This window comes from Trichosurus vulpecula, chromosome 1 (genome assembly GCF_011100635.1).
Source record: "Trichosurus vulpecula isolate mTriVul1 chromosome 1, mTriVul1.pri, whole genome shotgun sequence".
Classification (NCBI taxonomy): Eukaryota; Metazoa; Chordata; class Mammalia; order Diprotodontia; family Phalangeridae; genus Trichosurus; species Trichosurus vulpecula.
Genome location: NC_050573.1, coordinates 159,381,813 through 159,525,991, shown reverse-complemented (window position 1 = coordinate 159,525,991; position 144,179 = coordinate 159,381,813). Strand labels below are relative to the sequence as shown.

Below are 144,179 nucleotides of genomic sequence, written 5' to 3'. Positions count from 1 at the left end.
GGCTAGTAATTTAACCTCCCTGGACCTCAGTTTCTCTCAAATGTAAAATGTGAAAGTTACACTAAATGACCTCTGAGGCCTCTTCCAGTTCCAGATCTATGAACTTATAATGCATCAAAACAAGAACAATTAATAGGCTTATCTTATGATAGTATTTTGAAAAAAAAAAGAACTTGAACCCAAAAATCTTATCTTTTAGCTACTTATGGTTGTCTGATTTATCGAAGTAATTCCAGTGTCAGTGATATTTGAAAAATGATGAAAAACAAGAGAGGTACTACAGTATTGGGGAAGGGCATAGGTTGTCCCAGTTTTCAAAAATAGGAAGAGAACACATACTTTAATCTACAGGCCAGTGAGCTTGATCTATATTTCCTGAAAAAAAAATAGAACAGATCATTAAAGAGATGGATGGTAAACAACTGGAAAGGAAACTAGTGATTACAAAGAGCCAGCATAGCTTCATCAAGAATAGGACAATGGCAGACTAACCCCATTTCCTTTTTTGACAGTATGTATTACTGAACCAGCTAATGAAGAGAATGCTCTTGATATCGTTAATCTGTGTAGTAATGGCTCTAGCCTCACTCACATCTTTCACTCTGCTTCTAAGGATACTCTTGAGGGGTTAGCCAGGGGGAGGATCACTTTTTTTTTAGTTTTAGTTTACAACACACGGTTCTACATAATTTTGAGTTCCAGATTTTCTCCCCTCCCTCCCCCCTCCCATTCCAACATTGGTTAATTCCCCAGTTACATGTGGATACCAATTGATGTTTATAAAGGGATATTTACTTTGAAAATAAAATAAGAAGAGGACCAAAATTTCACCCCATTGGTTGAAAGGCCCACTCCCCTCATACCATCTCAGTCACCAGGGAGAATGGGCTCAGATTCAAAACAAAGTAGAAACATAACATTGTTGGCCCCACCAATTTCACACCCAAATGCAGCATAGCTGCCAGATGATCCAGCATGTTAGCTGCTGGTGGGCAGATCTTCTGGATCTTCCCTCAGGGCCTTAATGCTGAACTGGCTGGCTGCAAAATCCAGCATGGACTCTACCTCTGGACCTTGCTCTCCTGACCTTTTTAAGCCCACAATGTCATAACCAACCCCAATCTCTTTCCCCTAAAAATGGGAAAGGATAGACATAACATAGATAGAAGCAACAATAGACCTATGCCTTCTTGAGACTTGGGGCCCTTCCCCCACTCAGAAGCCCTTCGAAACTCATTCGACTTCTCTAATACAAGCAAATCAGGAAAGAACCCTTGTCAAGAGCCAAGTGCTTTTTTGAATGTTCCTGAGTTCCATTTCTATATCCAATCACAAAGGCTCCTCTTCATCACATAGCTACAAAACCAGAACCAGTAATAGAATGCCTGTACGTGCTCAAACTCTCTCCCAGGTACTTTCTGAATCTTAGCATACCTTTCCAGAAGCAGGCTTCCCAGCCTCTTGCACATGAGGGATTGTTTCAGCACCCCCATACACCTAAATTTTCACAAAGCTTTTGATAAAGTATCTCATACTAATCTTATGGAGAAGATGAAGAGATATGGATTAGACAATAATACAATCACATAGATTCAGAATTAGTTGGGAGACCAGTCTCAAAGAGGAGCTGTTAATGGTTCAGTGTCAGTGAGGCAGAAAGACTTTAGTGTAAAACCCCAGGGATCTATGCTTGGCCCTGTGCTGTTTAACATTTTTGCCAATGACCTGGATAAAAGTAGACATGGTGTGCTCATCGTATTTATAAATTACACAAATCTGGGAGGCATAACTAACAGAGTAGATAAAAGAGTCAGAATCCAAAGGATCCTGACAGGTTGGGTTGAATCTAATAAGGTAAAGTTCCATAAGTATAAATGTAGCTTTGCACTTAGTACAAAAAAAATCAACTTCATAAGTGTAAGGTGGGGAAAGCATCGATAGAGAGCAACTTACTTTAAAAAAAAAGACCCGTGCATTTCAGTGGACTGCAAACTTAATATGTTTCAGCAGAGTAGTGTGGAAACCAAAAAAAAGTTAATGAGAACTTGGGCTGCATTAAGAGGGGCTTAGTTTACAGGAATAAGGAAGTGATAATCCCGTTGTACTCTGCGCTTATCAGACTTCATCTGGAGTACTGTGTTCATTTCTGAGCACTACAGTTTAAGAATGGCATTGATAAACTCTAGAATGTATAGAGGAGGGCAATGAGGATGGTAAAGAGCCTTGAGTACATATCATATAAGGACTAGGTGAAGGAAATGGGCATCTTTAATTTGAAGAGTAGATTGGGGTATGGGAAAAGATATGTTATAACATTTTCAAATATGTGAAAAGGACACTTGGAGGAAATACTTGACTTGGCCCCTAAAGGTAGAACCAGTTAGGGAGGAGTTGCAAACAAACAAATTTAGACTTGACGTGAAGAAAAAATTCCTAATAACTTGTTATTGAGTCATTTCCAATTATGTTCTACTCTTTGTGAACCCATTTGGGGTTTTCTAGGCAAATGTACTAGAGCTGTTTGCCATTTCTCTGTCCAGGTCATTTTACAGATGAGGAAACTGAGGCAAACAGGGTTAAGTGACTTGATCACCCAGTTAGTAAGTGTCTGAGGCTAGATTTGAACTCAGGAAGATGAGTCTTGCTGACTCCAGGCCCAGCACTCTATCCACTGTACCACCTAACTGCCCCAGTCCTAACAATTAGAGCCATCCAAAAATGGAATGGGTTGCCTAGAGAAGTGGTGCGTTCCCCCTCCTTGCATATCTTCAAGCAGGCACTGGACAACCACTTGTTGGTTATGGTACAGTGAGGGTTCTTATGATGTAGAGGTTGAACTAGATGACCGCGAAGTTCCCTTCCTTCCCTCAAAATTTGTATTACTATTCATAACATCCTATTTGTGTGAAATGGGTTTTTCTCTTATAACTGTCACAAAGACAACAAACATATCAATCTTGATTAGTGATTGAAAAAGAATGACAGATCCCAATATCATCAATGATGACAGCTTTGAAAAACACTACAGCAAAAATAAGCCCACTCATCACATGAATAAGCTTGTTATTAAAGCTATAAATAGCTATAAATATGAAAATTATAATGTATTGATTCAATATACATCTGTATATGTTTCATTATTTTTTGTATTATTTAAGATTTTGTATGCTGTTCTAACATTGCACTAAATTCATAACTTTTTTAATAAAATATGAACTAAGAAATTATTTGCACAGATTGTCTTATGAAAAAGCAAGAGAGAGAAAACAACAAAATTTTTAGACTTGTCTAAAAAGCACTCCCATACACAAATAATATAACACCAAGTTTGGCCACAGCATTTAGCCATTGCTTCTTAGAAAAGAAAAAAATAGAAATGTGTAACAGCAAGCAGGGAAAGACAGATGAAGGATTAAATAATTGAATTAATTAATGAAGCATTAATTAAGCATTTCCTGATACAAAGCACTGTTTTAACAATGAAAATACAAACAGAAAATTAAGAAAGATCCTGCTGTCCAAGAACTCACATTCTAATGAGGAAGTAACACATATGAAATATTTCAGCTGCAAGTCAGATGGAAAGGTCCCATGGTTCTTAGGGTATAGCAGCAAAGTAGAGGGTAATGTCTTTTCCATGTCATTTCTACTTCCAAGGAGACCTGTAGTCTTCAAGGGGAAGTTCCAGGTCTCCTCTGCTACGTATAGTTATTTCTAGACATATTAAATAGGATCGACAAAGACAGCTTTACCATCAGGTACATGACTCCTTAAGGAACAGTTAGCTCATTATCCCTTCCACCCAAGTGCCAAGGCCAGGCAAATAGGAATTTGGTAGTGCTGCCAAAGGAGACGCTCTTCTCTCTCTGAGGTATATAGAAAATATACAATCTCACTCTTGGAAAAGAGTGAGGAATTAGATTGAAGAACTAATAAAAATGATAGCAATAACATTTCACAAATACCTAATAATGAAAACAGGACTTTCAATTTTAAAATTCCAGATGAAGTCTAATGTAATTCATGGAAACATGCCCATGCATCCCAGGAGTGTAGAGTGGGCAACTTTTCGAGAATCTCTCCAGCACTCCTTGAATTCAGCATGCTAGCTACCCTATCAATTTTTGATGCTCCTTTTTAATGTCCAAGGTGCTTTTCTGAGTGAGGTAATGAACAAAGACCATGACCTTCTTGATGAAAGTGCTGAATTTTTTAAAAACCTATATTATTCTTTTCCCAAAGATACAAACTCCCTCAGGCTCCCAGTTCACTGATCATCATGAGATCAGAAATACCATTGACTAATATGAACGGTGAATTGGGTTCCATTTTGGCAAGTTCACTGCCTAGGCAAATTTACTCCCTTAGGGTTATGTTAACTACCAAGCTGAAAATTGTAGCCACACTATCAATGTGGGGAAAGTAAGAGGATAAATTAGAAATGGACGAGGAGAATTAACGGATATTGAGCATGAAAAGGGAATTTGGGTTCCTAAACATTTATGTTGCAATCTCCTCTAAACTTTAATTAAGCTCTCCTTGGCTTCATAATCTTTTATACATTTATTTTAAATAAGCTCACTTGCCAGGAAGATTTACTCAAGCTGTCAGTTTCTGACTCTCAAACATTTCATTTCTGGGAGTGACTGATTCCAATCATCCTTCCTCTGACAGGACATTAGCTTAAGATGGGTAAAACTGGCTGTTAGAAAACTGTGCTTTAAATAGAAGTCTAATCCTGCAGGCTTTCCATGAGCAGCGCTCTCCGTTGTTTAAAGGCGAATTTCATAGTGTTGTGATGGATCTGGGAACCTTGCCTCATGTCATCTCTCAGTTGTGGATGCACAGAGCTGCTCTCCTTTGCAATTGAAGATAAAGCACTGGCAATTATCACTCAGTGGAAGTGGGCGTAGCTGGCAGACAGAGATGCAACAACCTCACGTGGGCAGGGATTGGCCTTGGATCCAAGGATGCCATGGTTATCAAAGGGCTTCTCAGTGTTTGTCATTGTCTCTGATTTGTGGTCAGCATCATTTTTTTTTTTTGCTCAAAAAGACCTACCTCATTCCTTGGTTGATGAGTACTAAACTGTCTTGTCCACCTCTATTGTTCCTATACACTTGCAAAAATGCCACATCAGTAGAATCGCCTCTGGAATAATTTTTAGATATTAATGCCTTGAACTTAAACTATAACAGTAGTTATAGAGAAGGAGCGTGTTATGTTGGACAGAGAATGAGCCTTGGAATCAGAAAGACCTGGGTTCAATCCCTGCCTCTGATACACAATGACTGTGTGACCCTGGACAAGTAACTTCATTTCTCAGTTTCCCAGGTCATTTTCTAAGATTTTAAGTTACAGAGAGTTTCTGAGCTGTATAGGTGAAGGACATTTGTACACTAGGCATTCACTTTATGAAATCATAGGTCCCAACAAAAAGAAAATAACAGTTATGTGCATAGCTTGCCAATTACATCCAACTCGACTAAGATGGGCCCCAAACTGTGCTTATTCTAAGACTTCACTGTTCTTGTTAATAATAGATAGCATTTATATAGCTCTTTAAGGTTTGTGAAGCACTTTACAAATATTTACAAAATTTTATCCTCACAATAATCCTTGGCAGTAAATGCTATTATTATTCTGATATTACATGAGGAAACTGAGGCAGACAGATGGTAATTAACTTTCCCAGGGTTACACAGCTTTTAAGTGTCTAAGGTAAAAATTTCAACTTTCTGAGGTCAAAAGAAGCAAATCCAATACACTACACACCATATCTGACCAAGGAAGACATGGTCATTCCTGGATACACAAATTGATCTGTGATTTTATGGACTTATATTCCCTCCAATGATACAGATCACTGCTCATTCTGTGAAAAATCTTGTCTATGTCCTGCCATAAATGCAGTGGGTCCATTCAATGGGCTAGAGGCCTTCTTCATTTTGTCCTGATATTACAAGGATATAGATCAGTGAAGATCTTGACCTGTCCACCTGCCATCTGTCACCCTTGCCACATGACCAGCCCATCACCACTTTTTTTTAAAAAAAAGTAACGCAAATGAGCAGCCTCCTTTATGAAGTCAGTGTCTGAATAAGTGGCAGGCTAAGAAATGTTCTAGTGAGCAAGAAATACCCTACATTATGCCACAGAACAGTAACGTAAACTCTCAAACATCTATCTTAATAGAAGAAAAGCAATGGGTGGCATAATCCAAAGTAATAGCTAAAGATGGAAGCAGTGTGGCATAGTAGAAAGGGCATTGGGCTGGAAATTACAGACCTTGAATCTTTTGCCTACTCTTGAGTAAATCACTTAATCTCTCTTTGCCTCAATTTACTTATCTGTAAAACGAATGGGTCAGATTAGATGTTCTCTATGGTTCCTTACAACTCTAAAATTCTAAGCATATTAAATTGCTTTATGATTGTCAGGTTTTATCCCCTAGAAAATTTGCCTTCCAGGTGGCTGCAAATTATATTTAGATAGACTAATTAGAATGCATTCCTTAAGTACACAAAACAGAAGGTAATCTAGAGGTTGGAGATGGGAAAGAAAATTCCAGCCATCCCGAGGTGACCTGGCACCAGATAATGCCCCCTGTGAAAACTCTAACCACTACACACACACACACACACACACACACACAATTATATCTGCACTGTTGCAGTTATACTCTACAGAAACAAAGCGTTTGTATTGTGCGCAATCACATATCTATAACATGAATTGGTAGAGGAAGAAAGGAAAGAACGAACGAAGGAAAGAAGGAACAAAGGAAGAAACAAAGGAACGGAGAAAAGAAATAAGTATTTATTAAATGCCTACTATGCATCAGGCACTGTGCTAAGTACTTTTCAAATATTATCTCATTTGACCATCACGACAACCCAGGGAGGTAGGCACTATCATGGTCCTCATTATAGATTAAGGAAACTGAGGCAGAGGTTAAATGACTTCCCCAGAATCACATAGCTAGTATCTAAGGCTGGATTTGAACTCAAGTCTTCTTGACTCGAAGCCCCAGCACTTTCTACTATACCCCTAAGTGGGTAATAAGTCAGTGGACTACATCACTGTAGCATATTTTGTCTCTAGTTTATAGACTGTGAGTGACCTACAGGACAACAAAGGGGTTGGGTGTGGGGCAGGAGAATAGGTAGGAAGAACACCAAGCTGAAAGAAACATGGCTTTTCCACATGCTGCCAGCATCAGAGAGAGGGAAATCCTGCTTTAACCTCTGCATACATTCAGCTTTCCCCAACAATCCACCTTTCTTCTAAACATTCTGGAATAATAACAAGATCAGCACATGCTACTAATGCTTGTTGCTCTGTCTTTTGCTTACTCAATAATCACAGGTGATGGGAGAATTCTCCTACCTACTCTTAAACATAACTACAGCAACTATATGGCCGGAGTTCCCAAAAGGTGTTAGATCAGGTTACAGAAATAGAATTCAATTGGACTGTACATTTCAGGTTTGCTGAAGGCTCCAAAATGTCCGTTTACGTCTTCATGATATTGATTCAAAGCAATAACATCAGCAACTAGGCAATGATGGATTCATTTGTGCTAAATGGAAAATTAGACTATTGACCAAGCCAAGCATTCTTAAAAGTAGATAAAACAAACGTATGTGTGTGTGATGTTATTTACAGGTGCATACTACTGTGTCTGTAGATATATTGGTTTACCTGAGGTTATTAGAAAATCTGCTTGTCTCTCTTTTTTTTTTTAATACAACGTGTGGTTTACTGGAAGTCTAAAAGATGGATTGAAAATAGAGTCATGGCCTCTAAACCATGGGAGCAGCAGCTTGTCAAAAAAGAATTTTTGTAAATGTTCAGCATACTAAATAAGGATTATTATTCTAGTGCAGTGTTGTTACTTGTATAGAGAAGAAATAGACAACTATGTTTAGATCAAAAGACAATAGCATAAAGATGGGAAAACAAATAATAAGCATTCATGCAAAATCATTACCAACGACCTAATACGGACATTCTGTCTCTATGAGAAAATAGGGTCATTTCTTCATTGAACAATTTGCCAAGGGTGGCACAGTCGAGCTAAACCTGGAGTCAAGAGGAATTAGATCAAATCCTGCCTCATACATTTAATAATCTGTGTAATCTTGAACAAGTCACTTAACCATTGCTGGCTTCAGTTTCCTCATCCAAAAATGAGGATAATAACAGCACCTACCTCCCAGGGATGCTGTAAGGATAAAATAATATTTGTAAAGTACTCTGCAACCCTGTAAGTGCTATATAAATACTAGTTATTATTATTATCATTACTACTTTAACTGATGGTAGTTGAGATCAAGGACAGGGGTTGGGGAAAAAGGAATAATTGTATGTTATCAATTATTGCATTTGAAAAGCATTTTCTATGAATTCATTTTTTTAACATTCTCCCAAGGATATGGAAAGGAATCCGGAAGTATTACAAAAGATGGGCAGAAAACTTGTTGGAAACTGAGAACGTGTCAGTCATTTCAGTTCTGCCAATGAGCAGAGAGCCAAAGGCAACCTAGAAAAGAAGACGTATTGGGAGATATGATATATGGAATATCGTTCAGACAGAAAGAGAAGGTGAATCAGATGGAGACATTTGAAGTGAATAGCTATGGGACCCCAAACTCAAAATATCCATGCCATCAAGGCCTACCATGGAATCCAGAGAGAAAGCACAGCCTGGTGCTAGTCTAATTGGTCGATCAGTGAACCAGCATTTATTAAATGCCTACTTTATACTTACTATGTATACTATACTAGGTGATGGAGCATATGGGGTATTCAGGGAGAACAAGCACCTCTGGTATAAGGGCTGCTTATCCACCTTTGGTGTCCACCTGTCATCCAACTCTTACCCGTGGTTCCGAGAAACTGTAGCATGAGCAGCAGCCACATCCTGGTAAACTGTCTCGGCAGATGGGCTAGACCAGGTTAAAGGTAACTATAAGCCTCAAATATATCAGTGAGTTAGGGGGATGTCTACCCCAAGCACATGAAGACTTCCCCAGAGGAACGGGCAGATAATTAGTTCCAACAGCCGCAAAGGCAGCTGAAGCTGTGGAGCACTTAAAGTTTGCTCAGACATCGAAGACACCAAAGTCATCCACTGCATCCCAGGCCATTACCAATTGTCCTGACTTACGTCTTGCCATTGGACTTTGATGACCCTGGAAGAGAGACTGAGACTGACAACTTTGTGCAACTCTGTCTCATTTCAATCCAACTCACTTGCAAGTCAAGATGTCATTGGTTCTCTTCAAAGATGAAGGACAAACAAAAAGTGCCTACTGTGTTCCAGACACTGTGCTACATTATGGTGATACAAAGAAAGGTAAAAAAAAAAGAGTTTTTTTAAACCAGTCCCTACTCTTAAGAATCTTACAGTCTAATAAGGGAGACATGCAATCAAATGTACAAATAAACTACATACAGGGTAAATTCGAGGTAGTCTCAAAGGGAAGGCACTAGGATTAGTAAGACTGGGAAATGTTCCTCCCAGAAGGCAGGACTTCAGCTGAGATTTGAAGAAAGCCAAGGATGAGGAACAATAGCATTCCAACCATGGGAGACAGCCAGTGAAAACGCTTGGAGTTGGGAGATGGGAGTGTAGTATGTGAAGAACAGAAAAGAGATCAGTGTAGGTGATTCAGAGAGTACATGGAAGAGAATAAGATGCAAAAAAGACTGGAAAGGTAAAAAGGGGCCAAGTTATGAACATTTTAAAAGCTAAACAAAGGCAGCAATCTGTCAGAGGAGATGGGAAGAGATGGGATCATAGTGGTTCCCTCTCACTTCCCTAGAAGCCATATCAAAGTTTATTGAATAGGGAGATGATACGGTCAGATCTGTGCTTTAGGAAGATCAATTTGACAGTTGAGCTGAGGATGAATTGGGGTGGGAAGAGACTTGTAGCCAGTAGAGGCTAAACAACAGGCTATTACAATAGTAGAGGCATGGAGGAAATTAGATCAAAAGGAAAAACAACTAATAGCAAGTGACAAGTGACCCCTGTTCAGGCAAACCAACTAAAACCAAGAGGAATGGATCATAGAACTTTTAGAGTAAGTAGAAGCATAAGAGGTCAAATATTGCAAAAATTACCTGAAGCGTGAATCTCTCTTCCAAAATATCATAATGGTCATAAGACAAAACTAAATAAAATGTCAGCATGGCATAATAGAAGGGTGGCCTCAGAGTCAGAAAGACCCAGTTTCAAGTCCTGCCTTCAACTCATATTGCCTGGGTAACCCTTGGCAAGGCACTTAACCTCTCAGTGTCCCAGGCAACTCCCTAAGACTAAAAACTGAAGGACAGTTATCAATCTGCAATGGTAGAGGGGAGTTTCTTCACTGGAAGTTTCCCACAAAATGAAATCACAGATATAGTAAAATATATATATATATTATTAATGATAAAAATAACAAAATAGAGATAAATATAAAGTCTATTAGCACTTGTCTTCAAAATAATTTTTCTAGACTAGTACAGACAGGAAGAGATGTCACTAAAAAGCACTTTGTACAAAACAAACAAAGAATACCTTTGTGTTTAGTAGATTGAAGGCTGAATGTGAATAAATAGTGTGACATAACAGCAATGATGTACCGGTAAATTAATGTTCAACTACCTGCTCTCAAAAAAAAGAAAAATCGTTAGCATGGCACCCAAGTTTAATCTGCATTATTAACATTTTCTCTATCACTTTCTTAAGTCTAGACAATAAATCGATCCCTAATTTGTAGCATTTGCCAATTTCCAAGGTACAAATGTCCATACTGGAAATTTAACAATCCATTCTCCTGAGCTGTTCAAGCTGGCTCTAGCACACCCTGGCTTGACAGCCACAAAAGGATAAATCAATACTAGGCTTCAGTTACAGAAGTAGAATATCTAGAATGAGAGAGGTGAAGAAGGCCCCACTGTATGCTCCCCCATCAGATATCTGGAATACTGTGTTAAGTTCTGAGGGTCATATTTTAGAAAGGATATTGACAAGTTGGGGCATATCGAAAGGAGAGATTCATTAATTTATTTATTCAACAAGTATTCATTAAATACTAGGCATGTATTAAAAAAAACAGCCCCACCCCTCTAGGAATTTATATTCTACTAGGTTTTGTGGAGTAACAATAATCTTTTTTTAAAAAATACAATTGGTGGGACAGCTAGGTGGCACAGCGAGTAGAGCACTGGCCCTGGAGTCAGGAGGACCTGAGTTCAAATCCAGCCTCAGATACTTGACACACTTACTAGCTGTGTGACCTTGGGCAAGTCACTTAACCCCAATTGCCTTCCCTTCTCCCCTCAAGAAAACAAAACAAAACAAAAAAAAATACAATTGGTGTTCATAAGAAGCTTAAAGCTTAACTGAGGAGTTAAGTCATACATGCAACAATAAGTAGAAACTGTAGCCAACCCCAAGAATGACACACTGGTGATGAGATGCTAAATTTGTAGTAGAATCATCTCCTTGCCAAAGCCAGACCCTCTATATCTGCACTTGATCCCATCCCTTCCTGTCTTCTCTGGCAGATTGCATCCTTAATCATTTCCTCTCTCCCTAAACTTCAACTTCTCCCCTTGACCCGCTACTGCCCTCAAGTATACTCAAGCCTCCCCACTCCTTGAAAAATGTTCACTAACTCCTATAATCGTCCCTTAAACTACCATTCTCAATGTCTTCTCTATTTTACTGCCAAACTCCTTGAAAACGTTGTCTCTATTCACCACCTCCGCTTCCTCTCCTTTCACTTACTCTTCATACCTGGCTTCCAACCACATCACTCAACTGAAACTACTTCCTCCAAAGCTACCAGTGATCTCAATTGCCTAACATGATTTTTTTTTGTTTAGTCCTAATTTTTTCTAGCCTATCAGTTGCACTTGCCACTGTTAATCACGCTTTCTTTTTGTGTAGTCTTTCCTCTCTGAATCTTTGCTAGACTATTCTCTCCTGGTTCTCTTCGCCTCTATGTAACACCTCCTTCTCAGTATCCTCTATCGGCTCATCATCTGTCATGCTCCCAACTGTGGGTTTTTCTAAGGTTCTGTCCTATACTTTCTTTTCTTCGACCTTTACATTCTCTCTCTTGGTTACCTCACCACCTTACATGGATTTAAATATTATCTCTACACAAATCACACACACATAATATACATATGGAAGAACCATATGTGACTCTCCGTATGTGACTCTCCAGTCTCAACACTAATTTTTAGTCCCACAACAGAAATTGCCCATTGTACATTTCAATAGATGCCCTAAGACATCTCAGACTCAATATTTAAAAATAGATATTCATCTTTCCCCAAAGACCTTGCCCTCTTCCAAATTTTTTCTGCATTTCTTTCCACAACACTACCCTTCTTCCAAAGGTGTGTAACCGTGAGTCCTCACTATCGTTTACCCCATATATCAATCAATTGGTAAATCTGATCATTTCTACCTCTATACCATCTCTCACAGGTGACTCTCCACTCACACAGATATCACCTTAGTTCAGACCCTCATCACCTCTCACTTAGATAATAATCCAAGTCTGGTTGATTTCCCTGACTCATCTCTTAGTACTCCAGTCCATAGAGATTTTCCTTAGGAGTAGATCTGACTATGTGGCTCCCCTGCATAATCAACTCCAGTGGCTTCTTATTATCTCTAGGATAAAATATAAACTGTTTAGATTTTAAAGCCCCATACAAAATGACCCCTACCTATCTTTCCATTCTCAATGGACATTACTTCTACTACCACACTCTGCAGTGGAACCAAAGTGATCTCTCTATTCTTCACTCATAACATTCCATTTCTTGTCTCTTTGCCTTAGTACTAACTATCTTGCATGCCTGGAATCCACTCTCTACTTATGTCTGTCTCATAGAGTCCCTCTATTTCTTTAATACACATTTTAAGCACCATTTTCTGCAAGAAACCTTTCTTCATCCCTAACTGCTAGTATTCTCCTTTCCCAAACTAAATTCTATTTAACTACTTTGCAATTGTTTCTATTTATTCCTTTTTCATTTAAGCAGCATCTTATTATGCCTGTTTTACAGGTGAGGAAACTGAGGCAACAGAGGAAACTGAGAATAAGTGACTTGCCCACAATCCAAAGCTATCAAAACTATTCACTTGACAAGGATCTGTAGATGTCAATCAGGGAAAAGTATCAAAATGGAGTACATCCATCCTTTCCTGGGGTCACAGATAACTTCTAGGGGTTTGCATGACCCAGATGTGCATGAGGCTGATACAGAGCTATAAACTAGCAAAAACATGCTTGCATGAGAATGTGTGGATGGGTTAGAATTAGCATAACAGGAGGAATCCTATCAATGAGATCACAAATATATTTGTCTCCTCTTTCAATAATATATATTAACTTGATGGAAATCAAGGTTGTATAAGTCAATGACTCAAATACGCTGCTTCAGAAATAGTGATTACACAATAAGGATTTTTTTAATCCATTTAGGAAGATAGCATCCCATTTTCTATTCTTCCCGTACCAAATGCCATTTTCTACTTTCATACCCTTGGGCAAATTGTTTTCCACACCTAGATTGCTTTCCCTTTTTAATTCTACCTTTTCAATTCTGTAGTTTCTCAAATAACAGCTCAGGTGCCATCTCCTCCTTATATTCAGTGTTTTCTAATCCTTCACCCCTCGACATTACTTTTTTATGCAATAACAATAATAATAACCTACCTTTTGTGTAATAGCACTAAAAATAATAGCAATTGTCATTTATAGAGCACATTAAGGTTTATAAAATACTTTACAAATATTATCCCACAACAACCCCGGGAAGTAAATGCTCTTATCCTCATTTTACAAATGAGGAAACTGAGGCACATAGAGATTAAGTGACTTGCCCACATTCACACTAGAAAGTATCTGGGGCAGGATTTGCATTCACATCTTCCTGACTTCCACATTTAGTCCTTTATCCACTGTGCCACCTAGCTATCTACTACATTTCTTATATATCTGTATATGTGTTGTTTCCTCCCCAAACAATGCAAATTCCTTGAAGCCTATTATACTTTCTGTCTTTGTATTCCTGAATTTAACAAAATATCTGGCACATAGTAGGCAATTAATAAATGCTTGCTGAATTTCATTTAAATTTTGATGAACTGGATATGTATTCACTTTATCCATACCTTACATGATTTCTTTTTAGTCTTTGACCTAATTCTTTCTCAATCTTCATCATTCTAGATATTTTCTAGTTTTCTCAACCGCAATGCCACAGAGCAATGGAGATCAACTGGTCCTGTCCTCTCATTTTACAGCCCAGAAAGATAAAATAGTTTTCTTACCCAAGCTCCTACATCTAACTAACAGTAATGGGAATATAAAAATAGGTTGCTAGCTCCCAGTCCAGGTTCATTTCCTTATACCATCTATTTATCTAACTAGATCTTTCAGAGAACTATCTTTTAGGGATAGATTCTGACACCTGGGACAAATTCAACTGAGTGGAATAATAGGAGTTTAGGGAGGGCAGTCATGCTGGGTGGCGTGAAACTAGCAGAGGATCATCAGAAGCAGATCCCCTACGTCAATGTCCTGGGACAAAGCCCTGGTCGTTCCATGCTAGTTACAGATCTGGAAAATACAGAGGAAACACTTCTCCCTTCTGCAGTCAGGGAGTTTATATTCTGAGAGGCAACATGGCATAGTGGAAATAGCATTAAAATCACAAGGGGTAGGGGGAGCTTAGATCCAGAATCTCTATCTTTTAGAGCATTGAGTTACTCTTCTCTAGATTTTTTTCAGTATATATTTCTGAGAGGTAAAGAACCACAAGTGACCACAATCTTCCCAATGCCAACACAGCTTGATTTTTAGGAAATGTAATGTGATATCTCCTATTTTCTTTCTAATACTCTCTCTGATAACTGCCAGCATTTTGTTGACAAGGCCTACAAATGTGTGCCATATAAAATTGTCTCATATAACCTCATGTTATACATCCTATAAAGTGAGGGGGATCGCGTATGTTTTCAATTAATTACTAAACTCTCCAGTTCTCATTAACTCTATAACACTTACTACAATATCCCCATTGTGGTCCTCACTGACCAAAAATAAAGGAGCATGGGAATAAATCCTTGACCAGTTCATATGTTAGGATACAATATTTCATATTGAATTAGTATATCTGTTCAACGTGTGTTCATTTGTCTGTATCTATGGGTTTATCGTCCTCAGTTTTGCCAGCCTGTGATGGCATGTTTTCAGAAGTGATGGACTATGTCTCTTAACTATTTATCTAGATCGACAGTGAGCTGATGGTATTTTAATGCATACTCATTTACAATGGCAACAATACTCATGATAATTTTGGTTTTGAATAATTATTTTAAAATTGCCAGGTTTTTAAAATATGTCTGATTCTCCCAGATACCCCAGGGAATAATAATAGCAACTGACACTCATGTTACACTTAAAGACTTGCACAGAACATTCCTAACAACAACCCTGTGAGATTCATAGTATAAGCATTATCAGCCCTTTGAGACTCAGAAAAGAATGCTTTCAGCAATGAAGTTCTTAGCATTGTCAAATGGTTCAACATCAGAAAAAGATATAGTTTTTATCAATGAAATGAGATTAAAGAAGAGACATGAATACCTGCATTGCTGCCATAGCCAAAAAGCTATGGGGCTTTGATTTGCCATATGACTTGCAGCTGAAACCTCTTATATTTGTTGTCTTCCACTTTTAGAATATAAACTCCTCAAGAGTAGGGACTGTCTTGTTTTTCTATTTGTTTTTATTTCCCACCAGCTGTAATCCTTAGAATTGGATTCCATCATGGCCCCAGGAAACCTCATCATCAGGAAACTTATCCTGTGAGATTGCATCAGCCTTGTTACTCATACCTCATCAGGAACCTCAGTATCCTTTGCCCTTATGATCAGAGGGCTGGTAGGCAGAGCAAAGAGCTCCTCCCGAAGTCTCCATTTATAGAGGCCTTGAAGGTCATCCATATTTTCATTTCTTACCAGCTACATTCCTCTGACTTGGACTCATACTTCCATGTTTCCCACCACCCTTTTTCAGCTTACTTTTGTTTGTTGTCTTCTCCCATTAGACTATAACTTCCTTGAGAATAGGAGAATGTCTTTTTTTAGTATTTGTATCCCCAGTATTTAGCACAGTGCTAAGGGACATGGTGGGCACTTAATAAATGTTTATTGACTGATTGAGTCCCCAATACTTAGCACACTACTCTGCATTAGCAAGGAATTAATTTTAAAACTTTTTCCTTCATTCTTTTACCCTCATTTTACAATTGAGGAAACTTGGGCTCAGAGAAATTAAATGACTTAGCCATATTCACACATCTATCAAGTGTTTCAGATGGAGTCACCTGAATCCTAGGCTCACTTCTTTCCATCATGCCATGCTGCCTCTTAGAACATATGCTGCTTGACTATAGAAGAGGAAAGGACTTGCTCCGTATTCCCTATGGCTGTAACTGTTAGTGCCCCCAGATCTTAGCATGGGAGGGGGTCTGCCTCTGATGGTACTCTACTGACATTACATCACTGAGAATGACTGACTCTCCCCCACCTCCCTCACTTGAATTACCCCAGGTACCCAAATCCTCAGTTGTAGCTCTTACATTTTCTCCTCAATTTTGTCTCAGAGTTGAGTATGCAATAAAGTGTTACCTTAGGAGGAGGAGAGAATTCACCCTATGTTATCTATAAAACCTAAAGATCAAATAGATATCCATTCCTCCCAATGGGAACAGCAAACAGTGAGGGATGGTGAACAAAATTCTTTCCCTCCTCATATAAACTTCCAAAGGACTGTCCTGTATTGGTATATGATGCTTGACCTCTGACCTGTGAATAGAGAATCCAAATGAATAGCTATTATCTTGCCATTGATCTCCATGCATTTTTAGACCAATTTATGGCGAAAGGTCATTTTTTGCAAAATACATGGATCATGAAATTGACCAAAAAGAAAAATCAATTCTTGAGTGCCCCTCAGCAAGCTAAGACTTTAGTAAAGCAAGGGACCCAGGAAAGGGGAAAAGAATTTCATGAAAGTGTGATGAGAATAACCAAAATATAAATTTGCAGAGTCCAAAGGGGGGGAGAATATTTCAACATTATAAGCCAAATTCACAGAAAATCCAATGGCTAACGAGGCACTATTAAACAAAGAACCTCGCCAAATCAGCCTACCTGACTTCAACAAGTTCTTGAACAATATTAAAAAGAAGTATGATTGGAATTGTATTAAACAAGGCTATTTTATTTAAACTGCTGCACATCTGAAACTATCACATTCAACCTTCACTTAGTGCCGTCTCTTAAATGAGAAATAAATGGGTTCTTTCCTATTTGTGTGTTACAACAGTGCCATCCAGTGGCTAGCTGACTAATGTGAATTTCTGTACTTTCCAAAGACTTTCCAGAGAAATAAATTTATTCTGATAAAAGCTAATTATACAAATAGTGTGTGACTTTATAATTTAAATAGCTTCACTTAACAGTATTAAAAAATAATAAAAATATAGATGGAAGACCTGGCCTCTTCAAATATTATAGTCACTTATTAATTATTAACGTTAAATATGTTTTTGGGTACAGACAGCCACTTCAAGTATATAAACTCCACCTGGAAGTTAAGCTCTATCTCTATGCAACAGCTGAATTCATGATTTGGAGCATGATTTTTTAAAACCATGTCAATAACATTTTTATATAATTGTTCTAGTTAGGTTGCTAAAAGGCAGCTAAAAATGCTGAGTCAATCATTTTTGGTGGGTTAGTTATTGATTTTCCATCTGGGGTTTCCAGTCCAGTAAAATGTGGCTAAACTTCAGGGTTCACACAACATATTCCCATCACACCTCTTCCTAAATATGTGCCCCTTCGAAATTAATTCCATCTCTCTGAGCATCAGTCTCCTCCTCTACAAAATGATACTATTTGTACTATCTAGATCACAAAGTTGTTGCATAGAAAATACTTTGTAAACTTTAAAGCATTGTATAAATGTCAGTTATTATTATCATTATCAATATTATCATTCATACTTAACAGAAACATTTATATGCTGAATTTAATTTATTAAATGATACTTCATTGGCCAAAGAGTTCATTCATTTTTTTCCCTTCATGATGAACTCCATAGAAAATCTAGATTTTGTAACTGAATCTTGTAATAGTTATAGTATAAAATCACATTTCCAGTTCACCAGGCTTAGAGATAAAACAGAGTTGATGTCCAGGCTCTTTGCACTAAACTAGTAAATTTAACTCAATTCAAAAAATTATTAAATGCTAACTGTGTAGAGAACACTGAGCTAAGGCTATAAGAGAAATAAAAAGCCTAAATAAGATGTTGACACCTGCTCTCCTGGTATTTGCAGTATAGTAGGATCAAATAAGATAATATGTGCAAAGCCCCTCGCAAACCTTATAAGTATTACATAAGTATTATCATTATTATAGCTAATACATACACAGATATAATTATGTGATACCATAATATATGGAGATATAAGAATTTACAGACAATAACTGAAATAAATCAAAAGAAGGAACCAATTTAGAGAAAAAGATGAAAAGATTGGTTTGGTATATGTTAAGCTCAAGGTATTGGTGGAGCATCTAGGTAGAGATTCCTATAGATTATTGAAGATGTGGGTTTGAATCTCAGAAGAGAAATCTGGGATAGAAATAATAGTAAAAACAGCTAGAATTGTGCTTTAAGGTCTGCAAAGCACATTTACATATGTTATCTCATTTAATCCCAATAGCAATTCTATATTGTATATGTTATTATTTTTTCTATTTTAAAAATTAGGAAACTAAAGGACAGAAAGTTAAACAACTTGCCTAGGAACACACAGCTGGTGTCTGAACAAGATTCAAACTCAGTTCTTCCTGAATCCATATCCAGCACTCTGTGCTTTGGCTGCCCAGAGAAATAGATTTGGATATCATCTGCATAGGAACACTTATTCCAAGAACAAGAGCCCAGCATAGAAGACAAAGAAAAAGCTATCAGAGAAATAGAAAGAAAACCAGGAATGCCTGGTGTCTCTGAAGCTTAAGTGGAAGACACTATCCAGTGGGAGGGTGTGATTTAACTGTATTTATGGAATTTGCTAAGGGCTACACCAGGAAAAACTTTCTAACAATAGAATCGTCCAAAAGCAGATGGGGTTGCCTCTGGGGGTAATGGTTTTCCCTCATTAGATGACTGAATACTGGTTGTAGATGCTATGGAGTAGATAGATTACCTTCTAGGTGTCAATTAGGCTAGGTGGCTTCTGAGGTCCCTTCCAACTCCCTTCTTTGTCCAGCTACAGTACAAAAAGCACATAACTGGACACTTCCATTACATGAACTGGAACTCCAGGAATCTGTTGTTTAAAGGTTATTTTTGAACAAATTGCAAAGAATCTGATTATTTCCATGGGCCATCTGAAAAATATAGATGTGACTTTGTTACACAGAAATATTCTTTCTAATAGTACACTAGCAGAAACATAAGATTATTATACATTATGTTGTCCATGAACAAAGATAGGTTCAAGAGAAAACATTGTCATTTGTAATTGCAAGAAAACTAGAAGCAAATTAAATATTCAACAAGAGGGGAATGGCTAAATGAATTATGTACATTGATTTTGGGGGATGCTATAATGCAATTAAGATCAATAAGTAGAAGAAATTTAAAACTATATGGGAAGATTCTTTAATATCATAGACAAGGTTGAAAGGAAACTTAAGAGGCTATCTATTCCAAATCCCTCATTTTAGGAAACTGAGGCCCAGAGAGGTTATACACTAAGGGGCAGAGCAAATATTCAAAAATAGGTCCTTTGATGCAAAATATTGTGCTGTTTCCATTAAGCCACATAAAGAACAAAAACATAGTATGCCGTAACCACATTCATATAAGAGGAAAAGTGAATGGGAATGAATAGGCAATCCTGATGGAGACTTAGGAGAGCCTGAAAAGTTGTTATGACATCTTAAGTATTGCAATTCATTTATTGAAATGTAAATAATTACAAAGCAAGTCTAATTAGCTGTGTTGACATTTAATATTAAGTTTATAACAAATTGTCAAAAATAAATACAATATTCTGGCCAAAAAATATATACTAATTGATTTAATGTGATTTACAGCCATTGTCACATTCTTGCCAATATAATCAGACCTCTCCCCAGTTACAGTATTATAAATGTTCAAGTTAAAGTGACTCACAAATGTACACACTCTTTATATTGTATGAGTAGTATATCAACTTGCAAATATTTACATGGCATCCCGGGCATCAGTCAACCCATGACAAGCTCGCCAAAGGCGCACAGGAGATTATTTTCACTGACTCTATGGTAGCTACTGGCCAAACTGCACAGGAGGCTATTTGCATTTTCAGTCTTCCACCTCCCTTTTTATATAGTCTTCTCTCTCTACTACCCTTACGCTATTCAAAGTCCCTCACTCTGGTACCCCAACCTAACAAGCTATGTCTGCCTTCTCCCCTAAGAACTCTTTTCTTCCTCTCATCCCATCAAAATTTCCATTCCCACATCATAATTAGACATTAGGTATTCTGATTGTTTTGTTAAAATAATTCAAAGTGAGATGTAAGCAATTGTTAGCTTTAACCATCCCAGGTATCAAAAAAGGGAACTTTTTAACCCAAATCAATCGCTAACTAGTGTAACGTATATGGGAGACAATTTCATTAATGATAACAGTAATATAAGTCCCCAATCTCCTCCATATGATCAAGCAGATATCATAGCAGAGGACAATGAAACAGGCAAGGGGCATTAGGGTTCCTCTCCTTCTTACAACTTAGATGGCACAGTAGATAGAGTGATAGACCTAGAATCAGGGAGACCTGAGTTAAGATCCGACAAATACTTAATAGCTGTGTGACCCTAGACAACTCACTTAATTTGTCTGCCTAAGTTTCTTCTGCTGTAAAATGAGTATCAAAATAGCACCTACTTCCCAGAGTTGTTGTGAGTACCACATGAGATTATATGACTGAAATGCTGAGCACAGTGCCTGGCACATAGTAGGTGCTCAGTAAATGCTTTGTTTCCTTCCTTTAGAAAGGTGACCTCTTGCTGCCCCGCACTCCCACCTCTTATTGTTCCTTAATTTATGCATAAATGTTTAAATATAGTTATTAGTTTGTAGGGTCATAGATTTAGAGCTGGAGGGGGCCTTAGATTTCATTTAGTGTTATCAACTTATTTCACAGAAGGATAACCTGCAGCCTGGAACGATTGTCACCTGTTCAAGGTCACACACACACAGACGATGAGTGGCAAAACTGAATTTAAACCCAGGTTCAAAACTTTTGTATATAAAATATATGTCTAATGAAAATATAGAGAAGGCAATTGGTCTGGCCCCAAATAAAATTTTGAATAAAAGAGATACCCTCCTCCCTCTTCTTCCATTGTCAAAGTCAGTTCTCCCAGGCCCCTGATAGAAACATGAAGAAGGAAGGTCTTATGAGGCATACACCACTTAGCTCACCAGCAACCAGTTTTCTTTTGATGCTATATATGGGCTATTCCAGGAGCACCAGTAATCGGATAATAAACCTGCAGAGCCACCAGACTGAACAAGAGAACACAAATGAAATACTGCTCATGGTTTCATCTTGCAGGAGAAGATTCCCAGGACAGCAGAGAGGCAGGATTGCTGCAGCTGCTGGGCTTCTCCATTGCAAAAGTCACATGTTGCTCCTTTTGGGGCTCCCCTTGCTTTACTCATTCTCCATCCACATTATCATAAGGGTTGGGCCAGACATCGACACAAGCAATGTTGATTGTTCCCCCGCTATTTAAACAGACTGGATATATGCAACCTTCAAATGAGCAAAACCACAGAGGCACTCTCCCAGAATGAAGGCCACCCCTGCTCACTTGCTTTTGTAGATCTTCTGCATTGTCCCTCTTGAAGTGCTAACAGCACCTCTCATAGCTCCTGTCACCCCCTCTCCCATCTCCTGGCTCTCCTTAATTTGTGAGTGAAGTCCCTAATATAGGTGCTAATCATTATAGTGTTTTATATTTAAATTCCACCTTTCAATGAACTAAGTAATCAAATTTCCTCAACAGAATATTAATATTTTGTCAAATTAAACCATCTCCTGAGACATGAAGAGATTATACTGTACATCAGCAGTTGTTGTTATTCAATTGTTCAGCTTTTCTTGGCAAAGATAGTAGAGTGGTTTGCCATTTCCTTCTCCAGTGGATTAAGGAAAACAGAGGTTAAATGACTTGCCCAGGGTCACATAGCTAGTAAGTATCTGAGGTCAAATTTGAATTCAAGTCCTCCTGATTCCAGGCCCAGCACTCTAACCACTGAGCTAAATATCCACTCTATCCACTATCTACTACATCAGTAGAAGGGGTATCAGTACTAATAAAATAATGGATTTTAAAGTATTAAAATAAACAATCAAATATAACTCCAAATCTTTATGGCTCCTTTTTTCATAGACTTAACAGCTTCATCTGTAGTTTCAGGTTACATAGTTTTATAATAGTTGGATTCCAGATTCAAAGAAGAGAATCTCAGTTCATGCTCACGAGGAATTTACCAAGTATAATCCATGTTCCATTAAATCCCCCCTTCACACAAACAATTAGACGAGGATATTTTGAAAATAAGTATACTTTGACTGGCTTGTGCCCTCATCCCAAGATGGAAGGGGAACCTCTAAAGCCATCTGAATTTAGTTTGCACCTTGTTAGCAGATCAGATAAGGAACTGGACATTTTAAAAGAGAAACATTTCATCAGAATTTAAGCAATTAGCAAAGAATAACAAGAAAAAAAAACCTTTAAACATGCATTCTGGGGATTCGAGTCTCATCTGCCTCCTGTTTTTGAATGACTAGTAGGTTAACCCGGAAAAGCACTTTACACGAGACTCATACTCTAGTGTGGAGGATAGATAAGCAAAATTTTTTTTTTGCATTTTCAGGTTGAAGAGCTGGTGAAGATCCACTAATGTACCAACTGACCCTTTTCACATCTGAATTGTAGAAGGAGGTCTTCTATCCCTCTGAACTTCTTTCAGATTACTCTTGGCAACCCAGGAAGCAGATTATATTACTGTTACCCCACCTTCTGTATTAAGAACTACTATGACTATTTTCACGCAAATCCTTACTTCTCCTCCAAACCAGAAACTGCCTTGAACCAATCAAATTCAATATGCCTTGGCACAATCACCCTGTGTCACAGGCACTCACAAAAAGCTGAGTCCAAGGAAACTTTTCCCAATGAGTGTTCACTCTCTGAACCCATGAATCATGAGAAATGTAGTCTTTCATTCCTCGTCTTGGCCATATCTCTTATAGTAGTTTTAATTTATTAATATAAAAAAGAATATTAATAGGACACACGTCAACCTCTGAAATATCTGTGTCCCTTTGTCCTCATTTGGAACCTAACATAATACATAGGAGGTCCAAGACAGACCTTGCTAGCCTTGCCAGGACTGAAAAATGACTGGCTTCTTTAATTTGGGGCTTACACAGGTTTATATTCAATATTGAGTAAAGGAAGTAAAATATTGAGTAAAGGAATTATACAACTATACCAATCTAGGGTAAATTTGGACACAAAAATCAGACACATTTGGATACATCAATCAAAATAAAGCCCAAGAAGACTGAGTATAATTCCTTTGGCACTTTTGGCTACACAATATGGATTCCTCAACCATGATGTTTAAGCGTGGATCTCTTCCACCATCTGGGGTAAGAGACCTGGTCTGAATGAACAATCTCTTTTATTTTGTTTTGTTTTCTTCTTGAATTTGGTTTCTGAATGTTTTCTTCCACAAACTTTGGCTTGTTTTCTTCCCTCTATCATGGTTTAACTGTATTAGCACAAATCATTATTTTATAAATTGCTAACCAACAATCAACATGGCTCCCTCAAAAAAGAGTCATGACAAACTAACCTTTTTTGATAGAATTACTAAACCTGTAAGTGAGGAGAATGCTATGGATAAAGTTTGCTTAGGTTTTCACAAAGCTTTTGGATAAAGTATCTCATACTAGTTGTACAGAGAAGTAGAAGAGAGGTTTATTTGATGGTATTCAGAAGGATTCAAAACTGGCTGAATGACTGAATTCAAAGAGTACTTGTTAATGATTCAATGTCACTATGTCAGGAGGTCTCTAAGTAGAAAACTATGGAGATCTATATTTGGTTCTGTGCTATTTAACACTATTAACAATTACTAGGATAAAGGCATAAGTGACATGCTCAAACTGGAGGCAGCTAGGTGGAGTAGTTGATAGAACGTTGACTGGGAGTTGAGGTCCTGAGTTCAAATCTAGCTTCAAACACTTGCTAGCTGTTTGACCCTGGTCAAGTCATTTAACCTTGTGTTTCCCTCCCAACTTAATGATTCTGTGAAAATCTATTTTTATTACTAATTAACATTTGAATTCCTTATAGATATAAGGCTCTATGATTCTTTTATCCTTGAAATGAAAAAGTCAAGCATTTTGAATTTAAAGAAATAATCCTGACTCTCCTACAATTGATTTTTTAGGATTAGGTTAATTTTCTCCAGATCTTAGGTCTCTAAGCCTATACTAACTTGCTGGATTTTCTTTGTACTATCCTCTCCAGTAATAGAGAATTAGGAATTGGGGTTTGTTAAGGACGGTGGGAAATAATGAGTTCAATTATGAGTATGTTGAGTTTAAGATGTCTACATGACATCTAACTTGAGATGTCTGAGAGGTAGTTGGAGGTGTAGATTGGAGGTCCACAGAATGGTTAGGGCAGGCTAGGTAGATTTGGGAATCATCAGCAAATATATGCTAATTAAATCCATATGAACTGATAATATCAGCAAGTTGAATAGTACAGAGGAAGAAAAGGAGAGAGCCCAAGACAGAGTCCTACAGGACACCTATAATTAGAGAATATGATCTCAATGAGGCTCCAGCAATACTTTGAGGAGTTTTCAGATAGGTAGGAGGAAAATCAAGAGAGAATGGTATTCTGAAAACCCAGAGAGAAGAGAATTTCAAGATGATGGTGTAGATTTCAAAAGCAGCAGAGAGGTCAAGAAGCATGAGGACTGAAAAAAAGTCATTAAATTTGGCAGTTAGGAGATCATTGATAACTTTGAAGAGAGAAGATTTAATGGAATGATGAAGTCAAAGCCATATTGATAGGAGTTAATAAGGGAGTAAGAGGAAAGAAAGTGGAGGCACCTATTTCATGGAATTCAGCCACAGAAGAGTAGAAGAGACAAAGGATGATAGTTAGCAGTGATGGAAGGATCAAGTTTTTTGAAAATGGAAGAGACAGAGGCCTGTTTGTAGGCAGGAAGGAAGGAACCAATAGACAGAGACTGAAGATAAGTGTTAGAGTAGGATTGAAAGAGGGGATAATTTGGTGGAAAATATTGGATGGAATGGGATCACTTGTACAGGTATTGGGGTTGTCCTTGGTAAGGAGTAAGGCCACCTCTTCATGTAAGACAAGGATGAAGAAGAAAATAGCAACAGAAGTTAACTGAGTGACATGAAATAAGGAAGGGGGAGAAGACAGAGCTCATGGCAAATGACCTCCATTTTTTTCTGTAAAATATGAAGCAAGGCTGAGAGAGTAGGGAGAGGAGGAGCCATGGGAGGTTACTATTTATTGACTGAAATCTCTCTTACTGCCTTAAACCAAAAACTAATATAAAATGTCAGTGGGGTACATACTCAGAGTTATTGAAGAGAATGGTGTGCGATTTTTTTCATCCTGTGAAGTATATAATTAAATTATCATTGTATAAATGATAATTTGTACAATAATTTACAAATGGGTACAATTTGCATTCATTCAACACATTTAAATGAGTACACTTTTATGCACATCATGCTACATGTCTTATTTCATTATTAGTTGTCATAATCTTCTTATATCATATTTACAAATTACAATCCCCATTAAAGAGACAAGAAATAGTGTTACACCTTAGTAACTCTGTATCTGTAATGATAGTTGATATTTATATAGTATTCCAAGATTTACAAACACTGTACATGCATTGTCTCATTTGATTCTCATAACAAGCCTGTGAGAAAGGTAATTTTATCCCCATTTTGCAGATGGAGAAACTGTGTTCAGAAAGGTTAAATGACTTTCTTAATATTCCCAAGTAGCACGTCCAAGGTGAGATTCGAAAACAAGTCTTCCTGACTTTAAGTTAAGTATTCTATCCATTGCACCTCAAATACCTCAAATGTAAGCCCTGGGTGAACATTCTTACCCAATTTTAACCAGATCTCAGCTTTCTCTTATTGTGCTACAATTTATAAATTAGGTGCTTTTTCAATGTAACTAAGCATCTAATTTGGAGTCAGCTGATGCTTTTGAGGGCCAGCTGGATAAGCACAACAGATGATTAATACGGAAGTTCTAAGCTTATTTCACAATAAATGTACAGTAAAATCTAATTAATTCAGACTTCTCCCCCCCCATTGCAAATCTGTTATAATTAAGTTAAGATTTGGCTGAGATTTACATTTTGCTTGCATTATTTTTAAAGGGTCGCTAAGCTAACTATTAACTATTATTGGGAGCCATGACATTAGAGCAAGTAGAAGGAAAGGCCTGTTCTCAGATAGTAGGAAAGGCCAGATAGCACAATATTGTAACAACAATGTGGCTACCAGCTGCTGCTAAGGTATAAGACCCAACAAGACCAGCAATCAGAGCTGTGAGCACAGGTTGTTTGATCTGCTTTTCTAAGGAACACAACTTTAAGGGGTTAACAATCTCACTTTAATCAAACATACATATATCATTCACTTAGTTCAGGAGGAAAAGCCAGCACCCTGAGCTTTAGAGCAAATACAAATAGAAATTACTAACAGAAAATATCAACAGATCAAATAACACAATTCAACAGGCAGGCTTTGTCTAATCAAGACATTATATACATAGTTACCAAAAAGAGAAGCACCAACATCTGGGTTTTCTTCAAAGCCGGGGGGCTCCAGCAGCTACCCAGAGTCTCCACATCAACACTCTTCCAGTGAGTGAGAGCCCCAAGCAAAATGCTAACCTCTGAGTTTATATACCCTGTTCAGAGCCTGTATCAATAAGGCAATAATAACAATGTAGATGATAATTGTCAAGTTCTGTATTGCAAAGTGTACGAGACTCTCCACATAGAAGGTAGAAGTAAACCATTTATTCAGACACCAGAGAACCATATCCCATAAGCCATTTATCCAATCTATCAGAGCAGTAAAACATTCAATATGCAATATTACAACATAGAGCCTTGCCATCCCAAAACCTCTCCAACCCTCTGCTGGGGTTTTCCCAAAAACAAACTCACAGTACAGCTAAGTTCAGCTCTAACTATCATGACAGCAGCCATTAGCAGGCATAACTGCTCGCTCTCTCTCTCGCTCTCTCTCTCTCTCTCCATTGCCTGTGACATAACTTCCTTTTCCTGTCAGGAAGCTCCTCCCACCACAGGTGACTTAGGCTTCCTGTGGCATAAGCAGGCCACATGGCCTATTAATGGGTGGGAAAGATCTTCAAATCTAAATTGCTATTACAGGGCCTGAAGGCTTCACACCTAATCAGCAAAGGGGTGTGGGCCTGGGGCTTAGCACCTAGTTAGAAAAAGAGTGTGGTGCCTGAGGCTTAGCACCTAGAAAGACTTAATCATAGGCACTTGATTATTTTAGCATTCTAAAAGAGAAAACAGTAAAAAAAAAAAAAAAGTCCCACCTTAATTACCAATACAAATATGCAGGCAATACATCACAACTAAGAATTTCTTAGCATATCAAAAGAAAGCCGGTATTCGAAGGGTCAGATTCCAGGGTGTTTACCAAAACCAAAGGGAAAGTTTTCTAAAGGAGTATATACAAGAGGAAGTACTCCAGGTAGTAGACATAACATATTCAAATCACCTACTTTTTAAAATTTGGGACAGGAAACATTAAACTTTAATTAAAAATACAAATAAAATAATTTCAGTTTTCTCCTAAAACCGAGAGAAGAATGAGGGAAAGAATGAAAAAGGAAAAGACACAAAGGATAGGAAAGAGACTGATAATATAGAAGGACAAGGAAGGAACAAGTAACAAAGGGGAAGAGAATGTTCCATCCACACAAATATACCTTCCCTGAAAAGATATAAGACTGTCCATTAATTTTTCTTTAAAACGGGAACTGACAAACTATGACACAAGGGCCAAATCCAGCTACCCATTTTTGTATGACCAGAAAGCTCCTGGGCCATACAAAAACAGGAGGCAGTCCATGGGTCATAGTGTGCTTACCTCTATTCTGAAAAAAGGACTGAGAGTTTTGTCAGATGTTCAAAGTTAGCTACTTGAAAGAAGGCAATCAAGTAGGCAGGCAGGGAAAGCTAACATCAGGTTGGTCTTAATACAGGAAGTTTTAAGGCACAACAACTCTTGATGAAGAAATTATTTTCTTGAACCATTCAGTAAAATCTTGCTGTGGTTCCATGTTTTCTTGGTAGTCAATCTGGTCCTTTGTTTCATCAGATATTGATTCATTTTCCTTTGTTTCATAATATTTACTCACAGATAGCTCAACTCATTTAGATGGTCCAAAAGCGGTATTTCCTTTTGTTATTAATAGCTTCCTGATTGGTGGATCTGCCTGTGTTCAAGGTCTTTGAGTTTTCTTCCTCATAAGATCTTTGATAATTTCAGTCTTTCCTCCCCCTCATTCTCCTATTGCTCACTTTCTGACTCTTTCCCCTTTAATGGTAGTTTCAGGCTAGGGAAGGGACAGACCTCAAAACTATTTTAGGCTCCTCCTCACAATGGACAACTCATGGTCCACCAGCTTTGGTCCCTGCACCTAGTGATTTCAAGTGGGGTAGAATTGGCCATAGTTGGATCCCAGTCTCCTTTGCTTCAGGCTTGACAGACCCAATTATACATTTGTGTCCTGCCCTAGTTTCTTTCTATTTCTCATTTCTCTGAGTACTACTGCACCAGCCAGAGCAATTTACTAGTTTTTAATTTTCTGAAGGAAGCAGAGGTAATGAAGGGGCAGAGCTGAGTTCTCTGCAAATCCTTCGATTGGTTTGTACAACCCTGCCAGAGTGTGGTGCCCAGTAGGAAGGGGGATCTGAACATGAACATTAGAGATTAGGGATTAGCCTTCTCTGCTGTTAATTAGTTAGGTTGCTGAAACTGCTTTATCTCTTATGAATAATTCCTCTTGTAGAGAGGTTTGAATGGTCATGAGGAAAGAGAAAGTATCTAGTCCTTCATCTTACTGGACATATGACCCAGAAGTCACTAAAGAAATTCTTCAGGCTAAAGATACTTATATCAGGCAAATCATATGAAACCTTCTGTTCTTAAAATATCAGGGTAAGCATCTGTAGCATTAGTTCTAAGAGAATCAGAAAGAAGGGTAGAGGGAAGAAAAGAGATAGGGAGGGAAGAAAAGAGATAGAAAAAAGGGTAGAGGGAAGAAAAGAGTGAAATGGGGCTTCTTAGATTTATCAAAAATCAAAAACTCTCAGTGTCTTATATCTGAGTAGAGGGTCACATCCTACTAGGGACTTTTCTGTGGTATCCATGCCTTGTATGGGTGGAATGGGGACCAAAATCCAGCATGTATCTGGCCTTGGGAGTAATAGAGGCCGCTAGGTGGTTCAGTGAATAAAGCACTAGACCTGGAGTCAGGAAGACCTGGGTTCAAATGTAGCCTCATACTCTTACTAGCTGTGTGACCCTGGGCAAGCCACTTAACCCCTGTTAACTTAATCCATTGGAAAAGGAAATGGCAAATCACTCCAGTATCTTTGCCAAGAAAACCCCATGAATGGTATTGGCACACTATTGTATGGGTCTGAGACCACTACTCACATTAGAAATAAACAGAGACTGTTCTTGAGAAAAGGCAAAAAGGAGTTTATTGCTTTCTCATGAGAAGGGACACACCCAGCATGGCCAAAGATGATGCCAGCAAGTGTGTGTGTGTGTGTGTGTGTGTGTGTGTGTGTGTGTGTGTGTGTCTTGCATACAGCTCAAAGTTCCCCTCACCCTCTCCACTGGCTCCTCTTCCCATTGACTTGGTTTGGAGCTCACATAACACAGAATCTTTTCCCAGCAACAGATAACAAAGAACAAAAAGACAGATGTGATACCAGAGACTAGTATTCAGCAAAAAGGAAGTAAAAGCTAGATAAACAGGGCCTTGCAGGTATCTGTCTACTGATGTAATTTCTTATCTCTACTTTCTCAGAAGAGCAGTTTCTAAAAATATAGAAGGGGTTCAGGGTCAGGGTGGATGGTAGGAGAGGTAAGGTCTTATCCCACATTGAAGGGGCTTAACTATTTGAGCATTCCACTCACTATGGTCCACATGGTCACGAAGAGTAGGACACAACTGAATGACTGAACAATAACAAAGTTCTGCAATCATTGTCCTCTAAAGCAAATGTAAGAAACACATCTAGAGACAAGTACAGACTTAGTTACGTAGAAGAAGAGGAAAAGACTTGAGCTAAATGAGGAGAAGGAAAAGAGTGAAAATTATTTGGAGGGGTCTGGATTGGTGAGGAAGGCCAAAGATTAAATTTGTAGAGGATCATATTTTTATGAATGACTTGAATTAAAATATAAATGGAACATGACATAAAGCTAGGAGAGGAAGGAAACACATTGGATGACAGAGTCAAGATGGAAAATATTTTGACAACTTAGAATATTGCGATGAATCTAAGATGCAATTTAGTATGGATAATTATAAAGTCACACTTGGGTTCAAAATATTCATTCTACAAATATAGGCTAGGTTCGGTTAGATAACAGCTTACGTAAAAGAGATCTGAGAGTTCTAGGAGACAGCAAGCCCAAGGAGTTAGTAATATTATGTGGCAGCCCAATAAAACTATTTCAATCCTGGACTCTGAAGACAACAGCATGGCTTTTTGGAATAAAAAGGTAATAGCCCCTCTGTACTTAACCCTTATCAAACTATATCTGGAAAATGTGTACACTTCTGGGCACCACAATTTAAAAATGACATTCATAATCTTGACAGTAGTCAGAGGAAGGCAACCAAGATGATGAAGGGACTCAAGGTCATGTTATATATAAAGATCACTAGAAGGAAATGGAGATAGCCTGAAGGTAGGGGGAGGGGACATAATGACTATATTTAAATATTCAAAGAACTGTCATGTGGATGAAGGATTAGACTTACTCTATTTGTCCCCAGTCAGTTAATAAACATGTATTAAGCACCTACTATATGCTGGGCACCATGCTGTGCTCTGAGGACATGAAGAAGGTGGGGGCCGGGGGGGAAATCATTCCCAGATCTCAAGGAGATGACAACCTAATTGAGGAGACAACATACAAATAACAATGAACAAACAACCTTTATACATGATATATTGCAAATAATCAACAGAGAGAAGGCACTTAAAATTAAGGTGGATTGGCAAAGACTTCTTGTAAAAGGTGGTATTTTAACTGGGACTTGAAGGAAGACAGGCATAGGAGATGGGGAGGGAAAGCATTCTATGTGGAGCATTCTATGGAGGACAGCCAATGAAAATGTCTGGAGTCAGGAGACAGTGTCTAGCTCAAGGAACGGCAAAGAGAACAATGTCACTGGATGAAAGAAGTCTATGTGAGGAGGGGAGATGTAAGACTGGAAATAGGGAGAGGGAGGAGGGGTGACCAAGGTAGAAGGTGCAAAGAGGTAAATTTAGGCTTGATATAAGTAAAGATTTCTGAGCACTCAGAAATATCCCAAAATGTAATGGACTGCTATGGGACATAGTGGATTCCCTCCATTATTAAAGTTTTACAAGCAGAGGCCGGGTGACCATTAGTCAATTATATTATAGTGAAGAATGATTTTTATGTATGAGTTGAACTAAATGACCCTTGAGACCCCTTCCAACTCTAAAATTCTGTGAGAAGGGTGAGGGAAATAAGGAAAAATCATTTTTGAAAGGGAAGAGATCATTTACTCATTCAACACATATTTACTGAATACTTCCTGTGCATTTACACTAACATCTTAAACCACAAAAACATTTCATCATGATGTGGAGCTAACCATGGGTTCTCAAAGACCATGCTCTGGCAGGTTGTAATAAGTCAGAAAGAATCTGAGTATGGGCCCAGTGACAGACTGTACATCCATGATCAGAGGATGAGCCCAGCTATGTGCAGACTCATCATTAGGTGGGCCACGCGGAGTTAGAGAGCATGATGGAATGCGAAATAGATAATTTTGATTATATTAAATTAAAAGGCTTTTGCACAAACAAAACCAATGGAAGCAAGGTTAGAAGGGAAGCAGAAAGCTAGGAAACAATCTCCATAGCAAGTTCTCTGATAAAGACCTAATTTCTCAAATATGTAGAGAACTTAAGTCAAATTTATAAGAATACAAGCCATTCTTCAATTGATAAATGGTCAAAGGATATGAACAGGCAGTTTTCAGATAAAGAAATCACAGTTTTCTATAGTCATATGAAAAAAATGCTCTAAATCACTATTGATTAGAGAAATGAAAATTAATACAACTCTGAGGTACCACCTCACACCTGTCAGATTGACTAATATGACAAAAAGGGAAAATGATAAATGTTGGAGAGGATATGGGAAAATTGGGACACTAATGCATTGTTGGTGGAGTTGTGAAGTGATCCGACTATTCTGGAGAGCAATTTGGAACTATCCGGAAAGGGCAACCATACTATGTGTACCCTTCGATCCAGCAATACCACTACTAGGTCTGTAAACCAAAGAGATTATAAAAAAGGGGAAAAGACCTACATGTGCAAAAATATCTATAGAAGCCCCTTTCATGATGACAAAACATTGGAAATTGAGATGATGCCAATCAATTGGGGAATGACTGAATAAGCTGTGGTATATGAATGTAATGGAGTACTACTGTGCAATAATAAACTATTGCAGATTTCAGAAAAAACCTGGAAAGACTTGTAAGAACTGATGCAAAGTGAAATGAGCAGGACTAGAGAAACATTATACACAGTATTAGCAACATTGTATAATGATCAACTATGAATGAGTCAGCTCTTCTCAGCAACACAGTGATCCAAGATAAGTACAAAAGACTAACAAAGGCAAATGCTATTCACATTCAGATAAAGAACTGATGGACTCTGAATATAGATTGAAGCATACTTTTTTCACTTACTTTATTCTTTTTTGTGTTTTTTTTTCCTTTTGATCTGTTTCTTCTTTCACAAATGTGACTAAAATGGAAATATGTTTTACATGACAGTACATGTATAACCTATATCAAATTGCCTACCATATTCTGAAGAGGGGAGGGGAAAAAGGAAGGGAGAAAAGTATGGAACTCAAAATCGTGTAAAAATGAATGACAAAAATTGTCTTGACATGTAACTGAGAAAAATTACTATTAAAAAAAAAGAAAATCTCAAAAGGGGTCACAAAGAATCAGACACAACTGAAAACAACTAAACAAAACAAAAAATGCTGATTTGATCACTGCTCTCAGACCAATAGAAGTAAGGGGTATCTTTGCATATAAGGGTATCTATGTAATATAGGGAAGGAGTATCCTGGGGGTGGTTGAAGTCTGCTACATTAACTTTAGCAGCAGTATGGTAAATAACAAGTAGATGGCCAGAGAGAAGAGCTAAGCCCAGGGCAGGCTAAAGAGGGCTTATACCAGTCAACATGACATGGTCCCAGGACTGGAGATTCAAAGAGAAATGACTTAGATTCTCCAGAATGTAGTCTCTAGTGGTCATATTTGATGATTTAACAGACCACAAGGCAAAGGGCAAGACGATGGCCAATAAGGCAGGATATATGCACAAATGTTGTGTTGTTGTTTGTCCTTTGTTTTTGAAGAGGACCAAACACATCATAGGTAATGTCTTGACTTCTGCAGGAACTGGATTTAAATAAGGTATTGTTGCACAAAATCATCATGCTTACTCTCCTCTTGAGTCAAAGTCCAGTGGCAAGACAAAAGTCAAGATGACTGAACATGAAGGCCCAGGATCCACTGGATGATCTTGGTGTCTCTTTGATACTTCACCAAGGTCTAAGTGCTCCACAGTGGCTGCTTCAGCCACCTTTGTGGCTGTTGGAACAAATTGTTCTCATCTGCCCATTCTGTCAGAGAAAGTCTTCACATGCCTGGGGTGGACATCCCCCAACTCACCAGCAGGTTTGAGGTTTGTCAGTTACTTTCAACCTTGTTTAGCCTATTTGCTGAGACAGGTTACCATGGTGTAGCTTCTGCTCATGTTCCAGCTTCTTGGAGCCACAGGTGAGAGTTGGGTGAATTGGGTGGACCCCAAATGTGGATGAGCAGCCCTGAAAAGAGCTCAGCAAGCCCTCACACCACAGGTCCTAGTCCTTCATGAACACTGCATACAGTTCACAAATATTGTAATGCAAAGGAAATTGAGTACCACCAAAAAAGAACCCATTGGCAGAGAAAAAACAAAGTAAAAAAATCTAAGGTTACTAACAGATGATTAAAACATAAGAATTAGATAGATATACAAATTCCAAAAAGGTGTGAGTAGGAGAATCTAATGGGAGTTAGAAATGTAGAAATCATGTTGGTATTGACTAGCCAATGGCCAAAGCTATAAAAGGAGCTCAATTCTGGGATCATGTTAGCCACCCTCGTGGTGCTTGCTAATAGATTCTGAAATCTGAGAAAAGAATTCCTAAGGACTTACATAGACACTACTCTAATTAAGAAATTTCCTCTACTAAGGAACTTATAAAAAAAATTTATTGAACAAAAAGATGTATTCACTGTTCTCCAGCTCTGTGTTTTCTCCATAATGACCACAAGGTGGCATACAAAAAGCCTTAAAAAATATTTCATAGACCAAATATCAAAGCAATTGGCAATGTAACAGCCTTTCTTTGATGTAAGTTTTCAGCAGATGTTTTACCATAGGGAGTGGGCAGAAGCTAGCAGCACCTAGACCCTACCAATACCAAGCACCCATATTACTCTGTTTGGAAAAATAGGAAGGACATGAAGAAATGGAATGTCCTTGTAAACGACTAAAGTGTAATTTAGTAATGGCTTGTATTAATCTACAGACAACAAGGATTATATATGTGACTATAATTGAAAGTCTCATTATTATTTCCCTGGGCCCTACAAAATAGGTCTTTGCTGACAACAGGATCTTTGTTCAGAGCGTCCAGGGTCAGTGAGATACAGGGGTAGCTAGCTTCCCATGTGGCAATGCAAGGTTTTCCTAATCATCCCCCCTCTTTCTCTTTTCCTGATTCATCTTTATGACCCTCTTAACATGAATAGTCACCAAGGGTCTGTCCTTAGCTTGCTTTTTGCCACATATACAGAGTGTCCCAAAAGACAGTGCAGGTTTAGGCTTTAAACTGAACTAAGACTTTTAGGACATAATATGTATGTGTGGGTGGGTATGCATTATGAATACATGTAAATATGTGTACATATACATATACATACATATGCCTTTATATACATGTATATGTGAGTGTGTATATGCATACACGTATTCCTTTTGTAATTCCTACCTGTAACTCTCTAGCCTCAACTTTCACCTCTATTAACCTATGGGGCATAATATGAGATGGAATAACCCTGTACTAAGCTAGTGGCATTGAGAATAGAGGGAGAGAGAGATAATAAATGGAAGATCTGAGCTGGAGTCTCAGCTTTAATAATCACTGGCTATGTGCTTACGGCAGGTCACCTAATCTCTGAACCTCAATATTCTGATCTGTAAAAAAAAAAAAGAGGGGGGAGGGGGCTAATATCTCTACTACCAACCCTAACAGGGTTGTTATGATCAAATGAGATAATGCATATAGAGCTCTTTCAAAACCCTAAAGTGCTGTATAGAATATGAGCTATTATTATACTACAGATGTAGAATCATCAGGCCTTGATCTATAGATGTCACCATGGTAACATGATAGATTGAGTGACTCCCCCAAAGAACCCCAAGCCTTTATCTCCAGACCTAACTTCCCTCTTGAACACTGAACTCATATTTCAAGTTGTCTAGGTACCCAAGGGTGTGCTGGAGCCAGCTTTAACTCACACTCCAGTGTGAGCACTTACACATCAGGAATGTTGTTGTTGTTGTTTGTAGGAGAGGACAGGACAGGAGAGGAGAGGACAGGAGAGGAGAGGAAGGAGCTGCATTGCCCAACTGGAACTGGCCACCAGAAATAGATAAATGTTACAAATAAGGGCTTGATTTATTGTTTTGTTGATTGTCTAGACACTTAGGAAAGTGATAAAGAAAATGTTAATGATGCAGATTAAACTTAAAATTGTCATATATATTTTTCCAAAAAAAAGAAAATAAATAATAAAATAAACAAATGTTAAAAATTTATCAGCACATTGTTCCCTTTCCCTGATTTGAAATTTGTCAGTTACTCTCAACCTGGTTTTAGTCCACCTGCTGAGACAATTTACCTCACTTACAGCATGTGGTATAGTACAAAGAGATTCTGGATTCAGAGGACCTGGATGCAAATTCTGCTCATGTATTACAGTAAGTCATTTTGATAAACCACTTGGCCTCCCTGGGTTTCAGTTTCCTCATTTGTAAAATAAGGAGGGTTAGGCTAGAGGCCTCTGAAGCATCTTCTAGCTCCAGATCGCCAAATCTTGGATCCTGTGATTATGAATGAATGAAAGTGTGAGGTAATATTAAGTGCTTACTCCATACAAAGTACTGTGCTAAGCAGTGGGATACAGAGAGAGAAGAGGTTGCTGCTCAAAGAAGCCTCTGTTCAAATGGAGAAGAGAATATATGTAGAAAGTTTCAGCTACAAGTCAGATGGAAAAGTCCTATAGTCCTTAGGGTGCAGTGGTAAGGCAGATATTAATGCCTCCTTTTAATGTCATTTTCATTGATCGAATAATATCAGTTTCCAATCTTGAATCATATGACAATGCCAAGGACTCCGGTGGAGAAAATTTTCTCTTCTGAGTCTTCAGTAGCTGTGGCTGCAGGACTGACACCTTCCCAGGAAAACAATATATACATACCACAATTGCACCAATGTAAGGAAACAAAACAGTAACCACAAAATAATCAAAACTAAATGCTGGGAAAGTATAAACAAACTTGGCTCCCAAAAAGAAACATGATAAGACCCCTCTCCAGTTATTTTGCAAGGGTCCATGGTTGCTGAATATTACATATATAACATTAGATTTTTTTTCAATGTGTTGATAGGTTTTGTGATTTTTTTTCCTTTCCTCTAAAAAAATTCTCTGTTATAAGATGACACTCAGGGCAGGGAATAAGAGGAGAATACTGAGGGAAATCTAGGCAATATAAAATATGTATACATATACATATATATCAGTAAATATGGGATTTTTCACATGGGAGATGAGGGACAGTAAAGTGTTGACAGGATGAAGACTAGAGATGAGAAAAGTGAAGTTAGAGCAGGGGTGATAGCCTGGGAAAATGCTAAAGGGTTGAGGTATTGGAGGTTTTGATGAGGGCAAAAAAAAATATGTTTAGCGTAGGGAATTAGACTTGCTCTGATTACCGCTCCCTCTCCCATTTCAGTCAGAAGTGAGAACCAAAAGTAGCAAAGGAAATTGCTGAGAGATTTTAGCTTACTATAAATAAAAATAACTAATCATTAGAGCTATACAAAGTAGAATGGACTGCCTTGCAAAGAAGGTGCTATTCCCCCCCCCCCATCCCCGCCAAAAAGTCTTCAAGTGAATTCTGTACAACCACTTGTCAGGTACATCTGAGAGGAGTTTCTTGGTCAGACACAGGTTGGGCTAGATGGTCTCCTTCTCCCCTTATGACTCTAAGATTCTGCACTGCTTTCAGTTGGAGAAGGGATCAAGAGAGACAGCAATGGGGCTAGATACTACATAGATGGCTATTAGAGATAGCACTGGTAAGGTAATAAAAAGAACATCACCTTCTCCTAAGAAAAACTAGTACTTATCAAGAATTGAGAATAAAACATGTTTATTAACAAAGCAAAGTGTTCAAGATCTAGACCAGGGATTTTTGATCAGGTTTCTGTGACCTTGTTTTAAAAAAAAAACTCTATTTCGAAGTAATTGGCTTCCTTTGTAATCCTATGTATTTCATTTTATATATTTAAAAACTTTTCTTTTCTGGGTTCCTTTAAGTCCCAGGTAAAGCCTTCTTTTGCCCCTCTTAATTCCAGTGCTTTCCCTCTCTTAATTATTTCCTATTTATCCTACTATATATATTTGATTGCATGTTGTCTCTCCCATTAGATTGTAAGCTTCTCAAAGGCACAGACTATCTTTTGCCTCTTTTTGTGTCTGAGCTAAGCACAGTGCCCAGCACATAGTAATTATTTAATAAATGTTTATAGATTGATTGGTTTGATTGATTTTTCTGAGGGGATCATAGGATTCACCAGATGGTCAAAGGGAAAATTAAAAATGTTGATATGATAAAGCAACAATCATCAAAACAACTTGGTACTGGCTGAGAAATAGTGGTGGATACCACAGTTAGGTACACAAGACACAGTAGTCAATGACTACAGTAATCTACTATTTGATAAACCCAAAGACTCCAGCTTCTGGGATAAGAACTCACTATTTGACAAAAACTAATGGGAAAACTGGAAAATAATATGGCAAAAACTGGGCGTAGACCAACATCTTACACTGTATACCAAAATAAAGTCCAAATGGGTACACGATTTAGATAAAAAGGTGACCCTATAAGCAAATTAGGAGAGCAAGGAATAGTTAACCTATCAGATTTATGGAAAACAGAGGAATTTATGACTAAACAAGAGACAGAGAACATGATAAAATGTAAAATGGATGATTTTTGATTACATTAAATTGAAAAGTTTTTGCCCAAAGCCCATGCAACCAAGATTAGGAGGGAAGCAGAAAATCAGGAAAGAATTTTTACCACCCATTTCTCTGATAGAGGCCTCATTTCTAAAATATGTAGAAAACTGAGTCAAATTTATAAGAATGCAAGTCATTTCCCAATTAATAAACGGTCAAAAGATATGAACAGGCAGTTTTCAGAGGAAGAAATCAAAGTTATCTATAGTCATATGAAAAAATGCTCTAAATCACTATTGTTTAGAGAAATGCAAATCAAAACAACTCTTAAGTACCACATCACACCTATCAGATTGGCTAACATGGCAAAACAGGAAAATGATAAATGCTGGAGAGGATATGGGAAAATTGGGACACTAATGCATTGTTGGTGGAGTTGTGAACTGATCCAACCATTCTGGAGAGCAATTCAGAACTATGCCCAAAGGGCTATAAAAATGTGCATACCCTTTTAACCCAGCAATACTACTTCTAGGGCTGTATCCCAAAGAGATCATAAAAATGGGGAAAGGACCCACATGTACAAAAATATTTATAGCAGCTCTTTTTGTGGTAGCCAAGAATTGAAAATTGAGGGGATGCCCATCAATTAGGGAATGGCTGAACCAACTGTGGCATGTGAATGAAATGGTATATTATTGTGCTATAAGAAATGATGAACAGACTTCAGAAAAACCTGGAAAGACTTCTATGAACTGATGCTGAGTGAAGTGAGCAGAACCAGGAGAATGTTGTACACAGTAACAGCCACATTATGTGATGACTGACTTTGATAGACTTAGCTCTTCTTAGCAATGCAAAGACCAAAAACAACTCCAAAACACTCATGGTGCAAAATGCCATACATATCCACAGAAAGAATTATGGAGTCTGAATGCAGATCAAACCTTACTATTTGCTCTCTTTTTTTGTTTAATTTAGTTTAGTTTTTTGTTTCTCATGGTTCCCTTCATTCTAATTCTTCTATACAACATGAGTAATATGAAAATGTTTAATAAGAATGTATATGTAAAGCCTATATCATATTGCACCCCATCTTGGGGAGGGGAAAAGGGAGAGAGGTGGAGAAAATTTAAAACTTATGGAAGTGAATGTTGAAAACTAAAAATAAATAAATTTATAAAAAATTTTAAAAAGAAAAATTTAGAAGAAAAAATGTTGAGAACCCCAATCTAGGCCTTCAAAATAGTAAGTCTTATTTGTTAGAACTTTGCAGGAATTGTCTCATCTGGCCTATGCACGAAAAGGATTGCAAATAAGCATAAACATTAATGGTGAATAATTTTAATTGGAAATAATTAACTTATGCTCTGTACTAAAGAATTAAATCTTCAAGGAAACTGGCAAGCTAAAACTAAAAATACTTAGAACTACTCTAAACTTTTCAATCACAAGCAATCCATGGGTCCTCAAAGAACTCTTTGCAGGTGCATGCTGGATCAGGCACAGTCATTCACAAAAGCATCCAGAGAATGTTGGTTCCTTCCAACTTCCTTAAGTACACATCAGGGAGGTGTAAGAGAGGGACTAGGAGGAAGTCTGTATCTTATTTTCCTAGGTTAATTATTAGGTAAATATTCTGAACAAGTTAGACATGTTTAACTTCCCCAACCAGTCATCCTTCCAAACACTAATGAAATACATTATTTATATATACCAGCTTGTAAAAAGTTAAGTTGTAAAATCAGGTGCCCTTTATCTGTTTTAGTAATACAGAAATTTTCACATTTTCTCTGGTCTAGGGGCTCTCTACTAAAACAATAATGATGCCTTCCATTTGTTTAATACCTTATAGTTTACAAGGTGCCTTCACATACACAAGAATAACTCCTGGAAAGGAAAGTCCTCCCACCCAATGTAGTTCAGAAATGATGCTGTAATTTAGCTTCTCAGAGTTTTCTTAAGACACTGAGAGATTAAGGGACTTGCCAAGGGTCTCACAGCCAGTATATTATATTAGTCAGGACTAGAACCCAACTCTTTCTGATTCCCAAGCTAGCTGTCTATTCATTATATCACACTGCCCACCATCATCATATTTTTCTCCACGGATTGGACTAGATGGCCACTAAGGTCACTTCCAGCTCTCCAATTCTAGGAATCTATTCTGTCATCCTTATCAGAATCATCATGTCACCTGAAATTACCCCCAAAAAAGTTATTCTTATGGCACCCAGACTTTGCACTGATGCAGATTTTGCACAGAAACAGAGATACGTTATTTCAGTTTGCAAAATTTCACACCTACTGAATCCCTACAAAGACACAGTCAAGTGGCCAGAGTCATTCACCATTACATCATTATCGTTGGTAAGCTAACAAAAAGGCAAATCTTCGTGCTACAAATAGACTACAAATTATGCTTGAGAATTCAACAAACTGTGCTGAAATCTGAAGCATTATAACGGGCAAAACTGTTGCCCACTATCATCTGACCACAACATAGATGCATAAAAATATTTGAACAATAGACGTCACCATATCAAATACTCAGGATCTCCAAACTGGTGGAATGAAAAGCCTTCAAAAATGTAGAGATCTAATGGAAGTGATCAAAACCATATGGGAACGGGGATTAGGTACATATTATCCCCACTAACTTACTTACTAGACTTATCACAAACATGCTTTCAGTGAGTCTATAAAAGATGAGCTTGCATCTCAATACTTTTTATTACAAGAAGCAGACATTTTAAGTACCTGTGCAATTGTCCACCGTACATTAAATATAAAAGAATAAAAACAGGACAGTGATGCTTCCCAGGACTGCTTCTATCTGAACTCTATCTGAAAAGCTGAAAATAGTAATAAAATAATAATAATAATAATAATAATAATAATGTTAATAATAATAAACATTCTTATATAGAATTTTTAATTTTATAAAGTGCTTTACTTGCAACTCTGTAAGGCTAAATAGCATACTCATTGGGTTTGTCCAAAGTGTTCTTCTCTGATCACCTTCACCTCTATTTGTTATCTCCCTCATTAAAATTTCAGCTCTTTCATAACTGAGACTGTCTTTGCTTTTCTTTTTGCAACCGATATAGAGTAACATGAGTAAAACCAGGAAAAAAACAATTTACATAATGACTATAATATTGTGAAGAAAAGCAATTCTGGAAGACTTAAGAACTTTGATCAATGACCACCCATGATTCTAGAAGACTTGATGGTGAAACGTTTCCTGCCTCTTAGTATAAAGGTCGTGCACCATACACTTTCAGACACAAGCAATTTATGAATTTGTCTTGTTTGACTATGCTTACTTGTTACAAAAGAGAGCTTCAGAAGGAGGGAGAGAGGTCATCTAATGATAATGATACCAAAAAGAAGAAAAGGAAGTCAATGGAACTTTTTTTTAATTGCACAGAAGGGTATAAAAGAAAATTCGGAGGGTGACAAGCATGACAGCTTTGGAACTAATGTGCTGAATGAATTATATACACTTTAAGAAAGATCAGCTGTGGATAACAGAAATTTGCAATTTTATATACAGTGCTCTTTTCTGTTCTTTGTGTATGGAAATGCTAATGTTCCTCAAATTCTGAGTAACAACAAATTCAATTTAAATTGTAGGGGAAAAAATCAACTGTACAAAAAGGCAGAGGTAAGATTTGATGGCCTCTGATGTCACTTCCATCTTTAAATCTATGTAAACCTATGATCCTATGACTAGATGGTCTCTAATAAATATCCCTTTCAGTTTTAAGTCCTATGATGTATTATGACTAATTAACTATCCTACCAATTCTTCAGCCTCCCAAATCCCAAGACTTCCTCGTTTACTCCGCAGAAGTCACACAGAGGGAAGATCATATCCTGGGTCTTAATCATTACCTGGAAGTTTTCCATTTTCCTTATTTGAACTCTGACATTCCTCTATCTGACAATAATATTCTATCTTTGCTAAACCTATTTTTTGCCCTAAGACCTCCAAAACCATAACCCCTTAGTATTTTCTCAGGCTATCACCCCTGCTCTAACTTTACTTCTCTCATCTCTAGTCTTCATCTGCTCAACACTTCACTGTCTTCACTTCTCACATCCATTTACCCCTTGTCCTGTTGCTACTCATATTATAACAAACTTCAGCCCTGGATTATGCCTGCTCTGCTCCCACTCACATGCTACTGAATGGGACTAGAGGAAATCACATAACTATGTTTACAGGACGCATCATTTAAATCAGTCATTCAGTCAACTATCATTTGTTAAGCACCTACTGTGTGCCACGTACCTAAGTGTTGGGGATGCAAAAGACAGCCAAGAAAAAAAAAAAACAGTCCCTGCTGTCAAGGAGATCACAGTATAACAATGGGAGAGACAAATAAGATATATGCAGAATAAATTGGAAGTAGTCTCAGAGGGAAGGCAATAAAATTAAAGAGGACTGGGAAAGGCTTCTTGCAAAAAGTAAGACTTTAGCTGAACCTAGAAGGAAGCCAGAGTTAAGAGATCATTAGTTTAATGTAATCAAAATTATCCATTTTATATCTAGCTTTGCTCTCCACCTTTTGTTTATTCATAAATTGTTCATGCTTCCATTAAGTCTGATAAGTAATATGTTCCATGCTCTTCTAATTTTCTTATAACATCTCTATATCTAGGTCATGTATCCATTTTGACCTTATCCTGGTAAAGAGTGTAAGATATTGGAAAAGGAAGAAAAAGAAGGGGGGAAAAAAGAAATTTACATGACAACTTTATTATATATTAAAAAGGAACAGCAAATTGTACATAATAGATTTGAAGTCTTATGTGTAATCATCTTTTTATTATACTATGTTGTAGAAATGCTTGTTTTATTCTATACATTTAAAAAATAATTTTAAAAAATAAATTATTGTTAACATTGGAAAGAACAGTTTTGGTTGAAACAGGAGATTAGAAGACCAATTGCAAAGAGCTAAGAAGAGAATGAGAAGAAAGGAGGTGGAGGCACCTATTATAGACAGCATCCTCAAGAAATTTAGCCACAAAAGTGAGGAAAGATATGGGATGATAACTATCAGGGATCCATGGATCAAGTGAGGATTTTTGAGGATGGGAAAGATATAGTCACGTTTGTAGGCAGTAGGGAAGCAGCCATGACCAAACATGCCCAAATTTCCACCATCCTTAAAATACTTTACTAGACCCTACTATTACCACAAAATAGCACCCAATATTTCTCCCCTAATTCTCAGCCAAAAAAAAGCTGTCTACACATGCCACCTCCACTTCTTTCCTCTCACTCACTTCTAAACCCTTTGCATTCTAATTTCTGACCTCATCACCCAACTGAAATAGCTCTCTTAAAATTTACCAATCATTTCTTCATTGTCAAACTTTTTTGTATTTTCTCAATCCTCACTGCTCTGGATCTAGCAGCAGCATTTGACACTTTTAAAAAAAATCCATTTATTTCATAAGTGTTTAAAATCTTTCTCTCCCACTGTTCCACTGTCTCAAAATATTGTCACCTGTTGCCTAGGCAATTGCAATGACCTCCTAATTGGTCTCCCAGCCTGAAGTCTCTCACCACTTCAATCCGTCCTCCACGTTGGCATCAGAGAGCCATCAAAACGGAACAAGGTTACACTCTCTTATTCAATAAATTCCAGTGGTGCCATTTAATCAAATATAAACTCTTCTGTGTAGTTTTTAAAGCCTTTCACAACCTGGCCCCAACCCCTCTTCCTTGCCCAAATGTACATTATTCCTTTACCTGCTCTCTGAAGCCAAGCTGGCCTTCTCTCCGTTCCTAGCATATGATACTCCATATCCTATCCCCATGACTTTGCCCTGGCTTTCTCTGATGTTGCGAATGCATTCCTCTCTTTCAGAGAATCTCTCTCTTCTTTAAAGGCTCCCATTGGGCACTACCTTCTACACAAAGTTTTTCATTATTTTCTCAACTGCTAATGTCCTACTCTCAAACTACTTGTTATTTAATTACGTTATATTCAATCGCATCTATTCTCTTTATACTTATTCTGTATATAAAGTTATTTATTCCATTTGTTTAAAGTTATATATACATGTATTATGTATAGTACATACATGTCACATATAACATGTATATGTATGTGTGTATATGTATATGTATATATGCCCTTGTCCTCCCACTAGAATGTAATATCCTTGCAAGAGGGAATCATTCCATTCTTTATACTTACATGCCCTGTGCCTAGCATAGTGCCTGGCACATAGCAGGCTCTTAATATATATTTGTTTATTGACTGATCACTTGGTAAAAAGGATCTATTTTAAAAATAAACTTGTATCTATTTGTATTGTTTTGTAATCTTATTCCATATAGTATTTCTATATTCATACCTAGCAAATAGTTTATGTTTTAATAGAAAGGACAGCAAACTAGAGGTCAAAAGTCCAAGGTTTATTATTTTAAAAGCAATTTTGGTTGAATTGACTTTAAGAATATGTCCACTAGATCCACAAAACCCATTAGTCTCATTAGGCCACAATGATCCCCAGGTAGAAGCCATAAGAATGTCAGAAAGAAAGTGCCTAAAATTTTAAAAAGTGTATCTATACTCTATAGTGGAGCATTCACATTTCTAAACAGTGGGCCACATAATCAGAAATACAATTTTATCTAGGCTAAACATATGTGTGTGCATAAATTTATATAATATTATATATTATACATGTATATACACACATATATGTATGTGTGTGTTTGTACGTGGATGTATTGTATAGTTATATGTAGTTATGTAATTAATTACTTCATCTTCAATTTTACTAAATCATCCAAGTTTGCTAGCTTGATGCTAGCAAGCAGTAAGTTACACAATGGTAGCTATAGGCAGGTTGGCCAGACCCACAAGCTAATTCAGGTTTTTTTAAATTGCTAATCTTTTTAATGAGGTTTTTTTTAATTGCTAAAAAAAAAAAAAAACAACAACAACAACAACTCAGGCAGGCTTCCTTCTTGGGGTCAAAAAGATCACATTTGGACCATAGGTCATGTGTTGTATATTTGTGTTCTGAAAAGTGTTTCTTAATGTAAGAGTAACCTGTAAGGTGCCATGAATACTCCATTATGCCCCACTGGTCTCAGGCACTGGACGTTAGATAGAAAAGTCAAATTTCTTTAACCCAGATCTTTTCCCAGAATTAGTGTGGTGTGGCAGAAAGAGCACTGGAATGAGTCAGAAGACCTAATTTCTAATCTAAACTCTTCCACTAATTTGTGGTCAATACTGAGCAAATCACTTAGCCTCTTTCAACCTCTGTTTTTCTCACTTCATGAAAGGACAGAGGAAATGATGATGACAATGACGAAGATGACAATGAGGACTATGATGACTCCTCTCCGGGACTGGGATAACTGACATCCTTCCCAAATAACCATAACCCTCCTGGCAGCTGTTGAGATGATATCTCTTCTGTCCTCTGCCACTACATCAATCAATCAATCAATCCTGAATATTTATTTCTTACCTGCCATTAAGGGGGGGGGAAAGATAGTGGTGGTTGGGAAGTTTGTGTGATGAAAAGAGGCCAATAACCTATCAACCAAGCAACAAGCATCTTATAAGTGCCTACTATATGCCTGTTAGAGGTAGTATGCATAGTAGGTAGGGAGTCAAAAAGACTTGAGTTCAGTTCTCACCTCTGACATATACTATGTGACTCTGGGTAAGTCATTTAACCTCTCAATGTTCTAGACAACTTCCTAAGACAAAGTTACAGAGAAGATGCCAGTTTGTATTGGTAGACAGAGTTCCCTACACTAGTGAAATCATTGATCCTAACTAGGTCCTGGAGATCCAAAAGCAAAAACTAAATAGTCCTTTCTCTGAGGGAATTTATTACTCTAAGCAGAATAGAGGGCAGCAAGGTGGCGAAGTAGATAGAGTACAGGGGCTGGAGTTAGGAAGACCTGAGTTTGAATATGACCTCAGATACTTACTGGCTGTGTGACCCTGAGCAAGATGCTTAACCTTGTTTGCCTCAGTTTCCTCATCTGTAAAATGAGCTAGAGAAATAAATGGCAAACTCCTCCAGTATCTTTGCCAAGAAAACCTCAAATGGGGTCAGAAGAACAACAATAATTACAATAACAGGCAGTATGCAACTAGGGCAGTCACTCAATCTTTGGTTCCTCTCAAATAAGTTGAAGAAGCATCTATGTTGGGCCAGGCAGTTCTTGGAGATATAAGACCTAAAAATGAAGTATTCTCCACCACCAGGGAGCTTACATTCTACTCCCCATCGTGGTCCTTGGTGCTACCACTGAATGGGTTGAACAGTGAAAAAAGGGCTCTGATGGTTCCACTCCATCGCCCCACTTCACCATGATCTCAATAGCAACAGCTCCATTCTTCTTATTATTTCCCTCTCCCTTTGTACTTCATGGTAAAGAAAGGCTGAGCAGAGAGCACTCTCCAGGTAGAAATGGCAGAGAGCATGTGTGTCCTTCAAGACTCAGCTCAAGAGCAACCTTCCACATGAAGCCTTTCCTAATTTCTCCAGCAGGTAATGCCTTCCCCCCCAACCCCATATATTACTGTGTATTTTGTATACACTTATAAATATATGCATAATTTCCCCCAAAAGAATGTGACTCCCTGAGAGCAAGCACCATTTTTCTTTGCCTTTCTTTGTATCCCCAGAGCTTAGCACACTGCATAGCACATAGTAAGTACTTAATAAATATTTACTAATGGATGGGTTGATGATTTATGCCACCACAATGCTTCTTGAATCCATACCTGCCTTTTAAGTCACATGGCCAATCCTTCATGACTTTTCAACTGGACTATTGCAGTAGCCTCCTTATCGGTCTCATTCTCCTTCTGCAATCGACCCTCTATAACAGACCTGCACAATGTTGCAGTAGGTAGGGGCCAATAGGTTAAACTTCTTCCAGTGGACAAGTTAAGCTAGAGACAGACTACAATGGTTGGTTGCTGCAGGTCACATGATGAAAAGGAGCACGCCCAGAGGCAACCCTACATTTTTTGGACTCCTGAAATCCTTTGGTGGGCCATAAGCTGGTCCCCTGGCGGTGCAGGCCCGTTCTACATGGATGCAGAAATAATCTTAAAGCACAGATCTGACCGTGTCACTCCATTGCTCAAAAACCTTTAGCAGCTTCTCATTTACCTCCAGAAAAAAATACTAACTACCCAACGTGCTTTTAGGCCCTCTATAATCCAACTGGCTCCAATCCGTTTTTCCATCCTAATTTCGAATTATTCTCCCTTCATAGGCACAATGATTCAGGCAAATTAGAATTTCACGTAAAGGCAATTCAGTCAATTTGAAAATATATAGACCATCTCTGCTAATAAAAATGCTAGCCATAGATCACTAAGACCATATTATAACAAACTACAAACCAGAGCCTTTATAGTGAAATACACACTCATACATTTCCTATAGTCTATAGTATAAAACATTTTCTCTGCCCTCCAAGTCATCTACCAAGGAACTAGCTACTCAATTGTTATTTCACAAAATATGATTTAACACAGTTGAATTATACAAAGTCAGGGGAGCAGGAACAAATAAGAGCAATTCAGAGAATGGGTGGCTCATACATTTAGAGCTAGAAGGGTACTTGGAGACCATCTAGTACAACTCCCTCATTTTACCAAAGAGGAAGCTAAAAGAGATGTTAAGTGACTTTCCCTAGGTCTTACTGCCATTACTCTGCAATGCTAAAATTTGAAAAGCAGTCCTCTTTACATTGTAATTACCTGTGTTTTCTTGAATAATATTACTCAAAAACTGAATAATAAAAGCTAACAATAGTAAGAGTAGATGGATAGATGATCTAAAATACCCTAGCCAGTGAGGGACGGATACAGGAGGCAAACAGAAAGGTTTACCAAAATTATTTGTGAATTACAAAATAGATAGCTAGAGAGAAATGTGCGTGTGTTTATATAGATCCACAGATAGAAATATATACATGTATGTGTGTTTACATAGAGATACAGGCAGAAATATATATGATATATTATATTTACATAAAGATATACAGATAGAAAGAAACATGCATATAGATAGATAAAAATATATGCATGTGTATATTTATAGAGATGGATTAGATCGAAATCTATAAACATGTCTGTTTATATAGATACAAATAGAAATAGACATAGACATATATTTATAGAGACAGATTAGATAGAAATATATACATGTGTGTTTATATAGACATATACATATATGTTTTACAGAGATAAATATATACATACGTGTATTTATAGAGACAGATTAGATAGAAATATGTACATGTGTGTTTATATAAAGAGATTCAGATAGATGGAAACATATACATATGTATGTTTATTTGTTGAGAAAGATACAGACACACATATTCTTACCCCAGCAAAGTATTCCTTAACTAAGATGTAACTTTGTCTGTATATCCATGATGTTAAGCTCTTCCTAGGATGCCAAGACTTACTCCTGAGAATCTTTAAATGAGTACAAGTCACAGCAGGCACTGAGAAAGTGGGAACAAGCATGGACTCTGCCATAGCTTAACTCCTAAAAGCCAGTTCGGTAACTCTCTGAACATTTTATGAATTCATTTGGAAAGCCTGAAATTTTAGAACACATGATACATTGTATGAACAAAAGTGTTGTATCCAACAGGTTCCTTTGCCTTTCACAAAGTACTCAGGAGAGCATTTGCTGAGAGCTCATAGGTGAGCAATGCTGTAACTAAAGGGAACAGGTAAACATCATCTGACCTAGCCTTTGCCAAACCCAGAACTGTCCCTCCCCGTGCCCCAAATGCTCAGAGAATCATGTTAAGAATGAGCCTTGAACAATACAAGTATTTAAACAAACTACAGATTGAAGCATGTGCATGTGAACAAGGACAACTTGACAAATGCATTTAAAATCAACAGAAGTGTTAATATAGAAATGTTTTACATGACTTCACATACATAATTGATATCCTATTGCTTCAGTGAGGGGGAGGAGTTAAAGAGAGGAAGGAAGGGCTTGAGGGAGGAAAGAATTTAGAACTGAAAAAAATTAATGAATATTAAAAAATAATAAATATTTTAGAAAAATATACATAAATTGGTTAAAATTAATAAAAATCAAAACAAGTCACGATGAATTGTTCAAGTTTTGGACCACTCAAATATTTAGCACTGTCATAAGTCCATTAAGAATTCTGTTCCCCAGATTTCTTTGGCACAAAGTTTCTTAGCTTCTGTTTCATGAATCCCTTTGGCAAGATGCTGAAGCCTACATATCCTTCCTCAGAATAATTTTTTATTTCTTTGTAGTTAAGGAGATGCTAAATTTTAGTGGAAAAGCTAGTGAAAATAGACATAGACTCTATCCAAGTTTGCAGGATTCTCTAAAATCTATCTACCCAGGTTAAAAATCCCACTTTAAGAGAATTAGAGCCCCTGAAGTTGAAATCTTTCTACTTCAATAGGGGTACATTTTGGAGGAATATACCCAATAAATCATACCTAACACAAATTTCTCCTTGAAAAAAGTTTATATTTATTAAAGATAATACATTACATTGATTATTTGGGGTGTGTTTTTAGCTCAAACTAAATTACTCAGTGTTCCAGATAATTTCTTCAGCTCTAGCAGAAAAAGCATTGGTTCTGGATTTAGAGAACCAGGGTTCAAATTCTACCCCTAACTCTACTTGAATGGTGGGAAAGTCATTTAATCTCCCTGGACCTCCATGTCTCCATCTGTAACATGAAGGAGTTAAACCAAATGACCTTTGAGATTCTTTCCAGCTAAAGCTATGATCCTATAGAGAATATTCACACAATAAACATGCACCAAGAAAGAATATAGAATTTTACCTTCCCAAGAGCCCCATTGTCATTTGGCACCCATTTGCCCAGGGATCTGAAATCAATTAGGTTATAAAAGACTCTAGTTCCCATATTCCCCAATAGAACTATGTTGAAAAAGAAAGCTTCTCCCCAGATCTCCAGTTATACCCCTCCTTTATTGCTTCTATCAGAAATGTTATTTCTCCCACCAAAAGTCAGCCTAGCCTGATTTGTTTCTATTAGGTACTAAATATTTCTCCTTACCTTGTTGTTTTCTTTGTTACTGACCAGTTCTGCCCAAGAACTTCGAGTTAAGAAGACATAATCTTGTAGCTTCCCTAGGGCATGATTCCTTAAGCCAGCTCTATGGCTAATAAATTGTAAGAGTATGGATTGTTAACAGGATTTTACTGAACCTGTCTCTAACCTAAAAATGAGGAAACAACAGGCCAGAGACAAAGTGCCAGTAATCAGGTAGCCATTTAATTAATTAGTTTCATTATGAGGAACAGATTTGCAAATTGAGAATTCTCCTGGTCAGAATTCCACCTTGTGGAAGTGAAGACAGAGATTATAATACATAAATCCCAAACTGAAGGGGTGGGGGGAAGAAGGTGAATTACAAACAATGATTTCCCAGGCCAGAGTGGCTTCCCAGGACCAGCCCACAAATCCCACAATACTAAAGTACAAGTGTCTTCTATGGGAACAGCATTGTTCAAGTCTTTGGGGGTTATTACTTGGTGGCTTACAGGACCAGAGTTGTACGACTGGAAAAAGTTCTACAATCTTTGATTCACTTCACTTCAGGTGCACAGGCACAAGGATGCCAGTGATTGCCAGCCTTCTCAAAGTTTGATCGTTTTAAGCAGCATTGTGAGCTCTGACTCATAAGCTGCAAGAGGCAATTCTGAAAAATCTAATCTATTAGTATATGCATTACACATATCATATCTATTATTATAAAAAATCATAATTTCACAGGATCACTGAGGCATGGATCCTCTAACCTTAATGAAGGAGACCGAATCTCAACAAAAAATCCTGTCCTCTCTTCAAAGGACACCATCTTTTCATTCTAATCAACTCTTTTTCCCAAGTATTCATCCTGGGGGAGTGGAGGGTTGGGACTTTCTCTGGCTTCAGTCTGACTCCCATGAAAATGACAGCAGACATATGGAATGCAAGAAGACATTGACTATATTTGATGGTCATGCTAGGCTATGTCAGTGTTTGTAAGGAGGATTTTGTACTCCTTTAGAATTCAGTTTCTCAGGATCCATGGCCATAGGAATGTCTAGTTTCCAGGTGTTAGATAATAACTCCCAGAATAGCCCCAAGGATCCTAGATAGTAATTCCCAGAATCATAGTGATAGGCAGTCCTACTGAGGAGGCAGTCCTACCATGAAATATAGGGGTGACATAATTGATATTTACTACACTTTCGCAGAATGACGATATTGCTAAACTTAACCTGTGAGTTTAATGTTGGAAAGATGCCTTCTTTGTCGGTTGCCCTATAAAGCAAGTGGGCACTGGTTAGTGAGTGGGGAATCCATGGGGAAAGCATGAGGAATCTGCATATGCCTTGACTGGCCCCCATCAAGGCTGGAGGGGATTTAGGGGAGTACACAAGCTATGTGTCCAGATGTAGGGGTAATTGTCCCTCCTAGGGTTGTTAGGGAATGCTGTAGGAGCTGGTTTGTGCTCATTATCAGCAACCTTCTGAGAAGACTAGGCTAGAATAAAATAAGATTATTAACCCCTCCAAAGTTGTATGGCTTTCTGACCAGATCAAGAGTGACTCTGTCAGAGGCTGAAGTCTGAAACCTCCAGTGCCTCCTGTTATCTGTGAAACAGTCAGTAACCAGACTGGCAATGAAATATGGAACTAGCCACCCTATCTCAACAACCAATCAGATAACCAACATTTATTAAGTTCCTATATCTCACTTGCAATCAAGTCCTTCCCAGAGGACCTTGGAAACACGTCCTCATTTTTTTTAACTGTCTAGAAGCCTAAGTTATGTCCAACCTGGCTGTTTCTGGAGTTAACTTTTTCCTGTCCTTTGCTCTTTGGTTTCTGGAGGTTTTCCCCAATTAACCACACCCTCCAAACTACTTGCATAATTCCTGACCCAACCCTTCCCTCTTTCGCTACATCATAATTTCTGGATTTATATAAAGTCTTTCTTTCGATTGCATGTTTGTGTTTACCTTATTAGGTTATAAACTTGAGGGCAGAGGATCGTCCTTATTTTTAGCCAAACCAATAAATACATATTCTGTATCCTCAGGGCATTCAAGAAATTTGTTGGCTAAACGAACAACTTGCAAAAGAGAATACCAGATAAACTGTATACCCCAACAGCGGGACAAAGTTGGAAGATGTGATATAAAATCACAGAATAATTTTATAAAATTAAAGACTTGGGGGAGGGGTACATTTGAAATAAAACTTTTTAAAGCTTTTTTATGCACATCATCAAATAAATAAACTTATGTTTCTCTGAGATATCCGATATCATCAGTGACTAAGAAGGGGGAAAAGCCTGTTTCTAAAAAACAAATCATTCACTGTTTCATGCCCGTCTGCTTTTTATTTGCTCAAAGATAACTTTTGAAGGAACTGACTGATTTTGACTAAGTCAATTTAAAAACATTATTAAGTACCTACTATGTACTAGGCATTATGCTAAGCAAACAGAGGTTCAAGATCCTCATTATTTCAATGTATGGTTTAGTCCATTACCTTGAAACAAAAGGGAAGAAGTGTAATGCAGTAGAAATGGTGCTAGAGTTGGGGTTAAAGAAGGTGGGTTCTAATCCTGGCTCTGCTAGAAGACCTGCACAAATCACTTCACTTTTCTGGGCCTTAGTATCATCATCTATAATTTAAGAGGGCTGACTTAAATGACCTCAAAGGTCCCTTTGGGTTCTAAATCAGTGATCCTCTCAATAAAATGTAAACTCTTTGAGGGCAGGGTCTGTTTTTCACTTTTATCCTCAACATATAGCGGTAGTAATATACACCTGGTAGTATAATGGGTGTTTATAAATGCTTCTTGGATTAGATTGGATTGGTCTGACTTCAAATGGATGTTTTCACGTCATTGAATAACACTTCTGTCAGAGATCTTAGAAATCACTTGATTCAATACTCTCTTTTTACCAGTGAGGAAATTGAAGACCATAGTGTCCTGTCCTGCTTCACCAGGACCAGCTGGCTGCATGAAGAGGTGAGTTGATGCTGACGAAAACAAGGTAAATGCAAGCCCTGGAACTGGGCTCTATCCAGAGAATGGTAAGGGGCAGCCCTGCTTCCAACTGTCCTGTTAAGGAAAGCAAAGACTAGAACTAAGGTGATTGATTAAAGTTCAGTTCTGAATAAGGCCTAATAGGATTCTTCTCCAGCAGGGTTGGGGGCAGGTGGGGACGGGGAGATGGGAATATCGAAGCAAATGCACTCAAGAACAAATCTGCAAATATACAGGTAAAAATCAGGTTCCAAAAACAGCTAATCAATTGGGACAGAATAAAAGAGATAAGATCTGAGGTGTCAGAGCTGCCAGGCCTACTCATATGATTAGCTCCTTATCTGATTAGCAACAGCAGCTTTGTACTGAGGGTGGATCTCTATCTCTCTCTCATACACACACCTTCCTTTACTGATTAACACACTGCAGCAGTGGATTGAGGTAGCTCTGACACCATCCATTCCCTTTGGGTGCTTCTCAGTTCCCTGAGATTTTGATTTGACAGTATGATTGCCTCTACAAACTCTAAAGCTTATATGTTATAGAGAGATCCCCAGGTTCTTTCTTTAGGTCTACAACCTTTCCAGTCTAAAAAATATTTCAAGGGACCGTGGTGCCTTCAAGAGCCCAATTCTACCATTCTGACTATTTTCCAGCAAGCATTGTTCATCACTGAGGAAATATGGAGATGTAATGGATATAGATTGGCCTAGGTATGCAGATCAAAGCAGGGATTTACGGTAAATGGGAAGGAACAGGAGAGAGGCTGGTATCTTTTAACAATTGGGCACAGGGCCAATTAACTTCTCTACCAGGAATGGGCCTGATCAACCAGTTTCCCAAAAGGAAAATCTGAATAGAGACTTCATGCAGCAAAGTTACTAAACTCATCTAAGCTGGTTTCCTCATCTGAAAAATGGGGCTAGGAGAGGTTGAACTAGATCAACTGAGCAACCAACAAGTATTTATTAAGCATGTACTATGTATCAGGGCAGCTATGTGGCTCAGTGGATAGAAAACTGGGCCTGGAGTCAGAAAGACCTGAGTTCAAATCTACCTACAGAGACTTACTAGTTGTGTGATCCTAAGCAATTCACTTAACCTCTGTTTGCCTTAATTCGTTGGAGAAAAAAATGGCAAACCACTCCAATATCTTTGCCAAGAAAACTCCATGGATAGCCTTGGCATGCTCTGGTCCACAGACCCATGAAGAGTTTTTAATGAGTAAAGAATTGTACAACAACAAATCCTTATATTTAGGACAGCTAGATGGTGCAGTGGATGAAGTGCAGGGTCTGGAAGTTCAGATCTGGCCTCAGTACTTACTAGTTGTGTGACCCTGGGCAAGTCACTTAACCCTGTTTGCCTTTGTTTCCTTATTTATAAAATTAGTTATCTCTGTCAAGAAAACCCCAAATGAGGTCAAGAAAAGTCAGATATGACTGAAACAACTGAATATGTGTCAGATATTATGCTAGACAATGGGGGTACAAAAATGAAAATTAAACTGTCCCTGCCCTCAAGGAACTTATATTCTATTGGAAGAAACTGATAACTGGAGTTTCTTCTTTCTTTACTTCCTATAGACCAGGCTAAGTTCTTAACATACAAGGCTTCTCTGGTCAGGTGATGTTGATATGTCCACCATTTTCAAATAGCTCTGACTAGCTGGGTGGTACAGTGGATAGGGCACTGGACTTGGAGTCAGAAAGACCTGAGTTTAAATCCTTATTAGTTATGTGACCCTGGGCAAGTTATTTAACCTCTCAGCCTCAATTTCCTTTTCTGTAAAATGAGGATAATAATAGTACCTGCCTCTCAGGGTTGTTGTGAGGATCAAATAAAATAACGCTTGTGAAATTGAAAACATTATGTAAATGTTATTATCTGAAAGTGTTTTGTAAGTCAGAGTAGGCAGTCTCCCCTAGAGGTTTATAGTGTGAGGAGAAGAAAGGATAAACCTCTAGTAAAACTCATTGTACACATGAAATGGTATTGCAAGTAGATGAGCGGGGTGACTTGTAATAAAATTCTGAGTAGTTCTGAGCAGGAAGTGTAGCCAGGTATCTTGGCGACGGATGATAAAACATCTGAAGTTCTTCTCCAGGGTACTTACAGTAAGTGTATTTAGATTGCCCAAAAGATCCAGGATAGTAAGTAGAGAAAAAAAAAATGAATATGAATTGTAAAAGATAGCAGAAACTGGTAGTGCAAGATGAACTGGATACCAACATCAAGGTGAATGTTAAGACCACAGAGCTAAAACTTGAACAGGCGTGTGGCTTCAGTGGCAGTGGGTGACTCTCTCCAAGGAATGGAGTTGACTATCAGTATGTTAATGACTACTTAATCAAATCCTGTGTCAGCTACTCACTAGATAAGTCATTTAATCTCTCTGAGCCTCAATTTCCTCATTGATAAAATTCGAATAATAATATCTTCCTCACAGGACTATTGTGAGAGTCAAATGAGACAATGTGTGTGAAAGTGCTCCGCAAACCTTAATGCACCACATAAATATGAAATATCATAAGCCAAACAAAACTTTAACCACTAGGAGATGAATTTGATAGCCCTACTTAACATAAAAACTACGAACCCCAAATAATTCTAATTTAGCTATTATTTTTTAGCCAAACTAGTATCAATTTAGTCACATTTTAAAAATAATTTTTCTGTTAAAAACAAAAGTAAACCAAGCCTTAAGTCAAAACTTAACAGTCTAAAATAAAAAAAAAAAACTATCAACCATTTGGAAAGGTGACAAAAAATTAGCATCATTTATAGAGCCATAGGGATTTCACCTTGTCACTCCTAGTAGGCTCTTAAAGATACACATTAACAATTTCAGTCCATGTGACTGAACTGTTTTATGTGTTGCCATATATATATGAAGTTCCTTTTTCAGTAATAGTGTGTTAGTTTGTACTGCATCATTATATCCCCTTATCTAGTTGCCAAATAGGATACTTAGATTTATAGTGGGAGGACTGATATTGTAACTTTCTAATTCATCTGACATATAATGTTATATATTATGGTTACATCTATGTTCATGTCTTCTTCAACCATTTGTCTGTAAACCCTGTTTCTTATCTAAAAGCAAGCACTGTTTCTTATCTAAACTTTGCACCTCCCCTAGGAAATGATTCTATGCGCAGTAATCACTTAATAAATGTTTGTTGAAATTTAGAGATCATCGAGTTTTTTATTTATTTACTCCTCTTTTTGTAGAGAAGGAAACATCAGAGCAGTCATGACCTCCAATATGGACCTCTAAGTGTCATGGTTGCCCAAGGTCACATAGGTCATAAATAGCAGAACAGGATTTAAACCCAGGTCTTCTGACTCAAATGTAGTGCTTCCTCCACTACACCCTTATGATCAATAGCATGCATTTGTGACAGCTGAAGAGGTGAGAGATGCATCAGGTAGTAATGAGATTACCTTTCTATACAAAGCCAACCGGCTCACTGTCAGGATCCAGATGCCATAAATTAGTGCCACTCACAGCAGAAATTGTTATGAGGATTCTGTGTAAGTATAAGAGGTTTTAAAAACAAGACGATCTATTTCTCTTACCCATTTCAATTTTTCAATTAGGCAGCAAGACCTCTCCAAATGAATGATTATATGATAACTCAGTATCTTCATTAGAGAAAGAAAAGGAGAAAGCCCACAAACAAGACTTAAGTGTACAAAAAAGATTTGTTAGAAGATACTTCTTTATAGGCCACAGGAGCTGGGGTGGGGGTGGAGGGTGGCAGGTGTCACAATCTTCTAAATCTACTTTCAGATTGATGTGATGTGGTTATGTGGCAGCTTCTCTAAAGAAGGCTTCCTAGATTTCCTTTTCATATAGGAAAATGTGACATGTTAGAAATCCTCACTCCTTTAGGTGGGGGCTCAATAATTGTCCCTGAAAGGGGAGCAAGGTATGTTTATCTGCTAACTCTTTGCCTTTGATTTATGCTTGGGTGTCTATGATGACAAAATGATTAAGGGGCAGAGATAAGAGCAAGGGACTGGAATGCTTTATAGTTTTCCTCAGCATTGGCTAACCAAGGGGATAGGGTGATTCTTACGAGGCGTTGTGGGGTTATTTGGGTCCAAATAAACACTTATCTATGAAGTTATAAATGGGGAAACAAGTAGAGGCATCTTTCAGGAGCAAAAGTAAAAGTAAACAATATGTAATAAAAACCACATAGGTGTACATAATTACAGTCAATTTATCTTGACATCGGTCTTTCCTGGAAGACCTGCCTCTAAGTTCCTAGCCAAAGGCAGAATAGCTTTGGATCATACTCTAGAGTGAGAATCAAAAGCCTTTATTATAGCTTTTCCCCCCCTTAGCATTCCACATAGGAATGCATGCTAAAATGCTACAAGAGAGACAGAATACACTTTGAACATACAAAAATCCCAGCAAGGGAAGAAAAGTCACAGTTAATGATATAGAAGAGTAGGTACCCCAAACCAGATAGTATGAGATGAATCATGGCAGTTATAGTTTACATGGACCTACAACATAGCCCAAACCTCTATTCCCACCCTGGAGGGTGACAAGGTCACAGTAGACGGAGACTATAATAGAGAGGAGAATAAGGCTATTATACTCCAGCAAGTAACCTCTCTTGGGAACTGAAGCCTCTACCTCAGGAACCAAGTTCTTCATGCCCAGCCCAAAACATAAACAACTCCAACTTAGCCCTTTAAATGGTCAAAGGTTGTGGCTATCCCCCAATCACAGTGAAAGGTTCTGGCTGTGTAATGATGATTATAAAATCCCTTAAGGGAATCAGTACTGCCTAAAATTATCCAAGACCCAGGATGGTATAACATAGTGTATTGAGCTTGAAATCAGAAAGGCCAAGGTTCAAATCTTATCTCAAACTCTTACTAAATTTGTGACCCTGGGCAAATCCCTGACCTTTCTAAACTTTACTTCCCACATAAACAAAATAGCAGTAATAATACCACCTACTACACAGGGTTGTTGTGAGAATTAATGAAATATTAGACATCAAGTGCTTTACAATCCTTAAAATATTATAGGAATGTGAGCTGTTATTAAAACCAGAAAAGTCTAAATGTGGCAAGAGCAGACTGGCTGGTCTTCAGCTCCCTTGTGTATCCACCAGCCTCCAGGAAGCTCTTCCTTTTTGATGCAGCTGGGTGGTGCAGTGGATTGAGTGCTGGACTTATAATCAGGATAGACCTGGGTTCAAATCTGGCCTCTGTCACTTACTAGCCATACGATCCTGAACACTTAACATTTGCCTTCTGCAGTTTCCTCAATTATAAAATGTGGATCATAATAGCACCGACCTCCCAGGGCTATTGTGAGGATTCAATGAGATAATATTCATAAGGTGCCTTGTACATATTAGGAGCTTAATAAATGCTTATTCCCTTCCCTTTTCCTCTCAAGCAGTCAAGAAGGTAACCACATTCTAAGCTCAGAACAAGTCTGTCTGTTCTGAATAGGATGCTCTAACAGTTTGATTAACTGATGACAATATATGCCACCTGACCACGACCTGTGTCAAACCCAATAAGCTGCCTCGAACCAAACAATCCTACACCTATTTTATGACTACCCAAGTCAATATGGGCATAAGAATACTAAACATAGGACTTTGGCCTAATTTTCGTGATGTTTTAAACAATTGATCAATAAATGACATCATAGTAGCCTGCAAAAGTTAATATTTCTCACTAAATGTTTAACAGTGCCAGGATGGGGCTTAAATTAAGCCTTTGGGGAAAAACGGTCCTCAAAGGCTGAAACACACACACACACACACACACACACACACACACACACACACTCTGAACTTGGCCTTTAATCTCAATGTAAAATTGTTAGAGTGGAATGAATTTTTAGTTCTAACCTCATTCTATGTCCTTGGGGAAATGTCCAGTGGAACAGCAAGACAATGGAATTTCCCAGGAAAATTCCACTATTAAATAAATCTTTTCCTCATCCAGTCTGTGCTGGAGGGGAATTCCCACTTGTTACTGTATTTCTCTCCTTTCTAAAGTGAAACAGGACAACTATGTGCTGCCAACGCATGAAGTCACAAATTCATGGATGGAGTTAAAAGTGAACAATCTCAGTTTTCTCTCTATTACTATATTTTAATATATTTTCTTAATGTTTATTCATCATTTGATTGTAATCTTGTATTTCAATGTTATTTCATCTTTTAAATTTTAAATTTTTATTCATTTCAAACTTAAATACAAAAAGACCAAAACAAGAACATTTCCATGTACATAACACAACATAGAAGATTCAATATAAAATTGTGAATTTGTATTTCAAGCTGTTTACTTTTTAAAATGTAATAAATATTACATTGTTTTCAAAGCTACCCTGCTTTTCTGTGCTTCCTTCTAAGTTTTCCTTTGTTCTCTGCTGTTTACTTTTTGTATTTTTCTCCCTCCCTCCCCATGTCACCCTACAAAAGGCTACAATTAAACACAAATATATATACATATATATATATATGTACATACACACATACACACACATATAAATATACGTAAAACCATACTACGCATACTTCTATTTATCAGTCCTTTCTCTGGAGGTAGACAGCCTCTTCCTTCATAGGTCCTTTGTAGTTGGTTTTAGTATTTATGAAACTCAAGATATATTAGTCATTCAAAGACATTCTTAGAACAAAATTTCTATTACTATGTACAACATTCACTTGGTACTGCTCATTTCACTTTTCATTATTTCATGTTCAATATTATTTTTAAAAGGGCCTACGAATAGAGCTTATCACTCTCATATTTATTGCAGGTGACAGGACAAAGATTTTCTTTAGGGATTCACATATTCTAATTCTTTATCAAATGATAAACTATCAAAAAATCTGAGAAGAAAAGAAGAAATGAATGCTGTTTAAAAGATAAGGCAACAGATCTCATCTGACAATCCCTCATTTATAAATAATAAAGTCACTAGGAACGTATACATCTCTATGTAAAGGATGATGTAATACGCAAGCCACTAAATCTTTAAACATTATTTTCTTTTAGAGTAGTGATTCATTTCAAGAAAAAGAATCTCTAAAGCCCTAAGGTGATGAGACAGAGTCTCATATGTAGTCAACTCTCTGCCTGTCATCTTATGTACTTAGTGAGGTAAGAATTTTTTTAAACCTATTCTCTTAGTAATGTCACTACAAATTGTAACACTTAGCAGCAGTAACATCTTTGAATGTGAGAAATTAAATGTAGTAGAAATAGTATAAAGAGGGTAGAGAGTAGGGTTTTAGGCTCAATCTGCTATTAACTAGCCATATGACATTGAGCAAATAACTTAATCTTTATGGGTCTGTTTCCTCATCTACAAAATAAGGTTTTGGGGGCAAATTATCTCTATGTTCACTTCCAGTAGTTTAAAAAAAACATATTGAACCAGGCACATGCTTTATTTCATTTAATTTTATTTAATTTTACTTTTGAGACTAGGTCTCTCTATTACACCCAGACTGGAAGTGCAAAGGCCATTCACAGGCCACCCCACTGCACAGATACTTTAACCTGCTCTGTTTCCTTTCTAAGCTTCTTTATCTTTCCTTAGGCAACCTAGTTACACTCCCCCCATCTCCCACCATATTAGTGCTAGACTTAATGTGGACACCAATTAGCTTGTGTTACTGATTAACCACTCTGAAAGTCATTCAGGAAACTGTGGGACATGGGAGTGACTTGGTAAACTGGAGTTTAATGAGAATTTAAATAAGTTCATTTGTAGAATAAACCCAGGTCTGGGGTGTTTGCAAATCCCCCTGGTGGTTGGCCAGGATAGGGCAGGGGTTGGAGAATGAGAGAGATGGTGGAAGTGATTGAGCTTTGTACAACCAAGGCAGGGATGGCCAGGTCCCTTCAAAGCCCCACTTGCCTTTTCCCTTCACCCCCAAAGACAATTCCTCAATTTTTTTGTAGCAAGAATGAATGAAGCTGGTTAAATGCTTACTAGGTGTACACAAATAGAAAAGTGTGACAACACATGTTCATAATGTGCTCACATTCTAATGAGGGTGGAACTCCAACACATGTGGAAGGTTTCAGGTATAAGTCAGAGGGAAAAATCCCATGGCCCTTAGGGTGTAGCAGCAAAGTAGATGGTAATGTCTAGTATGGCAGTTGGTGGGGATGGCTGGTCCCTTCTTCACAGGAGCTGCTTCCCCAGATGATGTCTGTGATATATGGGCTAGACTCAGGACTGATGGCTAAAGCTGTGCTGCCACTCAGCTCATCAGCAGTTGTTGCTGGTGCTGATGAGGGAGGGAAAGGAATAAGCACTTATTAAGCACCTACTATGTGTCAGGCACTAGGCTAAGCACTTGCCAAATATCTTATTTGAAGGTAAGTTCCTTCTCCGCAGTGATTTCTTCCCTCATTGATGGCAGTTTGGGCTAAGCCGGAAGCAAGTCTGGTGATTTGGAGAGCACTGTTCCCAAGACTCTTGGGTTCAGGGTCCTAGGCTATCTCCAACAGGGTCTTAGGGGAGATGATGCTCCAAATGGTCTCTGATTCAATTAGTCACAGATTCAACTAGAATTCTTGCTCCATAGGGTGTGGCTGAGTGGATATCAAAAATTGTCTTCAGAGGCATGCTCAGATTAGAGCTTCCAAAGTTTCAGTTAGTGATAAATTTGGAAAAATTCCTAATCTGCCAGAACATCTCAGAAAGCTATTTATTCCTCTCACTAGGCACCTAATTAAACTCCCAAGTTAGGCAATAACCTTATGGATCATAGCCACCCTGACCTGAGCCATTAGGTAGTTGTAATTATTTATAGCCATGGCTAGTTTCTCCTACAGGGCTATTGTCAGCCGTAGTTAAGAGAGCAGGCATTCTAGCTACCACTTCTGAAGCTGATCGACTTCTTCAAAACGAAAAAAGACCTAAGAGAGGAGTTGCTTTCCAGTACTCTAATGCATGCTTCTAGGAGGGCCCTAGGCTGTGGGCTTTAGCTCTGCTATAGGTTGGTGCTCCTGAGCTCAAGCAATCCACCAGTCTCAGGCTTCCCAGTAGTAGGGATACATGCCACCAGTCCAGCTAATAGGTACTAAAGCTTCCATTTGACTCTTTGAAAGGAAGGCATGAACAGGGAAGGTGTAATTTACAATTACATTTTATATCAAAAACTAAACTGATTTAAGCACATTTGTGTCAAGTATATAATCACCTCTTGCTGAGCTATAAAACTCCTTGTAATGTTAAAGGTATAATGAGATGTTAAGTAGTTTTACCACAGCCCTACAACAAGGTGTGAAAAAGCATAATTATGTATTAGGAATTAGAAGATTTGAAGAAGGTCCTCAATCAGCTGGAGAGGATCATAAGGCCTTGTTCATTGGATGAAGGCATCTGACACCACACAGAAAACATAGAGTGATTGGCCAAATCAATTACAATACACATACATATCCCAACACCACCACCACCACCACTTTGGGCCTATAAAAAAGAAATAAAGCTATCCAGCAGTTCAAGAGTGAAGATAATTCAGCCTAGAAGTTGCCTGTAGAAGACATACCTGCAGTGAGAGAAGGAGGGATTTCTTTCTCCTCTCCCCTAATCAGCTCAGCAACCAGCCTAGTGGAGGGAGACACTGAACCCAAGGGAGAAATCTGGGAAGATTCTGGAATCTTGGAGAGAAAAGACTTCCAGATAATATTACCAAAGTAATCAGTAGCCTGGACTTATATCTGTTGCATGGGCACCTCACTGCCATTATGTTTTAAGTCTGTGCCTATTTTTTCCCAAGGATGCCATGTATATTAGTGAAAGTATCCTAGATATATGGGGAAGGAAGCTACAGTTACAGCTGTTATCTCTCTGTTACCTCAGCTGGGTTCTCAGGGTCTGCTCCTCTCTTCAGTTCAACTCTCAAGTGCCAATGCTAGCTCTTTCTTGGATATGGAGATGGCTTTCCTTTCTGTTGCCAGAAGTCCCTCTCCTCCTTAAAGATACTTTCTTCTTAGAATAACTACCGCTCTATATCTGTATGTCTAGTGTGTATAGTGCCACTTCAAAGTGATATGAGTGATGGGGGTTATGGGAGGGATGAAGAGGAGAAAGAAAGGCAGAGGAGGGGGTAAAGAGAGGTTCCCTCCTCCAGGTCTCCTGGCCGAGAGAGAGAGAGAGAGAGAGAGAGAGAGAGAGAGAGAGAGAGAGAGAGAGTGAGAGGATGCCTTTACACAAGGAATATCTTTAGAAATGTTTATGCTATGTAAACCATTTCTATTTCCTTACAGGGTTTAATTAGGGTGAGGAACCAATGGCTCTATCTTGAGTGGCCTACCTCAAACTCTACAGGTAATTTTATTAACAATATGATTACATCTATGTTGCTATACAGTATTACATAATCCATAGCAGGCAAAACAACATGGTTATTTATGTCCTCTGATTCCAGTCAGGAGTATGCATCATCTGATGTTATTATCCAGCACCCTATCCTGATTCACCATAACAAATCCTCCAGACTTTCTAAAGGACACACCTTCCCTAGCCATATCAGACACACTTTTGACCTACAAAATATGAGCCATGATTTTACACTCCACTCCAAGTTGGAACTTGCATATATCTTGTTAATGGAACTTGTTACATGAAGCATAGGTTTCATACTGATTTGAGATCTACATCCCTAATTTTTATTGGCACAAAATCATGCATAATTTTAATGAGCAATTAATACAGGTTATAACCTGACGTCTTAAAGGAAAAATTACTTATTTTAATTGCAGGTACTCAATAAACATTTGCCGAATTGAAAGGACCAATGGGATACTAAGGTTGTAGTAGCTTGCTGCAGAGCTCTGTCCTATCTAATGTTATCAAAACTTGGATGAAGACAGGAAGCACTATCAATCTTCATTCTCCTTGACATCTCTGCAGCATTTGATACTGTTGACCTCCTTCTCCTGGCTAGCTCTCTTCTCCAGGTTTTCAGGACAATTTCTTGATTCTCTTCCTACCTGACTGCTCCTTCTCAGAAGCCTTTATTGGATATCAGCTACCACACAGCCCCCAACTTTAAGTATACCACAAAGCTCTATCCTATATTCTTTTGTCTTCTCTCATTACATCACTGTTTCCAAAGACAGTTTTGTTTGGTAGACAGAAAAGTTCTTCCCCAGCCCCACAGACTTCCACATTACCCAGGACATGACTCTAGCTATAGTATGATGCCTGCTCTTCCCCTGCCATGGTCTGACCTGAGCAAAGTATAGCACGACCACACACCTCCTTATTATTCCTGGAATCTATATTGCTCTTACTGCAGCCCAAGATCATACTAGTTTTTCTAGCTGTCACATTACATTATTACTTATATTTAGTTTATGGTCCACCAAAACCTCCACAACACCAATATTTTAACATAGAGCAAACAGTGTATCTGAAAAATTAAACTTTTGCTAAACTTTTATTAGTGGTTTGTTTTTGAGATGTACACGTGTATACATATAATACATAATTTAATAAGATAACAAAACTCTTATTATTCCCCCTTCTGCCTTTTTTTCCTTCTTCAAACTACTTCCTAAGCATGCTTTCACAATCTTATATTTGTAAATTCGATTTTTTAAATCTTAGTGTAATACTTTATATTTATTCCTAGTAAATTTCATTTCATGAAATTTGGCCCCAATTTCTAGCCTTTTAAGAGCTTTTTAGATCCTGACTCTGTAATTCATTGGGCTAATGATTCCTCCCACCTTTATGACATCTGTAAATTTAATAAGCATGTCATTTATGGTTAATCTAAATAATGACAAAAAATGTCAAACAGTATAAAACTAAGCTCAGATCCCTGTGATACTCCACAGGAGAATTCCTTCCAAATTAACAATAAACCCTTAATGATAGGCCATTTAACCAGTTATAAATCCATAGAATTGTACTGTTCTCTATCTCATATCTTTCCATCTTTTCTACAAGAATAGCATGAGTCAAGCTAAGTGGAAGCTAAGAATCCTAACACAGTCTTAGACTACATTAAAAGAGGTATGGCTTCTAGTCCAAGGAGGTAGTACTCTGCCCTGGTAAGACCACATTGGGAGTATTGTGATCAGTTTTGGACACTACATTTTAAGAAGGACATTGATAAACTGGAGAATGTCCAAAAGAGGGAAACCAGTATGGTAAAGGGTTTAAGTTTATGACATATGAGAATCAGTTGAAAGACCTGGGAATGTTTAGTTTAAAGAAGAAAAGACTCAGGAGGATCATGATAGGTGTCAAGAACTTGAAAGGTTATCAAGAAGGATTTTTTAAAAAATTAGTTTTCAATGGTAAGGGGTAGGAAGGAAAGAAAACAGATTTTTGTTCAGTGAAAAAATAAAATTTAATTTAAAAGACTGTCATGTAGAAAATGAATTCAATTTGTTTTATTCGATCTCAAAGCAGAACTAGCAGTAAGGGCTGGAATTTTCAAAGAGGCAAATCTAGGCATGACTTAAGAAGAAACTCCCTTACTATCAGATCTGTTCAGAAGATTGGTGGAGCAGTCAACAGAGCTCTGGGCCTGAAATCTGGATGACTTAAGTTCAAATTTGACCTCAGACACTTACTAGCTGTGTGACCCTGGGGAGGCCATTCACTTCTGTTTGCCTCAGTTTCCTCATCTGTCAAATGTGGATTAAATAATAGCCCCTTTCTCCCAGAGTTGTTATGAGAATTAAATAAGATAAAAATTGCAAAGCACTTACTAAGTTGCCTGGCACATATCCTATATAAATGCTAGCTCTCATTTTTTTAAATTATAAAAGTGGAACAGGTTGACTTGAAAGGTAATGAGTTTCCCCCTCACAGGTAGTTCTTAGACAAAAGCTGAGTAACCATTTGTTGGGTAAAATGTAGGAGGCACTCTTTTATAGGTATGGATTGATCTAGATGTTCACTGAAATTCCTTCCAACTCTGAGATTCTATATTAAATTTTATTAGATCTACAGTGAGAATTTTAGCAGCATATTAGATGATTAGTGGTCAAATTCTTCAGCAATCAGCAGAGCATAATATATAAATATTTTGTGTTTGTTTTTGTCTGAACCTATGAGTTCATCAATGTAGGGAACTCCCAGTTTGCAAAATCCCTATGTAAATACAAATCATGTATATTTTTTAATCTTTGAGATTTCCCAGGGTACCAAGAGTTAGTTAAGTTACTTGTGTATAACAAGTATGTGTCAGAGACAAGATTTAAATCCAAGTCTTCCTGACTTCAAGGTCTATCCTCCCTGAGGCCATTAAGGACTAGACCACCACATTCTGCCTTCAGCCTTAAGATTTCAAAACAGTACAGTAAACCACTGAGTGACATCATGACCAATTTGAATATAAGTTCCCTGAAGGCAGAAACTATATTTCTTTCTTTCATTCTTTGTATCCCCAGGGTTTAGCGCAGTGCCTCGAACATAATGAGATGGACAACTGCTTGATGCTCGACTTGTTGACATGGCCAAAGTACTGGAGTTAATTAATTAGATGTCTGAACCCCAAAGTACCCTGAAGAATGTTCCCATGAGCCCAAGAAAACTATCCTGGATTTCCTTATTCCTGTGGTCTATATGCTTTCTGTGCTCAGAGGCTCCCTGGCCATATGCTACCCTGTGTCCCACTCCAAGTCTGTATGCCTTGGTAGGGCATGGATATGTTAATTCTGTAAGATGAAGGCAGTGTCCTGGATCTTGTGTAAAGTAAGCATCTTAGGTTTTCCTTTAGGGGCCTTCTCTTAAATATTTCAAGTAAACAGGCTATTGTTTAGAGTTTTGCAGAAAAAAATTGAACTTGGGTAGACCTTAAAAGTTTTAAAAGTTCAATTATGCCTCATTTCCGTAAATCTTGCCTACTTGAGGGGAACAAAATCATCTAGGAATATTAAATTATAGGCTGGGGTCATAAGCATAATTTTTTTGATCACCGTCAGCAGTGGGATATCAAGTATGCAATGAAGTATCATCTATCTAACTATTTCTCTAAAGCAGAGCTCTCAAACTGGAAGCCCACATGCCACAAGTGGCCCAGCTGAATGCCCACTTAAGCCAAATCAAAATGCAATTGAGAAATGTTTTACCAAATAAATAAAATACAACACAGGTAATTTTAATTTGTCTTTTTCTAAGTCAATATGTGAGCCTTTTCTTTTTTGAGTTTGGCAGCACTGTTCTAAATGAAAACATTTTAAAGTAGAAGAAAGGTTTAAATTTTTCATATTAATTTTACACTCGATGAAACCAGTAACTGCTACTCACCCTTCAAGTCATGCAGTAATACAAGAAACACTTGCTTACCGGGTAGCCGAGGATGCCTGCGGCAGACAGGTATTCCATATCTACAAGCCTATTGCTCAGATGTTTACTTCTGTTGTTGCTGCTACATTCATTAAGCTCCATAGCACCTGATGATTTTGCGCGTGTCACTTAACTTCTCTAGACTTTGGTTTCCCGTCAATAAAATAAGAGAGTGTACCCACGATCTCTTCCAGTTTGAAATCTTCTCACACACCGCCTTTCTCTTCTCTCCGCCCCCTCCCAGTCCCTTCCATAAAAAGAGGGACAAATAACTGTCATTGCCAAGGCTTGGTTTGATTGAAAGTTATAAAATCCACATCAAGGGGATGTGGGCAAATGAGAATAAAACAAAGCAATGAGGAGACCTTTAGTCCATCTTTTCTGAAAAAAAAAAAAATTAAGTGGTTAGATTTCTTCCCCAAAAGGAAGTTGCCCGGTGTAATAGTTCGGGTATTTGATTTCTTTTCAAAGCCAAAAGATCAGAATTCAAATCTCTAATCTGACACTTATTGACACTGTGTGACCTTGGGTAAGTCACTTAACTCTCTGGGACTCAGCGTCCTCACCTCTAAGTGAAGTTGGATTAGATAGCCTCAGCGATCCTTTCAAGCTGTAAATCTAGGCATTCAAGGGAGTTGGAGCCCTGAGCAAATTCAGAGGAATGTCCTCATTTCAAATCTTTTCCATTTTCCCTACTTTATGTGCTGATAGGGGAATAAAGATGAAGGGAAGGAAGAAAAGATTCGATGGGAAGAATTAAAAGGGTAAACTGTCTTATAATTTATTCTATTATGATAGGTTTCTTTCCCTGCAGCTCCTATATTGATGGAGCAATGGGAAAGACGGTCTAGGTCGAACAAGCAATACCTGATTCCTGGGACCGAGACTTTATTATTCTCCAATATGTGGTTACCCCCTCCCCAAAGGCAGAATTTATTATAGAACCTTCCAAAAGCAACGTTTTCCAGTGTTTCCCAAGGTCTTCCATCCAGTTCAGCTGCCACCTTTTCCCCTACCCACCCCACCCAATCCCCCCACCTCCGACTTCGCTCTCCGGTTTGGCAATTTCCAAGCTGTACGTGCAGACTACAAGGAGAGAACTCTACCTCCAGTGCAAGATCCTGCTGCCCAAGCGGAAAATAACCGGCTGGACACACTTAGGGGCTTTCCCAAAAAGAAAGGGTGGCTTTTCCTGAAGCCAAGGGAGAGTAGAAGAAAAAACAAAAGAGGAGTTCCCCGTTCGATGACCTCGCTTCTTTAAGACTCGAGAGTGAAACTTTGTTTCCCACTGCCCATACAACATGCGCAGCATCCCGACAGTCCCTTCTTAGGAGGAGGTGTCTTCCCAGGGTGGAGACCTGGAGGCTGGCTTCCAACACAGCTAGCGCTGGCAGGGAGGCTGAGATCGCTGAGCCACACAGGGTGTGAGGGACTGAATCGGGTGATCAGTGCGCGGGAGGAGCAGGGAGGGGAAGGAAGAGGAGGCTGCGCTGAGCAGCCAGGGTCAGGCGCGTCTTCTCTCACGCGCGGATCCAGGGCTGGAGAGGTTTTTAGGCTGCTGACGTAACCTGGCAAGCTTGGGAAGGGAGGAGCGGCCGGAGCCAGACCCAGACAGACTTCGGGGAGAATTCTTCAGTTTTCGAAGCGGGTGCGGAGTAGGTCTTGGGTGAGGAGAAAAAGCATACATCGAGACCGAAGCAACTTCGGTGGGAGTTTGCTCCGGCTTCCTGCAGAGCGCTTTCGGGGCTGCGAGCGGGTCAAAGCACTACAGAGCCTGTTTTGATAACAGCGGAGGAGGGTTAGCGGAGTCGGGGAAGGAGGGACTTCACTTTGCCAGTGTGCTAAAGGAGGGGGAGCCAGTCTCAGACCGCTGCCCTCCAGGGGGAGCGGAAGAAGCACCAATGCCCACGCTCCCGCAGCCGGAGGTGAAAGAGGAGGTGGGAGCGTAGTAGCTGCTGCCAACCCGGAACCGTCCCTCCAGAAACACCGGCCTTTCTCTGGAAGAGCTGGAGCCGTCTCCTCCCCGTCCAGCGCAGAGACTGTGAGCGGAGCGGTCCGGCTAGGAGGATGAACGGGGACAGCCTAGCCATTTCCAGCTCATTGCCCACAATCCCTTACTACAAGCTCGCCGATCTGCGCTTCCTGAGCCGGGGGGCATCAGGCACCGTGTACTCGGCACGCCACTCCGACTGGCGCGTCCAGGTGGCAGTGAAGCACCTGCATTTCCAGACCCCACTACAGGAAAGGTAATGACCCCCACCCTCCTCGGTGGCCACAGGTACACGCGTCTCCGCCACCAAAAGGTGCACACCCCCACTCCGCGCCTTCCCTACGCCCTCCAATGGCTCGTGGATGTGGCCAGGCAACACGCGCGCACGCACATGCTCACCTACCGAGGTGAGCGCTTCCCTGCCACCCCTGGGCACCTCCTCCTGAATCGGGCTGCCTTGGAATTTACAGTAGAAGCAGGTGGGAGAGGGGTATGGGGAAAATTTAACCTTCGGTCTTTTGCCCCGTTGTTTAGGGTAGAATCAGATTTCTGCCTGTCTCCTAAATCTCAAGCCCCGTATCATTGCCACGCCAAACCTAAACGCACCTCCCTTTGCTTGGGTTTTGTGTCTGGCCTTTATGGATATACCATTTAAAATCTATATAATTGGAACGGCTCATTAGGGTTTTTGTTTGGTTTTTTTGGTGGTTGTGCCTCTTGTTGATTGTCTTTAAGAAAGTTTAAATACCATAGCACATTAGACTTGCATTATTCCTCCCACTTTGGAATTGAGGTCACTGGAAGCGGGAGAAACTGCCTCTCATTCTTATTGTGTGTGGTAACTGGTGGGAGATTGCCTCTGATGGCCTCTGGCCGATTTAGGGGAAATGGCTAAGTTTGAGGAAACTCTTGCTTTCGATTTCAGTTTCAGAGCTATTAGCAACCCAATTCTTCGATTCTGTTTGTGCCAACTATAGACAGATGCTGGTCCGTGTGTATACTGTTCTTTCCTTTGTGATTTAACTGTATCCTACAGTTTTGCAATGGTCTCACTTTCATGACCAAAACATTTTCTCCTCCCAAAGAATGAATCATAGAAGGTTAGAGTTTTAGGGGACTTAAGAGGGACAAGTCAAGTCAACCCCTTAATTTTACAGGAGTGAAAAGTGGGGCCCAGAAAAGTTAAGATTTGCCCAAGGTCTTATGGTGGCAGAAAACTCAGGGTTTTTTGTTTGTTTTAACTCCTAGACTGAAAGACTTTTCTGCAACTGATGTTATGTATATTTGTAATATTAAACTACAGCATAGTGAAAGACTCGATGTGTGTTTTCTCTTTAAATACGATTTTAAAATATTGCTCAGCCTCTTCCAGGTCCTATCTCCCAGAATCTCTTCCCCTTGCTGCACTCCCCAACCCCCATTCCCATGTCATCTTCAACTATTAACATCTAAAAATGGGAAGTAGCCAGCAGTTGAGGCTTGGGTAGCCCACTAGGCAGCTTACAGCATTAGGTGCTTGGGCATCTCCGGAGTTTGCTTCCCCTCACTTGCACACTAGAATCCAGTCTGATGATGTGTAGGATTTGATGTTTGTTTGCTCTGGCCCCCTTTGCCTTGGAGGAACTGAGGTTAGGTCTTTATCTATAGCTGACTGCAAGTAGTTGGTGATAAGGGTGGATATATTTTAGGCCTTCCTATGCAAATGTTATATGTAAATATTATTGATGGGCCCATTAGATATTTGATATCTGACTCTGTCTGAGTAGGAGTAATGGGAATTTGCATATCACTTTATAGTGATGACTTTATATAGAGATGACTTATATTTAGCAATTCAGAGGCATCTCATGAAATTGAGACCTGGGTTTGAATCCTACCTTGGACATAAACTACCTTACATGATCACAAGGGAGCCAGAGCCTTGATTTCCTCATCTATAAAGTGGGAATATTTGTACCCCTTACTTCACTAAATTGTAAAGTGAGTGTTTCACACTCCTCACCATGCTACATAAATGTGAATTATAGCTCAGAAGACAAGCCTGTGAAGTAGGGTATGCAAGTAGTGTTATCTTATGTAGTAAATTAAGTGAGTCACAGAGAGTCTCTACATGACTTGGTCAAGATCATACAGCTAATATGTGGTGGCACAGGGCACTCTGTGGAGTCCTCATAATTCTAAGCTTAGTACTTTCTCCTGAACAACACTTCACTACCCCTCACCATCTGAAAGAATTTTTAAACACCAGTCCCTTCAAGGCCACTGCAACTTTTCACAGTGTATCCTGTTCTCCCACTTGTTACCAAGGTCTTTGACTTTGTAATGCTTTCATTCTGGTCTTTAAGAGAGCAGCATTTACTAAGGCTAAGCACAGGGCTGGGCAGGCCATTGACTCACAGTGTCTCTCCTCACCTATAAAGTGAGGATAATAATATTCTTGCCTCTTGGCCAATGACTATTTTTCAGCACCAAAAATAAGAAAACATGGCCTGACAGAGGAATCAGTTTTCAGTCGAAAGAGCCCTGGTTGTGGAATCAGAGGACCTGGCTTCAATCCCACCTTCGAAAAGATCTGCATGACTTTGAGAAGGTCACTTAGCTTCTCTGGGCCTCACTTCCCTCATCTGTAAAATGAAGGAGCTTGACTAAATGGCCTCTTGACATCCCTTTCACCTCCAGAACTGAAATCCTTTTGCAAAACCTCACTTTTATTTTCCTGACTGCCCTGGTACTGGTTCTGGAAATCTGAGATATCTAGGAACAGTGGCTGTGAGAAGTCATCTACGATTTTGTCTTTTGTGATCATGGGGAGGGATGGAGAGAGCATGAGGTGGGGGGAGGGGAGAGGGGTGTAAAGGGAGAAGGTATTTATGCTGCCATAAAACTTTGTCATTCTTATTTCAGAAACAGGGGCACATTGTGCAACTTGTACCTTCTATCCGATTAGCATTGTGGTTAAAATGATAGATCCTCCTCCTCATCTAGAAAAGACAAAAGGATAAAGAAAAATTGAGAGGGCAGAAAATCAGACTAGATGTTTGGTGGCCTGTGGACAGAACAATTGATTTTTCATTTTCCAAGGGCATGTTTTAATGATATGTACATAAAATCTGATGGGCTTATCTCCTCCAATCTGAACTGCTGAAGTGTATTAAAACCATTAAAAAATCAGCTCTATCATTCTTCCTAAAACTTGACAAAGAACATTGCTACTACATGCTGTCTTCCCCCACCCATTTATCTGCCAAGCAAAAATCCCCATCTCACTTTCGGTAAAAGTAAAGGGTCAGAGTAGAAGAGGGATGCTTCCATCCAGTTTAGTAAATATTAGTTGAGATCCTATTTGCTGGTCACTATGCTAGATATTGTTTGAAGCCGAACTGAAACTTAAGCCCCACTGTCTGACATTTTGTCTCCTTGCCCAGGAGTCATCAGTTCTGCCTTCTTCTCTCCTGCTTTTGGGCCGTGAAATTATCTCATAAATGTTGCGTTGTCTGCCTCTACTTCTTGGAACGGTTCAGGGCAAGTCTGAGTGTCTGATCTGGAATATCTCTTGGTCCTCCTTAGTCCAGGAAATGCCAAAGGGTTGAAGTGGCTTGAGAGTCAACCCATCTTCACCCTGAAACCAGCTCCTCCTCCTCCTCCTGACTTTCCTGTTGTTGTTTTTCAGTTAATGACAGTGCCATTCTCCTAGTCACTTAGATTTGAAACCTTGGAGTCCTCTGACTCCTGACAGCTTGCTGTTCCCTGTCTCTGGTCAGTTGCCCTGTCCTATGTGATTCTTCAGTGTCAATTCATTCTGTCCTCTCTTTTCCTTTGCTAGTGCTGCAACCCTACATCAGTCCCTCACTGCATCTTCCCTAAACTATTCTCTCCAATCTCTCTCTAAGGTCCCCATTTTCTCTTGAATCCTTCTCTATGTTAGTCTTCCAAAAGCATACCTCTAATTATGTCATTCCCCTTCTTGGAAACCCTTGTCATTTCTTCTGTCAGGAAGACCCAGGTTTGAGACCTACCTCAGACAGCTACTTGAATGTCTGACCCTGAGCAAAGCTAAGCTTCTCAATCCTCTAGGCAAATCCTTCACACGCAGGAAGAGGCCTGCCTGAAATGTTTGAGGGAGTTTCCTTGTTCAAGAGGTCCATACACAGGCCTAGACCCTACTAACCTTTTGTTTGTGTCTTCTCTTCATTTGCCCTCTCCATCTGCACCATCCCCACCCGTCTGTATCCTACCACTTTTTCTAGGACAAACAAAAAGAACGCCAAACCTGAAGTCATTGGACCTGAGCTGGAATCCCAGCTCTGCCACTTACTTCTTATATGACCTTGGACAAATCACTGAATCTCTCTGGGACTCAATTCCCTCATCTATAAAATGAAAGGGATGAATCAGGTGGCCTCTAAGATCCCTTCTTGGACTAGGAATCAGGAGACTTGAGTTCAAATCCTGGTGTACCACTGTGCGACCTTAAGCAAGTCACTCCGCAGACCTCAGTTTCTTTATTTGTAAAATGAGGGATTTAGACTTGATGATCTCCAAGGTTTTTCCTAGCTCTGATAATCTATAAATCTATAGAACTTTCTACTTTGTGCTGTAGGTTTTTTTTCTTTATCCCCCTTACTAGATTATAAAATCCTTAATGGCACACTGTACCTTTTTTAAAAATTCACTCACATCTAGCATAGCGCCTTGCATGTAGTACCCATTCAATAAATTATTATGAGAAAATTCTGTTCATTCCAAAAGGGGAAATCGAGGTATGGAACCACCTGGGTGGATTTCTAGTGCCAATGTTCTTTTCCTAACTAAGTCCCTAACAAAATGTGGTTGGGGGGCCTTTGAGCCTCATACAGCTAGTCTCTTCATATTTTCTAAATCCACAAAATTCCAAAAGGATAATGAGGATTTTGTTTTGTGGGGGAGTTTTATATACAGAGAGCAAAGGTACTGGACCTGGGATGTTTTTGTTATATAGGGAACTCTAGGATGAGGAAATTCTCTCTACTAGTGCAGGCAGGTCGATAACTTCTTCGCAGTTTGTTGTCTTAGTGGTGACTTGCTCAGGGTCAGACATTCAAGCAGCTGTCAGAGGTAGGACTGGAAGTCAGGTCTTCCTGGCTTTTAGGCCAGCTGTCTAACCTGCTGTCTTCATGTTACAGACAAATGCAGTGTTTTCTTCAGTCATTTATTCAATTTACTAGTTATAGTTCACTCACTAAACTGATTATAATTTAGGTGTTTTCCAAATAAATCTTTTCTCTTGTGCCAATTAAAGTTTAATATTCATAATAATCCCATACATTGGTCTTGCCCTTCTTACCATATAGATGCTTCCCCTGATGTTATTTTATCCCCATGACAGTCCTGTGCAATGGGTAGAGTAGCTGTTGCCTTATATTCAAGATGAGGAAGTTAAAATGCACAGCAGCATGCCAGAGGTCACACAGCTAATTAGTGGTGAATTCAGGACCAGCTAATGGAATTGCCTTAAGTATTTGTTTTTCATTACTTCCAATAAATTATACATTTTCTTCTTCTAGTGAAATAAGCGATATCTTAAAAGAAGCCAAGATTTTACACAAAGCAAGATTTAGTTATATCCTTCCAATTTTGGGAATTTGCTATGAACCTGAGTTCTTGGGAATAGTCACTGAATATATGAACAATGGATCGCTCAATGAGCTCCTGCACAGGGTAAGGACAGCAGATTTTCTGCAGTCATTGCTTTCTCTTTGTTTCGTATGAAGTCGATGTGGTGCTTAGAGTGACTCAAGTTTGTTCAGTTAGTTGGAGAAGGAAAACCTCTGCTGAATGAAAACAAGAGTAATCAAAGCCCTCAGTGGTAAACCTTTCATCATTGTCACGAAGTATATGGTTAATGTTGTTCCTATAAGTGAAAATACAGTTGAGGCCACCTCTGCATTAGGTGAGAGAGGGACCAAAATATTTCTTTTAGGAGGGCTTTCCCTAGTGCTTTACCTTTAGAACACCTGCCCCTCCTATTCATTTGTATTCACTCTTGCTGAGATCTGATAGAGAAGGAGCAGAAATCAGGGGAAGTGCAAGCTTAAGAGCCAGCTAGGGGTTCACCACAGGATTCCTGAAACAATCATTACATCTCAACTGTGAGTATTTACACCTCAAAAATCAGCAAATGCTACCACGTGGGCTTGATTTATTGTCTTGTGGATTGTCCAGACTTAAGAAAGTGATAAAGAAAGAGTTAATAATGCAAATTAAACTTAAGAGTACTAAAATATATAATTTTAACATAATAGTTTAGCCATATATTAATTATATATTACTGTATATTGATATGTAAACATATTAAGATATAAAATACTTAAAAGTATTAAAATATACAATATAATGTAATATGCTAAGATATATTAATTATATTACTTTATGTTAACATATTCAAATATAAAATAATTCAAAGTATTAAATTTAAAAGTATTTTATGCATTTTGGAGAGTGATTGTTAATCATTTATCAGCACCCTACTGCTAGTAGCTTTCATTCACAAGCTTCGCAGCTCATTCCTCTCATTGACAAAACCGATTTTATGACAGGACAAATTAGGATTAAAAGTATAGTGACACCCATTCCTATAGCTCTGACTAAACCAATTTAGTGAGTGTATGTGAGATAAATTGAAAGGATATTGCCTTTTCAATACATCTAGAATTTTTTTAAATTTAATTACCCATTTACTGGCTTTTTATGTTTTTACTAAAGAAAGGGGTTGTTAGCCTGAAGTCTTTGAATTTGTTTGTTTGTTTTAATAGTCTGATAGCTAGATTTCAATACTGGTTTCATTTGCAATTACATGTATATTATTTTATGCGTTCAAAAACAATCTGAGGACTCCATGACACCAAAAAGGTTAGGAACCTCTGCTCTAAGATAAAATATAAATGTAAATATCAACATTTTCTCTATTATGTTCTTAAATCTAGGCAATCAACAAAACAATAAATGAAGCCCTGATTTGTAGCCCTTGCTGATTTCTAAGATATAAATGCTCATGGTGATAATTTAACAATTAGCTCTGGCTCCTCAGTAAGATTCAGCTCCAGCATCCTCCCACATTTAGGCCATTTTTCTCCCAAAGGTACAGGAGCCCAGGTACTAAGAAATTAAATGGCTAAACCACAGAAATTGTTGGGCTTTTTGTATGAACCCAGCACTGGAGAATTAAATCTTCCCTTTTTTTGGAGAGGGTAGGTGAGGCAGTTGGGACTAAGTAACTTGCCCAAGGTCACACAGCTAGGAAGTATCAAATGTCTGAGACAGGAGTTGAACTCAGAGCTGGTGCTCTATTCACTGCACCCCCTAGCTGCCCCGAATTAAGTCTTCTTATCCAACATTTTTAAAGGTTTCAAATGTGAAATATTATGCTATTTTGTCACCATATGGTTATTTTGTTATTTTAATAAAGAGAAATGACTATCCTGACATCGCATGGGCACTGAGATTCCGAATTTTGCATGAAATTGCCCTGGGAGTAAATTATCTTCACAATATGAACCCACCGCTGCTGCATCATGATTTGAAGACTCAAAACATCTTATTGGATAATGAATTTCATGTTAAGGTAAATAGGGATTTTTTTTTACTTCTATCTCAATTCTAGAACCTATACTAAGTGTTCTGTAGTTTGTAATTAAGCTAGTAACTTTGATGTAAACCCAAGGGTGATGCAATATATTTCCTGAACTCATAGAAAACACAAGTACTCCTAAATTTTGTTTTGGAAAATTATTAATGAAAAGCATTGAGTGTACATTTAATGTTTGAGACTTTTTTGCCATACTTAAAGATTGAGAGTTGGAAGGGACCCACAGGTCAACTGGTCTAACCTAGGCGTAGGGAACCTGCGGCTTTGAGGCCACATGTGACCTTCTAGGTACTTATGTGCAGCCTTTTGACTGAGTCCAAATTTTACAGAACAAATCCTTTTATTAAGGGATTTGTTCTATGAAATTTGGATTCAGTCAAATGGCTGCACTTGAGGACCTAGAGGGCCACAGGTTCCCCACCCCTGGTCTAACTGAACCTTGAATTCTGTCTGCAGTAGCTTTGTCAAGTGGTCATCTGGCCTCTGCGTTGGGACCTCTAGTGAACAGAAATGTCAGTCTCCTTCCCTCTCCTCCTTAAATTAGCCCATTCTAGTTTTGGACTGCCTTGGTTGTCAAGGTTTTCTTCATGTTAGCTGAAATTTACCTCCCTGTAATTTGAACAGATTCAAAACCAACAAACTTAACAGATATGTAGCAGACACTTCCTGTGTGCAGAGCACTATGCTGTGCACTGATAAAAATACATAGTTTACATAAGATGAGGTCTCTGCCCTCAGGGAGCTTATAGTAGGAGAATATTATTACTTCACTGAATCAGCGATCTCTATGTGTACTCCCTCCAGCAAGTGCAGATTATAGCCCATCCACACCCTTTAATTTTATACTGGTATTGTCTATATCCTCCCATAAATCCCCCACAGGAGATCTGCCCATCATGCCTGAGGCCTTCCTCTAATTGTCTTGATGCTGCATACATACTAATGGATTATATATTCTGTGCATGAATATCCACAACCAGCCTACCTTCTTTTCTGTCTGCCTTCTATCTGTCCTCCCACAGCCTCTCACAATTTGTCATTGGTAGTGTATTGAAGGTCACTCCTGCCTGCCCTGAACCTCTCCATGACCCTTTGAGTGATCTTCAACTTAACTTCTTCAGAAATTTTAGTATTCTGTGTTTTGCCACTGTATAGCATTACCAGAAGAATATTGGTGCTAAATGATGAACCTTTGTGTCAAGGAGAAGGTTGAAATGATTAAAAGTTTTGTCTAGTTTCCCAAAGATAAACCATCAGACCACTCTCTTCCTTCTATTAGTTTGAGACCAAATTCACTATCCCCCTGCAGGGTTAGGTAGACCAAATACATTTCCATCTAATTGCATTTTATAGCTTAGGCAATAGGTAGTCTTCATCCACTTAGTTTTTCCTGGGTGGATAGTTAGACTGAACTCTTGAGTGATTATGGATCTAACTTAGGATACTGGACAGTATTCAAGGATGGTGCAAATGAACATCACTGAATACACAAATAACTAATACAAAGTTGTACCCTGGGGAGGTGTTAAGCTCTACAAAAATAGCCGACACAGAGCATTTACAGTTTACAAAGCACTTCACATCCGTACAAGTAGTATTACCTCCATTTTACAAATGAGGAATATGAAGGACAGTGAGGTTAAGTGACTTAGCAGAGAAGAAAAAGCTAATAAGTGGCAGAGCTGGGATTTTAATGAAGGTTTTCTAATGCCACACCCACTTTATTATATCACAGCTGCCTCTAGCAATAAGGTACGTGGGAGAAAACATCGTTACTAACTCAGAGGATCAGAGAAGGCTTCAAGGAGGAGATGGTATTTAATTGGACCTTATAGGATAGCTGGGTTTCAATTAGGCAAAAAGGTTAGAGAACATACCAAGCATAGGGAAAATTGTGAGCAAAGACATGCAGGTAGAAAAGCCCAGGGTATTGTACTGGGACACAATAGTACAATTCAGGTAGAGAAGAGTGGATAAGAGGAAGTAGTATTACAAAAGGCCGCAAAGATAAAAAAGATGATGCCAGATTAAGAATAAATGAAAGCAGAAGAGCTTTAATTTTTGTTGTTGTTGTTGTCGAGTTATTTCAGTTGGGGCCAACTCTTTGTCATCCCATTTGGGGTTTTCCTGGCAGAGATACTGGAGTGGTTTGCCATTTCCTTCTCCAGCTCATTTGACAGATGAGGAAACTGAGGCAAACAAGGTTAAGTGACTTGGACAGGGTCACAAAGCTAATTAGTGTCTGAGACTGGATTTGGACTCAGGTCCTCCTGACTCCAGTCCCGGCTTTCTATCCACTATGCCACCTAGCTGCCCAGTCATTAATTAAGATATAGATTAATAATTAATACAGTAATCTCTGATGAATTGAAATGGAAAATCACCTGAAGGGCCATGCTAGGCATAATTGAGCTGCAACATGTTTCCAGTGACAAACGATGAAGGAAGGAAACAAGCATTAATTAAGCACCTACTATGTTACCCTGCCTTGTGTTAAGCCCTTTACAAATACCATCTCCTTTGGTCCTCACAACAACCCTGGGAGGCAGGTGTAATTGCTGTACCCATTATAGGTTGAGGAAACTGAGGGGGGAAGAGGCTAAACGACTTACCTACAGTCACACAGCTGGTGAGTATGTGAAGCTACACTTGAACCTTCAGGTCTTCCTTTCTCCAGGCCCAACGTGCTAGATGCTGCATCACTGCCTTGCCTATGAGGAGCATTGTGATGGCAGCTGTACCGGACCCAAAGTCCGCAGACCTGAATCCCTCTCTGGTCACTTACTTGCTGTGTGACCCTGGGCAGATCACTTACCCATTCTGAGCCTCAGTTTGGTTTTGTTTTTTAACCCGTAAAAAATACAGGAGCCGAAGGAGACCATCGAGAAAATATTTTGTAAACCTTAATGTGTTAACAGTAATGTGAGGTAGTGTTATGTTTTCTAACAAACCCTGCTAAAGATCAGATAAAATGAAAAATAGAGAGGAGTGTATTCAAATACAGGGGTCACTTTAATGTCCCTGTGAGAAGAAGGAAGGAACAAGCATTTATTAAGCACCTGGCCTGTGCCCGGCACTGTTTTAAGGACTTTTCAAATATTGTTTTGTTTATTCCTCACAACAGTTCTGGGAGATAAGTGCTATTATTATCCCCATATTATGGTTGAGGAAACTGAAGTTAAGTGACTTGCCTAAGGTCACACAACTCTTCAGTGTCTGAAACTGGATTTTGAAGTTTGGTCTTCCTGACTCCGGGCCCAGTGTTCTATCCACCATCCCACCTTGCTTGGGCTAAGTTTTGTACAGTCGTACCAAGCCCTAACATTCTGATTCCAAAAATGTATTCAACATTTCCTGTCTGCTTGGCACTGTGGACAAAAGAATTATGTTCTAATTTGCCAATACATAGAAAGGTCTGTCTGTGGTTTCATCAGTGTGGGTGTTCCTTCTATAGTAAAAAAATCCCTTCCATCCTTTAGTTCAGGTTCTTAACTGTTTTGTGTATCCTGATCAGAATGATGCTTTTAAGTGCATAAAATAAAATACGTAGGATTACAAAGGAAACCAATTGTACTGAAATACAATTATTAAAACATTTTATAAACATGTTTACAGACCTCAGATTAACTACCCCCTTGCCTTGAGAGGCGTACTTAATGAACGCCTGTGGCCAGAAGGGTTCATGACCTGGTAGCCAGCCTTCTTGGACCTTCTCAGTTCAGCACAGCTCAGCCGTTAATCGAACAACAGACACAGCTCATCACCCGGTCATACTCAGAGCCTTTGCGACTTGCCAGGGACCTGCTAAAACTTGCTTTCCACTAAGAAGCCAAGGTCACTTCTTTACCATGATGAGACATCTGAGCTGGGCTTTAGTGGAAGCCTCTTAGATTAGCCCTGTGAACATTCATATGAGGAAGTAAACATTAGTCAGCATCAAAAGGGCTATAAAAATCCAGATTCCAAAGCTTGTAAAGTTAATAAGCTTTATTACGTACCATGATTTTCATTTTGGTTCCTATCTGTAACTGTCGGTGATTTTCAGTTAGTAATTATTCTATTGGATAATTACAGCAATATCTTAGATATAATTAAGATACCTGACAAATTATACTTGATTACAAGTCATAATTTTAAATAATTTGCTAGCTACAGAAATAGCAGTATAGCCTATAAAAGTTATACAATATGCATTCAAAATACACTTTTAAAAAACTGCCTTAGCCTTGTTTATAGTATAAGTATACAGTGTGTTTTCTAGTTCACAAAGGCAATAGACTATACACACACATATTCACATATCTATATGTATATATGTGCGTATGTGTACATATACATATATGCATGTTCTTCAACATATCAATCAGTGATAATTAGAGTACCATATTCTGTTTCATTCTTATTCTTTGAAACTTGGATCCCCTCTTTTTGTTTTGTTAAAGATTTACAGAAATCACAGATACACAGCAATGAAAAAATAATTTACTTGTTGTAAAGATAGAAAATAACTTTTTACCCGTGTCTGTAAATAGTCACCCAACATTTTAAAAAACGTTGTATCAGGTTTTCATCGACTTCCTCTTGATCAGATCTACAATGGAGAGTGAGGAATGCTGAGGAAGGAAAGAGAGGGAGAGAGTCAGAAACAGAGAGATAAAAAGATGCCACAGAAACTCAGTAATTATCATTCACCTAAACCAACAGTTTTTAGCCTAGGTTCTGCAGACCCCTAGAGACAGACAGATAAATTCCAGGCAGGTACATGAACTTCTTTTAAAAGTATTTTGATAACTCCATTACAATAAAGCTAATTTATTTTGTAATCTTAATTTATTTTATTCATTAAAATATTATTCTGAGAAAGCATCCATATGCTTCATCAGACAGTCAAAGGGGTCCATGACACAAAATGATTGAGAACCCCTGATAATCATTGAAAACATCCAGTCAAAAACTGGACATTGAGAATATGGTATTAGAAGAAATACCTTCCCTCCACGCATTGTTTCACTGCATTTTCTATAGTAATCTTACGGTTTTAAATATCAACTAAGCAATGATAGAAAATGAAAATGACAAAAATAAATTCAGTAAAATAGAAATAACAGTAGGAGAAATAAAGAAAAAATGGCTTTTGAAAAATTTAAATGAAGACCTAGGTTCCTAAAGCCTATCCTTCTTCATGTGGCAGGCTCAACAAATCTAGGTACTCGTACTTGTGGCACTTAATGTTTTCAAAAGTAATTATTTGATGGTAAATTTTAATTTGAAGGTACAAGTTTCGGTATTAAACATGTTCATGAAAATTCCATAGAGGCAACTTGACTTAGTGGAAAGTGTTTGGTCATGAATCATGGTATTTGAATTTAATTCCTACCTCTCTGCTGACCTTGGGCAATTAATCTAACTTCTCGGTGCCTCAGTTTCCTCCCTTGCAAAGAGAAATGAGTTAGGTGAAATGATTCCTAAGATCCATTCTAGCTTCCAGTCTATGAGCCTATGGACTAAACCTCAACTGACACTTTTGCTAGTTACCAGTTTAAACCAGGGGAAAATCAGTTGCTGAAGAGTTGGTTTTCTGAAAGTTTTTATGGAATACACCTGGATTTCCTCAAGGCATTTGACAAAGCTTATGATATCCTTCTGGGCTGTATGGAAAGACAGGTGCTGGATAATTGGATAACAAAACAATTCATAGTGATTAGAGACAGTATGGTATGGACGAAAGAGAATGGGACTTAGAATCAGGAGAAGCCTGTAGCATATCCTAGCTCAGATGCTTACTAGCATAGGCAAATTCTTAAACCTCTGTGAGCCTCATTTTCCTCATCTGTACGAAAGGGGTGATAATATTTGTCACCATAAAGAGTTGTTTGTGGACTCTAGTTTTTACGGTGCTTACGGCCAAAAGAGAGATTCATTTATCAGTGGAAATTCTTTGAACTGAATCTCCCAGGAAGCTTTGCACCCCCTCCTCAACTATCAGAATTTCACATTTCACTCCTATCTTCAAGAAGACAAGTCTTTTTTAAAAATTGGACGTGCTAGAAACATGCTTACCTAGTCAGAGTACACACTGGGTAACATTGCCACACTGTGGAACTTATGCACAGCCTTCTAAGAGGTATTCTTCAAAGAATTTCCCTGCAATTAATGAGGCTTTCTCTTAGCCCAAGGCATTTTAAGAATGTAGAGTGCACAAATATACCACTTTACATTGTTATAGGGTTTTTCTTGTAGGAAAAACTTGGTAAGATTTAAAACATTATATAAATGTGAATTGTTACTGTTATTGAACAAATGGACCCAAAGAAAGTTTCCTGTCTCTGTCTGTGTCTCTAATTCCATCTCTGTCTCTGTGCGCCGACCCCCCCCTTCTCTCCCTCTCTCTCTCTCTCTCTCTCTCTCTCTCTCTCTCTCTCTCTCTCTCTCGTGTAGAGTAGGTCTCTGCCCTTGACTCTCTTCTGTTTATCATTTATATAAATAGAATCTATAGAAGGCATGGACAGCATGCTTGCCAAAATTACACGAGACACAGGTGAAATGGAGAATTAACCTGCTGGATGACAGAATTAAGATTTCAAAAAGATAGATTTGTAGAGGATACAACAGTGGCCTAACACTAACACATGGAGAATTAATAGAGATAAATGTAAAAGCTGGTATTGATTTTTTTAAACTTGTTTTTACAAAATTTTGAGTTCTAAATTTTTCTCCCACCCCTTCCTCCTTCTCAAAACAGCAGGCAATTTGATTTACATTATATATGTGCAATCATGTAAAATATTTCCATATTAGTCATAGTTGTGAAAGAAGAAATGGACCAAAAGGGGAAAAAACCATGAAACAATAAAGTGAAAATAGCATGTTTTGATCTACATCCAGAGTCTCTCTGTTCTTTCTCTGGGTGTGGATAGCTTTCCATCATGAGTCCTTTGTAATTGTCTTAGATCATTGTATTGCTGAGAAGAGCTAAGTCATTCAAAGTTGATCATCATACAGTGTTGCTGTTACTATGGACAGTGTTCGCCTAGTTTTGCTCATTTCACCTTGCATCAGTTCATATAAGTCTTTCCAGGTTTTTCTGAAAAGCACCTGCAAAGGAAGAGTTGTTAAAGGAGTCTGTGGAGAAATTTCAGGCAGCTGGTGAACTTGGGTGGGGAAAAAAGTTCATCTTTGTTTTCAGTAAGCTGTGGTTTCCTTTGTAATCCTATGCACTTTATGTGTTTAAAAACATTCTAGAAGGTGTCCAGAGGCTTTGCCAGACTATCATAGGAGTCTGTGACACACGAAAAAAGGTTGCAAGCTCCTGCTTTAGAGGAAAGTATGTTGAGTGGACCCCTTAGAGAGAATTTACAGAGGGACATGGACAAGAGTGGTATGGATATTTGTAATTTATTGTGTTGGAGAGCATGCCCCTCTCCAGCCTAATGAGACCAAAGATCCATCTGTGTTATTAAAGTACCTACTATTCACTGACCATTTATTTGGGATGTTGTAGAGGAGTCACATGCTTCAGGCAGAGGCTCTGACAGAGGACTCTTCCAACTCTAGATTGTATAAGTATCCCCTAAAAGTAATAGATCTGGAAGGATGAAAATGCAGTTAGTCAGGTCTGTTCTAATAGGGGCCCTAAGTATGAGAAGCAAGATCATAAAGGAAAAGAAGAATTTTGACCAGATCAATAAATGAAAACTGATAGTTAAATTTTTATCTCATTATAGAGTATGTTTTAAGTTTCATTAGTAGAATGAAACTAATACTAACTATAGTCAGTTGCTTTTTCTATACCAAAGATAATAAATTCAACCTTATTCTCCCTTTGTGCTACCATAACTTATAAATTGAACTATTAGAAGTTTTCTAGTTGGTCTTTCCCTCTCCAATCCATCCTCCATGCCTGTAACTTATAAAATCATCTTCCTAATGCACATGTCCTTCCCATGCTCAGAGATCTTCGGTAGATTATAAATTATAAAATTCTTAGCCAGGTACTTAAGGCCCTCTGCAATCTAGCTACAACCTTCCCTTGACAGCCTCATTTCCATGATTCCCTTTCATGGACTACTTGGTGTTGCCTAATGTTGCCCCTCCTATTTCAGCTTATTTAAACACTCTATCCCTCCCCATTTCTGGAATACCAGAATCTGCCTAATACCATATCTACCTAATCAAAATCCTTTTCTTCTTCAAGGCTCAGCTCAGCTATCCCTGCCTCCCTGAAGTCCATGTCTTATATTATATTTTTTGTGTACCTTTCATGACCTTGCATATAAATAGTGTTCAGGCCCCAGCTTAGCACTTGGGGCAGAGGAGGAAAGCAAGGAAAAGTCTGAAATGCACCTCAGATTTTGAGAAAACAGATTTCAAGGATTTAGGAAAAAAGAAACAAAGTGCCTATGGATTAAAAACTATAGAGGAAATCATCTCAGAAGTGTGGACAATTCTTAAGAATGGGATGTTATATCTTACACTATTTACCAAGATAAGGTCAAAATGGATACGTGACCTAGATATAAAGAAAGATATTCAAGAAAAGTTGAAGAATATGCAATACATTGCTCATCAGACTTACAGGTAGGTGAACAATTTATGAATAAACAAGAGAGAGAACATAGTGAGGTATAAAATGGATAATTTCAATTACATTAAATTTTGTACAAAAAAAGTACCAAAATCAAGAAGGAAAGTAGAAAATTGGGGGGAAAGTTTTATAGACTGTTTCTCAGATAGAGGTGTCATATTTAAAGAATTTTGTAAAATCTATAAGAATGAGTCATTCCCCAATTGATAAATGGCAAAGGATATGAACAGGTAGTTTTTAGATAAAGAAATTAAAATAATTTATAGTCATATGAAAAACATCTTTAGATCATTGATTAGAGAAATACAAATTAAAACAACCTTGAGATATCATTTTATAACTATCAGATTGGCTAAAATGATTGAAGGGGGAAGTGACAAATGTGGGAGGCAATGTGGAAAAAGTAAGATACTAATTCATTGTTGGTAGAATTTTGGAGAGCAGTCTGAAATTATGCCCAAAGAGTTATTAAACTGCCTATACCCTTTGACCTAGCAATATCACTACTAGACCTATTTCCAAAGATAATTAGGGAAAAAGAAAAAGAACCTATATATTCTAAAATATTTACAGCAGTTCTCTTTGTGGTGGAAAAAAACTGGAAACTGGAGGGATGCCCATCAATTGGGGAATGGCTGAACAAGTTGTGGTGTATAATTGTAATGGAATACTGCTGTACTACAAAAAATGTTGAGCTCGATGATCTTGGGAAAACATGGATAAGACTTGCCTGAAATAATGAACAGCAAAGTGAGCAGAACCAAGAGAATGTTGTATACACTAACAGCAATACTGTTTGAAGAATGACTGAGTGAATAAGTCATTTTGACTATCATAAATACCTAAATTAATTTCAAAGGACTTATGAAGGAAGATGCTATATGTATCCAGAGAAAGAACTGACAAATATAAGTGTGTATAGAATGATATTATATATATAATATTATTTATATATATATGTATATATATAAATATACACATGCATACACACATATTTGGAGGAACACTAACATCTAGGGGGATCAGGAAAGGTGTCCTGTAGGAGGTAACACCTGAGCTTGCCTTGAAGGAAGCTCCAAGGCATACGAGAAGAGAGGCTTTCAGGACTGAAGGACAGCCTGGGCAGAGTCAGGGATACAAAAGATGCAGTGTCATGCACAGGGAGCAACAAGGAGGCCGGTTTGACTGGAATATAGAGATATGTGCAGGGTGGGGGGTGGGGCAGGTAATGAATAGTCAGTCTGTTAAGATGAGTTAGAACCAGATTGTGAAATATTTTAACATACTGGAGTTTGTATTTTATCCTGGTGACAGTAGGGAAAACTGAATCATCTTAAGTGGGAAGGAATTGGAGGGAAGGGAAGCGTGATATGGTCAGACCTGCACTTTAAGAATGTTGTTTGAATATCAATTGAAGATCAAGGAAAGAATTTTCTTGTCCCTAAGGCCCTTGAAACTGTCAGATGGTTAAAAAACAGAAACTGTTATGATTTTATCATTGGAAATGATGTTAAAGGAGAGGAATTACCATCTGATTTGCTGGGAACTTTCCATCTTCTTTCAGGTGAAACCTTCCCTATATGTTATCTTCCTCATTAGAATTTCAGTTCCTTACTAGGCCCAAAGGGCTATAAAAATGTGCACACCCTTTGACCCAGTAATATCACTTTTAGAGCTGTATCCCATAGAGAACATACAAATGGGAAAAGGACCCATATGTACAAAAATATTTATAGCAGCTCTTTTTGTGGTGGCAAAGAATTGGAAATTGAGGGGATGCCCATCAATTGGGGATGGCTGAGCAAGTTGTGGTATATGAATGTAATGGAATACTATTGTGCTGTAAGAAATGAGGAGCAGGCAGACTTCAGAAAAACCTGGAAAGACTTTTATGAACTGATGCTGAGTGAGGGCAGCTGAGCCAGGAATACATTGTACATAGTAACAGCCACGTTGTGTGATGACTGATCTTGATAGACTTGGCTCTTCTCAGCAATGCAAGGATCTTAGACAACTCCAAAAGACTCACAATGGAAAATGCTATCCACATCCAGAAAAAGAATTATAGAGTCTGAATGCAGATGGAAGTATACTATTTGCTCTCTCTCCTTTTTGTTTTGTTGTGTTTCTTCTTCCTCGTGGTTCATTCCACTGGCTATAATTCTTCTTTGCAACATGACTAATGTGAAAATATGTTTAATATGAATATATATGTAGATCCTATATCAGATTGCATGCCATCTTGAGGAAGGGGGAGAGAAAGGAAGGAGAAAATTTGGAACTCAAAAGCTTATGGAATTGAATGGTGTAAACTAAAAATAAATACATTTTTTAAAAAGATTTTTAAACGACCAAAAAAAAAAGAATTTGAGCTCCTTGAGAGCAGGGACCAGCTTATATCCCCCAGGGCTTCGTGCATTTTTGTTGTTCCGTTTTGTCTAATTCTTTGTGACCCCATTTGTAGTTTTGTTGGCCAAGATACTGGAGTGGTTTGCCATTTCCTTCTCTAGCTCATTTTGCAGAGGAGGAAGCTGAGGCAAACAGGACTAAGTGACTTCCCCAGGGACACAGAACTAGTAAGTGTCTGAGGCCAGGTTTGAACCTGGGAAAATGAATCTTCCTGACTCCAGGACCAGCACTCTATCCACTGTGCCACCTAGTTGCCCTTTTGCACACAGTGTTTAATGCATGTTTTATTCATTCATTCACTTTGGTAGCTGTTAGGAAGATGGATATGTGAGGGGAGAGAATAAAGACATACTAGAGAAAAATTAGGAGATTATGGCAATAGTCCAGGTGAAAGGAGATGTGTACCTAAACTAAAGATGTGATTGTATAAGTGCAAAGGAGGCCATGAATGAGAAAGGGGTGAGAGAGTTCTGGATTTGGAGACAGGAAGACCTGAGTTTGACTCCTGCCCCAGACACTTGCTAGCTGCATGATCCTGAGCAAGTGACTTAATCCTGAAGCTTCAGGTTGCTCATTTGCAAAATGGAGATGATCATAGTGCTTTTCTCCCAGATTTATTGTAAGGATCAAATAAGATAACATGTAAAGTATTTTGCAAAGTTGGAAATTATATGTAAATCCTATCAATGATGATAATAATGATGGCAATGATGATGATGAAAAAGATAGGACCAACAAGACTTGATGACTGATTAGCAAAGAAAAGAGAGGAAGAAAGTAGGAGTGAATAAATGAAGAAAGGTTGCTAACCTGGGTGATTGGAAGTACTATCCTTCCGAAGTACTATCCTTCCAAAGTACTGCCTTTGCTCCAAATAGAGAAGTTAAGAACAGGGTTTTGTTTTTTGTTGTTTGGGTTGTTTTGGGGGGTTTGCTGGGTTTTTTTGCTGGGAGATGGGGAGAAGTTGGGAGACAATGAGTTCAATTGTGAGTATATTTGATTTTGAGGTGCCTATAAGACATTCATTTTAAATTATCCAGTAGGAGAATTAGAACAGAAAATAGATGAGGATCTGTATGTTTGAGATCGTCTGTATAGTAATGATAGTTGAACCCATGGAAGCTTATAAGATCACCAAGATGAGTGTAGACAGAGAGGAAGAGTATGCAGGTCAGAGATCTTGGGGTACACTCAGGCAGAGGAGGTGGGACGCAGATGATGATCCAGCAACGGAAGCTGAGAATGAACAGGTAGGAGGAAAATCAATAGAGCAGTTTCATGAGAAACCAAAAAGAGATTGCACCTAGGAGTAAAGTATAGCCAATTGCCAAAAGCTGCAGAGAGGCCAAGAATAAAGACTGAGAAGAGATAATTGGATTTAATGGTTAAGAGATCATTGGTGATCTTGGCAAGAGATTTTAGTTGAATGAGTTGGGTCAGAAGCCAGATTGCAGTGGGTCAAAAAGTGAGTGGGTAATGAGAAAGCATAAGTAATGAGTATAGCCAGCTTTTTTTTCTAGGAAGTTGGTGGTAGAAAGGGGAAGAGATATAGGATGATGGTTTCAATGAGGAAAAGGTCAAAAAAGTTTTTATTTTTAAGGATTGGGGTGATCTAGACATATTTGTAGGCAGTAGGATAGCAACCAGTAGATAAAGAATGATTAAAGGTTATAAAGAGAGGATGATTAAAGGAGGAAGTTCCTGGATGATAAAGAGGGCATGGGATCAAAGCCACAAGTAGAAAGGATTTGGTCTTGGCTAGGGAAAGGACCATGTCTTCCTCTGATATTGGATATAAAAAATAATAGGGAATGATGTTGTGGGAATTCGAGTTGTAGAAATGGAGAGAAGGAACTTCTGACAGCCTAAATGAGACAGCATCCTCTGCCAGGATAGTGGGGAAGAGGAGTTGTATAGGTGGCTTGAGAAGAGAGGGTTTTGAACAGATACTGTGAAGAATAGAATAAGAGTAAAAGGATCACCATGCAGAAGTGAGAGCCCAGTTGAGATTTAATATAATTTTTGGTGGACTCCATAGGCAGCATAGTTACATGGTTGTTCAAGTGGTCTACGCAGTTCTTGCGTAGGGCTAGTGGATTGAGGGAGTAATACAGGGTTGAGGTTTGGAACTGATGAGAAGTGATAGGCCAAGAAGGCAAGGGATTTTAGAGTAGTGGTCAGAGTAAAGTTAAATTGGCAAACTGGCAATCTGACAGATTGACAGATTGGCAAAATTGGCATATCTTTGTTGGAGATAAGAGGATTGAAGAAGGGTTTGTACTTTTGCTTGAGGTGGGTAGAATGATACCTGACACCAAAAAGAAGGCAGAGCTTTTGTTTTCTTTTACCTAAGAGATTGATCTTTGAACTGGAAAGGATGGAACAAAAAAATGGCTAATAGGGATTTGATATCCAGTATAAGCAAGGATATAGTAAAAGAGGTTATTGATGAATCGAACTTATCTGGCCCAATTGAACGACGTCCTTGAGAACTGGAAGGTGTGGTTGCTGATCTCTGGAAGACCCTGTGTAATGGGAAAGGATCTTTAGAACTTAAAAAGGGCAAATATTTTCTTTACTTCCAAAACAGGAGAAGAGGATGGAGTCTTAGCTAGGCTTTAATTCCCAGTAAGCTTTTAGAAAGTAACATTGAAGGAATGTTTAGAAAACCTATTAAGGTGAGTGTTGATCCTGAGGAGTTAAGGCTTCATTAAGGTCATGACAAACTAAACTCTTTTTTAAAAAAAATAGTTAACAGGATACTGGAACCAGGAAATGGTGCTGATTTAGTTTACCTAGATTTTGGCAAAACATTGGACTAAGTCTTCTTGTGGATTACAAAGATAGAGATAGAGACAGAAAAGTAGGGGGTGGATGATAGTGTATCCAGATCTAGTCGAACGGCCAAACCCAAAGAGCAATCATTAATAGTTCAGTTTTATCTTGGAAGGGGATCTCCGGTAGAGGGCCTTGGGAATTTGGTTTTGATCTGATATTGGTTAACATTTTCATCAGTGACTTGGACAAAGATCTATAAATGATGTGCTTATCAGATTGTCAAATGACACATAAGTAAGAGAAAGAGTCTCAGGATTTTTTTAGAGTTCTTTCTTCATAATCTAAAATGTTAAGACAAAACAAGATTTAGTTTAGTTGAGATGAATTTGGGTTGAAAGAATCAACTTCAAATTTATTGGCTGGACTGCAAAAGACCAAGGGGGGGGGCATGGGGGTGGGGGAGGGAGTCGCACAGGGAGGGGAGGTCAATGGGGCAGCTAGGTAGTGCAGTAGATAGAGTGCTGGGCCTGGAGACTCCAGCTTCAAACACTTCCTGTGACCATGGACAGGTCATTTAACCCTGTTTGCCTCAGTTTTCTCATCTATAAAATGAGCCGGAGAAGGGAATGGAAAACCACTCCAGTATATTTGCCAAGAAAACCCCAAATGGGGTCACAAAGAGTTGGATGTGACTAAAATGACTAAGCAGTAATAGTTTTTAAAAAGCTCTGTGTGAGTCACCAGTGGGTTATGATAGCCAAGAAAGTTGATGCAATCATATGCATTATGTACATTAAGCGAAACATCATGTCTAGGCCTCGGAAGTGTATATTTCTGCTGTTCAATTCCCTGGTCAAGCAAGTGCTGGAATTTTGCATTCAGACTGGGCACCATGTTTTAGGAAGGACATTGACAAACTGGAGAGAGGCCTAAAGAAAGCTGCCAGAATGGTGAATGGGCTTAAGATCATGCCATATGAGGATCGGCTGAAGGAATTGAGGCTTGTTAGCCCAGAGAAGAGAAGACTTAGGGAGGGAAATAACTGTCCTTAAATAGTTTAAAGGGAATAAAAGGGAAAAAGAAACAAAGGGAATAAGCTTTTTTCTATTATGACTCTAGAAGCATAGGTTCCCCAAGTGGTCCATACTGCCTCCCTCCTTTACCCCCCCACCCTGGGAAGGGGGAATGATGAAGGGGGCACAGTAGTAGCCTCAGGTGACACCAACTTTTTTTTAAAAAGAAACCATTAAAGTGTTAAAAAAAAAAAAGTAGATTTCCAGGGCAGGGGTGTGCTGAGTAATTTCTTTTTTGAAAAGAGGGTGGTAGGCCAAATAAGTTTGGGAATCTTTGCAGGGAGTCTCTAAGAATAATGGGAATCAATAATATTAGAATAATTATCATGTAGTATTAGTAATATTATAGTAATAACAACTAGAAGTGCCATATAGTAATAATACTGTAGGGCACTGTTGCCCTATAGTAATAGGACAGTAATAATACTAGGTGGCACAATGGAGAGAATGCCAGGTTAGAGTCAGGAAGACCTGAGTTCAAATCCCACTTCATACACTAGCTGTATGACCCTGGGCAAGTCACTTAACCCTGTTTGCCTTGGTATCCCCATCTATAAAATGCTTTGGAGAAGGAAATGGCAAACCACTCCAGTATCTTTGCCATGAAAACCCCAAATGGGGTCACAAAGAGTAGCACACGACTGTGACAAGTGAACCACAACAATGATGCTAGAATAATAGCGATAATAAAATAATAACAGCTAGCATTCTGTGTTGCTTTAAGGTTTACACAGTGGTTTGTGTGGTTTCTCACATGATCCGCACAACACCCTTTGAAATAGGTACTCTTATGATCCCCATTTTGCAGATGAGAAAACAGGTTAAGCTGCTTTCCCAAAGATATGTAGCTAGTAAGTAAGCATCTTAGACAAGATTCAGGAAGTATCAGTAGATGGTACAAAAAGACAGATTTAGCCTTGATCTAAGGGAAAACTTCCTAACCATTTGTTGAGTCATTTCAGTCGTGTCTGACCCTTTGTGATGCCATTTGTGGTTTTCTTGGCAAAGATACTGGAGTGGTTTGCCATTTCCTTCTCCAGCTCATTTTACAGATTAGGAAATAGTTAAGTGACTTGTCCAGGGTCACACAGCTAGTGTCTGAGGCTGGATTTGAACTTAGGCCCAGCACCCTATCTACTGTACCATCCTACTATCTGCCTTCAAATATGAATAGCATCAACACTTAGGGAGATAATGATTGACAGTAAAGCAGCATGGCAGTGCATCTTATTTCCTCCATTAGTGAAAGATTTTGTTCCTATTGCCCAGAATGAGCTGAGTAGATGATTGAGAATTTCCAACTACAAGCTGCTATTATGTCTGGATAATAGACTTCACCATCATTCCTCCTACCTTCCCCGCCAGCACTGATGAAGAATCAGGCTCATTGAGTCACATTTTCTGGTGTGAGCCCTTTGTGTCTGGCCCATCCCACCCAGGATTGTGGCTATGTTAATTACTGTCCTGGCACACAGTCCAAGGTCAGAACCAAAAACAAACTCTCTAACAAAGAGAGCAGTCAGAATTCAGGTCAGGTTACTCGTCTGCAGTTCTAAACACAGAGATCAGGAATCTGGGGTGAGGCAGAGACAGCCAACAGGAAGCCAATTCTGGAACTCACAAAGTTCTGTTAGGGAGTAGTAAGGGAAGCAGGCTCCCAGCTTCGGTTTCACAAACTGAGAGGCTGATGTTGCTTATCAGAGAGCAGAGTCTGGGAGTCCTTGAATAGCCACCTTAATTACCTTAGTGGTGCCTCTTCCTCCCCCTGCCCCTTACTGGCACCCAGAAATATCAGAGGGTGAGTCCAGCCAGTACCTAAACAGGGATCATTTCAACAGTGTTTCTGACAAGTGACATCCAGTCTCTGCTTGAAGATTTCCAGTGATAACAAACACTAACATCCCCAGCCCAGCTCGGCAGGGTCCCATGTATTGCTTCAACACCTCCAGAGGGAATTTATAAAAACACTTGTAAAGTAAAACATTTTCAAAAGAACATCATAGAAACAGTAGCAGAAGTTAGTCAAATTAATAAATATTATATACAATCCTGCCTGAAAGTATATATAATGATGTCTTAATTATCTGTGTTTGTGTGATACAATCCTTCCAAACAGCCTCCCCATAAGGGTGATGGACCATGTCTCATTTAAACTTTGTATGTCCCCCAGTCCCTAACATTGTACTTTGCACAGAACAAATCCTTAATAAATGTTCACTGAATTAACGAGTGAACACTTTAACATGGAAGAAAATGCCCTTTAACATTTAGTTACATTTGAGTTGTCAACAAAATTGTCAGGACATTAAACAATTTTAATTTATGTCTTTTTCCTCTGTCAGTTAGAGTATAAGCTCCTTGCAGTCAGGAACTATTCTTTTTTTGTCTTTGTATCCCCATTTCCTAGCACGCATGGTGTCTCACAGAGAAATATTCTACTGCTCTGACCTTAACTTTTAATTTAAAAAGAGTAGGGATTTGAAAGGTCTCTAAAGGCCATTCCTATTAATATAAAAGTACTTCTCAATTTTTTTTAGGATCACTTTTTCAGGCAAGAAGTCCTAAGGGCGATCTTGCTTATATGTTCCCACCTGGTAATGCATACTCCACATTCCACAAATTTAGGATCATACACCCAAAGCTAGAAGGAACTTCAGAATCTATCTGATCCACCCCATCATTGTACAAATAAGGAAAATGTGAGGCCATGGGAAATTAAGTGACTTGTTCAGGGTCTCAAAAGTACAAATCAGAGGCAGGGTTTGGATGCAGGGCCTTGACTTCAGAGCCAGTGGTTTTTCTGGGGCAAATAACAAATACTGTATCTACTCAGAATTGAATAGATGTTTATTTCTTATGGCTGACAATTAATTTTTCTTCTGAGAAAAAAAATCATATTGATATATTTTGGTTTTCTATCACCTTTATTTCTCTCTTATCTCCCCTCCCACTCAGCAATCCATCCCTTGTAATAAAGTATTAAAAAAGAATTTTTTTTAAGTTCCACAAAATTAACCAACCTACCAACCAAGTCTGACAGTATGTGCAAACACACTTAGCTTTCCCCTTGAGTAAGGTCGACTTTAAATAGCATAAATATTTATTAAATCTTTAGTAGTTAAAGTGTTTGTTATAGTCAGTAGAACCTGAGTTCAAATCCGGCCTAAGACACTTGACACATTTACTAGCTGTGTGACCTTGGGCAAGTCACTTAACCCCAATTGCCCTGCCTTCCCCCCTCCAAAAAAAAAAAAAAAACTTCAGAAGAATGTTGCTGTGTTGAATATGGGTGTGGACACGTATTTTCAGTCTTCCTTTCCATTTTGCTATATAAACTGCATGGACAGAAGGGTTAATGATAGGGCCAGGATTATAAAGAGACCCTGGGAAAAGAGCTTATAATTATTCCCCTTATTGACTTACTGCAGTGTTTCAGGCTTTTCCTGAATACACACGTTAGGTTTTTTGACATGTGATTTTACCAGTGGTCTATCAAAATCGTATTACTGGCAGCTCCATGAAGGTGGCTGAAGCAGGCACTATGGGGTGCTTAGAGCTTAGTCAGATATGGAAGACACCAAGGCCATCCAGTGCATCCCAGCCAGTCGCCAATAGTCTTGATTTTTTTCTTGCCATTGGACTTCAGTGATTCTGGAAGAGAGGATGAGGCTGACAACATTGTGCAGCTCCACCTCACTTAAATCCAATTCATGCACAAGTCAAGACATCACCCCATGATGTCATTGGTCCTCTTTGAAAGTGAGGGATGAACACCAACAAATGGCCACTACACTTGAGTGGTATTTTGTTGCGTTTTAAACTTTAGGGGTAGTTGCTGATTATAATAAGAGCAAATAACTTTAATGCGTGATATCAGTTCCATAAAATATAGCTGCTGGTCTGTGAGACATAAGTAGATAGAGGGATTCTGAAATTATATGCAATAGAAGTATAGTTTTCTCTACAGGTATCACTCAGTTTTTAAAGCAAGATTTTTTTATTCATGTAATTTATATGAGTCGTCATCATTACAAAGAAGTGATCTGGGTTTTTTGGTGTGTGTGTGTGTGTGTGTGTGTGTGTGTGTGTAAAATGACTATGCCAAGCTCAGTCAGGTCTTAACAGGCTGAAAAGATTGCCAGCACATGCCAGAAGACACATTGGCATTTAGGGATAAGCCTTGCTAAGTTTGAAGAGGCTCATCACCAGAAGTTGGCCTTCAGGTGATAATTTTTTTTACCTACAACTTATGAAAATAGTCTCCAAAAAGCAGAAAGGATACAGCACATGATTAAAAGTGTCCACACCAATGAAATTAACAAAATGTGAAGTTTTCATTTGCCATTAATATTGGGATCCATCTAGGTTACCAGGCTATCTTGTAAAATTAATTGACCCTCCAATGCTGCCAGTTTGCTATAAGAATGTAACTTGGATTCATGAAAAGGATTTGATTTATCATCATTTATGATGATATCTCAGTTAGCAAGATGTTGGAAAAAATGTGGCATTGAGAGACTTGTTGCATATCAAGAATAAGTCACTTCTATGACATTAATAGCAAAAAAAATCTAAAGTCTTTATTTTCAAAACATAGTTCATTCATTCAAAAGTTTCTATTGAATTTCTCATTATACAGAGTACTGTGCCAAGCACTGTGGAAATTATAAAGTTTGGATCCTTGCCCTCCCAGAACTTTCACTCTACCAGAGGAATGAGATAAAAATGTAGATAACTATGCACAACAATAAATGATAAATGAAATAGATTCAGCAGACTAAAGTAGCATAAGAATCCAAGGGAAAATGGTTATTATGTGGTTATTAATGGTTATTTACAGATTGCAGATTTCGGTTTATCAAAATGGCGGCAGATGTCTTTATCTCAGTCAAGGAGTAGTGTATCTGCCCCAGAAGGTGGGACCATCATATACATGCCACCTGAAAATTATGACCTCAGCCAGAAGTCTCGAGCCAGCATCAAACATGATATATACAGGTATGTTGCCTTGGCATATAATTAATCTCTTTAGAAGGTTATTCCCCTATTGCAAGATATAGTAAAAAAAAAAATATTGAGACCCAGTGGGCAAGTTTTTTAACTACAGATATATCTCACTTTAATGCAACACCAATTCCTGAAAGGTTGTGTTAATCACAATCTGTTTTCCTATTGCCTTAAATTATAATATCAGAGTTGTTGTTTTTTAAAAAATCAATCAACTGACATTATGTGCTTGTGTACCAGCTACTGTGTGTGCTGCAGATTCAAAACCCAAGAATGAAATCATCCCTGCTGGCTAGGAGTTTACATTCTAATGGAAGAGAGGAAAAAAATGCATCTCTAAACAGATTCAGAATACATATAAAAAGAATTAATAAAAACAAATACAAAGTAGCTAGGAAGGAAGAGCATTAACAATTAACTTTAGACAAGCCAACACATTCTTAAATGGACTAGGGGAAAGGTTATTTAAAGCATTCCTGTGTTGAATATTTTTGTGCATGGAGAAATCTTGTACTGCAAATAACTGCCCAGTATATACATGTGTTTCATAATTTGGGATTTTTGTGTGCATAGATGCCAGACCACACCTCTGTTGTTAGAACAGTAGAGAACAATACATATCACACTATGAAATACGGCCATTTGACAAGAAAAAAAGAACAGAGAAAACACAGGATGTGAGAAATTTTTCCATCTCATATGTAACCACCTAATGTCTAATAGATTTCATAGTTTTAGAGCTGAAAGAGATCTTAGATGTCATCTAGTCCAATCCCTTGATTTTATAGATGAGGAAACTGAACGCCAGGGAAGTGGAGTGATTTGCCCAAAATAATAGCCCAGTAAGGACTAAGCAGCAAGCCCTCTGATGTCAAATTTGGTGCTCTTTCTTTAATGTGTCTTTTAACATGTTAATTATCTTACTTCAGGGCACCACCTTATATTCTGTCTTTAGACAGAACTGCATTGTTTCCTAACCTACAAGGGATAGGTAGGTGCCACAGTGTCCAGAGTCAGGAATGGCCCATCTTCCTGAGTTCAAATTCTGCCTCAGACACTAGCTGTGTGACCCTGGGCAAGTCACTTAACCCTGTTTGCCTCAGTTCCTCCACCTGTAAAAATGAGCAGGAGAAGGAAATGTCAAACCACTCCAGCATCTTTGCCAAGAAAGCCCCAAATGGGGGCAGGAAGAATATGACAGACTAAAAAAAAAAAAAAAGTGCAGGTCTGACCAAGTCACCTCCCGCATTCAGTCTTCTGACTCCCAGTGGCTCCCAGTTGCCTGGAAGATAACATATAAAATCCTCTGTTTTGCTTGTAATACCCTTCACAAGCTGGCTCCTCCCTACCTTTCAGTCCTTCCTTTTACTCCTCTGCTCTCACTGCAGCTGCACTGGCCTTCATGGTGTTCCTCACATACTCCCATTTCGCAACTCTTAACTTTTCATTGGCTGTCCTCCATGCCTACAGTGTTCTCCCTCCTCACTTTTGCCTCCTTGCTTCCCGGACTTCCTTCAAGATTCAGTTCAAATATGACCTTCTTCAAGAGGCCTTTCCCAGTCCCTTTCAGCTGTTAGTGCCTTTTCTCTGAGACTGCCTCAATCAATCAACAAATATTCGTTAAGTACCTACTATGTGCCAGGCATTGTGCTAAGTGCCAGGGATACAAAAGGAGGCAAAAAAAAAATCTCTACCCTCAAGGCCCTTGCAATCTAATAGGGGGGACAACATAGAAACAAGTACATACACAGCAAACTACATACAGGATAAATAAGAAATAATAGAGGGAAGGCACTAGAATTAAAAAGAGTCTGCTTGCTGTGGAAGATGGGATTTTAGTTGGGACTTAAAGGAAGCCAGGGATTCAAGTGGAGCTAATTGACTATTTCTTAAACTGAAAGTACTCTGGCTCTCACTGATTGGCTAATAATGGGCTCAACCCAAGCCTCAGTTGGTCATCTTTTGGGTTTTGTTGGCTCCTGGTGAGTGCAAACTGCAATTGTTTCTGTTCTGGGCAGAAACTCTGAGGGTCTTCCCCTCCCAGATTGATTTTTTTTTTGAGTGGGTAAAAGAGGCCATTTTTTGCCTCATTTCTTACCTGGCCTTAACCACTGAGTGGGCATTGCCTCAGACAGACTGAGACCTGGGAAAGACCTCAGCTTAAAAAGGTTAAGGTCTCCCACTGCATCCAGGGCCATCTCTAGTCATCCTGATTTATATCTTGCCACTAGACCCAGATGGCTCCAGAGGAGAGAGTGAGGCTGGTGATGTTGCACAGCCCTGCCTCACTTAAATCCAATTCACTTGCAAGTCAAGATAACACTTTCCTAATGTCATTGGTCCTCTCTGAGAATGAAGGACAAAAACAAGAAAGGAAGCCAGGGAGGTCAGTAGTTGGAGCAGAGGAGAGGGAGCATTCCAGGCAAAAGATTCAGTCAGAGAAAAGCCCAGAGCCAAGAGATGGAGCATCTTGTTCATGGAACAGCCTCCCGTTTACACTGTGTGTATCTTCGTGGTTTCAGAATGTATCTTCCATTAGAATGTGAGCTCCTTGAGGGCAAGAACTATTCTTAACTTTCTTTGAATCCCCAGAATTTAGCATTGTGCCTAGCACATAGTAAGCTCTTAAAAAATGCCTATTGACTAACTGATTTAACCGACCCTTTTCCAGCTAATACTTACTGGGGCCTGGTTGGTTCCTCATACCCTTGAGACTATGAGTTGAGCCTGGGGAGAATTTAAAGTTAATATTAAATAACTTTGGTCTAGTCAGAATTGATAACCTCAGCACTAATACAAAACTGTCTAGAGTTGTGAACTAGGTTAGACATCACTAGATTGTGTTCTATATTATACTTCCTAAATTAGATTACCAGTGCTCCAGTGATGTCAGTAGGGGTTTTCCCTATAAATTCCTACAGTACACCCTCCCCACAAACACATATACACACAAATACTAAAAGACAGTAGAGTATTTAATATTTGTCCAAGACAATGAACTCCATATATCTAGGATTCAATAAGGGGAAAACCCCAGACCTCATGAGGGAAAACCCCAGGACATGTAATCTCAGTTGTCCTATCACAACCTCTTATCTTATGTTTTCATAGCCTGTTCCACCCTTGTTGTCCTCAGAACCATGACAACAGATGCTACCATCATACCTGACCTCTTTAGATGTGCATACCTCCCTAGTTTATCTTGGCCTAAGCATGGAGAGATCACTTAGTTCAGTCAAAACAAGGATGATGTTTTTTCCAAAAATCCTATCCTAGAAACTCTTTTCAGTGCTTAATGGAAGCATGATATTTTTTGGTTTGGGTAGTTTGTTGTTTGGGGGATGGGCAGGTTTGCCTCTCATCGGGGCAAGTTTTCCCTTTAGTGCTGATTATATAACCTAATATGATAAGTACATTCAAGAGTTGTAGAACAAAGTGTGATAACATGGAGTCTGTCTTAAGAAGTTATCTTCAAGGTTAACATGGCCAAGAAATCCACCATCCTTTGACCAACCTGATGATGAACTTTGCCCAACTTAGTGAAGCGTGTCCCTCAAACTGCCATTCATACCGTCTCCAGGCCTACATATGAAGCTTTTCTTGATATAGCACCTGATGGAGCACCTACACTCTACTAGCACAACCTTTGAGAAGCCAGAGTCTCATTCATACCACAACAGAGTATCAGACTAAGAGCTAAGTGAAGGGAGGAGAAAGCAATGCAAATAACAAAAACTTCGAAATAACTTCATTTACAGAGCTCAATCCTTATTCTGACACAACTAAAGTCTAGCCATGTGCTGGCCTCTCTGGCACAATTTACAGGATACCCAAGCCTCATTCCTATGCCTCACTTCAACCCTGGGTTGGATTATCAAAACTTTTAGTGTCAGTCCAGGTTGACATCGCTGCCCCATTTGGTAGGTTTCTTAATCTCTTCTAAAACCTGCATCTGCGTCAAAGGCTGCACCCACATTGGACCTTCCACTTCATCCTATCAAATGTAACACGTTTTGCATAGCTTAAAGCACTATATGAGAGCTAGCTATCATTATCATCATCATTATTATTATTAACATTAATATTGTTATCCTGTTTCTAGTCTGAGGGACAGTACTAGTTCTGTGTTCATTTGCAGGGCAGAAATTACTGGCATACCCTGAATCCAATGGTAATAGGCCCTCTAATGCTCAAGTTACCAGGTCTTCACACTTTCCTAGGTTCTTTCTGTTTCCTCATTCATGTTCTACACTTATTGAATATTTCCCAATTTGACATTTCCAGAATCCTTTAAGGTTTGCTGTAGGAAAAATACTTTACTTAGAGAATGTCTGTAAAAAGACAATTTCCACCAAAAGTAAGTGGTGGACTGTTCTTCCACAGCCCTTACTATGGATTCACAGCTAATTAGAAGTTTGAAAATGATGAAGCTTTTATTTCAAAAGTGAACCATACTCGCATAGCTGAAATAATTTTCCTCTACCAAGGCTTAGCCAGCTTTTTAAACAGTCCCTTGAAGAAAGGTTATTCCAAAAAGAGGCGTTAGGGTAGTATTTGGATTCCCTAATTTTCTCTGACTCTGGAGAATGAAAAGCATCTTGTTCGATATGAAAAAAAAAGATCAAGGTGTCAGACTGTAAAACTGTTTTAGATTTATTTTGTCAAAATAATAAAATCCTTGTATTTGAAGGTATCTGCTCAGGTTTTCTAGTTCTTGAAATATGACTATTCAAACTAATCTAGAATGATTAATATCTGCCCAGTCTTTAAAGATCTCCTAGTAATAAAGATTTACAACATACCTACAAAAGTAATTCAGCTTAGCGAAAGCAGAACTAATTTTCCTCCCTTAACAAAAAAAAAATCAAGCATCAGCCATCTTGACCTCTTTAAACATTTAGTATTTCTATTACATTTCATCATTGTACCTCTTTCAAGAAAAGACAGCACCCTGGTCAGCATCTAAAATCTGTTATTTCTAATATGTAAATTGAGTGTATAAAATGTTCCGATATGTTTCTCCTTTAAACAGCTTTGCTATTATCATGTGGGAAGTGTTGTCCAGAAAACAGCCCTTCGAAGGTAAGTAAGCTTGATCAGTTTGCCCACTTTACTCTCCTTAAAGACCTGTTAAATGGTCATATGCACCACCAACTAAACATAATCTTAGTCTGAATGTACCTAATATCGAATAAGTAGTGGAGTGAAAAGAGTACACTGGATCAGGAATCAGGAAATTGGTCAGGAGTTTAACAACCAGATCTCTAAAAATGTACAAACAATATGCATTATTAACATTTTCTCCATAACTTTCTTAAGTCTAGACAATCAATAAAAAGTCAAAAACCCTGATTTGTAAAGAAGTATAAGAGTTGGCTCCTGAGAGCCAGTACAAGGTGACTTGAGCACACTCCTGGTTAGAGTACCAGCTCTGTGCCTAGGTAACTGTGGGAACCTAGATAAGTCTATTTTTTTATTAAAAAAAAATTTCCAGGTAGTTGTTTTGGGAGGGGTATTTTTTCCACTTAGCCTTTAAGATTCTAGATAATCATTTATGAAATTTTAAGGCTTGCCCATTTCAATTTGGTTAGTTTTGATTGCATTGATTGCAACAGGTCCTAATTAATGTCTAATAAATGTGTGATGTCTGTTTTGACAGAATTTATCAACCCCTTGCAGATAATGTATAGTGTGTCAAAGGGAACTCGACTTGACACTGAGAAAGAAAGTTTACCACTTGATATTCCACATCGAGCTCAGATGATTTCCCTAATTGAAAGTGGATGGGCACAAAATCCAGATGAAAGACCATCTTTTTTAAGTGAGTTTATTCATTTAATCTTGAGTCACTTAGATTCTCCCAAATTATCAAAATATTGTAATTGTGGCATTCCAAGAAGTCTCTTACCCTGGCAAAACCATGCAAGTGAGAATGACTAGCACCAAGTCTACTTAACACTTTTTTGTTATCTCAGATTATATCACGTTGTGAAGTTTCTGTCTAAATTTTAAAAGATACATATATTGGATTGAACTTAAAATTGAGATGGAAATACAAAACAAGGAACGGGTGTTCCATGTGCAAAATTTAGAATTTCAGAGAGCTCTAAATAATTATCCCAAGGGAAAATAGAAATATAGAAACATCCCAAATCAGCAGCCAGTCATTTTAAAGAAGTTTTAATTATTTTTTTATGAGAATTGCAGGTGAATTGAATGAAAAAGTAAATTTATTGAAAGTTTTTGTTGAAGAGAAAGTTCAGACATAGTTTTTTTTTTAATTTTGGATATCTTTTAATCTGGACATAACTGCTTTAAAACTTTTTAAACAAATCAGAACCCCATTATCAATGATTATACTGATTGTGGAACTAGAGTTGGCTATGAAAATAGTAAGGTACATGCATTTGTTTTATATCATTACATATTCTTCAAGGAGCACCATCATCAAACTATAGTGAGAAATGTTGAATTTGCTTTGAGTTTTGTCATTTGTTTAAACTCCATTCATTTAGAATTGGCTTTCATTGGACATAGGCTGGGTTGAAATTTGCCTTTTTTGACAGACCTCTTATTCACAAGTAGTACAGATTGAAACTAAAAACATGGCTGTGGGAAGAATGTTTAACTTTCTGGAGAGTGTTTAAAATGTCTAAGAGAAAAGACAAACTTTTTGAGCACCTTCAGGAGCTCTGATTATTCCATTTATTATTGCTGTGCTAGTTAAAAATCATTCACATGGTTTCACTAAAGCAAGTCTAAGAATAAAGTTAGACAATACTTTGTGTACTTAAAAATAATAAAATTGAATTTTCTCAAATATTCCATAAATCAAATTGCACTTTCTATAGTTACTATAATTTAGGGCAAGGATTCTTAACCTCCATGGAAAGATTTCAGGTGGCCTGTGAACTTAGATATAGAGAAAAAATTTACCTCTTTATTTCCATTACTTTTGGTTTCTTTTGTCATCTTGTGTATTTAATTTTATGCATTTAAAAGCATTATTTTGAAATGGGCTCCATGGGCTTACCAAAGGGGACACACACACACACACACACACACACACACACACACACACACACACAGAGTATAAGAACCTCTAACATGATTTAAAGGGTAGGTATATGTGTAGCAACGACTATGCATGTGGTCCTAAGCACATGCTTTTTCTAAATAACTAAATTTTATGGGATCTTTACAAGTTGTTATCATTAACCTTTGTTATGGAATTTGATTTTAAACAAAAAATAAAGAGAAAAGCTTGGACTTGAAGTATATGATTGTCTTTTCTAAGGAGACAACTCTTCATTCTTTGTCTGCACTAACTATAATTTCATTCACTTAAAAAAGGGCACTATAAAATCTCTACCTTTTGAAACTATGAATGGAAATAAAAGGGAGACAGATTCTGAATTCATATAATAAAGAAATTCCTATTAGTTCCTCAAACTCTCTCATAAGATACTGGGTTCTGGTCATTGGAGTTATTCCAAGAAGAGTCATTCCAAGAACATCCAAGAACAATCATTCATTCAGGGAGGACCGTTTAAGTCCTTTCCCAATTCTGTGACTTGATAAAAAAAATTCTTAAAAGTAGATAAGGGAGTTCAGGTCATTTAAGTTAAAAACAGAATTGAACTGTAATCTGTAGCTGAAATTACTACTTTGTGTTCATGTTAGCTTTCATGAGCTAACAACTGAACATGTGAGTTTCCTTTTTTACTTAGAATGTTTAATAGAACTCGAACCAGTTATGAGAACATTTGAAGACATTAGCATCCTTGAAGCTGTCCTTCAGCTGAAGAAAACTAAGGTAAGTAGCATCTGTGTTAAAAATTAGCTGTTAATCACCGTGCTTCAGTAGGGAAAGGAGTCCAGCTTCTCCAAAAGATCTCTCAGCTTTCCCTACCTTGGTCCTTTCTGCTAACTCAGGAGGAAATATTTTAGCAACAGAAAGAGCCTTAGATTTGGAACCAGAAGACCTGGATTCAGATCCTGACTCTGATATTTACTACTTGTATAATCTGGGCAACTTTGCTGGACCTCAGTTTCTTCACCTGTAAAGTGAAAGGGTCGGATTTGGCCCTTTCTGACTCTAAATCTGTTTGTTCTGTTTTTGTACGTTTGCTTATTTATGAGGATGGGGATTTTCTGTATGTATGTAGGCAGACCTATGCAGAGGAGACAGCAATTCCCAGAGCGTATCACCAGTACCTTTCTCACTTTCCAACTAAATGGATATTAAATAATTTAGTTTTCTCTTCCCTTGAGGCCACCTTTCTCTTCTACCACATTCTTGAGACTCTTGACAATTTTTCCCAGCAGGTCTTTTATTAAAGCCAAACAAGTGAACAAATATTCATGGAGGGCTAATTCTTGTGCAAGAGTTGTTGGAAAGATAGTATTTATTTCTTTTTTAAGGTTAAAGGTATAAAAAATTGATAATGCAGTTTTGAGAATGTGACTAAATTCTTATCCTTTACCTTGTTGGTTAAATTTTGTGTTTATATATATTATCGTTACTGAAATAAGGCTAGAATTGGAATAATTGAATGATTCGGGTCCAAAAATTGACTATTTTCACATAAAAGCTCCAGGTAATTTGCAAAGTGAAGTTTTGCTCTAGGACAAACTCTAACTCTCTATATGATTTGTCTTAGTTAAAGCTTGAAATTGACCATATATTTATATAGGTCTGTTGTCTATCATAGAGTTCCATATTAATAGGCTTTGACTATGCTGAAGAGTCTACCTATGTTTTTAAAATACAAAAGAGTATTTTGACAGGTGTGGCTTTTAATCCCCACTACTGGGAATTTTTTCAAAATAGATTATATGCTTAGGACTACCGGGTACTTTGGGAACATTTTGATATGTTTACCATTTAATAATATTTTGTATTTACATAGTGCTTTTAGCTTCTTCTAAGTGTTATGATATCAATTATTTTATTTTATCTTCATAATTACCCTGTGAAACAGAATAGGGCAAATATTGTTGTTCAGTCATGTCTGCCTCTTAATGACCACATGGACCATATAGCATGCCAATACTCTCCATGTGGTTTTCTTGGCAAAGATACTGGAGTGGTTTACCATTTCCTTCTCAAGTGACTTGCCCAAGGTCACACAGCTGGTTGGTATCTGAGTCCAGATTTGAACTCAGGTCTTCCTGATTCCAGGTCCAGCACTCTATCCACGGAGCCACCTAAGTGAAAATGAAGCACAGAGCCATGAAGAGATCTAGTTAATAATAAAGCCAGAAACAGAACTCAAGATTTCCTGACTAATTGACATTTTTATTTCCTATAGAATTTTTTGGAAAAAAAATCAACCATACTTGCTGACTTGTTCTATTTGAAAATTTTAGGTTTTTTTAAAATCTCTTCTAGCTTCAAGTAGTATATGCTTTCTAAAGCTAATTTTTCCTATTTCCTTAATGGTAAAAATTGAGACTCTTCCCTCCTCCCCAAAAAATATCCCTTGGTAATTTACTGTATTTTCTCTCATTAATTAGTCAGCTCATGATTCTGTTTGAATTTACCACAGTTGATCAGGGATGTTATGCATATATCAATTTACATTAATCAAAAAAACTTTTTTTGGCATTAGAATTATTTAGCTAAATTTTATAAGCATCAAAATAATGATGACAGAGATAGCTCTGAAATTTTATTAAACTAGTTGGTTAAAGGAAAAGTCACTGATTTTTTTTTAATCCAAAAGTACACAGTACTTTATATAAAGTTTACCCTAAAGTATCTTGAATATTCTCTTCATTGTAGTTCAAATGATGAAAGTAAAAAGTTAAGATAAATTGAACTTAGGTTTTAAGTAGATGTTATTACCTTTCTATAATTTCTTGGTCACGTCTAACTAAAAATACAAATCTGTTCTCTTCTGTTACAGAATAGTTCGAGTAGCATCCCCATATGTTCCAAGAAGACAATGGAGTACCCTCTCAACGTACCTGTAAATCATGGTCCACAGGAGGTAAAATATTACTTGATAGATTCTCTTGTCAGAAAGACACTAAAAAGTCATAGTCTACTGAGGGCTGTCCAAACTTAGGACCGCATTAAAATAAAATAATTATTCGAGGGCCACATCCAGAATAAAAAATATAGTACGCTAATATAAAGTGGGGGAATGCACATCATCACTACCACCAAAGCATGAAAGCAAACACAAAACAACAAAGCAACAACACAACAGTATAAAGGTAGGTGCATACTGACTAGTCTGCATCGTATAGACTGAATGCATCCCACAGATCAATTGAAAATTCCGTGGAATATTTTCCATCTGTAATACTGCTTAAAAACACCAAAGAAAATTAACATCAACAAGATTATTTATTAGTGATGGAATTAAAAAATCTAATACGCATTCCATGCAAATTATTATTTTATTTTTTAGCTTCTGAAAATTAAAACCCACAGGCAGACTGCATAAAACCACACTGCAGGCCATATTTTGGACAGCCCTGGCCTTTGTAACAACAGTGTTGCTAGCAGCTGCTGTGGAGGTGAAAGACCAACAACAAGAGCACAGAGGAGGGCTGCGACCACAGGTCCTTTGATCTGTTTTTTTAAGGAAAGCAAACTTTTAAGGGGTTAACAATTTTACTTTAATTAAGCATACATTTATCATTCACTTAGTTCAGGGGGAAAAACCAGCAGCCTGAACTTCAGAGAAAATACAAACAGAAATTACAAACAGATCAACAGACAGGCTTTTTTCTGTCTCACCAAATCACAATACATACATAGTTACCGAAGAGAAGCACCAACATCTGGGTTTTCAAAGCTGGTGGGGCGGAGGTGGGGGGGGAGGCCTGCTGCTTCAGTGGCTACCCAGAGTCTTGTCACTGACACTCTTTCAATGAGTGTGTCCCCAAAACAAAACTCCAACTTCAGATCAGATTCACCTCCAGGGTCCTGAGGCACTTGATTACCTCAGTGCTGAGAAGCACTCAGACAAAAAAACGGCCAAAAGTCCCATTTTGCTTGCCATTACATTTGAAAGGCAAGACTCATCAAAGGTACTGGATTACCTCAGTGCTGAGAAGCACTCCAAAACAAAAGACAAAAGGGTCCCACTTTACCTGCCTCATTCAAACAAAGGCAAGACTCACTAAAGGCACTTGATGGCCTTAGCATTCCAAAAGAGAAGAACAGCAAAAACATCCCACCCTAATTACCATAACAGTCTATCTCTGTGATTTTCCAGGTGAAGAAACTAAGACAGAAAGGGGTGACTTGAATTGCCCAAGGTCATAGAGCTAGCCACTGACAGAGCTTGGATTACTACTGGGGTCTTCAGACTACAAAACTAGTGGTGCTTCTGTAATACCAGTTGCCTTCAATTGTTTTTGCTCTGATCCCCATTGTTAGCCAGGATGCAATCTGAATGACCACGGTAGTTCAGAAAGTGAGCATTTATGGTTATCACCTTATTTCACTGCATTCTAAGAGAGTGTCAGTATCTTTCTGCTCGATGCCAAGGACAATTTTCATTACAAGAAAATGACTTAATGCTGCCAAGAATACAGGATCCCACGATGATAATTATTTGTTGCCTGTAAAAAAAAAATTAATTTGATGAAACAAAAAGACTCTCCTCCCACAAGTTGTCATCTTTGCGTACATTAAAATCATAAAAGATTCTTTGAAAGATGTAATCGCAGAGAGCTATTTAAAACCCCTCTGATTATTAACATGAAGCAAGACATAAAACAAGGAGACGTAGTCTTGCCAAAAGTATACATTGACATGGAGGATGTTCAGTTTTTTGTTTAGTCCTTTTTTAGCCATGTCCAACTCTTCATGACCCCATTTGGGGATTTCTTGGCAGAGATACTAGAGTGGTTTGCCATTTCTTTCTCTGGCTCATTTTACAGATGAGGAAGCTGAGGCAAACAGGGTTAAGTGACTTGCCCAGGGTCATGCAGCTAATAAGTGTCTGAGGGCAGATTTGAACTTAGGTTCTTCTTACTCTAGAGCCAGCACTCTATCCACTGTGGCACTAGGATGTTCAATAGAGGTTCTAAATGGAAGAGGGATTCCCTCCAAATATTAAGGTCCCCCAGGGGTTCCAGTTTGTAAGGGACATTGTGGTGACTGCATGGAGCTCCAAAATATTGCAGAGCAAATGAGAACCATAATTACTCAGAATATTTTGACTTGATTGTCCGCACAGGAAAAAAAATGGTTAAAGAATGCCTGTTGCCTAGACCAAAAATGTCAAACACACAGTCCAGGGCAAAGGCCTCATTAAATATAAGAGGGAAAAAAATATAGCTGGGAATTCTTTAGCAAAATAAGTAAAAATATGATGGAACATAGATAAAGTTAATATGTTGCTATCTAAGTCAATATTCAGTCCACAGGAATCCTTATGTATGATTTAATTGTCTCTCATTTCTATTTGAGTCTAACACTAATGATGGTCTAGACTACAATATAGCACTTGATGAACGGCCCATCGGTCTAATATATCAGTATATATATCTTGGACAGACACTGCAGATGGATAGTGACTTGGGCCCACAAATGAGCAGGTGGAAGAGAATATGTTTTTTCAGTCTTCTTGTACCATACTCCTCCAGAATGTACTCTGTAATCCAGTAACACTGGTGTACTTGCTATTTCTCACACAAGACTTTCCATCTCCCAACTCTGGAAATCTCCCCTATGCCTGAAAATCCCTCCTTATCTCTGCCTCCTGGCTTCCCTATCTTTCTTAAAGTCAAAGCTAAATGCTTACCTTCTACAAGAAGCCTCTCCGCCCTCCTTAATCTTAGTGCCTTTTTTCTGTTGGTTATGTCCAATTTATCACATACTTATATAACTTGTTTGTACATAGTTGTTTGCCTCGTGTCTACTCCATCATACTCTGAGCTCCTTGAGAGCAGACACTGGTTTTTTGCCTTTCTTTTTGTATGCCCAATGATTAGCACAGTGTCCAACATACAGTAGGTACTTAATAAATGCTTGCTGAATGGCTTCCTGGTTTCCATTTGGAAAATTGTACAGTGCTTTTAAGAACCCTAATCTTCTCCTTCAGTCAATCAACAGGTATTTCTTAAGCACTTTCTAGATCAGGCATTGGCCTAGGCACTGGGACAAAAATGAAAAAGTCTTTGCCCTTAAAAAGTTTATAATCTATTCTTGAGAGAGAAACATGGCCTTTGAGTCACCTTCCTGCTGTAGAGCTATGATTCTAAGCATATATTTTTAAAAAAAAGAAGACAACAAAAAAGGTAATTTCTGGGAGGGGTGAAAGAAGTCACTGGTAACATGGGAGATCAGGAAAGATCTCATGGTACTTGAGCTGAGTTTTGAAGGAAACTAGTCATTTTAAGGCATGGGGATAAGGGAAGGAGTACATTTCAGGCATAGGGGACAGTCAGTGCAAAAGTAGAGAGATGGGAGATGACATGTCACATATGAGAAAGTCTAAGGAGCGCATTTTGACTAGATTATAGAGTGCATAAAGCATATTAATAGATAATAAGCCTGGAAAGATAGACTGGAGTCAGGTTCTTCAGGGCTTTAAATGTCAATCAGAGAAGTTTGTAATTTATCCAAGAGGTAACGGGAAGGCTCTGGAGTGTACTGAGCAGGGAAATGACATGGTGCAGTGGATAGAGTGCTGGGCCTGGAGTCAGGAGGACCTGAGTTCAAATTTGGCCTCGGACATTTAGTAGCTGTGTGACCCTGGGCACGTCACTGTCGGCCCCAGTTTCCTCATCTGTAAAGTGGGGATAATAATAGCGCCTACCTCGCAGAGTTGTTAGGAAGTTCAAATGAGATCATGTTTTTAAAGTACTTTGCAAACCTTAAGTCTCTATATAAAATGCCACCACTAGCCACTGTGCTAATCACTTTCACGGCTGTGTGATGGGTGGATTCAAGAAGGGAGAAATGAGGCAGGGAAACCAATTAGGAGGCTATGGTCATAGTCCAGGTGAGACATGGTGAGGACCTGAATGAGGGTAGTAACTATGGAAGGGGAAAGAACAGGAAAGATTCCAGGGACATGGAGGGAGATTCAGTGGGACAGAGTGAACATGTGGGGTGAGGGAGAGTAAAGAGCTGAGAATGACCCCTAAAGTGACAAGCCTACATGTCTAGGATAGTGGTACCCTTGATAGAAATGGGGGAAGTGAAGAAATAGGTTTAAAGGTAAAGGTAATGAATTCTGTTCTGGACATTTGAAGTCTGAGATTTCTACAGGACATCCAGTTCAAAATGTCAAAGAGGCTTTTGGTGATATAGAAGTAGGAGAGAGACCTACGGCTCTAGCAATACATACCTGCACACATATAGATATAAATACAGGTATAGGTGTATCGTTTGTTAAGTAAGTGCCAGGAACTGTGCTGATCTCTGGGGATACAAAGAACAGCCAAAAAAAAACAGCCCCTGTTCTCAAGGAGTTCGCAGTCTAATGGAGGAGTTAACATGAAAACAACTATGTACAAACATGGTATTTACAGGTGTATATTTGTGTATACAGATATATGTATATTTGTGTGTGTATATATTTGGTTCATGAGAAGTTAAAATTGGAGATAGAACAATATATGTGTGTATATATTTGCATATGGTATATAGTATGTATATGTACATGGATACATATATATGCTATCTATGTGTGTATATGTATATATTCACACATACATGAACTACACATGCACACACACACACACATACGCAGCAGCTACTGCCCACACATCTGTCTCAGTTGATTGTTCCATCTGTCTCTAATTTTAACTTCTCATGAGCCAAGTCTACTAATAGTTCTTGGGATAAAACTTAAAATGCAATTGTATTTCTTTTCTTTCTTTTTCCAAAGAAATAAAAGTGCCCAAGAGGCTAAGTGATTAAAATGTGATTGAGGGGAGAAGAAAGGGAGGTAATAAAGGTAAACAGCTGAAGAAAGATACAATAACTTGGTTGGGGTCAAGTGAGTAGGTTTTTTGAGGATAGGGAGACCTGAGTGTGTTTGTTAATAACAGGGAAGCTGCCAGTATATATATACTGAAGTTGAGAGGGCAAGGGGAATGATTTGGGGATCAGTCAATTGCAGGAGAGGGGAGAAGCTGAGATTAAGGATACAGATAGAAAGATCTGTCTTAGCAAGGAATATAGCCATCTCTTCATCCTAGACTGGGGCAAAGAAAGAGAGACTGGAGGTCATTTAGTTTTGAGATAAAAAATAAAGGGAGAAGAAGGAGCTCATAATTAATGGCCTCAGATTTCTCAGTAAAACATTTCTCCTTCAAAAAAAGCCCAACTTTTAATTATCAGTTTTCCTCCAGTGATTATCACTTCAAGTCACTGAACACCACACTCTACAAAGAATTAAAGTTGTAGATCACCCAAAGGGCAATGAAGGGGTATACTGGCAGACATGAGTAGGCAGCAGCATTGTGTCAATGAAGAATTTCACACAAAAGTTGCGTAAAGGTTACCATCTGAGAGATATAAACCAGAAAGAGAAATGAGCAAGTCTCGTAGCAACAGCAAGTGACAACTGATCAGCCTCCTGCACGCACTAGTGGTATCCACAAAATGTCAGGAGATGTAGAGGACCGCAGAACACCGGGTGATCCTCTATGAATAACTTATGGAAGATCCATGTACTATAGTCACATAGGATGAGAAGGTAGTATATTTTTTGTTTTGTTTTGTTTTTTTGAAGGTAGTATATTTTACACTCTTAGAGATTGCTTATATTCATGAGATCACAGATCCATCAAAGTAATCAAATTATCCTTGGGACAGTCAGTGAATCCATCACTAATCTTAGTTTTATTATTTTAATCCTAAGGAAAACATTTTATTGTTTATTATTTCATTTATTATTATTATTTTATTGTTTACCCTTCTATAAATTCTTTAAATTTTCTTTATTAACAAGCATTCATTTTCTCTCCCACCTACCACCCCTTCCACCAAATAGAAAAAAGAAATAGAGAAAAATCCTTTAGAACAAATATACATAGTCAAGCAGAACAAATTCCCACATTGATCCTGTCTAAATGGTATGTCTCATTCTCCACCCTGAGTCTATCACTTCCTCTCTGTTAGCATGCTTCATCATCTGTCCTTTAGAATCAGGGTTGATCAGAGTTCTCAAGACTTGCAGAGTTTGTCCTACACGTTATAAATGTATAAATTGGTCTGGTTTTGCTCACATCACTATGCATTGGTTCATATAAGTCTTCCCAGGTTTCTCTGAAATCACCCCCTTCATCATTTTTTAGGGCACAATAATATTTCATTACATTCATATGCAGTAAGTTTTTCAGGCGATTCCCCAGTGGTAGGTAGGCCCTTAATTTCCAGAGGGGTTTTTTGCCACCACAAAAAGAGCTGCTATAAAAATGTTTGTACAAGTGGGTCCCTTTTCTCTTTTTTAAATCTCTTTAGGGTATAGGCCTAGCAAGTATCGAGTCAAAGAAAATGTACAGTTTAGTGACATTGGGAACATTGATCCGGAATACTTTCCAGAATTGGCCTCCTGACAGCTACTAATAAGGATCATAACACCTTAAGCCTCACCATTACTCAAAACTGTACAACTTCCAAGATCCTAAACTCTCAAGTCACCTTCTCTTATAACAGGTGTAGGGAACCTGTGGCCTTCTAGGTCCTCAAGTATGGCCTTTTGACTGAATCCACACTTCCCAGAACAAATCCCCTTAGTAAAGGATTTGTTCTGTAAAACTTGGACTCAGTCAAAAGACTGCACCCAAGGACCTAGAAGGTCACATATGGCAATAGGTTCCCCACCCCTCTTATAACTATGTTCTGTTTTTCCTCCTCCCCTCCCCACTCCCCTACTCCTCCTGAATCTGCTGTTCATTCTTACCATGACCTCTAGTCATTAAACACTTTCCTGTCTTCCCAGTATCACCCTTGTTCTGAATTTTTTCCCATGGATTGAGACCATCAGTCATAAGCTCCTTCATCTCCTATCCTCTGTATTTTCACAGCCTTTGCTTCAGTCTGAGAATGAGGTAGCTCCTCTCCTTGGCAAGGGCAGCTTCCGCCTGTAAGACCTTTATCCTAGCCATTCTTGTTCTCTTCAGAAATTTACCTATTGATTGTCCCTTTCTTACCTTTTCAGCCTACAAAGTTCTCAGGTCTCTACTCTCTGGAAAAACAAACAAAATTTTTCCCTTGACCTTGACATTACATTAAGACATCATCATCATCTCCCTTTGAGTGCCAAGTGTCTAAAAAAAAAGCAATATACAGTCACTTCCTCCACTTTCATTACCACCTATCTATCCATTCTTCAGCTCCCTATAATTTGTATTCCTATCCCATCACTACTGAAACAGCTCTTTCCATTGTCCCTAATGACCTTCAGGTGCTAAGTCCAAATACTTTTATCCCTCGGTCTTCATCCTCCATGACCTTTCTGTGGCATGTGATACTACTGACCCCTATCTCTTGCTGGACATTCTCTTTTTTCATTGGTGTCCATAACAATGCTTTTCTCTGTTTCTCCTCCCTGTCTCTTCACTCCTTCATCTCTTTTTCTGGTTCCTCCTACTCCTCTCTTCAAGCTTAGTCCTGAGCTTTATTTTCTTGTCTTTCTGTACTCTATCCCTAAGTGATCTCACTTTTGTGCTAATGACTTCCAAATCTGCGTATCTAGCTCCAATCCTTCCTCCTCAGTCCCATCTCTCTAATTGCCTCCTAGTCAGCCCTCCCTGCCAACACCTTAAATTTGACATGTGCCAAAATGAAGTCATCTTCTTTAAATATATCTCTACTCCCAACTTTCCATTTCTACTTACTGCTCTCCTCCTAGTAACCCAGTCTTAAAGCGTTGGAGTCCTATCAGACACTTTCCCTAACAACCCACAGCCAACTAATTACAAAACCCTATAGATTGTACTTATACATTATTTCTCATACCTGTCTTCTCCTTTCCACCTAATCACTTCCCCTTGGACTATTGTAATAGCAACCTCCCTCTTCTTAATTTCTGTGTTCCAGTCCATTCTTCACATAACTGTCAAGCCAACCTTCCCAGTGCACAGGTCTGATCATGAATTTAATTAAAAACTCCAACACCAACAACCTCCAGTGGCTACTTATAGCCTATCAGATAAAATATAAACTCCTTGCCTTGGCATTTAAGACTCTGCACATTTTAAGTCTAACCTACCTTTCCCTTCTATAATTCAGTCACCTTGGACTACTCTCTATTCTTGTCCTGTTGTCTCCTATTTTCCACCTTTACCCATATTGTCCTTCATGCCTGGAATATGCGCCTCTGCTCCTTTTTACTTATTGAAATCTTTTCTTGAAGATTCAACTCAGATTGCAGATCTTCCAATGAAGCCTTCTTTGGATCTCTCAGCAGAAATTATTCTTTCTCTCTTTAAATTTTTCTGGTGCTCTAGGAAAAATGTCTTTGTCAGAATCATTCTTACTCATATGTATATGAGTGCTCACCCACATATAACATTCAATATTATGTGTACTTACCTATGAACATTTCCTATCCTCCAAGTGAAAAATATAGCACCCTTGAGGGCCAAGACTACCATCACTCGTCTGTGTATCTCTACTGCCTAGCACAGTGCTTTGCACATAGTAAATTAAGCATTCGAATTGTTTCTATTGAATTTAATTAAACATCAATGCCTTATAGTTTCTACGTAGGACTATAAGATATGAATAACTGATTCATTCCAAGTGCTTATTTCATGAAACTATATTACTTTTCTGATGGTGAGACTCAGGTGGGAGCAGATTAAGTTACTTTCTGTAAACCAACAGCCCAGGGTCACCAATTTCAGACATCTTATCCAATATCCTCTCCAACACAAAAAAGCTCAACATTAGTAAGGAATGATGGGGAAGGGGACAGAATCCCTTATAAGATATTCTTATTGCCATCCCTCCCTAGATTTTATGGATGATAGAACTAAGTATTTAAGTTATGTTAAGTATTTTGTGTCTTTACTTGCTTTTCTGTTCATTTTTTTTAATTGTACAATTTATGGTGTCAGAGAACTGTCTAGAGTAAAGAAAGGTTAAATAACCTATCCGTACAGCTGGTAAAAGTTAGAGGCTAGACTCAAGCTCAGGTGTTTCTAACTCCAAGGCCAGTGTCCTATTCACTATAGCACACTGCCCATCTAAGACTGTGATGCAAGTTCCACATACAGTCAAAACCCTAGGTCCAAAACAAAAAAATAGATAAATAATAGTGCTTTAATTAATTATATTTCATTTGAAAAGCAAACTTAAGGCTTCAGGTCCTTTAGGAGTTATGCTATTAAATAGCTTTGAAAAAATAATACTGTTTGGTTTATCTCTTTCTCATTTTAGGAATCATGTGGAACTCAGTTTACTGTAAGGAGTGATCCTGAAATAGCAAGGTCCGTATCGACCACTCAAGACAACCTCTTTTCTTCTGGTGTGTAAGCTTGTCATTCAGTATTAATTTGAAAATTTTCATTTTTTTCTCTTAAAATTCAACATTCTAAAAAAAATTCAACATTCTTAGAAAGCAACTGTCATTTATATAGTACATATCTCCTACGTATATTCAAAATCCATTGCAGTATTAGTTAATAATGATGATGAAGATGGTGAGCTACAGCATGGAGCAGTGGATAAAGAGCTACTCTCCAAATCAGGAGGACCATGGTTCATTTTACCTCTGACAGATACAGGCTTTTTGACCCTGGGGAAGTTACTTGGCATCTTAGTGCCCCAAGGGAACTCCCTAAGATAATAAGTTGTAGAATAGTTCCCCAGATATAATTGGTAAAAGAAATTTCCTCATCAGAAGTTTCTATACCAATGAAATAACAGATTTGGGACCGTAATAACAATCACAGCTTACTATAAATAAAGACCTTGGAGAGAAGTCTGCAGGATGTTGGAAGATTTGGGAGAACGGGAATAATAATTTCACAGGACAAGGAAGGATGGATAGAGTGCAGTCTGCACCAGGATAGGGAGTAATCTCATGTTCAATGAAATCAATAAATCACCTTGATTTATGTTATCTTATTTAATCTTAACAAGAACTCTGTGATGATGTAGGCAGTGCAAGTAAAATAAGTACTCTTTTATAAATGAGGTAGACAAGGCAGAGAGAGGTTAGGTAACTGGCCTGTGGTCACTAATCCAGTAAATGCCAAAGCCAAGCCTAGGACCCAAGTCTTCTGACACCAAATTTAGTGCTTTTTTATACCATCACAAATTGGGACTGGTGAAGGGTGTGTGTGTGGAGTAAGTATGTATGTTTGGGTGGGGGGGTGAGAGAGAGAAGAGAAAGAGGAGAGAGAGAAGAGAAAGAAAAGAGAGAGGGAGTGAGTGTCAGTGAAAGTGAGCATCTCTGGAGAGCAGATGAAACAGACCATGGAATCAAACTGAGAGGGACCTAAGAAGTGATCTGATCCAGCAAATAAGTGAACAAGCCTCCACTTCTAAAAATTTCCAGATGGGAAACTCACTATATCCTAAGGCATTCCATTATACTTTTGGAAAGCTCTAAGGGTTAGGAAGTTTTTCCTTCTATTAACCTCTCTTCTTCTCTGCTAATTCCTCTTCTGGGCTCAATTAAAATGTCTCATCCCTCTTCCTTGGAAGGCCCTTCAGATGCTTCTTTAGTAATCCTTGTATGGCATGATCATTATCCTTGTCATGCTTACCTGGATGTGCTCTAGCACAGAGGTGCCAGATATGGTGCTGCACTCCAACAACAATCCCATGTGGCCAGGACCAGATTAAAATGCAATTGGAAAGTACATAGATAATATTAATATGTGGTTTTCTAAGTCACTATGCAACCTGCAGGGATCCTAACATATGGTTCAGTGGCCTCTGTTTCTGTTTGAATTTGATACCACTGCTCTAGCATGTAAATGACCTTCCTAAATTCTGGCACCCAGAACTGAACAAAATACTCTAGATATAATACGAGCAGCAGAACTGTGACTTTCATTTCTTATGGACATTGTACTTCTAATGGGCAGCTAGGTGGCACAGTGGATAGAGTGCCAGGTCTGAAGTCAGGAAGACTCATCTTCTTGAGTTCAAATCTGATCTCAGACATTTACTAGCTGTGTGACTCTGGGTAAGTCACTTAACCCCGTTTGCCTCAGTTTCCTCACCTGGAAAAGGAGCTGAAGGAGGAAATGGCAAACCTCTCCAGTACCTTTGCCAGGAAAACCCCAAATAGGGTCATGGAGTGTCAGACACAACTGAAACAACTAAACATCTAATGATGAGACTGGGAATGAAATTGTACCTTTGTCATATCATGTAGTTGGCTCATACAGAGCATGGAAAGACCCGAGTTTTCTTTCACATACACTGATGTCTTGCCACATTTAGCCTATCCTGTGCTATATTTTTAAACTCAAGTGTAGGACTTTACATTTATTACTACTGTAGTTCACTTTATTAAATTCAGTCCATCATTCTAGCCCAGAGGTTCTTAAACTTTTTTGGTTCCTGGACCCCTTTGGCAGTCTGGTAAAACTTATAGATTCCTTCTCAGAACAATGTTTTTAAATACATAAAATTACAAAGGAAACCAATTATATCAAAATAATATCAACAAAGTGTTTTGAAAGCTCACAGGCCCCAGGTTAAGAGTCCCTGCTCTAATCTGTTGAGCCCTTTGAGGGATCTTACCTCTCATCCAGTGTGTTAGCTAACTCCTACTCCAGCTTTGTATCAGTTTTTGCAAAGTTGATAAACATCCCATCTCAGTACTCCACTGAAGATCTCTATCCAGGCTGATGTCAATCCGCCGATGACTATTCTTTGGGCCTGATTCTTCAACCAGTTTCAAATGCAATTAATTATCCTATCACAGAGCCCACTTTTCTCCATTTTGTGCAAAATAATTATCATGAGATACTTTTTCAGATATTCTACAGAAACTCAGGGATACTATAGCTACAACATTCCTTTGAGGCATCAATCTAGTGACCCTGTCATAAAAGGAAATTAGGTTAATCAGGCAACCCAGACTGACTCAGATTAGTGACCACTTCCCTCATAAACTTTCCCTTTAATCATGTGTTCTTCAATTTTGTCAAAAATAGAAGTCAAGACCATACATCAATAGTTTAAAAAGTGCACCTTCTACTTTTTGAAAATCAGGAGGATGTTGCCCCATTTCTAGTCCTGCAGCATCTTTCCCATGCACCATATTTTTTTTAAAATCACAAGCACATATGTAAAGTGCTTTGCGAACCTTATAACTCCATATAAATGCTAACTATTACTATTACTATTATTATTAACAATCACATTCTCAAATTGTTTCACTAATGGGGGAGGTATCTTCCATGGGCATGGTAATTTGTAGTCATTTGAATAAGCTAAGCTCTCTATCGCCATCTCCACACTTTTCAGTTCCTCATTCCCCATTTTTATTCTATCATTTCCAATCCAAATGTCATTCTCTATGGAAGAAAAAATAAAAAAGGAGTTGTTACTCTTTGACCAGGTCCCCCTTCTTTTTGATTTTCAAGTTAAAATTCTTTTGATCATATCTGAAAGTCATCTTTGCAAATATATTCTTTGTGGCCCATATTAAATATATTCTATCTCTGACCAGTGCTAATTGGATTAGACTGGATCGAACTGGCCCGGGAGTCCACTATTCTTGTGTCCAAACCTCACTCTGAAACACCATCTTCATAGCCAACTGTCCCCTTCTCATATCTATCTCTTTTTTCTGCATACTACTGCTACCAGCACTACTATTACTACTAACACCATTATTATTACTACTACTGGTACTGGTACCATTGCTGCTACCACTACCACGACCCTCACCATCACTGCTGCCACCACTACTGTTGCCACCACCATTACCACCACCACCACTACCATTAACACAACTTCCATTACTATTACCACCACTACCACTATTAGTGCTAATATTCTACTTACTACCACTGCCACCATCACCCCCACCACCACCATCACTACTACATACATGTACATGAAATCTCATTTGCTCCTTACAACAACCCTATGAGATAGACGCTGTTATTAGCCCTATCGTGTAAATGAAGCCCATCCCTTAATTGAACAACGGTGACAAAAATACTACCTGTTCTTTAGTTTCTTGCCCAGGCCTTCATAATTTCTAGGGATGCTTGAAGGGTTCCGTTGGTATTAGGTCTTCATGTGAATCACCAGAAGTTCCTATCAGTTGTCAAGTTTGGCAAGTACTGGGAGATTTTCCCCAATAGCCTCGGTCTATCTAGAGAACCCTTCTTTTTTCATGCTAAGTCACCATATGAACATGTCAGCAGTGAGCTGCCAGCCACCATAGCACTCCTTTCTCTCCAGCCAGTACTGGATGCCTTCTTTCTTGGCAACACAGATAGACACTCATCTTCACTTCACAGGACACTAATTGATTGCTTCCTACCTAATTCGAGACACAATGAGTCTCTACCTGCTCCAGGAAGGCTTTCCCAGCCTTCTTATTGTCAGTATTCTCCTTCTCCTGAAGACACATTAATTGCCCTCTTCTGAGCAATGTTGTATTCCCTGGTAAAAGTTAAGCTATCTGGGTGCAAGGACTGGTTTCCATGTTGCCTCTGTGTTCCCAAGCCCTGAGCCGGGCACCTTTTACAGTAAATGTCTGTTGACATGAACTTCATGGAATGGGACCTCCAGAGTGATGTAAGGGATATTTTGCAATAAGACGACCTAATGAAAACTTTGTGTCTTACAGTACAAAATCAAGAGTATTCGACACTGCCTCATTCTGCAGTAAATCGCAGCTGGGATAACATTTCTTCAGTCCAAAGGGCTAAATTTTACAACCACCAGACATCTTATTCTCCGGCAGTAATACAGCCGCTCGTAGCTGAAGGAAATTCAGGTAAAACAGCTGCTACTTGATATTTTAAAATGGCATCGTTGGCTATATAAATAATCAATTAGTGTGTCTCATAGTAAGCATGATTGTTTCATCCTGGATTCTGTAATGACGATGATGATGACAATAACAGTAATAAGAATAATTACCATTTATGTAGCTCTTTAAGGTTTGCAAAGTGCTTTACAATTGTTACCTCATTTGAGCCTCACAACAACCCTGGGAGGTAGGTATTGTTGTTATCCCCATTTTACATATGAGGAAACTGAGGCAGACAAAGGTTAAGGGACTTGCCCAGAGTCACACTGCTAGGAAGTTCCTGAGACCAGATTTGTACTCATGTCTTCCTAACTCCCAGTCTGAGCTCTATCTCCTGTACCACCTGCTGCCTATATTCATGGACACGTTATACATTACTATGTTGAAATATGGTCAGTACCATTGGTCAAGATGATGTTGCGTGAATATCTGACTGTGGAGAAAGATAAAGAACAGTATCTTAAGAATTTCCTATGACTTAATGCTTCTTAAAATTGTGGAGTATTCAAGCATCAGAATATTCAAATCATATTTTCTTTGGAGAAAAGGGATTTTAATGAATTCCTTAAGTATTATTTGAATGCATAATCTGTGCTGGTCACAGAGTGTGATACAGAAATGAATAAGGCTTGATCATTGTCCTCAAGGAGCTTCCAGTCTAATAGGTAAGGTAAGAGATGTGCTCAAAAAAGTTACAATACACATTAGAGATCATTTTCAACTTAAGTAAAATGAGATAGGACAAAGCTGCTTGAGAAGGCGGCATTTGAGGTGGGCTTTGATGGATAAGATTTCCACAGAGTTGGTCAGTAGTACCCTCCAGACATGGTTAAAATGGAGGAAATAAAGGAACAAAAGCAGGCTAGTATGACAAGAACATAATCACATTTTAACCTAGAAAACAGAACCATTCTAAACTGAAGGGCCATTTTTTTAAATTAAAAAAAATACACACATTTTTGTTTTAAGTATTGGTGAATTTAGAGTAAGTGGGAAAGATATTCTGGATGCAAAAAGACTTTCCAGCATTGCCTTCATTGTGACTTTCACTTCCCTGTCTCCATCTAGAGAGGACATGCCTAATGAATATAATCCTTACTTGGCAAATACAAAAGCACTACAGTATTTCAGGGATCTGTCTGTCTTTTAGAAATGTGACCACTCCCACCATTAGAGGATTTTCTTAAGAAGAAGACTGATAAGATTTCTGCAAAAAAAAAAAAGTAAAAAATACTTTACTGTAAATTCACATCTGTCTTTTGTATCTTTTCCCCATTAGACTCCCTGTCAGAAAGTCACGGAAATGATGTTGCCCAGCAGTGGATCCAAAGCAAAAGGGAAGACATTGTGAACCAAATGACTGAAGCTTGCCTCAACCAGTGCCTAGATGCCCTCCTGTCTAAGGATTTGCTTATGAAGGAAGACTATGAACTTATTAGCACCAAACCTACAAGGACATCAAAAGTCAGGCAAATGCTGGATACCTCTGACATTCAAGGAGAAGAGTTTGCCAAAATTATAGTACAGAAATTGAAAGATAATAGACAGTTGGGTCTTCAGCCTTACCCAGAAATATCTGTGGTTTCTAGGGGAACATCTTTAAATTTATTCCAAAATAAAAGCTTTTAAGTGTTTGCTTACCAGGAGGGAAAGTCACTTTATGATGGGACATTTTTTTTTGTCTCTCATGCTTCGGATACAACTTTAATTACAAACAATATTTTGAGAATTAGGTGTACCACTGAGATCTCTGTTAAAGTTAATATAATTGTTTCTGGATTCGACCCCATTGGATGTCAAAGTATTTTTTCATGAACATAAGTGGAAAACTTTCACTGTGGTAGGCAGCTTACTATATCATGTTTTGTAAATTGATGTTGTCTTAAGGATAAAGTAACTGTACTTGTTCATAAAAAGTATTGTATGATGCTGTATTTTTCTGATGTAAGCCATTTCTACAATCTCTAGTTCTGTGAAGTATTTATTACTTACCTAAAGTATGTTAAGGTTTCAAAAAGCAGTTCTTTGTCCGTCAAATAGCAAGAGCATCAGCAACAGCGAGAATTGATATTTGTACAGCATTTACCACATGCCAGGCACCAGGCTCAGTGCTGTAACTGTTATCTCCTCTGATCTCCACAATGACCTGGGCATGGAGGTGCTGTTGTTAATGCTCATTTTAAAGATGAGAAAACAGAGGCAAACAGAGGATAAGCGTCTTGCCTAGAGCTACATGGCTACTAGTGTCTGAGGCCAGATTTGAATTCAGGTTTTCCTGACTCCAGGCCGAGTAAAAATACAAAAGTACTTCAGTATTTCAGGGATCTGTCTGTCTTTTAGAAATGTGACCACTCCCACCATCTATGCAAGATGGAAGTTCCTTTTTAATTTAGGTGTTGTGGGGGTTTGGTTTTGTTTTTGTTATTTTATTTTGTGATTAATTTCTTTGGTTAGTAGAACTCCTGGGTAAGGAAACTCCCTGTACCAATACTCTTCTGCAGTTTACAGTTAGGAGATGTTACTTGAAGCACTGAGAGTTTAAATGATTTGGCCAGAGTCACAACACAAGTATGTATCAGAATCTGGACTTGAACCCAGGCCTTCCTTACATGGAGACAGTCTGTACAGCAAGATAGCACAATCGATAAAATGTGGGCCTTGGAGTCAGAAAGACCTCAATTGGAATCCTACCAATGACATTTATCTGCTGTGTGACCCTGGCACAGGACACTAAAGGAATATCTTTGTGTTGCAGTTTACTCACATGTCAAATAGCACCTCCTTCAAAGGAGAGTTTTGAGGATCAAATTAGTAAGATGATTAAAAGCCTTTTGCAAACCTTAAAGTGCTATATAAATATTAGCTGGCATAATTAGTATTATCCACTACCACACACTACCTCTCTTAGAGATAGTTTTCAGTTATTGTTGTGGCTAAAAAGCTCATCACTGGAGTCTTTGAACTTGACTAGCCTGGTCCTTAGACCATAGGGTGGTACAGGGAAAAGGCAGCCTGGCTCTCAAGTCATGGGATCTGGGATTCACATCCTAACTCTGACTCTTAATCCTTGTGTAACCTTGGATAAGTCATTTAACTTCCATGGGCCTTAATTTCTTTATCTTCGAAATGGCTAGATGGCCTCTAAGATTCTTTCTAGCTCTAGATCTGTGATCCTCCATGAGATCCATCCCTTAGGCTGGTAGTCAAAGCCTTTATATCTTAGTAAGAACTTTTGGAGTTTGCGTTTCCCTGGCATAGCCTCCCAAATCCAGGAGCACCCTCTGGGCCATCCCCCATTCGACAAACTCCAGCGATTCCCTGTTGCCTCTAGGATCAGATATGAAATTGTCTTTCTGGCATTCCAAGTCCTTCATAGTGACCCCTTCTCTCCCTTTTCTTCTTAAACCTTGCTCTCCAAAATATCCTCTTTGACCCAGTGATCCTGGCCTCCAGCTGCTCCATGAACAAGACACTCCATCTCAGTTTGGGGCATTTTCTCTGTCCCCCAGGCCTGGAATGCTTCCCCTTGTAGCTTCCCTGACTTCCTTCAAATCCCTCCTCCCTTCTACAGGAAGACAACCTGTCTTAATTCTTCCCTCTGTTGATTACTTTCTATTTAGTCTGTATATAGCACGTTTGTATGTATTCATTTGCTTGTTGTCACCTCCCCATTAGATTGTGAGCCCCTTGAGGGCAGGGATTATCTTTTGCCTCTTTTTGTATCCCTAGCACTTAGAACAGTGCCTGACACATAGAGGGCACTTAATAAATTCTTATGTGTTAGGCAAGATTGACTGGGTAGAAGAACTTGGAAATGTCCTCAAATATCATTGATCTTCTAATCTGAGACCTCAGAGATCACCTGGGAAACCCCTAGAGGCTGAATGACTGTCCATGTGGCAGAGATGGGATTTGAAGCCAGGTCTCAAAATCTGGTGCTTTCCACTAGATCAGTGATGATACTGATGCCTATAAAATATGATTTAATCTTTAAAATAGTTGCAGCCAGTTTGCATCTTATTATCTCATCATACACTAGTATCAAAATTTAGTTCTATTTGGATTAGCACTGCATATTTCCATTGTGCTTTTACGATGTTCCAGTTGCTGTTACTATAACTTTGCGTAGTCCAAATGTGAAGATGTGATTACTTCAGGGGGATTTCATTTTTTGTACGTATCAGGACCCAGCTGTAATTGATTGAACCCTTGGGAGCTAATGAGATCCTCAAGGGAGAGAGCTTAGAGGAGAGAAGAGTCCTCAAGACAGAGACCTGGGAGACACCCACAATAAAGGGAGAAGGTTATAGAGGAGAAGGAGGAAGAGGGGCATTCAGACAGAATGGAGGAAGTATTATCTGAAAAGCCAAAGAAAGAAAATACACAGGTGGTCAGCTGTCAAAACCCGTAGAGAGGTCCAAGAGGATGAGGAAAAACAGACTATCAGACTCAGCAAGTAAAGCTATCATTAGTATTCTTTGGGAGAACAGTTTCAATAGAGGGGTTAGGTCCATGTTTTCAAGGTGTGGTGAAGTGAATGAGAGTTTAAAATGTGAAGACAAGTGTAGACAATTGTTTCTCAGAGTTTTGGTGTGAAGATTTATAGACGGCAAAGTGGCATTGGAGCAAGTCTTCACTCTCCAAATTCCAGTGGAGTTCAGCAAGGGCAATTGTGGACAATCAGCTAATATGAGTTAGTTTAATTTATGTGTCCTGGGTCTTTCTCTGTCTCTTTGAATTATCATTTATCCCTGAGCCCATGGTGACCATGAGGAAGAGACAGGCAGAGCATTTCTTGATGGTCCTGACACATGAGAGGGTGAATGCCCCTCCATCTTCACCTGGGGTCTCAAGGAACATGTGATTCCAATAGATCAGAAGCCTCAAGATAGGAAAGAGAGGGACACAATCTGTACTCTTCAACATCCAGGGTTGACTTCCTCTTTTCCTTCTATCAATTCTGAGCATAAGACTTTTTGGCTGCCATGTCGGCAATTGGGGAAATGACTGATGATCTTATTTATAGACTGCTGGTCTTCTGCTTGGTAAAAAGGAAGGAGCTGGGTCTGTGGCTATGGTGGCAGTGACTGCTGTCACTGCTATAGCAAGAGATGTTACTGCTGTGTGAGTGAAAAACTGAAAATCAGAAATGTGGGAGAGATTCCTGTCCTGGAGCAGAGAGATAGGATGGGGGCCATAAGAGAAAGAAGATCCCAAGTTGCCAGGACAGCCAGGTGTTGTGAATCTCATTCGGCTAGGAGCCCCCTACCTACTTTTCCTACTTCCTCTTGTTTCTAGTCTGTGGTCCTGAGGTAGGGATGGACACCCTTCTGTCACTTATCCCCCTCCTGGTGGTGCCACAAATGCAAGTGGTTCCCTCTGATCCCTCTCCAAAATTTCCACTGATCTCCAAAAACTAGAGAAGGCAAAAGGGAAAAGTTTGAAGCAATGACTAAGGATGGGCTTTTCTAATCAGGAGTGTTTGACCTACTTCCTTTCACTTGGTGCTGTATACTATGTGACGTGACAAGTATACAGGTGATGTGAGTATAGTGGGTTCTGAAGGGAGCCCAGCCAGGATAGAAGTTTCATATTTTAATATTTTAGTAATATTCTATTTCACCCCTCAGATTAATTCTAGACATGGTCAGTTGGGGTTATGGCAAAATGCTTGATGCTATTATTAAAACAACAGACTGCAACAGATAAGATACTGAGCTTCTGGAAGACCTGGGCTAAAATCCTACCATAGATACATAACTAGCTGTGTGACCCCTAGGCAAGTCATTTGATGTCTCTGCGCCTCAACTTCCTCATCTATAAAATGAGGGGCTTAGTCTCCATGGACTCTGAAGTCCCTTTTAGCTTTAAATTTAGTATCCTATGAAACTATGGACTTGGTAGTGAGGGGGGACAGTCTGGGCATTTGCAGGTAAGTGCCTTCCAGTGTACAGGTTTTTAGGAAATTTCTCCTATACATTCTTCAGAGAGAAACTGATGAAAACACTGGGACTGGTGGCTCAAGGAAAGTCCTTCTTTGGTGGGCAACTAAGACATTGTATGCCCTTGCTGGATAATTAATACAATGACACACTGTCATCCTGTAAGTTTAATGTAGGCAGCACTTGAGCCACATATATGTATTTAGACTGCTGGTACTGTGTCACAGCAGTAAATACCTGGATATAAGATGGCAGGGGCCAGATTGGAGACAAGCCTCACTCTATAGCTTCATCTCAATATGTTAGGGGGTAAGGCATAGACAAAAAACAATTCCTCTCTGTAAATTGTGCTCTCAATCCAAACTGATATTTGAGGTACCAGTCCTTTCTTGTCAATTGTTTGAGAGCTCAGTTCTTTTAGCACTAGCAATAGCGTCTTTGAGATTACTCTAAGCAGAAACTTCTTAAGATGGTTCACCGTAAACAAAAATGCAATGTCACTGCTCTATCCTATGCTTCTCAGAAAAAAACCTTTAAGAAGATGACAGCAACCTAAAGACTTGTTGAGAAATCAGATCTCTAATTGCAAATGTATTCGCAATCATTCTGATCTGACCTAATTGAGTTGTTTAGAATATGAAATGCTTACAAAAGAAATGTTGCCAAACCTCCTTCCAAAAAACAGCTCTTCAGTTTTTCAGGCTTCAGCTGATATAATCACTTTCTTTTGGCGGGGTCAAATTTTAACATCTGGTTGAGTTGAGATTACTAAATGTAGAAAAATTTGAAAACCAAACTACAATGAAAGCCTTTGGATAATAGAGTAGGTAGATAAGAACTGAAAAGAAATTTGAAGATCATGATGATAATAAAATTATTGTTTCAGATGTTAAAAGGCAAAGAGTACATTACCATAGCAAATCTAGAAAGCTACCGCTTCAAAGAAGGGTTGTAATGTTCATTGGTGGAGAAATTGTGCATCTGTACAAAATCACAGATCCTTGAAACATTGCAAGGTCTGTGCATGGTGTGCCAGGTTAAGTGCTGCTGCACCAAGTGAATTTAATAGACTTGCCATCTGATCTCTAAGAATAACTAAAGATAGAAACATTATTAGAATAGCCATATACAAAACATCCAGACAACTACTGAATAAGTACATGTGTCAAAGGAAGTTTGCATGCTATAACATTTAAGCACCTATGTGTCAGGAACTGTGCTAAACTGGAGATAAAAAAAGGCAAAAGATAGTCCTTGCCTTCAAGGAAAGCAATCCAATGGGGGAAACAACATGCAATCTAATGGGAGAAAGCAAAATGCAAACAAATATATGCAAAGCAAGATACAGAAGGAGGGCACTGGAATTAAGAGGTGTTGGGGAAGACAGTGTAGAAGGTGAGTTTTTAGTTGGGACTTAAAGGAAGCCAGGGAAGTCAGTCTGTAGAGTGGAGGAGGGGAAGCACTCCAGGGGGACAGCCAGAGAGAAGGCCAGAGCCAAGAGATGGAGTAAGATCGTGGAACAGCCAGGAGACCAATGTCACCAGATTGAAGAGTAAATGCCAGGTATTAAGGTATAAGAAGACTGGCAAGGTAAGAGAGAGCTAGGTTATGGAGAGCATTGAATGTCAAACAGAATATTTTGTATATATTCCTGGAGAAAATAGGAAGTCACTGGAGTTTATTGAGTAGTAGTGTTGGGGGTGACATGATCTGATCTGCATTTTAGGAAAATCATTTTAGAGGCTGAAAAGAAGATGGATTGGAGTGGGGAGAAATTTGAGGCAGACAGATCCACCAGCCAGCTTTTGCAGTAATCCAGGTGTGAATTGATGAGGACCTGCACTAGAGTGGTCACAGTGTCAGAGGAGAGAAGGGGCAGTATTCGGGATAGGTTGCAAAAGTGAAATCAACAAGCCTTAGCAATAATTTGGATATTGGGGTTGGGGGATAGTGAGAAATCCAGGATGGCTCTTAGGTTTTGCACCTGAGGGACCAGGAGAATGGTGTTGCCTTCTACAGTAAGAGGAAAGGTAAGCCAGAAGGGAGCATTTAGGGGAAAAGATAATGAGTTCTGTTTCAGATATATTGAGTTAAAGATTTCTACTGGACATGTAGTTGGAGACGTCTGAAAGGGCAGTTGGAGATGTGAAATTGAAGGTTAACAGTGAGATCGGAGCAGAAAAGGTAGATTTGAGAATGAGCATAGAAATGGGACAGGGGCAACTAGGTGGTACGGTGATAGAGCAGAGTTTGGAATCAGGAAGATTCATCTTCATAAGTTTATATCTAGCCTCAGACACATACTAGCTGTACGACCCTGGGCTTAACTTAACCCTGTTTGCCTTAGTTCCTCATCTGTAAAATGATTTGGAGAAGGAAATGGCAAACCACTCCCATGTCTGTAGTCAGACATGCCCTAAAATGACTGAACCACAACAGCATAAAGATGCTACATAGGTACATAGCTGATGATTGTTGTTGTTTGTCTTTTGTTCTCAAAGAGGACCATGCCATCAGAAAGGTGATGTCATGGCTTGCGAGTGAATTGGATTTAATTGAAGCAGTGCTGTGCAATGTCACCTGCCTCACTTTCTCCTCTGGACCCAAGTCCAATGGCAAGATATACATCAGAATGACTGGAGATGGCCCTGGATGCAGTAGGAGACCTTGGCCTTTTAAGCTAAGGTCTTTCTCAGCTTTCAGTTTGAAGGCTAGGTAAGAGATGAGGACAAAGAATGGCCTCTTTTACCTGGTTAAAAAAAATCCATCTGGGAGAGGAAGACCCTCAGGGTTTCTGGCCAAAACAGAAACAATTGCTATTTACATTGCTTTGAGCCACCTGGGCCCAAAGGATGACTCCTAAATGGGGCTTGGGCTGGGACATGTTGGCCAGAGTGAGAACCAGAGTGAACTGGGTTTAAGGCATAGTTCTTAAGAAAGAAATCTATCCAGTAAATCCCAAGATATATTGAGGTTTCAGTAGTCAAATTTATATTCCTTTAGGCAGAATACCTTATTATTGGATAATCCAGGAATAATGAGGATCAAATCATTTAGCTATTCTAAAATGAAATGAATGATTCCACACATTCTAATTTAGAATCTAACAATCTTCTAAAGTAGATTTGTAATCTATAACCACCTGAGCACATTAACACAGTGCCAAGAATATACTACATGCTTCATAAATGTGTGTTACACATAAATATGTGTACTAGCTGACAAATGGATGGATCTAGCAAAATATATAACTGGAATCAGCTGCCTCATAAAGTGGCAAGTTTCCCCTTCACAGTAAAAGATCAGATAACCATTCACAATGCTGTTCAGTGGATTCACATTTCAAGGTAAGGATCACTAGACTACTTGATTTCTGAGGTGTTTTCTTAATTATTGCATATTATGGTCTTATGTCCCATTGCCTAAGTGTATATTTTTGTAAAATCACACTGATTTTAAAAAAGATAGAGGGGGTTGGGAAGAGACTTTTTAAATTTCCTAAAATACATACACATGTGATTTTCTGTTGGTAGGGAACAATTTTTGGAATTAACAAAAAGAAAACTATTTTCACTAGGAAATAAATCATAGGTCTCACAGACTATTCTCAGCCTCTGGCAGTGATAAAAACCACTATCCCGGGAATTGTTTTCCCCCAGGGTAATGTTACACTGTTGTAGACTCTCCTAAGAGGATGGTAGTTTCATAATGCTGTTTGTACTTATAAATCCACAAGAAATGAAAGCGTCAGAGGGCTCCTGATCCCATGAACTTATCTTGGAGTTCTGAGTTACCCAGTAGCTCCATTCCTCCCATTAAAATAGACCACATCTGTAGCACAATCTTTTAGTGGGCACTGACAAAGAAAACAGTCTGAAACCAGGAGTTCCTTCCCGTCTAGATAGACTGTAATGTGTTTGGCTATGGTGTTGCACAACTAAAGCTTGCCCTCAATTAAAATGAAGAAATTCAAGCTCTAGACACAAGCTGTAAATTCCCTTTTCATAATTTTCTTGCGTTGCTCTCCTTTTTTCCCCAGTTTTCCTCTACCACTCTTATTTGACTTAAAAAAAAATTTTTGCTCTTTTTAAAAATCTCTTTCTTTTTTTCTTCTAGGAATCCTTGTTGGGCTCATGTTCAGTCTGCATTTTTCTTTGAAGGGAGGGGGCTTTGTTTGTAAGTATTTTCATGTTGTTATCTTCTGAGTTTGTTTCTTCAGTTTCCCTGTTTTTTGACTTTGAACTTTGTATTAGAGTTGGTCTTTGCTCACTTGTGGAGCAGGGATGGAGATAACTTTCCCAAGCTTCTGGCCCTGATATTTTCACAACTGTTTCTAGGGACCTGTAAATTTTCAGTGTTTCCAAGGTGGTGTGATCTGGGGAAAGATGTAGTCACTGCTATCTTGGTCTGCATTAACTTACCCAGAAAAACTGAGTATAATCCTTCAGGGGAAAGAATGGATATTTAATGAAATAGAGGACTTTCAAGCATTCCTGATGAAAAGACCAGAGCTGAATAGAAAATTGGACATTCAAACACAAGTATCAAGAGAAGCATAAAATGGCAAACATGAAAGAGAAATTGTAAGGGAATTAATATAGTTAAACTGTTTACATTCCTATATAAGAAGATGATACGTGTAACTCCTAAGAACTTAATCATTTTTAGGATAGATAGAAGGAGTCTACATAGATAGAGGGCACAGGTATGAGTTGATTATGTTGGGATGATCTTTCAAAAAGAATGGAAAGGTTGTTGTGAGCATCAAATGAGATATTTGTAAAGTGCTTAAAAGTGTCTGGCACATAGTAGGCACTCGATAAATGCTTATTGCTGTCCATTATTCCACAAACCCTTGAAGTATAAGAGACATATTCACTATTGATTACAATAAAGTAGCAGAAATGGTTCCCAATAGTGTCAGGAAAACAGACTGCTCCTGTTAAGGCAAAATAAACACATACTTTTCTCTCTTATCAAAAACAAACTCTGTTTGGCATCCATAGTTCTTCATCATCTGGATCCTGCTAATCTTTCCAGACTTATTGTTTATATATCATTCTTCTTTACTCAGTCTCTGATCCAGCCATACTGGCCTTCATGCTGTCCTAAACACAATATTCTCTCCTGTCCCTGGGCTTTACACAGACTATCCCCAAAGCTTAGAATGAACTGTCTCCTCCCCTCTGACAATTAGAGCCCTTAGACCCTTTCAGGGTAGAACTTTGTTGGTATTTCCTACATAAAGCCTTTCTTCATCTTCCCAGTTGCTAACACATCCCTTCACCACTGCTGCTGCTGCTCCTGATGATGACGATAAGGTTTTCAAAGTGCTTTGTAAATATGGTCTCATTTTATCCTTATGACAACTGAGGAGGTAGATGCTATTATTATCTTCATTTTATAGAGAAGGAAAGTGAGGCAGACAGATATTGTGACTTGCCCAGGATAACATAGCTAGCTAAGAATCTGTGGATAGATGTGAACTCAGGTTTTCCAGGTCCAGCACTCTATCCACTAAGACACCTAGCTGCTCCTTGTATTAACTTTGTGAAGCATCCCTTTTTCTATCCCCTCAACTTAAAAGATTCCTCAGAAGTCAGCTCGACCAGAGACATAGCCCATTGTGGGCTGCACTCTCAAAACTATAGCTTAACAGTCATCGCTGAGGCATTTGTTTACCTTGTCAGAGGACATAATTTGGCCAAAGCAAAGGCATTTACTGGAAAAGTGTGGTGATATTTACACTGGAACTCTGCCATGACATTGCCACACTCCCAATAAACTTAGGGTTCACTCACACGAACATATAATACCGTATTTTCTTCAACCAATGAGGAAAGTAACTTAAGCATAGAGATTAAGCACGAGAGGTGCACATGTGAGAAACACTTTTGGATATATTTGTGTGTGTATGTATGTGTGCATATACATAGACAAGGCAGCTTTTACCCCCACTTTACAGATGAAGAAACTGAGTTTCGGAGAGTTAAATGAATTGTTCATATGCATGTATGCACACATATGTGTGTTTTACATATGCATATACATACATATGTGTAAAACCATACTATGCATACTTTTATTTATCAGTTCTTTCTCTGGAGGTGGATAGCATCTTCCTTCACAGGACCTTTGTAGTCAATCTGAGTATTTATAATACTCAGAATAGCTTATCTGTTCATACTTGTTGCTGTTTATTGTATAATATTCTCTTAGTTCTGCTCATTTCACTCTTTGTTATTTCTTGCAAGTCTTTCCATGTTTTTCTAAGATCATTAAGCTCATCATTTCTTATAGCACAGTAGTATTACATCACAATCATATACCACAGCTTGTTCAGCCATTCCCCAATTGATGGGCATCCTCTCAATTTCTAGTTCTTTGCCACCCCAAAGGGAGCTGCTATAAATATTTGAGAACATATAGGTTCTTTTCCTTTTTCCCTGATCACCTTTGGAAACAGACCTAATAATGGTATTGCTGAGTCAAAGCGTATGCACAGTTCTATAATTCTTTGGGTATAATTCCAGATTGCTCTTCAAAATGGTTAGATCACAGTTCCACCAATAATGTATCAGTGCCCCAATTTTTCCATGTCCCCTCCAACATTTGTCATTTTCCCCTTCTTTCATTTTAGCCAATTTGATAGGTACAAGATGATATCTCAAAGGTGTTTTAATTTGCATTTTTCTAATCAATAGTGATCTAGAGCATTTTTTCATATGACTATATATAGCTTTGATTTTTTTTATCCAAAAATTGCCTGTTCATATTCTTTGGCCATTTTATCAATTGGGAAATGACTCATATTGTTATAAATTTGAAAAAGTTCTCTATATATTCAAGATATTAGACCTTTATCTAAGAAACTATCTATAAAAATTTTCCCCCAATTTTCTGCTTTCCTTCTAATCTGGGCTATGTTGGTTTTATTAAAATGTAAGCCTCTTAAGGAAAGGATCTGTTTCATTGTTGTCTCAATATTTGAAAAAGTGTTGGTATATAATGTGTGTTTAACAAATTTTTTTATTGATTTCTTGTACCCAAAGATCCTCTTGAGAAGGTAGATAATGACACTCACTTCACTGATGCTGTCCAGATTAAAATAACAATGTTCATTCAAAACTATCAATTCTTCAAAAAGAAGAATTAATATAAATAAAAGTTGCTTTTTAAAAAAAGTTACTGTTAAAATAATTACTCCTGGCCTACTAAGCCAACTCTCACCTGGCCCACTTTGACTTCTAAAAAATTCTTCCTCTTTGGGGGTGGCATGTCCTCAGCACTACATTTAAAAGAAAACAAAAAAGCAACCCATTATCTCCAATTGAACTAAATTCAACGGGCATTGATTGAACACCTGTTATGTATAAGGCCCTGGGCCCAATGCTCAGGAAAGCCAAATATTATAAATGATATATTCGTAAAAACTGACAATTAAAAGACACTTTAAAGTTGTTTTTAACCAAACCTTTGATTTCATGGGCACCAGATCTAAACCTTCTCTTCAATTAGTAATCTTAAGCAGTAACCTGGGGCACTGATAAGTTAAGTTATTCATCCAGGGTCATACATTCAGTGTGTATCAGAAGCGGGGCTCAAACCAGGTCTTCCTGGACCTATGGACAGCTTTTTAACCACTATCCTATGTTATCTCTTGTGTAGTATTTACATACATTATTTTATTTCAATCTCACAATAACCTGGGAGAATAAGACATAGTCCCATTCCTAGTTCACCCTTTACTATAAGGATGATCAAATAGCTTTAATACAAAATAGACTGTGGAAATGTTCAAATCAAATGCAAGGTAAGAGTCAAGGATGAGATCCCACGGAGCTAAAGGGATCTGAAATGCTTCACGGAAAGGGTGTCAATTGAATTTTACCTTTCAGCAGGCAGTAATGGGGAGCAGGGAGAGTAGGTCCCAGGCAGCACACAGGATTGTTTTTTCAGAAGTGACTATGCAAATCCTTACTGGGTAATGTTACCTGGCTATGAGCAAGTACAACAGACAAATCAAACAAGGATCACATTAAAATCAATCAACCAATGATATAGAATTGATTATTGGTCAGATGTGTAACAAATGAAGAGGCCTCTGACATACCTTCCAACTTTAATATTCTATGATGCTGTCCTCTATTAAGGGCCTATTGTGTATTAGGCACTGTTGGGGAATACAAAGACTTATTAGACACAGGTTACTCATACTCTGGCTATGAAGCAAGATACAAATATACTACAAGGTAGTATGTAAATGCCACAAAAACAGCATCAACAATGACTGCCAGAATTTGGGGGAAATACAAACATGCACACTCACATAAGGTACAAGTTGAACATATGCCAGAAGCTTTGGTTTGGAAGAGTTTGCCTTTATGAAGTTGAGAAAACTTTCAGGCTCCCTTCTTATAGCATGCAGATAGCTGGGGGTGCTGCAGACCCCTGGGAGGTGCAGGTGAGCCTTGGCCCAGGACATCCATAACTCTCCTCCTCCTCCCTCCCCCACAGCAGAGCGCTTCAGAGGTAGGATGTGCCATTAGAACTGCTCCCAAAATAGTAAGCCATTTGGGGAAGTAGGTTTAAATGGCCTTAGAAAGAGCTACGAAGAGTGGCTGAGGTTAGTACAAGTAGGGGTAGGGCAGGAGAGAGAAATGGAATTGTGGCAAGGAAGGCCACTTAAACTGCGTGGGCTTTTAAATACAGACTGTAAGGATATTTAAGAGAGTATATATGCCAAGTTTCCAAGTGGGACCAATAAAAAGGTGTACTAATACCACTCCAAAGTAAACTATAGATAAAAAGGTTACTTGATTAAGGAATTTCTAGAAATTAGTGCTCTTTTGAAAAAATGGAATGGGCTGTGGGGGGGAGGGAACAATTGGAGTTGCTTCAACAGAGGGTATGTTAGTATCTATGAGGAATGCCACAGAAGAGATTCCTGCCTTGAGAAGAAAATTGGTCAAGAGGACCTCTAAATTCCCAGCCAATTCCAAAATCCTAAGAGTTAGCAACACAGTGGTTGTTCCAGGTAGTCTGGAGAATACTGTGATGGCATAGAACTTCTCTTTTCACCCCTATTGATCTTCACCCAGATTCATTCATTCATTCATTCAATAATAATTTAATAAGCCCACAGAGAAAAGGAGAGGACAGGAGAGGAGGAGAAAGGAGAAGAGAAGAGAAGAAAGGAGAGAAGAGAAGAGAGGAGAGGAGAGGACAGAGGAAAGGAGGAGAGGGAAGAGGGGAGGGGAGAAAGAATTAGAGGGCAGAAAAGGGGAGGGGAAGAGAGGAGAGAGGGGGGAAAAGGAGAAAGGAGGGGAGGAGAGGAGAAGAGAGTAGACGAGAGAGGAGTATCCTCCACCATCTAAAGGATGAAGTTGTTGTTAAGACAAGCCAGGAAATGATTAGGTGCATCAGTACTGGCAGAGAGAGGGCTCTAGCAGATGTCCCCAAAAATACAAGTCCCTTGTCACTATTATAGCAGACCTCCATGCCAAGCTTGTGATGTTTACTTCATTCCTCATTGATTTCTTCATTTTGTCCAAGTGCTCCTGCTGGCAATATTGCTTCTTTTTCTGCTTCCATTGATCTTCACCCAAATGCCATTCAATATGCTCCTGGCACATAGGAGGTGCTTAGGAATGCTTGTTGAAGCAACATTGTGTGATGATGCACTATGACAGACTTAGCTTTTCTTGGCAATACAATGATCCAAGATAATTCCCAAAGACTCGTGATGGAAAATACTCACCACATTCAGAGAAAGATCTATAGGGTGTGAATGCAGATCGAGGCAGATTATTTTCACTTTGTTTTTTTGTTTTTTGTTTTTCTTTCTCATGATTTTTCCCTTTTGTTCTGATTCTTCTTTCACAACACGTCTGTGGAATGTAGAAATCTGTCTAACATGATTGAACATGTATAACCTATGTCAGATTGCTTGCTGTCTTGGGAGAAAGGGTGGGTAGGAAGAAGGGGAGAAGAATTTGGAACTCAAAATTCTACAAAAATGAATGTTGAAAACTGAGGGTCCACAGAGGAACTGGTGACCAGGGAATAAGACAAAAAGACTGAAAAAAAAGACATGATGGATACTGAGAGTTCCTCTGCGGACCCTCAGAGACTCAGTGAGGGGTTCTGATTCTTTTTGGTGGTGCTAGATCAGGGACTGGGTAATCGATTGATCGATCAATCAACAAGCATTCCTTTTTTCCTTCATAGTATATTATTTTTTTTCTAGTTACATGTAAAGATAGTTTCCAACTGTTCTTGAAGATTTCCAAAAGGAATCAGGGAAGTACAGAGCCCAAAGTGCCCAGTGGCTCTTGTTCAGCACATAGCCCTATGCTGGGACCCCTTGCTACATATGCATGCTATATAGCCACCATGAGGGGTTTTGAATAGTCAATAAGCCTTTGTCCTCTCTCATTTCTTAATCCTGAAACATACTTTCCAATATATCTTTTGCCTGCCTCCCCGTCTCTCCCTTCCTATTGATAGTATCATTATGTTTATTTTGTTTGTGAGAGTTTGTAAAGTTCTTTATAGAATTTCTTTCTCACTTTCTTCATCTCCTGAAATAGATATCGGTAAAAACTGTCTCTTCACAAAGCACCGATAAGTCATTCTTCTACTTAGCTGTGATTTCCTTATATATTCTAGCAAGATTTGTAGCAAGAACATCTACTTTAATAAGGCTTAATTCCTTCAGTATTAATAATAGCTAGCATTTCTATAGCATCTACTCTATGCTGGGTACTGTGCTACGTGCTTTACAAATATTATCTCATTCAATCCTCACAAGACTCTTGGAAGGTAGCTGCTATTATGTGCCCCATTTTACAGTTGAGAAAACTGAGGCAGACGGAGACTAAGTGATTTACCCAAAGTCACACAAGGATGTCTGAGGCTACATTTGAATTCAGGTCTTTCCTTACTCCAGGTACAGTGTTCTATCGCATGCACCACTTAGCTGCCTTCAGTATTTTATATATATATATATATTCATTGGGCACTGGAAAAGGATCTGACTTTTAAACCACCAACAGTTGAATTAATATCTAAATATAGTTTAAAAATTGTAATCCTTGGCCCCCTCTACTCCCTTTTCAAACTCTCTGCCACCATCACTGTTGGGCAGAAGTGTAATAGAAGATAGGGGGATATTAGGTTTTTTCTTTGTTTCATGTGTTTCCATGGTCAGAGAATTCTTTATCTAATGACAAGCCTACTGGTTATGAGCCTCTCAGTACTTAGGAAGGCTGATTCTTGGATAGCAGACAAAATTTGTCTTGGGGACAAAATCTGAAGTCTTTCCAATGTGGCAACTGTGGAGAGGGCAGTTTCAGTTAAGCTATGAGGTCAAAGGCCAGTGGCAGCGTGGATAGAGTGCATGCAGGCTCTGGGGTCAGGAAGATGTGGGTTCAAATTTGGCCTTAAGGCTCTTACTACCTGTGTGACCCTGGGCAAGTCACTTAACCCTGTTTGCCTCAGTTTCCTCCTCTGTAAAATGAGCTGGAGAAGGAAATGGAAAACCACTCCAGTATCTCTGCCAAGAAAACCCCAAATGGGGTCACAAAGAAGAGAAAGAGGAAAGGAAGTGGAAGCTCATCAAGTATGGGTGGCTTTTTCAAGGAGTTAGGCTGCACGCATCTATCATGATAAAAACCTAACTAGGAGCATGAAAGATGCTTGGATTCAAGAGATACAAATGCCGGAATGAAGCACGGTATAGTATGGATCGAGTTCTAGACTTAGAATCCAGAGTATCTGTGTTCACACAGTGAATATCTTTCACTTTTTCAGTCTGTGTTCATTTAATGTCTTTGAAATTTTATTTTGGCCATGTGGACGTGAGCGAGTAAATGCTATTATCTCCACTTTTACAGCTGAGGAAACTAAGGCAGACAGAGGTTAAGTGACTTGCCAAGGGTCTTGTAGCTAGCAAATATCTGGGGCTTGATTTGAACTCAGGTCTTCCTAATTCCAGGTCCAGTCCTCCATCCACTTCACCACCTAGCTTCTTAGTAATAATAAGGTAAATAAAGGCTAAGATAATCTGTTGCACTTGTGGTGTTTCTTTATTTCTAAAGTTCTTAGATCCTATCCTCACTTTTGTTTGAAATAACTGGAGGATACTGTACTGAAACACTGAATAGTCTTTACACTTTGATGGTGCTTTTTCAAAACTAGAGTTGAAAGGATTTTCCAATTAATGCAGAATATCCTGAAACTGAATAATCTCTGTATTAATTAGCAAATCCTCTCAAGGACAGTTGGCTAAATAGCCTCTCTGCCTCCTCTAATTGCTGATCGAGTACAAATGTAAACAAGTAGCAGATTTAGGAAACCTAAGTGGTTCAGGCCAGGACAAAGCTCCCTGAGGCATGAAGTAATGCTGTCCCAATGCAAGCATGGACAGCATCCACTCTAACATTAGCAGCCCTGGCAATGGGACAGACAAAGCGATTTACAGATTGAGACGGAATATAAGGAGACCAATACGAGACAAGAAAACACAGAAGACAGGAGCAGCATCTGGCTCCCTAGGTAGAGAGCGGGACCATTTCCACTAGTTTTTCTCCCACAGCCTGATAAGAACCTATACTATGTAACTGGGGAATAGCTGAACAAACTGTGTTATATGATCGTGATGGAATCCTACTGTGCTATAAGAAATGATGAGCTCCATGATTTTAGAAGAACATGGATAGATTTGCACAAAATAATGAAGAGAGACACGAGCAGAACCAAGAGAACGTTGTGTACAAAATCATTTTAAGAACAACACTGAGAAAATAAGTCCTATGAAGGAAGACCCTATCTGCATCCAGAGAAAGAACTGGTAAATAGAAGTATATGTAGAATGAATTCACATTTTACATATATATATATATATATATATACATACATATTCACATTTATATCTAATGGTAGCTATCCCTAGGGTGGGACAGGGGAAGGGAAGGAAAAAAATAAATTTACATGATAACTTTATATATTTAAAAAGGACAGAAAGTTGTATATAATAGATTTGCAGTTTCATGTGCAATCATCTTTTTTTGTGCTGTTAGGGAAATGCTTGTTTTATTCCGTAAATTAAAAAGAATAAAATCTAAAAAAAAAGAACCTATACTGACTGTCAAAGTTTTCCTTAGGTGGAGGTTAAATAATGTTGATTGTTCCTTCTTGCCCCTTCATCCTAACTCTTCCCCTTCCTACTCTCCCCATCCCCATGGTAGATAAGTGGTGTAATGGATAGAGTACTAGACAAGAAGTCAGGAAGACCTGAGATCAGATCCCACTTACTAACGGTGTGATCCTGGGCAAATCACTTAATTTCTCAGCCTCACTTTCCTCATCCATTAAAATTGAGCTAATAAAAGCACCTAACTCTCAGGACTGATATGAGACACTAGAAGTAATGTACTTTGCAAACATTAAAGGGCTACATAAATGCTAGCTATTATTATTGTAAGTACAGTTGCAGGCTTCAGTTTCTGCATCTTCTTTGGGCTTCCAGTTGACAATCCTTTCAGATTATTTGAACCCTAATAATATCCAAAGCATCCAAACTGCTTTTGCTCTATTCTAAAAATGCCCCTTTCTGTGTCGGCAACTTCAAACACCAGGTAAGATTGACAAGGGGTATCTTTCCTGTTGGTGACAGGATGTCTGCAGCCAGAACAGTGGGATTTCTCTTATCTTGATATTCTAGAGACATTTGCATCTTGGGATCATAAACGCTAAGTGACACTACCTTGTCAATTGTCTTGCTCAACTGAGAACTTCCTTTCTTATGATATGGAGATCATAAGATTGAGTAACATTGACATGCTGAGTTGGGACTAAAAATGTATTTAAACCTTCTCATTCCTTTGTTCAGACAGTCAGAACTTACGCTCTGGTTCCTTGTACGTACAAGTAAGCTATTAAGGGAATAAACGTCATGAATTTACATATCGCCTAACTTGTTTGCCTCCTTTAACCAAACTTTCAGGTCAACACAATTTTGAGAGAGAAGATGGATGGTGCTAACTAATCCCCCTTCAGATAGATGAAGGGAGAATAAGACTGGGAAGAAGCCTCTGTGAGAGGAGCTAGTCATCTACCTTCATGTCTCTATCCCCAGATTGCTATAGTAGAGACTTTGGAGAATTTCCCCTTGGGTGAAATCTGGGACTCTTGGTTGAGTTGAGTTACCACGCTCCCAATGAGAGAGTTTGCTCACTCTATTCCTTATTCCCTCTATTCTCCTATCTATACTTTCTCTGATTTCTGTTTTGCTATTGACTTGGATCAATAGGTTTCTTAATACTTTTTTTAAAAAGTGTAGATTTAACAAGTATGTATAAGGTACTGGACAATCCAACAACATTCCCAATGGATAGCTTTGCAACAGTAAGGATAGAATTGCTTATTATTAACTCTGGCTGGGATGACTGAATATAAAGAGTCCATTTTGCTTTTGGGAACAATAAGTAACCCATTTTTAAGGACAATTAAGAGGAAACTCCAAAAATTTGTAATTGGTCAGTCAGCTAGGTAGCACAGTGGATAGAGCCCTAAGGCAGGAGTCAGGAAGACTTGAGATCACATCTAGCCTTAGTAGCTGTGTGACTTTGGACAGGTAGGTCACTTTACCTATGTTTGCCTCAGTTTTCTCATGTGTAAAATGGGGATAATAATAGTACCTAACTCCCCAGTTCATTATGAAGATCAGAGGAGATAAAAATTGCAAAGTGCTTAGCACAGTGCCTGGCACATAGTAAGTGCTGTATAAAAGCTACCATCATCATCATTATTATCATCATCATCATTAGTGGGATGACACAGTTCAGCTCAAGCAAGTTGAAACATCCTCAAGTTTATCCCAGACCAGCATCCCAAACCAGCATCATTTAATTCTAGGGTCTGATATTCTCAAAAATAGAAGTAGCAGAAAGAGGCAGACCTGTATATCCACTGGGGGAATGGCTCTACTTGTTTATATCAGTCACCAAGCACAGAAAGGCAGCTGTTCATTCTCTCGTACAGGGAAAGTACACAGGGTCATAATCTTTCCTTCCAGAGGTCCGACAGCCTTCGCCCAAAACAAGGCCACATAGCCAATGTATCCTGGTAAGCCTTTGCTTTCTCCTTAAAGTATCTCTATTTCTCCACGCGATTACTTTGTTAGATAATGAGGGCCACCGGTGAACTTTTCTGGCAACAGAGCTGCTGTCATTGCTTGGAGTGGGGTGGGGGGTGGGGGGGGAACCAACTGAAAACCCAGTAGTTAAGATTCATTTCACAATATTGATATGACCAGAAATTGAGCTTCATTTTATAGGATTGGGATTTTTATATTTTTCAGTCTTCAGTCTATTCAGGTTTTCTCTGCTCCTATTCTTCAACCATTAACTTCACAACAACTTGTTTGAAGATTCTCCCCCAGTGATTAATAGGATTTGGCTCGTCTGAACGATTGCAAAGTTGGACATAGTTTTTCAGATCACTCATCACAAAGGCTCCATTTACTCCATAGCAGGAGCTCATGCTCAGTTGGAAGCATTTGGAAGTCTGATTTTTGAAGCCCATTTTCAAGGACACAGGGTACCCCTTGTACCGCTTTGTTTACTGATAAACTTGCAGTTTGCTCACTGTCCAGAGAAGAAAGCTGACTTCTTTTGGCTCTAACTTTGAACGAAATGTTTTGTAAGACTTTAGCTAATAAAGCCACATTGATTTCATTCTAATGCATATTCTATCACTTAAGAAGATGACTGTGACATTGTTTTCCAAAACTTTGAGCCGGTTTTCTCTTTAACACTACTCTCTAATTGCCAGTAATAACAAGAAAAAAAAATAACTTAAAAAGGCATCCTAGCCAAATAGATAGGAGCTAGGCTTGGAGTTGGAAAAATTTAGGTGCAAATCTGGTCTCTGATAGTTATCCAGGGTGATAAAGACCCAAGTCATTATATAATCTTATTTTCCGGAGATGCAGGAAATCTCTTCTTGAGGTTCTTTTTTCATTTTTCAACACCAAAAAGTTTAATGTTTTTATGCCACCTTTCAATATACTGTAAGTTTCTTGAAAGCAAGGACTGTTTTGTTTCCTTTTTCCTCAATCTAGTACAGTGTCTAGCATCTAGTAGCAATTGGTCAGGCAGCTAGGTAGCACAGTGGATAGAGCCCTAAGGCTAATAAATGTGGGTTCAATTTTTACCAATAGCTCAAGACATACCACTGGTATAGTCAGTGTCAAAATTTATTTTATTTTCTCCATCACAAAATAGAGATTGTGAGACACCTGGAGGGTTGCCAACAAGGGGGCATTTAACCAGCTTCATGGCTATCTTATCACAGAATCATAAGTCTAGAAAGAACCTCAGAGGATGTGTAGTCCATACCTCTCCCATTTTGGAAGAAGAAATTAAAGTCCAGCAAGGTTAAGTGATTTGTCCAAGGTCACACAATT

The 144,179-nt window shown here is 38.5% G+C and overlaps 1 protein-coding gene across 1 annotated transcript; it reads left to right on the top strand.

The window, feature by feature from the left end:
- The first annotated feature begins 69,859 nt into the window (after positions 1–69,859).
- On the top strand, positions 69,860–123,733 carry RIPK2 (receptor interacting serine/threonine kinase 2). Its single transcript, XM_036741894.1, has 11 exons — positions 69,860–70,602; positions 75,890–76,043; positions 77,791–77,946; positions 97,655–97,812; positions 102,854–102,903; positions 103,481–103,642; positions 105,552–105,637; positions 107,733–107,816; positions 117,191–117,278; positions 121,581–121,730; positions 123,046–123,733. The coding sequence occupies exons 1-11, from the start codon at positions 70,424–70,426 to the stop codon at positions 123,393–123,395; spliced, it is 1,617 nt and encodes a 538-aa protein (XP_036597789.1). The 5' UTR covers positions 69,860–70,423; the 3' UTR covers positions 123,396–123,733.
- Positions 123,734–144,179: the final 20,446 nt, after the last annotated feature.

Bases quoted from the DNA above. Each gene is read 5' to 3' on its own strand.
- RIPK2 (XM_036741894.1), top strand. From the start codon at position 70,424: ATGAACGGGGACAGCCTAGCCATTTCCAGCTCATTGCCCACAATCCCT. The intron at 105,638-107,732 runs GTAAGTAGCATC...CTTCTGTTACAG, and splicing joins TTCAGCTGAAGAAAACTAAG to AATAGTTCGAGTAGCATCCC. The intron at 107,817-117,190 runs GTAAAATATTAC...TTCTCATTTTAG, and splicing joins TAAATCATGGTCCACAGGAG to GAATCATGTGGAACTCAGTT.